General features: G+C 43.4%; 10 protein-coding genes and 3 long non-coding RNA genes across 14 annotated transcripts; 11 read left to right on the forward strand and 2 right to left on the reverse strand.

Annotated features, from left to right (window-relative positions):
* The first annotated feature begins 4345 nt into the window (after positions 1–4345).
* LOC129601378 (uncharacterized) lies at positions 4346–31622 on the forward strand. Its single transcript, XM_055500176.1, has 5 exons — positions 4346–4465; positions 5491–5753; positions 6813–7031; positions 7714–7845; positions 31317–31622. Exons 2-5 carry the CDS (start codon positions 5508–5510, stop codon positions 31545–31547), a joined length of 828 nt encoding a protein of 275 aa, XP_055356151.1. The 5' UTR covers positions 4346–4465; positions 5491–5507; the 3' UTR covers positions 31548–31622.
* LOC129601379 (uncharacterized) lies at positions 8209–10403 on the reverse strand. The gene is made up of 2 exons (XM_055500177.1): positions 9121–10403; positions 8209–9022 (listed from the first exon to the last, which is right to left on the reverse strand). The coding sequence occupies exons 1-2, from the start codon at positions 9707–9709 to the stop codon at positions 8919–8921; spliced, it is 693 nt and encodes a 230-aa protein (XP_055356152.1). The 5' UTR covers positions 9710–10403; the 3' UTR covers positions 8209–8918.
* On the forward strand, positions 9675–11338 carry LOC129601377 (uncharacterized). Its single transcript, XM_055500175.1, has 2 exons — positions 9675–10787; positions 10982–11338. Exons 1-2 carry the CDS (start codon positions 10077–10079, stop codon positions 11237–11239), a joined length of 969 nt encoding a protein of 322 aa, XP_055356150.1. The 5' UTR covers positions 9675–10076; the 3' UTR covers positions 11240–11338.
* On the reverse strand, positions 26925–28653 carry LOC129601380 (uncharacterized). Its single transcript, XR_008692212.1, has 3 exons — positions 28372–28653; positions 28205–28286; positions 26925–27977 (listed from the first exon to the last, which is right to left on the reverse strand). It is a non-coding gene; the product is annotated as an uncharacterized LOC129601380 (long non-coding RNA).
* A 3537-nt stretch (positions 31623–35159) lies between the features above and the next one.
* Positions 35160–36676, forward strand: LOC129601374 (cyclin-dependent kinase 4-like). Its single transcript, XM_055500173.1, has 2 exons — positions 35160–35787; positions 35888–36676. Exons 1-2 carry the CDS (start codon positions 35424–35426, stop codon positions 36520–36522), a joined length of 999 nt encoding a protein of 332 aa, XP_055356148.1. The 5' UTR covers positions 35160–35423; the 3' UTR covers positions 36523–36676.
* Positions 36677–46450: 9774 nt separating this feature from the next.
* Positions 46451–48122, forward strand: LOC129601384 (max-like protein X). The gene is made up of 6 exons (XM_055500181.1): positions 46451–46577; positions 46689–46958; positions 47227–47317; positions 47402–47501; positions 47647–47731; positions 47787–48122. Exons 2-6 carry the CDS (start codon positions 46782–46784, stop codon positions 47946–47948), a joined length of 615 nt encoding a protein of 204 aa, XP_055356156.1. The 5' UTR covers positions 46451–46577; positions 46689–46781; the 3' UTR covers positions 47949–48122.
* Positions 48123–50356: 2234 nt separating this feature from the next.
* LOC129601381 (cyclin-dependent kinase 4-like) lies at positions 50357–52900 on the forward strand. Of its 2 annotated transcripts, XR_008692213.1 has the most exons (3): positions 50357–51039; positions 51138–52122; positions 52197–52900. XR_008692213.1 is itself a non-coding variant. In XM_055500179.1 (2 exons), the coding sequence occupies exons 1-2, from the start codon at positions 50676–50678 to the stop codon at positions 51977–51979; spliced, it is 1206 nt and encodes a 401-aa protein (XP_055356154.1). In that variant the 5' UTR covers positions 50357–50675; the 3' UTR covers positions 51980–52900. The 2 variants fall into 2 exon arrangements, 1 of the variants encoding a protein (XP_055356154.1); XM_055500179.1 differs by having other exon boundaries at positions 51138–52900.
* A 13604-nt stretch (positions 52901–66504) lies between these two features.
* LOC129601383 (fibroblast growth factor receptor 2-like) lies at positions 66505–68247 on the forward strand. The gene is made up of 2 exons (XM_055500180.1): positions 66505–67102; positions 67199–68247. The coding sequence occupies exons 1-2, from the start codon at positions 66739–66741 to the stop codon at positions 67459–67461; spliced, it is 627 nt and encodes a 208-aa protein (XP_055356155.1). The 5' UTR covers positions 66505–66738; the 3' UTR covers positions 67462–68247.
* Positions 68248–73806: 5559 nt separating this feature from the next.
* On the forward strand, positions 73807–74525 carry LOC129601385 (uncharacterized). Its single transcript, XR_008692215.1, has 4 exons — positions 73807–73929; positions 74031–74115; positions 74262–74346; positions 74401–74525. It is a non-coding gene; the product is annotated as an uncharacterized LOC129601385 (long non-coding RNA).
* Positions 74526–78159: 3634 nt separating this feature from the next.
* Positions 78160–80472, forward strand: LOC129601386 (uncharacterized). The gene is made up of 3 exons (XM_055500182.1): positions 78160–78755; positions 78844–79837; positions 79911–80472. The coding sequence occupies exons 1-3, from the start codon at positions 78398–78400 to the stop codon at positions 80470–80472; spliced, it is 1914 nt and encodes a 637-aa protein (XP_055356157.1). The 5' UTR covers positions 78160–78397.
* An 11090-nt stretch (positions 80473–91562) lies between these two features.
* Positions 91563–93985, forward strand: LOC129601375 (calcium/calmodulin-dependent protein kinase type II subunit gamma-like). The gene is made up of 3 exons (XM_055500174.1): positions 91563–92177; positions 92278–93286; positions 93359–93985. The coding sequence occupies exons 1-3, from the start codon at positions 91814–91816 to the stop codon at positions 93900–93902; spliced, it is 1917 nt and encodes a 638-aa protein (XP_055356149.1). The 5' UTR covers positions 91563–91813; the 3' UTR covers positions 93903–93985.
* Positions 93986–95296: 1311 nt separating this feature from the next.
* On the forward strand, positions 95297–98366 carry LOC129601387 (uncharacterized). The gene is made up of 3 exons (XM_055500183.1): positions 95297–95555; positions 96500–97780; positions 98341–98366. The coding sequence occupies exons 1-3, from the start codon at positions 95297–95299 to the stop codon at positions 98364–98366; spliced, it is 1566 nt and encodes a 521-aa protein (XP_055356158.1).
* A 10818-nt stretch (positions 98367–109184) lies between these two features.
* LOC129601382 (uncharacterized) lies at positions 109185–111437 on the forward strand. Its single transcript, XR_008692214.1, has 5 exons — positions 109185–109671; positions 110086–110166; positions 110255–110351; positions 110501–110585; positions 110643–111437. It is a non-coding gene; the product is annotated as an uncharacterized LOC129601382 (long non-coding RNA).
* The last annotated feature ends 304 nt before the right edge of the window (positions 111438–111741 follow it).

Raw genomic sequence — 111741 nt, forward strand, 5'->3', positions numbered from 1 at the left:
GCAACGACGCTGCCGCAACTCAAGATCAGATCAGAATGCTTACTGGGGTATGCAATGAAATGTTTCCGCGCTTTTAAAAAAAAAAATTTTAACAAGCTCTATGTTATTGCAGATGACCGAGGTAACAGACGTTGCATCCGCTGTGTGGTGCTATTTCCCACCGATACCGATTGCAGTGAAGAAAGTACTCACGCGGATATTAGCATGCCAAGAATTTCTAGTGCATGAGTCAGTGTAACCTGCCTAACTAACCGTACCCGTTACAAAATGCTGTACTGGAATTTTGTTCTCGTCCAAATCAGTTATATAAAGTGGCATCTTTGTCGCTAGCAACTTTGGCCATATTTTGCTTTCATCATGGCGCAAACCCCTGACTTATCCGCAGAATTGTTTGACCCCGGCACCAGTGCTGAAACTAACTTTGCTGATAGTGCTCTTTCAATCATAATTATGCGCTTCTCGATCACAATTATTTTATACCTCCGGCTCCGATCGATGTGCCAGTACAGAACCTAGAAGAACTTGATTCGGATTTGTATGATATTAAAGATTATTATGAGTTGGAAAAACGGGGCTAAATATTCACAAAAATTTTCAGTGTCGTTTGAAACCTATAAATGTGTGATACACGGTCTGGATAATTTGTCATTTAAATACGCGATTAAAACCATAACTCTTTATTGAAAGACATTCTGGACACCGTGCTTTCGGCAATTCAGCCCACAATTTGGTTAGAATTCGCTTGTATCAAAACGCACTGCAATACCCAATTTGGATGCCACCTATCCAACGTGATCAGCTGAGTGTTGAAAGATGGATGACAACGATCCGGAGAATCTTGAATTCAAATCAGGCGTTTTTATTGGATGAATCTTTTAATTGTCTGTGCAGCATACGGATATTCCAACTGGGTCGCAGAAAAACGTTTCAAAGCTGTTACGGCAAATACTGGACAAGAAACGATGCATTACACAAATCCGCAACACGGACTGCTTGTGTATGGCGCGAGCTATTGTGGTCGCTAAGGCGCATGCAGATGGCGATAAAATAATGTATACAAAGCTTTACCGAACGAAGAAGTTGCAGACCGAAAAGACCAAGGAGTTGCTGCAGGCTGCGGAATTGCCAGATAGAGAATTCAGTGTGGAGGATATTCCTCGATTTGAAATCGTTTACCAAATTATCAATTTATTGTAGTCTCGGTGGACCATGGAAACTCAATTGTGTACTGCGGCGCGTACTGTGAAAAAACGGATCATGCTGCTGCATCATGATCATCATTTTGACGTGCTAGCATCCCTGCCCGCGTATTTTGAACAACAGTATTATTGCTACCGCTGTATGAAGGGCTACAACAAAAGGCAGAACCACAGATGTGAGTTCAAGTGTCATCAGTGTTTATCTGTAACCTGCCCTATGGACAAGCTTCAGAACATCCACTGTCCTGACTGTAATCGCGATTTCCATGGGCAAGAGTGCTTTTACACGCATAAGTCCGGAAGCAGTCCAATCTGCGCAAAAGTTCTTTATTTGTGAATTATGTAAGTCGTTTGTTTCCATGGTGAATCGTCGAATGAAGACCAATTACGACTTCACAAAATTATCCGCTTTACGATGACGGCGACAAGGATAGCGACAATGAAAACGATGATATTGAACTGGATATAGATGACCAACAACATCGGTGTGGTGAAGTCTTTTGCCCAACGTGCTCATTGTTCTTCATGCCCGAAGATAATCATGTCTGCTACATGCAACCCATTGAGCTCACAGACAAAGAAAAGGCTAAACACCTGAACGATAAGCTAGCGTACTTTGATCTTGAAACGTTTCAAGATGAGGCAGGTGATTTCAAAGTGAATTTAGCGGTCATAGCAACAAAAAAGACGAGAAATTTGTCCTTCCGGAAGATGGAAATATTAGCGGTGATATTTCAAGTGCGTTGGGGAATTCATCTTTAGCGAACGCTTTCGTGGGTACACCTTTATTGCAAACAACTTGAAGGTAAACAATGTCAAAACTTCATAAGCAATCATAAGCTTTTGTTGACAAAACTTACTTTTTAGGATTTGACGGGTATTTTCTGCTAAACTATCTAATTAAGAACGGAATCATTCCACACCCATTGATCTTTAACGGGAGCAAGGTTGTGCAGATGGATATTTCAAAACTTAAAATAAAAATTCCGTGACTCTATGAATTATGTGCCGTCATCGCTCAAAAATTTTGCCAAAGCATTCGGTTTGCAAGAAACCAAAGGAGACTTTCCTCACAAACTTAATCAGCCAGAAAATTGGAACAAAATTCTTCCATGGCCAGATCGACACGATCACGGTTACCAGCTCATGAAAAGAAAGAGCGTAAACGTTTTATAAAGTGGTTCCGTAAAGAGCGACGCCGTCACAACAATCAATTTGACTTTAATGCTCACTTTATTGTACAGTATTTATTTAGCTCTGTTATAGATATTGCTCGCAAGATGTTCTTGTTCTCCAACAAGCATGTGAGAAGTTTCGAACGCTCTTCCAACAAGTGACGAATGGATTGTGTCCATTTGCTTCAGGCCTTACCACCCCTGGAATGTGTAATTATTTTGGAGAGCGCGGATGTTAAAGAAAACCAAATTGCGCTGATTGGTCCCCTGGACAAGGTAAAAAATCTTCTGCCAAAGGAGATCGTTGGCTCCGATGGATTGAAATGGACAACGATATACAACTCCAGCGCGAGGTTCGAATCGGCCCTTGGACAGTAGATGGTTTTGACCCAAGGAATAAAACCGTTTATGAGTTTCTAGGTAAATTAGATGAACAACGAATTTTAGCAAATACAGAAAGTTTTGATATAATTGTGTTTGTTCTTTTATGGGTGTGTGTGGCACGGTTGCAGCCACTGCACGACAAAAAGTACACTGCATCCATTTCTTAATCGCCCCATGGAAGAAATCAACAAAGCAACTGACTCACGCCTTGACGCAATAAAAGCTATGGGTTACGCTCTTGTTTCAATCTGGGAGCACGAATACGATGCGCGCCTAGCAGCAGACATGGAATTCAAACAAGTCATCGAGTTAGCAAACATTGAAGAGCCTATGCACCTACGAGATGCATTCACCGGGGGCCGAACAAACGCTATCAAACTGTACCACAAATGTGCGCCAGGCGAAAAAATCTATTCCCTCGACGTTATTAGTGAGTACCCCTACATCAATAAAAATCTGCCTTATCCAGTGGGAGCTCCTGTCATCATCACAAAGGACTTCCCGCCTGTGGAAAGCATATTCGGAGTGATGAAATGCCGTATCATTCCACCACCGTCATTATTTCTCCCTGTACTGCCGTACAGAACCGACAAGCTTACATTTCCGTTATGTGCCAAATGCGTACAGGAGCGCGTGAACACACCGTGCTGCCATGAAGATGATGACAGGGCTTTGGAAGGAACGTGGTGTACACCAGAAATTCACCGCGCGATAGAAGCTGGCTACCGCATTGAAAAGATTTACTCTGTTTGGCATTATCCAGAGCAGATGCAATATTTATTCAGAGAATACATAGATCTATTTTTGAAGCCTAAAACAGAGGCATCAGGCTATCCACCGAACTGTCGAACAGAGGAAGACAAAGACAGATATATTGAAGAGTTTCTTATTAAAGAAAATATTTTATTGGATAAAACAACATTGCGAAGAACGATGGGCTAAGAGCGTTGTCCAAACTTATGCTGAATAGTTTTTGGTAAAGAGTATTAATTCGATTGGCAACATGCAGTTTTAATTCTGAGTCTTTTACAGGGTAAGTTCGGCCAGCAGGAGGACACATCCAACACCGCATTTGTTGAAAAGAAAGAGATTTTCCATGATTATTTGTTTTCCAATAAATACGAAGTTGCCGGATTCGACTTGGTGACTGATGAAGTTATGGCTGTTCAATACCGTTCTAAAAAAGATTACATCCCAACAAGCAGAAAGACAAATGTTGTCATTGCGGCATTCACAACAGCATATGCGCGGTTGCACTTGCTGAAGTTTATGGAAATGGTTGGAGACCGCTTGTTATATCATGATACTGGCAAGTACTGAATTTCAAGAAACTGTCTTTCGTATTGTGATTCTATCTGTGCACTTTGCAGACAGTATCTTTATATTCACACTGATGACTTGCCTGATCCGCCAGTGGGGACATGTTTAGAGATTTGTCATCGTCCTTGGAGCCTAATGAGCACATCAACGAATTTGTTGCACTCGGTACATTCGGATCTACGTTAAGCTGTTTTACGGTGCAGCTTATAAGTATTTATACTTCATTCTTTTCAGGGCCTAAAGCTACGCGTACCGCACCAACACTGGCAGTGAAACGATAAGGTCAAGGGCTTTACCTTAACAAGGAAAGCCAGGAAACAGTTGAACCTCGAAAGCCTGAAGGAAATGCTATTAGAAAGCCTGGCACCGCAAGACCAGCCAAATGATGTAACCGTGAACTATCCGTTTAACATTACGCGGAATAAGCGTAAATTGGAGGTTTCCGCAAAAGAAATAAATAAACGGTTTCGACTTACATATTCAAAGCGTCGAATTGTCGACACGGAATTTAACACTCGACCATGGGGTGACGTTTCCGTTGATTAAATCTTCAACTGTCAGTGCTGAACAGTTGTTGATACTGGTTTTCATATTATGACTTACTCCGAAAAAAGGCCTCGAGCAATATTATTAAAATTAACATTAGAACAATGCATGTTCCTGCTAACTGCTTCGCAAAAGTTCTTTTTACACACTAGGCGTGCCATTTTGATAGTATATTTTCTTGCTTATGTATGGTGATTTATTATGATTTCGTGCCTTTAATACTTACTTTAAAGTGAAAACACAATCCAGACAACCGATTATATAATACAATCAAAAATTAAAATTTTGTCTAATGATAATATCATCGAATTGTGTGCGGATGTTAGTATTGCATATGTAGCGTGTTTCATACACGTATGAAATATATACAGTGTACAGTTGTGATGACTCATGTGTGGGAGTTGGGAGCTGTAGTTATAAAGTGCAACCGGGAATTGTAACTAGAAAGTCCAGCTCCCAACTCCAGTTTATGACGTAAGCCGTCGCCATTTTGTGTTTATATAAGGTCCGTTTTATTCTAATGTGCTGCGTTTTTTTAGGTTTTTCTTTGCATTTGCGATATTAAATTTTAAGTTTTGCGAATCAATAGGATTTTCGATGCATTTTTTATGCATCTTTTCTGTTGTTTATATTTTTTTAAAATATTTTTTACGTGAATCGACAGGTATTTTGTTTCCCGTGTAGACGAAGAAACGCACGGCAATGTACTGGGCTTTTTCTAGGTTTTTCTTTATATTTACGATATTTTATTTTAAGTTTTGCGAATTAATGGAATTGTTTATGTGTTTATTATTTATGGTCTTTTCTGTTATATGTTTATTTCATTATTATTTACGTGAATCGGCATGAATTTTTTTCCCGCGCAGACGAAGAAACGCACGGAATGTGCTGGTTACTGGAGAAGGTGCCGTGCGCCGCCAGCGGGATGGAGTTCGGGAGATTCCTGGATGAAGTGCAGTACTCGCGCAAGGGCATTTTGAAGTACGAGGCCATCTTCGGCGACGGCTTCGTCAGCACCGGCGGCCAGCGGACCACCAGCGAGTTCTGCCAGATGGTGGGGCTGCAGCGCGGCCAGTATGTCCTGGACGTCGGCGCCGGGATCGCCGGCAGCGCCTTCCACATGGCCAAGGTGATCATACTATTGCGCTGGTATTGTTTAAACACTGTGTCAGTCTGTGTCGACTTTTGTTTTAAGTAACCTTTAATAAGTATCATGGTACGAGTACAAACTATGCACCAGAACAAAACGGCGCTTACAAAAGAAACACTTCCTCTATGCTATCCTGATCGGGGATCGTACCCATGCATTGATATTCGCTGTGTCAGCGTAGTGTAGTGGCGCGAAGTGTGATCTTGTATATCGTAGCGCCCGCATAGCCCGTTGTAGCAGTGCAGTAGTCACATTTTGGTAACGAAATTTCAATTTTTCTTGTTTGTTTGACGTTTTCTTTTACTTATTATAAAATTAACGACAATATAAAAAAAAAATTAATAAAATTCGAGAAACATAAGACATAAGATAAGAAACATAAGAAATTCCATAAGAAATTCCATAAAATAACATGAAATTCCATAAAATTCCATTCCATTCCAAACATAAGAAATTCCATAAAATTAGACGAAATGGACGGTTTTCGTCGTTTTTATGGTTCTGTTATGATACCGCAGCAAAAAAAGAGATTCGAGGTTGACAGAGAAAAGGATCAATGGGAAGAGGATACATAAAAAATTAGCTATTAATAATAAAGTGGTAATAAAAAATAGTAAATTAATTATGGTCATATTAAATTAAGCACTCAGCAGTAATTAATTTGAAGTTATTAATTGGTAAGATTCAATGGTTAATAAATCCTTTAATAACTCTTGGTGTGAGACCGGCATTGTCACGTTAAAGGAGATTGGTAAAAAATTGTTTTTGAGAACTCGACTTGTTTCTTGTTTCAACGTTTAAGTTTGGAGATTATGCGCGGTAATGCTATGAGTGTGTTGTGCACAGTTCTTCTCACGCTAATTGGGACAAATTCTTCATTTGATTATAACTGCTGAGCGAAGCTCACTTTGTACATATTGAGAAATAAATTCCTTCTATTCAATTAAAAATAATAAATTAATACGAGATATTAATTGTTAAGTGTAAAGTTTAATTATAATTTAATTGGGGCGCTGTTGCTAAATGTCGTTTTCTCAGGAATACGGCGTGCATGTGACGGGCGTGGATCTGTCGTCCAACATGTTCTCCATCGCCGTGGAGCGCCGCGGCGAGGCGGTGCTGTCCGCCGGCAGCGTCGATCTGGAGATTGCCGACATCCTGACGCGGGAGTATGCCGCCGAGAGCTTCGATCTCATCTACAGCCGCGATGTCATCCTGCATATCGCTGATAAACGCCGCTTATTCCAGCAGATGTTTGTACGTTGATCAGTTAAAACAAATTACTGATAAATACAAAATAAATCACTGGTGAACAAATATAATAAAAAATAAAGCGCAGTAAGTTAAAAATAAATCTTTGCTAAATTATTCCGCCGCTTACAAATGCTCATGCGTTTATCAATAAAAATTAACCGTGGATAAATACAGATAGGTGACTAAAAATGAAATAGAAAATTAATCATTAATAAATTAAATATTATTTTTAAAAACAGTAAATAATGCGAATTAAGCTGAAATAGATAGAACAGTAGATACCTAAACAAGCGTATTCTATCATTGATAGTGATACTAAATCCTTTTTACGTGTTTTACTTAAAGCATTTGTATCGCATAAGAAATATGTGGTTTTTTAGATTACAAAATATGTCGAATTTTATACGGTAGTCTGTAATCGTGGACTATTTTGTTTTATTGATCTTGATAATTTTTTCAGTATTTTTAACTTTGGAATTAGTTTTTTTGTGCATGAATGTGATGCTAAAAATGCAGTGTATGAAAATATGGTTGTTTATACTGTAGAAAAATCCAAGTTTAATGCATAACAGATATTTTGAAATATTAACTTCCTGAATTGCGCGTTACTACCACTATGTCGCCACTACTCTACAAAATCCGTTATAAACATATTGCATACGCCCGGGTTTTTCGTTGTGTGTAGAAATGGCTGAAACCCGGCGGGAAACTGCTGGTTACCGACTATTGCTGCGGCGATAAGGCGCATTCCACCGATTTCCAGACCTATGTCCAGCAGCGCGGATATATCCTGCTGACCGTCGCCCAGTACGGCCAGGTCAGGGTTTTAGTTTGACGCGAATCGGCGCTATAACTGCTTGTGATCGTAGTGTACTGGCCACAACATCGGTGGCGTGAACTGTTTGGTGTAGTGTTGTGCTAGTTGCGTTGACTGATTTAACGGTTATGAAATGAAGGATCCAATTTTTTTTTCTAAAAATCAGAAGCGGTTTTCATAGTTGTTCTAGGGTTTTTTATTCTGAATGGAATTTATTTAATCTTTATGCTGATATTATATAAGCAGCAGGATCGGCTCTATCAGCCAACTTTTTAAAAATTAGAATTAATAATTCTATTAATAAATAGAAAATCGAATTAAAAAAATGAATTTCCAGCGTGGGAAAAATAATTTCGATAATTCGGACAGAAAAATCGTGATTGGCTGGTTCCAGTTAGCTGCTGGACCAATCACATCACAGGAAACACTTTTGAATCTACCATTGCATTTTTGCTTCTCCAAAAGGTCTGAGTTCTGCAGAACAAACTTTTCAAAGTTGGCTTTGGGAACTAAGTTGGGAAAACTATTATCTTCGTTTTCGTACTAGAGTCATCTCTATCAACCAAGTCAGCACGAGCTGGCTTATCGATTTGTAAGTTGCTTTTGAGTGCAGTGTACTAGGTGAACGATCGTACTGGTACCAACACAGGGCGAGCGAAGCGACGGTTGTTCACAGCTTTGATTTTAATTCCGTTAACGCTGCATTCAAGCACTCCACAGACTTTGCGCCCAGAAAATTACATTTCCCCGAATGAAAAAGAACAGCAGTGCATGCGGATAAGCGAATAGGCAAACCAGTAAATAATTCAGGAGTATAGGATAACTGCAGGCGATTACTAATACTTTCCAGATTTAACTTCTGACCAAAGTTAAAGGAACCAATTACATTAACAATACGATAATTTGTAACCATACAGCGATAACCATACTGACGTAATACACTAGTAAAATAATGCAAGAGAGCGCAGGACTCCCGTCTAGATGTGCCGCCGTTGACTGTAATCCGGCCATTAGCATATAGTTGACAGTGACCTTTAATGGGATGCAGTGTCCGGAGGAGTAAACCGGAAAATCTATGCGGTAGGTACTGGGCCATCGACAGTGTCTTCTCCAACTGAGCGAGGTCCAAGATGCAGTTTAGCTCCGCAGTCGCCACAACATTGGTCACCTTGACAGTCTGTTAATACGAGTACCATTGCTACTACGTATATGCAAAATCAACTGGTACAAATGACTAACGATTCGTAAGGATTCTTACGGTACAAATACTCTTACCGATCCAGTGGACGGTTCCGCATTCGCATTCATCTTGGGTCAGCTCTTTCTTGGTATCCGGTCGCTCTCTCATGCAGGTCGTGCAGGTCTTCTGGTTCAGGTACCCCTCCAACCATCTGGCGTACGCAACAGGCTTATTCCACTTGTCTGGACGTTCACTGGACAGCTGGCAAAACGATGGACACTTCAAATCGTCCAGGTTGAGAACGGTCGCTGGCTTCAGAATGCTGGCTAGGACGGCACACTTGTCTGCACCCTTTGCATAAAACTGCACATCGTACTGACGCTCGCCCTTACAATGAGGAAGACCACAATCGTGTTCGTCACCGAAATCGTCAAACATAACAGAGTACCAGGTATCGATCGTATTACGCAGGCTGCGGATATTTTCTGACAATTGCATGCCAAATATAACACCCTTGTTCACATTACGTAATCCATATTCTTCAACAATGTATTTCTTAGATGGATGGAAAACTGTCGCGAACATACTCTTGCCTTTCTCAGGACAAATAATAGCAAAATGCTTAAACACTTTAACATTTTGAATCTCAACATATTTAGCATCAACAACACAGGGAACAGCCATTTTGACAGCACTCTAATAAGACAAGTGAACATCAAATCCAAATGTGACAACTGATTTTGCTGTAGCTCGTATTTGAAGTGTATTGGCAGTGCTCTTGTGGCTAACCTACACAATGGTGTAGCTAGCCGACGCAGTGGCTAACATACGCAATGGTGTAGCTAACCGACGCAGTGGCTAACGTACACACTGCAGTGGCTAACTTACACAGTGCTAGCCTAACGATTTGGTGGATGAGCTTTAACCACTTATCAGTATAAAATCAGTCTACAGCCAGAGCCCTGAAAAACAGTTTTCAGTTTTGTTTTCCTTTTCTGATCTAACTTTGAAAATCGCTGGTGACCTTTTGTTTTAACAACATTTTTCAATAATGGAATTTCTTGCTGATATCCCGTCGACCTCGACCCCGGCCCGAAAGAATCCTAAGCGCAAGATCACCATGAAGATCTCCAAAGACCGGACGCAGCTGGAACCTATCAAGCGCCAAAAGAAATCCGACATCGCCAGCAGCAGCAGCAACAGCGCATCCGTTCTTACCGGCAAGCATGCCCGCTACGCCTTTACTGAACAGGGACTGCCCGTCTACAAAATCGGGTTCGACAAGTTTGCCCTGGTTCGCTGGTTGGAGGGAGGGACGAAGGTGGTCCTAGCCGAATTCAAAGAGCAGCCGGATGGTACCTTTAAACCTGTGGATGCCAACAAGTACATCGCCATGACCATCAACAACTTTTTGCGCCTCTGTGGATTAATGCTGACTGGTAAAGCCGACTTGGTCTCGTCGTGCCCGCCATTGTTCGATAATGGAAAGCTGTCTCCTCACTACTGCCTGGACGACAACCTGTACTTCCAGTGGAGCCGCTACAACAACATGGACCTGGCCACTGTACGCCGTTTCAACCTGTCGCCTAACAAAGATTTGTACCCAACCAAGGTCGGTATTTCTTTCGGTCGGAAGGCCTACGAAGGACTCAAGGAACTGGTGGTGGACTTTACGCTGCTGAAGGAGATCCGGGACACCAACGAAGCTCACGATGTCGCCGCGGATCCCAAGCCTGGTCTCGCTTCCGTTTCGTTGAAACAGGTTAGTTGAATACGTACAATTATTTTAATTTTACTTGTTACAATTTACACTGTCATTTTTAATTGTCGGTTTTTAACAATGTGTAATTTTTGCGATGCGTGTATTTTACAACATGTAATTTTTGAGCTGTCAGTTTTTGCACTTTGTTATTTTTAAACCGTCAGGTTTTCACACTGGTCCGATTTAATTATTAGGAATTGGCTGAAATTATGTTCCGCAATATTCGTGAGCACCGTGAAAATGCGACTGGTCGTACGCCGATGCGCGGAATCGCTACGGATGAAGAATGGAACACTGCCGAAAAGGACGTTCTGGAAAAGAAGCAGATTCATGGTGTGTTGTTGTTGCTTAATCAGCTTGATGTGGGTCAGTGTATTGATTTAGATGTTGATGGCTACTTGGCACAGTTCCGTAAGGAAGTGCGTGCCCAGTTGGATAAAATGATGATGTAACGCGTAACGCTGCATGCCGTAATTACTGGTTATTTATTTCATATTAATGCACGAACAATCTGTTTTTCTAGAAATTTGCTATTGCATATTTCTGTATTAAGCTGGAAATAATGATTAACAGTTCGGCAAACCATCTTGTCATTGCTCGCCTTATTATCAGTAAACATTTTAACAATTGAGCCAAATGGCTGACCACTGCACCTCTGTAAAATAAAAAACATACAGTACTGTCCACACACAGTAGAAAATTCAGACTGCAACACTTCGCCTTGGGTCACTAGTCTAACACTACCAGAAAATCTTTGCCTGAGTGCGTTGCTGTAGTACGCCGGTAATTTCCCATTCGAGTCGAAAAATTCAATGACACTGGCTTGGTCCTGGTATATGGCTACCCAATGCTCTCCCGGCTGCTTTGCTGGGTCCGTATTGACGATACATGATGCAGGATAAGGCTGTAGATCCATTGGTACTTCATCGGCAGCAAACACACCACGGAATGTCGAGCTAGTAATAGGGTTAGCCCGCATGGCCGCCGATAATTGTTCCGAGTTCATGTTGAGAAGTCAGCAATCAATTGACGATGCTGGTTAAACTCAATAATACTATCAAACACCATCATGCACACCATCATCAGCGATTTAGCATGTGACTTTGCAAAGGTCACCGACACACTTAAATTTCCCTGTTTGATTAAAGTCAACGGTCCACGCCCCGTATGACCAGGTGTCAAATCAAAACCGAAAATAGCGTATCCTTCGTTATAGCCATTACGATTGACCGACCAGCATCCGGTGGGATGGTTTTTTGCGCCCAGTGCATCCAGCAACCCATCGTAACATTCCAATGACTGATTTTTCGCAAAATCAGCATTGTATGGTTTGGTCGGATAACTTTGTCCATCCACTTCCACACTTATCTGCCGTACGTCGAAATGGTGAAAATTAAATGGATTTTTCTGGTAATTGCCGTGAAAATCTTCGCTGTCCAGGAAACCAATGAATACCACCTTAGGAATTTGACCAATCTGCAGATTGGTCACTACAGTACTTTGGTGTTCTTCGGAATGTCGGCCACCCGCATGACAATCCGTTCAATGTGGTACTTAACCGTGCGATTCAGTAACTGGCCGGCTACAGCGGTCATAAAGTCCGGAGCCGGAATATAACGGCGTACTGATAACCGAGCATTCCGAATGAATGGTTTGTATGTTTTGGTATCTTTATCGGCATCCCAAACACGTAGGCAAAATTCTGGCCGGTTCATAACTAATCGTATTTGGACAGGAATGCCCGTACAGAGCGGTTTGCTTTGGTCAAATAAATCGGCAAATATTTTTCCGGATAATTGTACATATTCTCCCTTCCCAAAAAGGTCATGCCGCCATACTTCACCAGTGTTATCGGTCTGATTGTTCATTTTTCCCGGCAAATCCAGCGCATAGCCCGCTGAGCTTAATTGCGAAAATTGCGCTTCCGGAGAATGAAATAACAATGATTCAAAATAAGCGCGATACGGATAAAATGTTGCCGCGTCCGAGATGAGGCGATTAGCCACCGTTACATGAACCGATTGGAATATTGAATGCAGAAAATTGTTCACCGGGGCCACCCCCTCAGCGGCAGTGATTATTTCAAAATTATTCTGGTTATTTTTCTTGACCTTTATTGCCACTTCCAACTCCAGTACCATGTCACCTAAACTCAACAGTCCGGCCGTACTAGGAGGAATGTAGAAGTTAATATCGCCAGCCGTCCCATCCTCGGTAAATATCGTTGTAGGATTAAGTTTCTCGTGTTCAGTGCGCCATCGGTCGGTCAATGTTGCAGGCAAAGCAAAGAGCTGATTTTCCAACTGCATTGCTGGTCTGAATTGGGCATCATCATCATAGCCATGATTACAGAAAATCAGGAATATTTGTCGGGGGAATTCTACGGGCACGCTTTGGTTGTTTTACGGGCTTTACGAGTACGCTTTTCCGCACACCTTCGCCTTGCTGCATCCGTCTACTAATAGCTTCGCTGGCTTGTGCAGCAACGTCTTTAATAGCTCCGGTGGCTGCTTCTTGCAAGTGCGGTGTTGCTGCTTCGAGTGCTGCCTTAGCATGCGGTGCCGCTCTTCGTATAATAGGTTTAGCAAATGAAGAAATCTTAGCAATAATATTCTTTAATACTTGCGCAAAACCAGAACCATTCTGCAAAGTACCACGATAGCGCAGAAGAGGGCTACCACCAGTCTGCGCCACGAAAACGTCTTCATACCGCCGTGGGTCAGGAACATACGGTACTAAAGGCATTTTAAAACAGCTTCTGCGGTCGGAAATGCAATTTCACCAACGATTTGCCGTTCTCGAACTTGGCGTTTTCTCCCAGGTCATCAGCCAATGTCAAGTGCACTGTCTCAAAATGCTGAGCAATAACAGGGACATAATGGGCCTTGTCGAACCTTGCTTCCACGAGAGGATCCGTACCGCCTCTAATAGGTACATTACGCAAAAACTGCGCTGCAGTATCGCCAATTAAACTGTAGTCAGCCACATCACAATAAACAAATAAATTCTGATTTTGCAAATGGGCATTAGCCGCTTGATCAGCAATAAATTCCCGAGTTTCGGAATAATTTTCATCCTTGCATTTTTCTATAAACGTTTCGACAACGCCATCAACAGCCAAAAAATCTGCCTTTTGTGGGGTGAGATCCCAAAAGTCTGTTGTTAGGTGTGATTTTCGAAATCCCAGTATTTTCTGCAATGCCATGGATTCCGGGGGAAAATACACGGTTGTTCGTGGTGTTCCAACAGTAATTTTGACCCGTTGATTATTATGGCTATCGAGTTGCATTTGCACATACTTATTTTCTGGCAAAATGCTCAAGTTCTTGAGAAGGCTTCCGTTGACGCGGAAATAAGGGCTCTTCATGCTCATCACTGGTGCGTTCTTATTGATCACCTCCAGTATTGCCGCCACATTTTTATAATTACCAGCGGGCACTACTATGTCCTCAGTATACGAACTCCGCCCTAGTATTTCTACTAACCGATCCGTATTGGCCTCTTTCTCTTTATCCCAGACTCTAGTATACTCCAGGCCATATACAGTATCCAGAATAATATGCTGGTCATGACTCAGAGTATATAAAGAATTATTGCACTGAAATTCCACCAAAGCCATTTCCCAGCGCCCTTTGAGTGATATGGGATGCTTAAGGCGTGTTGTCCAGTCCGATGCAGTATTTTCGGTGAAACTGTTGACATCGCTGGGCAGCGTTAAGTAGAATGGCGATCCTTCAAACATTTTTCACTGATCCACGAGTCGTGTTCTGGCCCGTATCCCAACCACCGCACTAGTGCTTTACCTTTTCGCCGTTTGATTACAAAATCAATGGTATGCTCTTTATTCTCCACATTCCGCACGCGTGATAATTCTTTCTCGTAAAATTGCCCTTTAATAATTACGCCGTGCTCATCTTTTTGCCGATATACAGGAATCTTGTGCCGTACGACTTTGGCAATGGTGAATATTTCTTCTTTGAAATTATAATTATATCCTTTGTCTAATTTTCCCTTGTTAACAGCTAGACGAACCGTATCGTCCACTTTAAACTTGGGTTCTTCAGCGACAGTGTCTTTGTACAGCTTGTTAAATACTTCCAATGAATTTTCTTCGGTGACATCAACAGGGCGCATGCCGTGAGCGCGGTGGACAGAACGGTTGTACGAATGCACCAGGTCATTGAGCTTATCGGTATAGCGTGTGGACACTCGGTGTCTGAATAGCCGGACCATGCGTGATTTTATAGTGCGTATTACTCTCTCCACCATGGCACATTTTATATCTTCATTCTCGGATGTAAAAAATTCCACTCTTTTGGATTTCAGAAATGACTGAACAATATCATTCACAAATTCGCGCCCTTTATCAGTCTGTACACGCATCGGTTCACCCAAGTCATCAAACACTTTTTGCAAAGCATTTCTTGTTTCCGTAGCATTTTTGCTTTTCATTTGAACCACACATAATTTTTTAGAAAAGCAGTCTATGGCAAACAACAGATATTTTATACCATCATTCTCTTTGTAATATTTAGAAAAATCAGCCAAGTCAATTTGATACTGCATTTGAAGGTCCGTGACCACAATTTGATTGCGTTTAAAACGTTTCGAACGGTCCTTTGTTACCGTGTACTCATCCAGTTCCTCCAACAGCTCCTTGGCCTTCCCACGGTTCAGTTTGTGTTGCTTTGTCGCTTGATAAAACCTTTCTACGCCGCCAAAGCTTCCGGGATTTTTTGCGTCCAGATATTTTTCAGGAGTTGATTCATTGCAACACGTTGAGACACAATTTATCCGGAAAACTCGGCAAAGGCGTAGAACTGACGGCAAAAAGAGGACATGCTACGGTAAGGTTATCCACTTGGCTCGTGGATTGCCTGCGCCTTTTGCCCTCCTTTTGTTTTGCGGGCACGCAGTCGACCGGATGGTGGTGTATGAAAAATTTCCTGGTGGTCAACTTCTGCTGGTGTAGTTGGCGGACTCAACTGACGCCTGGGTACTTTGCGTTTGGGCTCTTTAGCCGGCTTGGGTGGTTTTGGCGCGACGTACTTGGGAATTTGGATGGGGTTTTCTTCGGGAATCGCACGTGGCTTCAGTGCAAGAAAGCGCTCTAACGTTGAAGATAGCTGGTTGGCCTTCTCGTACTCGCTTATATCATTACGGTTAACGATCTTGGCAACTAAATTGTCTAGAGATATCACTTCTACCGCCTCCGGAGGTTGCTTGTTCAACTGAATTTTATTGGCCAGGCGGTCGTCCATTATTCGCTTAGGTACAATTAAAAATTCATCCATTGCCGATTAAACTGCCTAGCACACCGGCAATGACGGGTAAAAGTGCTCCAATAAATCCGCCTTGCTGCAGGATCTTTCGCTTTTTCTTGGTCGGGTATCGGCGTAGTGCCAAGAGCCTCAGGGACTTTCGGTGTCGTTTACAGGTATCCAGATGAGCCGGCGGCAAGGTAATGGTATTTTTAATAATATTGACTGCAATCTCCTCTATCCCTTTCAGCTGGTTCCGATTAACATACTCTAGTAAAACCTTCCGCTGTTTCGGCCTCAGACTCCGTAAAGTAATAATGTAGGGCGCTAAGGCCTTCACTCTTTCCGACATGGCTTTAGGCAGGGAGTACTGTTGTTCTTACTTAAATAAATCCGCATATACTGATCCGGCATCACATGAGATCGCACCCTTAAATAGTCGGGGCAGTTACTTCTCAAGTCCAGAATGATTGGCTGGTACGCCTCTGAAGTGACCTTTCGATAAGCGTCCACCAGGTGCGGTAGACCCATCTGCCGAGCTAGTGTACTAATCTGATTTACGTCACGCACGTTCTTAAACAGTACTAGATACTGACAATTTAGCATAATGTCTCTCATCGCTTTTCCCTGTTTATAGAGATTTTGAAGGATTAAAATCACGGATACATTTTTATGATGTATGCCTTGCGTAAATAACTTTGTACATCGCATATCCTTATTGATCACGTGTGACAAGTCGTCAATAATAAGCAGCGTGTGTTGATTAGTATTAAAGAAATCATCATTGGCTAGTACTTCTTCTATGCCCTTAACAAATTCCACTTTCGGCTCTGCCTCTAGTAGCAGATCAAATCCTTTCTGATATTCACCATAACAATACACAATGCGATCAGGCGGTCGGTCTATCATCTGCTCTCGGTTTTTAATTAAATTAAACACAAATTCACTTTTTCCCGACATGGTCGGTCCGCACACAACAGCCAAAGCATGCCTTAAAACGTGGATCACTATCAAGCACTGAATACATGTTTGCGCATAAAAAACAACAGTTAGACGTACAAAAGCGCTTTCAAACGCACACAATTGGTCGAAAACACTTAAATGTCTACGTCCACCAATCCAAAGGCTGGGCTCCTCCCCATGTCAGGTCGTACACACGGTCCACCCACGCCCGCCCGCGCATGGCCCTCACGTATCCGCAGAATGGATTGAGGTACACGTGCTTTTCCACGCATCCATCCCATCCTCCCAGTCGTCCGACAGAGTGCGCTTGCAGTGGAAACACGTTGCAAAGCATGTGGCCGAATATATGAACCCTGCCTCTGCCAACGAGCGCGACGCGTTAAGCCTGCAAGGATGACACCAGTCACTATACGTTGCCAATCGCGCTTCGTACGTGGCGTACTCGGAACAGCCAAAACTTTCCATGAAACTCATTTTCGTTTATTATTTAAAAGGAAAAGAAATCAAGGAAAATTACGGCTTTTATTTCGTTTGTTTCCGGTGGTATAGTGGTTAAGCGACACGGTGGCTAACCGACGCGGTAGCTAACCGACACAGTGGCTGAGCGACACGGTGGCTAACCTACGCAGAGTCTTACCAACACAGCAGATGAGTATTTCAAGTTCAGTTTGTAATTATTTAAGTGAACAGTGAACGCCTAAGAGAGCAAAATGGCGAATTTACAGGGCATGATTCCCAGGCTGGACCTGGTCGAGCGCATCGACAACCGCCTCGGGAAAGTTTTGTATTGGTTTATTGTGGTTAATGTTGATTGTTATTCTAATAACGTTCGTCTGCCTTGAAAATATTATAAAAGTTATCGCCCACCGCCCTCGGCTGTTGGACCTCTGCGTGAACGACACAGCATGCAATGCCACCGCTATCTACAACATTACGGGCTGACCTTTCGTGAACTCCTCCTACGACTTGTCGCGGCAGTCATTTCTGCAACAAAAGCGGACTAAAGATCAACACAAGACTCCTGAATCCAGTCCTTACATTGGCAGTTCTCCTTCCAACCAGTGGGAGATGGGGCAGTCGGAATATGTATTTAATGCTGTTGATGTTCTGACTTTAATAGTTACTAATTGATTTTGTAATGTTGATTTGCTGCGGTTTTGTCGACCTACTGTAATTACTGTTGCAAAATGAATTAAAACTTCAAACGTCAGATTTTATTGTTTATTCACTTTGGTACATAGCCAAACGGTAAAGTGTTCCAATTCTCAACAATTCGGCGCTTGTCATAGGTCATACGAAACTTCTTAGACATGTCGCGCTGCCGCAAAGTTAAACTGGGCTTATGGCGCTGTATAGAATCAGGATAATTAACATTCACTTCTTCTGAAGTGTCCAACATCGACAACATGCGCTCAAAATTGATCAGTTCACTAGTAGCTCCATTGAGAGTAAAACCTTTAAGCTTAACGATGCTGACGTCATCATTAGTCCTGTACGCGTATGTTTTCGGACCCAGGCTAACGAATTCGGTAATGTACTGTCCGGGTTTCAGTTCGTCCGTAAGGTCACCCAAAAACTTGCCCGTTTCCGGCTTGGGCTGGTCGGGCCGGTCCACGAAGATAATAGAGTCTGCAATACAACAGTGCAATTGCCGATCGTGTATAACGCAGCACGTCTTTGACTGACCTGTATCGAAGTATAACAGTCGGTCCTGGACCTGTTCCATGAATTGCAGTAAATGCAGCCGAGCCCAACAAGTTGTAAACCTGCGGTCAGTCAGAAACAGGGAAAGGTCACGGTCAAAACAAGAAAGGTCATGGCCAGAAACGTGCGAGGTCACTAGTACTTACGCAGCAAGTACCACATTCGTGCTAGGATTATCTTCAATGAAGCCTTCCTCCTTGGTGTACATGACCTGCAGGACTTCTTCTCCAAAAAGGTCCCACGAGTGGACATGGTACTGGCCGGACAGCAGCAGTTCGTAAAAACGGGCCGGGTCACTAACGTACTCCGTGGTCAACTTGTTGTTCTGCATACCCAAGCGGCCCCAAAAGCTACAACAAAACATAAATTCTGCTCATGAAGTGGGAATCCTGTAACCCACTTACCTATTCAGCATCAGTTTGGCCAAGGAGCGCAAACCGGGATTTTCCTGCACCTTCTCACGGTCCAACTGTATGCCTTCTTTGGCTTGGTATTCCTGGATGTATTGGGTCTTTTGGTCTTCGGTCGTGACGTCCGTCGGCCATCCACTGGCCTCGGTCTTGATCTTTAGGAATTTGTTGATGTATCCTTCAAAGAGGTGGTCTTCGTGCTGGTCAAAGTGCCATACCTCATAGATTTCCGCGATGACGTAACCACGGTCCAGCGCTGCCGCGATTTCCGGTGTACACCATGTGCCAGTCAGCGCGCGCTCGTGCGGCTCGTGCTCACAAGGGGCGTTAGATGCGCTGGTCGGCACAGGTCCGACACAGTGGAAAGGTCAACTTGTCCTTGCTTCGGTACGGAAGGATGGGCAAGTACAGGTCGTCTGGCGGCAGCACTTTGCAAGACATAAGGCCAAAGTAGTGGCGCGGATCCGTGAAATCCTTAGTGATGATGGTCGGATGTCCGGTGGGATACCGTTTGGTCTTGTTGACGAACGGATATTCGCTGCAGACATCGTAGTAACAGATCCGTTCATCTTCGACCACCTTGTGATGGAGCTTGACCGCGTTGGTGCGTCCACCGTAGAAGGCATCCCGCGGATTGATTCCGGCTTGAATGTTGACGGTGCGAACATAATCGTTGAATTCGGGGTCAGTGACGCGCATCCTGTCATACTCATGTTCCCATACGACAATTACCTTGTATCCCATATCTTTAAAATACTGGTCGCGGTCCATGGTTTCCCGGTAAATGTCCGACATCTTTAGGCCGCGGTATGGATGCACGGTATTGCCGGCAAAGCACTGAGGACAGCCGTGGAACCAACAGCCGTGAAATTCGTAAACCGTATTCGTCTGGACACAAAATCCGTCTGCAAAGTACGAGCCGATCTTGTGCTCTGAGCCGGTGACCTTTGACTGAATTTCGCACTGACCTTCGGCTTCCATCGACTGTAGCCAACGAAGGGCCTTGGCGGACTGTGGGCGGTTGCGTCCGAAGCCCTGGTTGGGAATCAGGCCGATCTGCTCCGGCTTCAGCGGGAAGGTCCGCCAGTACACGCTGCAGACTCCGGCAATGGTGGCGGCCGAGACAAAAGGATTCAGGCCATCGCTAATGTCCGTGAAGAGCTGGGCAAACTGCTGGCAACACTGACGCAATACCGTGACGTCATTCTGACAATACTGAACGAACTCTTTCCGAAAATCAAAAACTCCGCCCTTGGCCGCAAACTCCGCATCGTACCACCTGTCAAAATCCATCCGGTCCTTCAGCTTCATACTGCCATAGCCGTACTCGTCCTTGGAAGGAAAAGGCACAACGCGGTTCCAGTTCTCGGGCCGATTGAATCGGTGGGGAAAGGTTCCCTTGCTGGCATTCTCCAATCCAAAGGTCGCCGGCCATTTGGACAAACTTTGCGGATTGTAGTTGTAGCTGTCACGGAAGTGGATGTTGTACGGTGCCGGGACGTCCAACATCAAAATCTTGCCGCCATTCATGATGACCTTTGGGACGATGCCATTACGCAGCAACCAGTTGAGGATAAAGTATCCGTCAAACCCCTATGAAAAGCAGTCCGATATACCAGAGTGAATCTAAATGAACTGTCTGGACAGAATACCTTAAAATTGTGGGCAATGACGTAATAACCATGGTGGTTTTCCTGGAAAAGGAATGCGCAAAGGTCATCGGTAACGTCCTGGCCAATATCGCTAACAGAGTCCGGGAAAATCCATTCAACCCCCTCGTCATTCTGCACCACCTATTATAACACAGCATTTTGTAGTTACACTATGAAATATATGCAGCGTCAAAACATACCGCCAAGTTGGGCACAAGGTCGCCTGACGATGAAACATAAGTTTCAAAATCAAAATACAAAAACTTGGAGGCGCTGCATTTCGTCTTCCGGTCCAACGTAAACGGCTTGGGACGCATGTAGCAGCGATGATCAGCCGGGAGGTCAAACACACCGCATGTCTTGCATTTGGTCTCACCGCAACGATGGGGATTGTCCGGCTTTCGCCGGGCATTGGAGTAAATACATCGGCACTGGGCACACAGCCTCACGGTCGCACAGATAGCTTTACGTTGTCGATGCCGACCCTTTGCACTACCGACCTTGTGGTAATTAAAACAATCTTGCCCAGGAAAAGTACGATTACAGTCCCCACAAACAATCGGATTAACTGCATCTCGCGGGCAATCAACACGAAGGCATAAAGAACAATAAGCACTACAACGGTGATGGATGCGATTATCGTACCCCTTCATACAGTCAAAACACCAGTAACTCTGCTTAAAAAACGCCGGCAACGATTTCAAAAGATCGAAATGACCATCATGATGCAGCAGAATTATGGTCTTCTTATGCTTATGACCTTTATGGACTATCGCGTTCGCATGATCAACACTAGCCACAATAATGCGATATTTCGTAAGAACTCTTTCGAACGCGGGATATCACTCAGACTGTACGGCCGCTCTGGTAAACCGGCTTCCTGGATAAGCTGCTTGGCTAACTTTGTAATCTTTCGCTTACCACGTCGCAGGCTTCGGAATAGCTTCTGGTCGTTGTCGGCTAAGGCTTTACCAATCATCAAGGCGCGCGCCATACAAAGGTCATCGTTGCCGTCCACAACCACCACGGACTTCATCTTCTTCAACCGCCGCATTAGCAATGCAGGTACATCCTTGAGACAGCGACCCACAGGAATTTCCGTATGCTGGACAAAAATTTGGAAGGAATCATCAATGATGAACTCTTCATGACTATTCAAAACGCGCTGAATATCAGCCATCCAACGTTTTACACTGAGTTCAGACCGTAGCGTCAAGGACGTGTACAAAGGGCGATTAAAATGACGAGAATCTACACGTAGGCGTACCGCGTCATGGTCGCTTACACCAGTTAAAACAACAGACAAAATGTACTCAAGAATACACCAAATAGTTTGCGGAATATCACTGTGTGGAATATCCTTTAACTCGGAAACTTGAATATCAAAAGTGTTAAGATGAACACGAAACTTTCGAGAATATTTACGACCGATGCACCGAACGTCAACACTATCAGCTATGCTCGCACTACCACCGCACTGGGGCACGGAATCTTCATACTCCCAGTCATCTGCTGCTGCTAATAACGCGGCATCACGCAAAGTATCATCATCTAACTGCATATTACCATCATCATCATCCCAATCACCATCCGCTATCAAGTCAGCCATATCAATATCTGATAATGTGTAATCCATTTTTAAAATTTATTTGCAACACTTTCAGAACAAAGAACACGCTAACTGAATTTTATTCAGAACAAGTGAGCAAAAACTGAAATACTGATAGGAGCTAACGTACGCACTGCTGTTGCTAACCTACGCAGTGGCTAGGCTACACAATAGTTGACAGGAAAGTTTAACACCTGACACTGCTGACGCACGTATTCAATGCTTGCAAAGCATGTAAAAGAACAATCAGAATACACAGGCATCAGTTCAATTAAAATGCTGTAAAAACTGGTAGCATGCAGTTCGGTTAACATGGAAAACAATTGGTCTTCCGTCGGTCCAACCATGTCCTTCGAGCGCGCAGCATGGACGGCTTCTATAGCCAGGTAAGCCCGGAAGTCGTTCCAAAACTCCTGCGGCAGCGCTAAAAAAATGAAGAAATAATTTAGTTAGTTCTTGCCGTTGTAGCCAATATAACAAATACATTTTACCATAAAAAAATTAGATTCAGTGAACATTGAACGGGAAAATATGAACATCGAACTGAACGGAAATGAATTTTGATGAACATTGAACTTTAATGAACATTGAACTTTATGAACGTTGAACTGAACTTGTTGAACAATGAACTGAACTTGAATGAACTTGTGACCTTACGTTTGATCCCATGGGAGAACCCCGGGAAGAGCTGCGGGAGGAGCTCGTACCAGTTCTTGCCCCGGAGGCGCTGGAGGGTAGTCTGGCTGATCTTGGGAGTGGCTACGCTGCGATGGTTGTCGCCCACGCGCGAAATCCGCAGCTGCAGGTGCTTGCCAGAGATCCAGGCGGCGTGCAGGGTGAGAGAGAACTCTTTTCGAAACGACGGGCTGGCTAGCTCTTTCCTCTGGACAGGTGGCGACGGACTGCGGCTCAGGGCTTCGCACTCGGCGGAGAGGAGAAAGCGCAGCACTGCACGCAGCTCGCCCATGGTGGTGGCACAGCCGGCCCTCTCCTTCCCACGGCTGGTATGCAAGGTCGCGAACTGCGGGATGCCATTCTCACGGGTGATGTTGATCGTCAACGCTCGGCTTGCGCCAAAGTCACAGTGTCCACGTTGGCGAACATCGAAACCAAGCCGCCAGGTCGGACTTGGAGGAACTCGTGCAGCGATGCTTGTTCACCGAGCGAAAGTGGGGATGGGTTCATCGGAGGCGCTGGGTCGAACGCTGGCACCAGTTGGCATGGCGGTTGAAACAGGGTAGTATTGCTGGGTTCCGGCACATGGATAAGAACGGGAACAGGATCCGGTTCGAGCGGCGGCGGGGAGATGGCCTCGTAACGAGGCAGGAACTGCTCTTTCTGTGTATCCGGATCGACAAATCCCTCGCGCACTTCGGGAACCACACCAGCTTCCCGCAGGATCTCATCCACGATATCGAATTCAGCGTTAAAGGACGCTACACTTTCATTAAAATTACGGCCCCAGGCCTCCCAATCCATTGGAGAAAGGTACTCGGACATTTTAGAGATTAGTACAAACAAATAAATCGTGTAAGTCAAATATTACAAGTTTGTAATAGCAGATAACTACAAATAATTTACATGAGATCGAGTTCCAGTGGTGTAAGTCAGCAACTGATTTTGCAGGTTGTAATAAATCGTATACGCTAGCAACTGGCTGGGTAGACTAGCAACTAGATGGGTAAAGTAGCTACGGAGCGTTGCTGTGGTAACGTTAAGTTTGTATGTGTATGCAAATACTTGTAAAAGTAAACTGAACTAACGTATGTGCGAGCACTTAATAATCCGTCAAACGTTAATTGAGACCGCAGTCGACTGATTTTTATTAATTTCATTCAACAATGCTAGAAAAATAACACAAGTAGCGGAAAAACAACAAACAAATTACATTTCCAAATCCGCAGAATCCTCGGAGCACGAGTTGCTCACATGATCCATTTCCCAATCCGGATCTACGAATAAAAAGAATTAAAAGCAAATTAAAAATAATTCAGCTTAAAAATCAAGTTTACCTTCTTCCAGCGCCTTGACGGCGGCTGCCATTTCTTCAGAATCCTTGGTGGATTCTTCTTCGAATTCTAGTAAAAAAATATAATTGATAAATAAAAAGGAACGCAAGACGGTTAGATAGTAATTAAGAACATTAATAAAAATAATTACCAGTATCGGAAACATATAATTCCGATTCCTCATCGCTGCTGGAATCCTCCTGGACGAGGTGTCCGGTCACTTGGATGTCGGTGTTGGGAAACAGCAGCTCCAGTGCTTCCTGACAGGACGAACTGCGGGTGATCGGGTTGTATCCGACATCCAGTACATCCAAAGGCAGGTTTCGGATCGGTCGGAAGTCATCCGCCGAGTCAAACAGGTTGTCCGGAAGGTGGAGCTGCCGGAGGGAGTGACAGTCACGGAGGGCCTCCAAGGCCGATCCGGAAAGAGCGTTGCCCTCCAAGTACAGCGACTGCAATGTCGCTTTACTGGGGAGATTGGCGAGCGATGTAAGGCCACACTTGGCCGCAGTGATGGATCTATAAATTTGCTTTTCATTTACTTACGTATTTTTATCAATTTTAAAATTTTTGCCGAATTATTTGAATATTTCAAAATTAATAATGCAACTAAAACTCACTGGATGTTGGTGAACTGGGCGAGCAATGGCGTTGCTGGGATTTCCAACATCTTAAAATGATCAAAATACAACGTGGACGTCGTCGGCGCCAAGGTCTGCAGGTATGCCTCGACTTGGGCGGTGGCATCCTGAAAATGAGCGGCAGGAGCGGGATGGTCGGTGTTATTATCCATGGTAACACAATACAGCAATAATTGTGAAAGTCCAAAACAAAAGATTTGCAGCTATTACGCAAAACCAAGCAAGTGAGATCGAATGTTGAATTTTGCTGCCGCATCTTCTTTATATGCATGTAAACGAGTACAAAATGTGTCGCTTAGCCACTAAGCCAATAAGGAATTTTTAAGTTTTTAATACAATATTTACGTGCCGAATGCGGCGCTTTCCACAATAGCTCACTACGTCTATTCCATTTTTTATTAAGCATTTACAGTTGTGGTGCACTACAGTAGTCGGCTTAAGTTATTTCGGCATAGATTATAGATAATCGTTGCAGATCAGACGCTCACATCCTACCGCTCAAGAAACACATGCTCTGATTATCATTAGACATGTTGATGCAAAAGACTAGCAAAACGAAATACAGACGCTGAGAAAAAATTGTCTTACAACAATAAAGTAGTAAAGAACGTATACGAAACTGGCTGTCGATAATCCCTGCATAAATTGCCGATATATATTAACACCACTTTCAGCAGCTAGGGCACTTCGTAATAGTCCACCCGTTGGGCAGCGCAACTGAATGGCCACATCTTCCAGAATCTGTTCTTCCATGCTAACACCCTCGCCGAAAGTCAGTGGTTGTACGCGACAGACTTTTCGGCACTCTCCCATGTCCGCAGTAATTTCCTGAATCTCTTCCATGACCGGCTGAGGATGATTGTGGAACAGCGCGAAATCAGTTTCATGGACACACGATGTAATCATGGATGGGCGCGGCACACCGTTGAATGTCGATGAGGCATCACAGGTGAAAGCGCCATATCCTCAAAGATCAGCCATTATCCCATTGACATCTCGGGCGACCAGCAGGATTTGACAATGCAGTCGATTCCGTCGCACGTATATCCCCATAATGCTGGAATTGAACATCTCTGATAGCACGTAGAACAGCGGTTGAAACAGCCATAGACGCCGTAATTGATGTAATACATAAACTTGGTGGTTTCTCGTCCGATTTCTGTAAAGGGAGATTAACGTAATAATCTATCGACTTATAATACTTTTCTTGTACAGGAATTAATCATACCGGTTGCGCATCCACCACACGCCTAGCGATAATGTTGACAGCCAACGTAAATGCGGAAACGACCATGTAACGTCTGTGTTCGGCAATGATGCGAATTCCCAATTCAGACGGATAGTATTTGTTCAGGGCAGGGTTTACTTGTTCATCAATCTGCAAATCAAAATACGCATAAATAAACCGCATCGCGACAATTTCCGCTCGCGCGGTGTTGTCGGATAGGCATAAAATTGATCAGGGCACATGACCCGACAATTCACAAAGTGCCGACAATACGGAAATGCAGGCGGTCTTCCCAGTCTTTCAAGCCCGCATGTGGGGGCATTCTCAAGACTGTTAAACGCAAACACAATATTCCCACCCCTTAACGGGCTAAGAGCAACATCTGGTAACGAAAAGTCGATAAATCGCATCTCAGCACCGTAAAAATCGTAAACTTTCGGAAGTTTCACAAAATACGCAAACCGAAAAACGATTTTTTTCCAGGTAGAGTTAGCTTAACCCGCCGAAAAAAAGCTCATACACTGTATTTAAAAGCCAAGACATGAAGTGCTTCTACACAGTGTACGAGTATGTGTTAGAGGATGACTCATCGACCAATATGCCAAGAAAACCTGTAATATCAAAAATTCGGCACATACCTCATCAAAATTAGTAGGAGCCCCAACTTGTCCGTGATATCCACCACCCAGATCCAGCATCGTCAATGGCGTTCCAGTTTCCTTAGTGTGATCGAACAATTCGCAAACCCACATAATGGCCTTGGCGTAGGCATCCACGTTGGTGCATCCACTGCCGACATGGAAGCTGACCCCGATTACACTAAATTCCAGATCCTTGGTTACACCCAGTAAGCGCTTGGCTTCCTGCAGTCTGGCTCCGAACTTGATCCCCAGATTGCACACAGCCAGCGGGCCATCGGTACGAATACGGACCAGCAGCTTGCATCCAGGATGGAGACGTTTGATCGTTTGGGCTCGTGCAGTTCGGGCTCGTTGTCAAAAGTGGTCATGCGGGTATCGTGTTGACGTGTTCAGCCGCAAACTTGATGTGCGAGGATGTCTTGCACGGGTGAGCAATTATGATCCCGTTGGGATGAACGCCCAGCGACAGCTCTTTGTTGATTTCATTTTTGCTGGCACAATCGAATCTGGTTCGGAAGCTGGCCAAAGTTTGCAATACTCCGATGTCATCATTGCATTTTACAGCATAGAACGGTTCAACACGGGACAGCTTTTCTTTCCAGATACGGTGCTTGCTGACGACATCTCCCAGATTGACGATATAAAACGCATCTTCCTTTCATTGCGTATCAGACAGTTTAACTTGCTCATTGATATAATCTTGCACGCTTAGGGTATTGGGATCGAACGTATTAATTTCCAGTAAATTATCTCCAGCTAGTACAACGTGTTGCGAAACGGAAGGGACTGAAGGAGTAGTAGAGGACAGTTGCATCGCGGTCGTTCTGGATATGACCAACTCAACTATTGGATCTCGTAAAAAAATCAAGGAAACTGTGGAAAAGTGTAGTGCGTTAATCGGAAGACGGAAAGGCTTCGTACGACTTCGTACGACTAAGGATTCGCACGACAGGAAGGCTTCGTGTAAGGCTTCGTACGACAGGAACTATGGATAATAAACTGATGAGGATAAATGGGGGGATAGGTAGATATGACTGGATTTCTTCTCGGAACGGGTATTTGCGGAGCTAACCTATAATAGAGCACATTTATTTATTAGCGAATCAACATCATGTATTGTACGTACACTAAATTTCGAATTGTAATACAAAATAATTACAGAAAATATTAACATTTCGGTAATTAAAAAATTGAGAAAACCATTTTTTGTAGCTAACTCTCAAGCGAGCGTAATGGTTTTAATACAACTAAAATCATTAAACTGTGACATTTTTCGGGCCATTGACATCTTACGCTTACCAAATAAATGGTTCAGGGAAGGGAAAATTATGCTGGATAGCAAAATGCACCGTTCAGCTTTCTAAATAAGATCTCACTGCAACTGACAACAGTAACACAATTAAACTAATAAAAACAGTCCCGAACGTTAGGAGGCATTAATAATAAAATAAAATACTCAAACTTACTGAGAGGATATTTTTGGGCTGTCTGCTTGCTTGCACAGCATCTGTCTGCGGACCCATGGCATCGGGAATACCTTTAAAAACACACGGCAGCACATCGTCTTTCAGTCGTTTCTCCGCTCGCCTGGAACGATCTGCATACGATAATGTGAGGAAACCTGTTAGCGAAACTCTCCCTGATTGGGCATACATCACACAAGTGCCATTCGCATTAGTATCCCATGGTGGCGTTGGGAATGCTCACACGAAATCCATTGAGAATTAATATGACGTAGATGACCAAATGTACAAACTCAAATTCAAATGAAAATGATTTCTCACCGGAAGTGGAATGTTCGTGAAAGTAACCGCCTGCTCATGTGAGTTTCTTTCTACTCGCTGGAATTTTTATTTTCTCTTAATCCGCGCAGAAAAAATTTAAAAAAATAAACGTCGTATACACATCGCGAATTTCATAAAAAGCATCCGAAAAGAAATAGCTTTCCATAGCAGCATTAATCAAATAACACTATGATCAACAACAACTTGCGTAGTTTGGTGGTGGGATAATTCATTCAGACAAAGTCACAATAAGAGATAAAAATTCAAAACTGAAAGAAAAAACGAATGTCCTCCGCCATCCTTCCCTACAAAAAAAACCTACGATTAGTGACTGCCTGACTGTTATTGCATTTTTTCTCAGCATCGCGTGCGCATGAAGACTGCAAATTCTACCGTGAAAATTTTGCAAAATTCCCATTCATTTCCATTTTAATTTCGGTCACACAAAATGATTTTCCCAGCACTATTATTGAAAAATTATGATTGAATAACAAAAAGGTCTTACGTTAGTTTTCTTCGTCTTCCTCGGTGTCCATCGCGTCCTCCCCGTCACTGCCCAAGCCCGAATCGGCGTCACTTTCGGCGGCCGGTTCTTCTTCTTCCGCCTGCTCTGGCATCCCGTCTTCGCCCTCGGGGGCATCCCACCATCCACCCGCCGGAGCCGGCTGGCCATCATTTGCTCCCCATCCCCCAGCGTCCCCATTCATCGGCACTTCCTCCACAACAACGGGTGGCCATTCCGGCCCCCAGTCCTCCACAGCAGCCCCACCACCGCCGCCGGCCGCATTGACCGGCGCGGCCGCTTGCTCCACATTCTGCATAGCAGCAGGCGCAGCATGCGCAGCGTTGAGCTGCTCCTGCAAATCCAACTGAAAATATTCGAGCTGCATAAGCTCGTCCCGTCGGAAATATAGCAGCTCTATGACGCGGCGTTCAAAGTCGTCCTGCGGTATAAAGGGATCCATGTTGCCGTCGTGCGACTTATTTAGGTTTTCTTAGGCTTTCTTAGGTTTCCAATTTCTTTAGTTCAATAAGTATTTTGATGAAATTTCAAAGGAAAAACGCGAAGAACAGCGGTAAACAAAAACGCAGTATGGACAAAATTTAAGGATAAATACTGTGCCAGTTAATTTGTGACCGAGCTGTAACAAAAAAGTCGTGCACCGGGCACGATTTTTTTTCATTGTTTAACATTTGCTCTACTTTTACCTCATGGCATTGGGTAAGCGAATGCAAGCACACACCTACGACATTTTTAATTTTATTCTAATTGGTTCACAGTCAATTCCCGCCACTGAGTGCGAACAACAAATGTACGGCTTCAAGCCGACAATCATGGCATTCAGTAGAAATAACCGAGACTGACTTTTCTATAAATCCCACAAATTTTCCACAGCGTTCACATTTCAACTGGTTAACATTTTTCACATCAATAGCACGCGAAACTAACACAGCTTTTCCCTGCGAAACCGGTGGCGCACTTGATCCAGTTGACGGCGGCATTGTAGAATTCCATGCAGGTTGAGCTGCTGTCGCTGGTGTAACCGCCGTGGGGTTCGTAGGCTTACGCTTCCCCGTAGGAACAACGGCTTTCAGGCGGGGCTCCCGCGGTTTTCTTTTTGGTGGACAGTTACTGCGCTGATGGCGTGGAAGTGCTCGCTGAAGCATTTCGGTGCGGCAGTTCTCACAGGTCACGCGGTTCTTGTTACTATGAACTTCTTTGATATGGCGTTGCATATCATCTCTACGTGCAATAATTTTTCCACACTGTTTACATTGAAATTTAACCATGGTCACAAGTGTTAATTTCAAGGATACAGGTCGAAAATAGAAAATGCTGTTTTGAAATACGGTGATCTGGAAACTGAAGAAGAGCAAGAGTGGAATGTTTGCACCCGGTACCAGTGGTGCCGGGGTACGTTAGCCACTAGGCCAATTACGTAATTTTGAATTTTGAATTTTAATATTCTATTGTTGTGCTTGGGGGGCGGGGCTTATCCGCAGCCAGCCAATCACGATTTTTCTTTCCGAATTATCGAAATTATTTTTCCCACGCTGGAAATTCATTTTTTTAATTCGATTTTCTATTTATTAATAGAATTATTAATTCTAATTTTTAAAAAGTTGGCTGATAGAGCCGATCCTGCTGCTTATATATATCTGCTCTACCGATTTATGTATCATACTTTTTGTTTTTGTACTTGTATTTTACGAAAGCGCTATGCGCCGGAAAATCCCTGGCGCATAGAAGTGACCTTTATTTTATTCTGAATAATTATGCGGAATTTTTGTTTAACTTTTGCGGCTTTAGTTTAGTTTTATTGATTGTGTTTTGTAATTTATATACAGCAGTAGTTAAATTTAGCATATTTATTCAGTTAACCATTCTTTTCACTAGTTTTAACACTTATAATGAAAACAATTTAATGAATAGTTCTGTTTAAATTTAACTAATTAGTTATTGAATTCGGCTCGGTTTATTTCACAGTATTTTACTGGACGTTAATATTAATTTCATATTTTATATAATTAATTTTACTGCTAAATTGGTAACTAATTGTATAGCGTAACATCAGCGCGTCTTTGCACGGAGAAGTTGTCGATAACCTTAACTCTTTTGCGTGTAGTTGCTGGAGGAAGTGGGTTTCGTGCACGTGAAAGCCGACGACCGGACGCAGCAGTTCATCAGTGTGCTGCACAATGAACTGCGCAAATTCGAGCCGTTGGAGGCGGAGTTTGTGGAGCAGTTCTCCCGCGAGGACTACGAGCAGATCGTCAGCGGATGGAACGCCAAGGTGGGCCGCTGTCATGCCGGCGATCAGGCCTGGGGACTGTTTATTGCCGAAAAAGATGCATGATTTTTCAGGCGGTATTATTTGGTTCCGGTGTGTGTTTGGTTTGGACGCTCGTTAGTCTTTAGTTTTCTTTGGCGTGCTATTGGTGTGAATGGCATTATGGCTGTGATTCTCGGGTGTTGCTGGGCAATGGGCAGATGGGAAAACAAATAAATTCGCGAATAAATAAAATTTAGTTTGTGGAAAAAAACATAACGTTTAAGGTGGAAAGAAAATACAGTTAAAATCAAACTTAATCGACATTCATGAATAAAAAATATTTTCAGATATATATGATTAAAATCTAATATTTTGGGAAACACAAAAACTGGATTAAGGTCACTTCGATATGCCCGGAGATTCCGGGCGCGTTCGTAAATTAACAGGGAAATAAAATCAAGGAATAAACCAAAAATTTATATATTTCTCCAAATAAAGTAATTATAAAATACTAAAGTGCATTAATTGGATAATTTCTCAAGAAACCGGATAACAATTACACTGCTAAACTTGCAATTAAAAATACACCGAATTGAAATTAAATTAATACACGTTAAAAAACGGATTTCCACTGCAGCTGAAGTTGTTGAACGGATGTCAGTTTATCAGTTTTAAGTGCGTCTTGCGTGCCCTTCAATGGTTTCCCGTACTGCATGAGGGGAAAACTAAAGGCCCCATGCGAAGTACGGTGTTGGGTGCTAAGCGAGTTACTAAAATCAGTAATTGTAACATCGTAACCGTTTTATGAAAATCTGATTTTCACTGACTTTCAAAACTTAGACCCTTCATCCGCATGCGGGACAACTTCGCCGGATCGTCGAGCGTTGCGTGCCGGTGAATTACACGGACGCGCACCTTGCTGCACAGGGCAGTTTGGAATCAAGAAAATCATCCTGCGTCCGGATGCGATAACTCTTGCGGTACGATTCACGTCCTGCATCTTTAAAATGGTACGAGATCATAAGCGTTGCACGGGCCAAATTTTGGATCGCGTCCTACCAAAAGATATCGAAACTACTCCACCAATGACGTTCCTTCTTCGAGACAAGCTTGTGCATGACTCGTGCTGGTGAGTTCGTGAAAACAAAGAGGGAATAAGACTGAGTGTGTTAACAGAAAAGGGCGCACGATCATATAGAAATATCCCAAAGATCTTTCAGATACTGATATGTTATTTTACTTAGTAAGATGGCGTCGAAGGCAGCTTGCCTACATAAATAAGTTGAAACTATCGCATGGTGGAGTTACCAATCATACTGACATCCGAAAACTATCCATAATTATCGTTCTTGTATTTTACCGCAGTTATATAAAGAGCTACGAGCAATGCTACATGCCAAAGGCAAAAGCTAAATGCACTCCGGAAGAGGTGGATGCCAACCGAATAATTCTGGACTACTTATATGCTGCCTTCCGCTGCCCGGAAAGCTGTCCTGCCGGATGATAACACCTTATTCAACCGTTAATGACCGAACTATGCTTTCACATAAATTCCCAATGTGCTTATTGGTTATAGCGGCTCAATAAAGGTTTATAAAAAGTCAAAATTTTAAAAAAAAAATCACCTTGCCTTTGTTGGCCACCGGACACTGGAGAGCTGTGTATCAAAACGTGTTGAAAGTCGTAGCTATTTGCTATGGTAGTTCTTATTAAAGTCCTATTCTTAGTTTAGCTATACTGCTGGCCAGCAATTGTCAGTTCGCCCTATTAAAGTTACTTGTTGCAGTAGTAGTACTGTCACGTACTTCTACATCTGCAGTCTTTGGTTGTTTCTGAAGTCAGACATATCTGACCCCGGACACTTCACCGAAATTTTTTCCGTAGGATGCACTGTACTGAATGAAGCGTTCAATGCTGAACTTTTTGTCTGGCTGTTGAGTACATCACAGTTCAGTCAGAGATTATTAGTTTTTTTGCTTGCAGGAACAAAGCCAATAAGACCTGCTACTTGACCTTTTCATTGCGGATTAATTAATTCATGGTTTTACACATATAGCTTTACCATACGTTCACTGTGTGTCCACGCGTCGTGGGATATTGTTTCGGCTGAATTTAGCGCCTAAAGAAAGACTCCAGACGTTGCTAAAGCGCACCGTTTCCCTTTGTATGCCTGCTGGTGAGCGAGAGAATGTACCGCAACGGCGCAACCGGCGCTTCCGATTGCGAATAGTGCGGCAGATACACTACGGGCTTCGTCAGCAGCAGCCGCTTGTCGCCATAGAACGGCCATAACGCAGCTAACTCGCCCGGGTCAACATTCGTGGATCTTCAGAGACCGCGCGTTATACTCGAAAATGCTACCTCTAGCACTGGATGTCGGCGCGTAAATAGCTGCTGCTCCTGCGTTATTCAGTGCCGGGTCGACCGATGTCGATTCACTGTGGCGCGAGCGCAACTGGCATTCCAATGCCGTATGGGTGACCAAGATGACAACAGACGTGCAAGGTGACGACGTCGTGCGTTTTGTCGTGGCTATCCGCTCGTGCGCTTCTTTTATGCGCAGTCCAGTGCCGTCGCTTCAGCGCCACCGCTTACACAGCTGTCCGACGGCTGCGTCGTGAGTGTGGAAAGATGTGAACGTTGGCATATCCCGGCCAGCCGGGCCGGGATTAAACGACGCTTCCTGGAGATGGGCGTTTGACATGTACACTGTAGTGACTGTACAACCAATACAACGTATTTTTTTTCACAACACAAATGTTGTTTTTGTTGCAGTCTGTACAACGCTCATCCCGATGGGATCCCACAGCGCTGGCCCGCTGAGAACATGTCGATTTGCGGCAATTTGATTTTGCATTGCTGAACACACTGGAAGTGTACTACAAAAACCGAACACTGGATGCAAACTGGACTGCCAATACGTTTTTCGGTTTTACCGGCCATATGGATAAAAACCGGACGGTTGCATAATTAACTGATTTGCTTGTCAATTAAGTTAAACGCGGCCATTGGGCAGTGGTCATTTGACTTTGCATGACTCTCAACTTCGCGAACATTTGTCTAGTTTAATTGCTCTGTGTCCCGTCCAGTCCAGTCCAGACATCTCGACAAGGAGATGCTGCGCGCGCAAGCGATTTCCGGCCGATGTGAACAAATCACTTGGCCTCTGAATGAAATCGAGATTACAAGAAAGTATTTCAGAGTTCGCGCAAGGAAAAGGTTTGACGATGTGCCTCTACAAACTGGCACCGTGTACCGTGCCATTTCCTTTGCGGCTGTGTTCGTCGAAGAAGGTTTCTTAAAAGCATTCTCTGAGTTTTTCCTTAGAAATTTTGGTTTCTCAGGAATATTTTGGTTTCTCAGGAATAAGTAGAATCGGTCAAAACTCTCGAGTAATACCGGACCAATGAACACAGGATCTGGCAGCAATGCATCGATTGGAGAAAACGCAAAACATTGCAGTACTATACACAGTGCACACCTCTCAAGTTCGGGTTGCACCGTTGCACTGATAAGATGATTCAAACTTTTCCCGCTATCACTACAGAAGCAGCAGTATTACTTAGTACCAGCGGTAAAATTCATCACATTGACCTTATCTTATCAGTTCGCGCTATCAGTATCATCGGCGCGGTGTACAGCTCAACAATCGCAAGCACTCTCTACCGCAAAGCGAGTGCAAACCCAAAACGCAGTGAAAACGAGTGAATGCTAAACTAAGCCGTGTTCATCCTAGTGCAGTTCGTCCTTAACAATGTGCATAGTTGCTTTCAATTTTGGTAACAACAGCACTCAGTTTTATCGTTTTACAAGGCTCCGGACACCAGAAATTTGTCACTCCATACATTATGCGTAGTTTCAAATCCCCAGACATGTGAACAGTTAAACGTGGCGGCCGTCTCAGCAAAAACTGCATCGAATTAAGAGGGAATCAGTTGATTTAATCCGGTAATTACGTAAATGGAAAGCACAGGCTTCCGCAATTCCGGTGCTGTCGAAGAAATTGGCAGCAGCATACAGTACGACTATGCGAAGGATGACTTTATTGGGAGGGGAGCGTTTGGAATAGTTTACAAAGCCAAAGTCAGAAAAGCACTTTTACGATTCCGCACTCCGTCCGAGCCAGATTTCGTAGCCGTCAAAGTGATGCATGTCGCAATTAATTCTGGAATCGCTGCCGATCAGGAAAACTGGATGACCGCTGTGAAGAGAATGAGACAACTTCCAGGGCTGAAGCACAAACATATCGTACGGTATCACAAGGTTTCCATCACACAAACTTCCGGTGGAGTGACAGTGAAGCTGGCAATGGATTATCATAAAGGTGACAGGGATTATTAAGCAGCTTTTGTCGAAGTCACTCTGCTCTTATAATATTTATTCTCTGTTTTTATGTTTATTTTGTCTATTTTCTATTATCATAGGTGATCTTGCGTCGTTTTTAAGGGAAGCTAAGGAAAACACGACGCTTTTAAACAATTGGAGAAAAGTGATTCCATTCGCAGAGGACTTGGCCCAAGGACTTCAATTTCTCCATCAAAACGGTATCATTCACGGCGATTTAAAGCCTGAAAATATACTTCTGAGCGTCTCGCAGAATGGCAGCGAGAAACTGGTGATTGGCGATTTAGACGATCTGGTGCAAATGAAAGAAAGCGCCACCTGCTCTGCAGACATTTCCCAGCTACGAGGCACACTGCGCTATATGTCGCCGGAAATGCTGAGGAAGTTCTCCCAACAAGAAGCAGAGCGCCCAGGACGAAAAACAGATATTTGGAGCCTGGGCTGCATCATTTTGGAGATGGCCGAAAGCTATGCACGTGTACCCAAGAAACAACTCGTAAAGGATGGGAATATCGTCGATGCGGGAAGCGCTCTTGCAAATTACCAGTATGCGAGCTTGATAATCGACGGTTACATCCCATCTGTGAGCGACGACATTGAGCACAATTTAGCGAGGCTCATTCGACAGTGTGTGGATGCAAGTAGCGCAAATCGATTATCCGCCGGAGAATTACTGAAGAAGTGTTACGTAATGGACTTTTTTGTGTATGATTAATATACTTACTCATTTAGACTTTGTCATCTGTTGCACTTTTGCCTATTTATACCGCTTCTTTACGCTACTCACACACATTACTTTCATTCCTACTTTTCTGCTCTGCCTTATTTCTTACTTTGTCGTATAATTAATAAACACACTACTACGCGGATGAGGATGACCTTTGGCCTGTAATACTTTGCTCTGCCTAAGTTTCGTAACAATTTTGGTCCTAACCCGACTGAGAAATACCTGAGTGGTGAAAACAGCCCGTCAACTTCCACTTTGGACCCCGGATTGCTGATCTTTGCCTGAACCTCCTGCAGTCCCGGGGATCCAGCTGTACATGCCAATGGACCACGAGTGACCAAGATTACCAGCACTACGTGCCATACAGCATTCGGATTACAAAGATAAGTGCCGGTTTTATAAGATTTGTAACATTTTCCCAAGCATGTCTGTTTTCTTTGGGTACTGTACTTGAAAACTACCATGAACATTCAGTTCACACTTTAACCCGTTCTTATCTGGCAGCGATTAAGTTATTTAAGTACGATTAAATCAAATACTTCCAGTATCTGCACGGTACACAACGCATAAACCTGTGTCTCCTGCTGAATTTGGTTGATTCTTCTTCGATGTGCTTGAATAACTGTAAGTTTTACACACAAAAAAAGAATAACTCGTGCGTGTAACCTTGTGATTTTTCGATTATGTAAAAAGACTACAATATGTTTCACTTTCATTTCACAAATTTTTCTGCTGCGTTTCCTCCTGATTCTTTAATTTTTCCGTTAAATCAATAAATTTGCTGGTAGTTTACTAAACCACTTTACTCAGTTGAGTAATACATGCTGATTAAGTCATCGTTCGGTAACAGTCGCTCGTCGTCCCAGTCATTATACCCAGTCCGCTTGAGTCATTTCTGCTTATATTTTATGACCTAAAGTTTTTGCAGTCTTATAAGATTGGGAGCGCTCTGAGTAATTACCATACTATTTTGGGTTTGGTCAAACGCAATAGACTCATGAGAGTCAATTCAACTGATAAAAGATGATCCCACTGCTGAACATTTTTCATGCTGAGAAACACATTCCGTTCGCTTTTGTAACATGTTTGAGTAATCAGGGTTGGTCCTGGTAAACATTTGTATGACTGATAAAATACTAATAAGCGTCCTCAACTGATCGCCGTATGACTTCGAATGATCATCCCTTCGCCAGTTTTGATGACCTGCTCTCCAGTGACGCATCATCAAACTATTTCAGTCCTGTCGAACCTGCTTCGCCTTCTCAAGGTGTTCTGTCATGCCAAGCTATTGACTTCCACCTAGTAGTCGCTTCTACCAGTGAGCTTGAAGGTTCAGCATTTAATAAAGTAGTACTCCCATTTGCAGTAAACGTTAAAAGTGTCGGCAACAGAATGAGTAATAACGACCGATATGATCATAAAGGTCCACCTAATGCAGGTGATAAAGTACACGAATACGCATCAGCTACCATGAGCGCGCCTCCAGTGCGTGATCTGCCGAAGTTTAGCGGTTTGGCCTCTGAAGATGTCGAAGATTTTATCAATGAATTCGATGCGCAAGCGCAGGTATATGGATGGCATGATCAAATGGTAAAGTATATTCATGTTTGTCTTAAAGGAAGCGCATTACAGTGGTTTGTAATGCATGAAAGGAAAGAGACCTGGGACGAAACATGCCAAGCGCTACGGCAGACATTCGGCAAAAACGCTATTGATTACGATATTGATAACCAGTGCATGTCAATGCAGGCTGCTGATGACCCACTGGTTTATGTGAATCGAATAACGCGCGTAGTGCGTACCCGAAATCCAAACGGCTCGCATAAGGATGTACTATTGCACCTGTTTCAAGGGTTGCCTGACGCTTTAAAGGCAGAAATGGTGCAGTATTTCGACGATCTTACAGATACAGATGATTTTCTTGAAAAACTCAAAAACATATCTCGTGCGTACCGCTACCGCTCTCGTCTTCATTATTCAAGTTAGGTTAGGAAACCTACAGTTCAGCGAGCAAGTCGACTCCTTTCGGTGATATCAGTTTTCACTGACAAATTACAGTTATGTCTCAGTTCTAATTTTCGAAGCATGAAAAACGAAATCAGCATCGATGACACCTGTTAAAGTTTAAGTCCAAAATGATACATGCTGCGCAGTAAATAACGGTTTACTGACAGTACAACGTTAACATTTATTTCAATCGTAACTCAACAGAAAATAAGTCAGCTGAAAATATGTGTGCACACGTGTTGAGATGAGTTGAAAAGGGCAGTGGCTAAAGTTAGGCAGCAAAAAAATTTTGAAAAATGATACAGAAAAAAAAACAATTTTATAAAATACAGCTGCCGTCAGCGAACCGATATAGCTTTTACCAAGAGCAATTAGAAAATAACATGATTTAGTACTACTGACTTGCGCTGGTCGCAATTGTGTTTTGGTAATTAAGTCTTGTTGGCTAATTTCATATAGAAAGTCGACGTTCCTTATGAAAGCGGCGCATATTTTCTAATAAGATTGTTATGTGCTTGTCGCGAAAGCATATAGTAATCTGCCGTCACGATATTGTGTTGTAGAAGCCACTGTAAGTAATTACGGGCACCCAAAAAGAAACGGCTAAGCTATTTTCAGAGTCTCGCTGAAGTTTTGGTGAAATAATTAATGCTGACGTAAATATTTGGTAAAGTTGCGACCCATTGTACCATCTAAAATGTCGAAATTTTCGGAAAATTCGTTGTACAATTGTCCGATGTCCTTAAAGTCAGTACCTGAGAGCCAATCTAGACTCCGTTTAACTGGTTTTGATTGCTTGTCAAATCGGTTTGTTCCGTTTTTCAGAATTCAAAACTGACTGAGACTTAATTATGATGTAATGGTTTTCACTGCAATTAGCGCAAGTCACTCCTTGTAATTTTTACAATTGGACGGTTTGTAAAAACTTGCTTGGCAGAATTGTTTTTGCTGGTTTTCTGTTGGCTGGTTATGTGGGCTGCTTTTTGCTAATTGCTTTTAAGTTCTTTTTTTTCCTGTTTACTGCGTATATTTTGTTTTGCAGACTCAAGTTGAATCGTTACTCAGTGCTTCCATACTATTTTCCTCGTCCCCGTTGAAAACTAGCTTCTGTAGCAGTATGCCACCTAGGAACCGAAAATTCCGTCATATGGCGTATGTTCCAGATGTACACTCCATCCCAAACCCGGCATTAGCGAAACTGTGGAACTGCCGAATTGCCGGATAATTGGATTTGCTGACCACGAGCTTCGTAAAACTAAGCGCTTGTTTGTACGGCCGGCCAGCCGTTCTATTCAAAACTTATTTTAAAAAAATTTTTTAAAATGCCTCAAAATTTCCAAGAAAAATGTGAAATCCATAATAAAAAAAAACAACATTTTATAAAATGCAAAATGATTTTCTTTACTTGGAAATCGATTCAAAAGTTCTTCTCCTTTTAATTTATCGGAATTTGTCAAAAGCAACCTATTATATTTACCTGCTAATGAAAAGGTCAAATCGTGCTAATTTTCCTCTGTAGAGTTAATGTTCGCACTGTACACAGTCCGTCATGTCGATGCGTTTCCATAAATTTTTAATAACCGTATTTTGGCGCAGTTGAATTATTATTACAGTTGAATTATTGAAATTATTTTTATCGTTTAGGGGCGCGAATACTTCTTGCATAATTATGGCTTTTACTACTCTTCATACAGCTTTTAATATGAGTTTGTTGAATGACTTGGTTAACAGTTAGGTTTTCTACACTGCCCGGTTACTTTTATGCTCGTTGCGACCATTCTCCGTTTTCTCTAACCAACAAATTAAGCGGCAAAAAAATGTTTCTGTCTTCGTAATACGGCCGCGCATTCCGTGTCACACTCAGTACATCTGCCACTCTGAGCCGCTTAATACTCCGACAAGTAAATCTCTCCTCACCGCAGTAACATCAAACGGTCTTAAATAGCCCTAGCGCCAACAACTTTAGGCGGTTCGGACAATGCACTCCCTAGGGCTACCGCTCTGGAGTGTTGCGTCACCCGTCGGTGTGGACAAACGTTCTGACCAGTCGGTGGTGGTACAATGTCGGACGTAAATGCGCATACCATCAAAAGCGCGTTCGATAACATCAGAATACGTCGGCACTTTTAAGAAAGCGGTGCAATTAAGACACATGCGCTGTGCTGTTATTGAAGATAACGAAACGAAATACCAGTTAATTAAATGTGTACTTCAATAAGTAAATGCATAAATCAATACGTAAACGTATTGCTTTGGTTGCAATATTTCCGAGCGTACATGTTGTCGGGCAGCTTCTTCTTGAAACCAGCATTAAACACTTTTCCAGGAGAGAAGGATGAGTCTCTATCTCGTAATGTAATAATAGTGATAATGGTATGCAGCTCAAGGTCGATTGGTTTCATCGATTGCATCGACATGATCGTACTGCCGCACGGTGCTACAATAAGCAATAGCCAATACACGACCTTATGCAGTATCTGCCGCATCGGATGACAATACGATTTTACTGTAATATAAATAATTTTTCTAATTCCTGCCGCTTGAAGGTGAATTCTTCTCAGCTGTTGCAGATAAACCGCATCCAAAATCAGCCTTTTGAAATAACGACCAGCATATCACTGTGCAAGCGTTTATCAACTTATTAACATTCACTAAATTGCATTTCTATTATATGTTATTTCCTACTTTATCATATAGTTATACCGGCTGGCCGACCTGCTTCTTTTTGCATGTTTATAGACTGAGGACAGTCCTCTTAAAGGAGGAAAGTGTTACGTAATGGACTTTTTTGTGTATGATTAATATACTTACTCACTTAGACTTTGTCATCTGTTGCACTTTTGCCTATTTATACCGCTTCTTTACGCTACTCACACACATTACTTTCATTCCTACTTTTCTGCTCTGCCTTATTTCTTACTTTGTCGTATAATTAATAAACACACTACTACGCGGATGAGGATGACCTTTGGCCTGTAATACTTTGCTCTGCCTAAGTTTCGTAACAGAAGCTACCGAAGAAAGACGTCATAGTATTTACTGGACTCAAGAAATGTAAAGATCTCTGCGTCATGATAATCGATCCGTTGACTAACTCTGTTAATGTTCAAGAGGTGCGGGGCGCACCAAAATTTGACGGGGATTGGTATCGTGAGTCAGCGGTAACAGGCAACAAAATTGTATATCCGGAACTGATATGTCATGGTGACTTCGAAAAGGTGAAATTCCATTTGTGGAATGTCGACGAGGGAACATGGGTTCAACACGAGCCAGTCCTCCGTGTGGATATATGGCCGTTTACAAGGGCGACTGCGGTAGAGGACAAGGCTTATTTCTTTGACGATACCGGAATCTTTACAGAAATGAACATTTTTACAGGCGAAATTGCACCTTCAACTCAACCTGCAAATAAACGGTATGGCTTTTTGTTGGGGCAGCATACATTGCAGTCTTGGTACTAAACGATTCTAGCTTTTTATGTTTTACAGCCCTTACCGCAATCAACAAGCAGTAGCCAAATGCCGTGAGCAGATATTTTATGCTACTGAGAGCGTCCTCTTCCAGTATGACACGTTGATCAAGGAATGGAAGTACTTACCAGCTCGGCAACAAGGGCGCCTTAGATTTGCAATGGCCGTGGTCAGCGGACATATACACATTATGGGCGGAAGGTTTTTCGACGACACAACACGTGACTTTACTGCAACAGCTGACTGTATTCGTTTGAAACTGGGTTGTACAACGTGGGAAAAGATTGAACCACTTCGTCAGCCCAGATATTGCCATGCTGCTTGTGTTGTCAAAGATCGATTATACATCTGCGGCGGTAGACATTCTATAAGCAGGAACGCCGCTACCATAGAGATTTACGATACCACAGGCGACGCAGGATGGTCGACTGTCAACTTGTCGCCGAAGGACAACGAACAGTTTGCAGCCTGGCTGGCTGCCTACATTCATCCGTTGAATATACTTGCAACCACGGTTTCCGTCAATCAGGATATTGACATTTTTTCCAGATATAACCGCTTAAAAGGCGTTTAGAAATATGCGTCGTTCTGCATCGACTTGTATAATTAAAGCCTACGAAACTAAGTTTCAATTAATGAAAAGTAAATTCATTTGGTTACTCTAGTTACGGTACCATAAGTTACAAAAAAGAACGCAAACTGCAACCAATTTAACCCGAAGTAAACTTCGTCCAGCCTTTTAATCGGTGTTATCGCATTGGTTGCTGTTTATTTACTGATGCTGACCAAACGAAAACGGGACGTAGTAGCATGCGCTCCCTCGCTCTCGATCGCCAGCGCCGTCGTTTTCGCAGTGGACGCAATTTGTAACAGCCGTCTCCGTGCTTTTGACTGCACGATGCTCCCCAGTTGCCCGTTCGTCATCAGCGCACTCTTCCCAGTACTAGTGTCAGCAGCACTAGCCATCTTCCAGACCGAAACGTTTAGCATTCAAAAATTGTTTCGTTTATCCGGAAAAGTTATGCTACGGTAGTTATCAACCATATTTAAAGTTCACAGCCATAGCGCTCAAGTCACGGACATCAGTCCAAATCGGAGCCGGCCTACATCGCGAGGGCCGTGGCCGGGACCGTTCTGCAGCTACACACCGGCTGACCCCGGCGGTCCTTACTGCATTTGCCGGTGTCGAAGCATTAAATGTCGCACTTGTCTTGTACACGCGATAGTTTTGAATTTCAGTTATTAGCCACAAAATTGTATGATGAAAATGTTTCGCGGCAATAGTTCATTATTGCTACAGGTTTCTCATTCTTCCAGAATTATATCATTAATAACAACTACGAACTATATTTATAATCATATCAACTGAGATCTGTACTTTTATTTTTCTATGTTATTTCATTTTTAATAATCGGCTTCGCGCAGGCAGTTTTGTATGATATGATAAATTTATTCTGTCGTTTTATATGATAAATTTATTCTGCCGTTCAGTTTTGGGACTGAACTTTCTGTCCTAGAGCTTCATCAACTATCCCGAAAATTAGTACTGCTTCTAACAGACATAAAAAGAAACAAAATAGAAATAAACAGAAACAAATAAATAATAACACAAATTAATAGTATAATTACAACTGGTAAAGTAACAGTAATGATAGTAGGTAATTAATAATAATTACAGACTGTACTACAGTAACTGGCAAATAATAACTGTAATTAAGTACCAGATCTAATAATGCGCCTGTTGGGTAATCATTAAACTCTGGAGCAAAATAATGAATTAGATTATTTTATTTTTGATACTGAATTGCTGGACGTTTTTATCAAATCATGGCATCTACGTTTACCAGCCTGGCTGGACGGGCGCCGACTGCAGCGCAATTGTGGACAACTGCATGCAATGAGAAATCTCTGCCCGAACGAAGGCCGGAAGTGCCGTTTAAATAATTCGTATAGCCCATTAACCTTCGTTGTCTTTTGTACCACCGATTATGGTTTATTTGTTTATTCTTGTTGTCAGGCGCACCGTCTCGCATGAACCGTCCGTAACCGGGTTATCTTTATTTGTAAAATACACGGCTTGTACATGAAGAACTACAATCCATACCGGAAGAAAATCAGCGCTCAGTTTTGGTGTCAGAAGGCTTGATATGGTATTCAGAGCTCCCCCCAGCCACTGGACAACGACCTTCAACTTCCTAAACCTGTTCATACTCACAGAACACGGCGAAAATAGACTCGTATTCACTATAACGTGATTCGGTCAGTTTATCTTGGACATTCGTTTATTTTTCCAGTAGTTGTATCTTTTCATATAAACAGAATATGCAATGGTGCCGTTGAGAGAAAAGAAAATAACGGAAGCCGTCGTTGCATTTGTAGTGATACGATCCCGGTGTGTTGATGCAGATTTGGTCATATCCGGCGCACTCGTTGACGCCGAAGCAGCGCTTCTTCCAGATGCCAATCAGATCTATCCGCATGCACGGCGCGCTGTAGGAGTCCGCCAGAACTATGCGGCGAAACAACTAGGCTTGCACCGACGGACATAGATGCATGTCGTTCGTCGAATTCAAGAACACGCACGGGTAATGCAGAAGGTCACTTGATCGTGGCTACTCAAAAAGCCGTACATAATATGACCTTCTTTGATATTTTATCTAATGGAATAGCCCAATCAGCGTACAGCTGTGCAGAATGATAAGAGCACACTAATGCGGTATGCATTCTAATGCAGACTGTTAAAACTTGGATAATTACGCAGAATCTCGAAAAATTAGCCAAAGCTAAAAAGAAAATCAAAAATCGACTAAGAAAGGGGCACTGACCACAACTATAGACACACGATGTTTCCCTAAAGCTCAGCGTTTTAGAATCGCCTTATCGAAAACCGCTTAGCGGTGTAATAAAGCAAATTAAAAAGTAAAACAATCAACTGAAATAAATAGGTAATAATTATAAAAGAAAATGGAATATCCAGCGGTAAATTCATTCGCAAACTTGAAAAGGAATTTCACATCAACGCAAGAAATTATTTTCTGCAGCAGATTCACCGGCTGTTTTTTTGTGCTGACTTTCGTGGTAACGGTTGTATGGGAGTTGTTCTTCTGCTGGACATACTTATCTGAATGATCTATACCTGCAAAATGAGACGTTGATGGATATTTTGCACCGTGTTTATTCATTCAACAGTCTTCCAGTTATTCCTTCATGAGCTATCCCTGTAAATATCGTATTTCTTGGTGTCGCAATCGCAAATTTACGTCATTACAAAGACGTTTATTAATTATGCGACGCGTGTGGTGACATGCAAGCTCGTATAATGGCTCTTTGTAATAAAATGCATAACAAAATGCTTGGACGTCTTCCGGTCTGTGCTGCGGTTAAAGTTTCCAGATTGCCTTAACAGAACGCTCAGATTTCCTGAACCAAGTTTATAGCTAGAGTAGGAATTAGATGGTATATCTGGATTAAAAACATGGTTCTGACTTGCTCGTTCCAGGCAGTGATTTCGCACAGCAGACCGGAGCTCGAGACTGTTGACAGCGTTGGTTGTAAATACCGGTATCTTAGTTTTGTGACCTTTTTCGTTATCGTGGCGCTGATTCGCAGTCACGTCGGCATTAGCTACCGAACAGGTATTCTTTTACATGAACATATGGTTTTGACCTTTTGTCTCACGTCGAATTATGCCAGAGTTTTTTACAACAGATCAAAGAATTTTTGCTGGCACTCTATCATGTTCATTTGCAACTGCCTACGGAAAATTCTATGCAAACAGTGCCGGCGTACGCAGTAGATGTAGTGACTAGTGAGAGGCCTTCCTTCCATACGCACATATACGTACGTTCGTGCACGTTCCTGGGTGAACGGTTGTCATTCGACAGGAATTCTAGAATCTGTCGCATCTATTCGAGGTTATGGAGCTAGCTTCGAAGAATTATTCCTTAAACTCATCTGGAGATCTATTTGTATATTCGGAATAGCTTTACCGGCATCGTTTTATTAAAATTCCATGCATACACTACACACTAACACACCATCCAAAAGCGAAAAAATGCAGGACAAGATGAGAAAAACAGAAAACACAATATCAACCAGAACGGGAGTTCTTAAGATAGTACCCCCAGACTATGGTACTTGTTGAATACGACTGCTAAACAAGGATCGTCGTAGTCAAACTAGCAGATGTAAAGATTACCTATGTGGTTGTATTACTTGTTATATTTGACTCCGACAAATGAGTTGCGTTTACGGGTCTCGTGACTACGAGCGTACCGAGCCTGCTGCAGCAGAAGATACCTGTATGTACATTGTACATACATATTGTTACAATACTTACGAGTACGTACACACTAAGCCAATTTCACATGTGCGCCGAAAAAGAACCGGTTTTGTTTTTTAGGAGGCCCACACATGTACATATTTCATCAATGCCACTAGCAAGCATTTCTACCGCAATTACTGAACTACGCGCGCAGATGATGAAGTTTTTCCATAAATACTCGTAGACATTCGACGAAATCTTTAAAGAGTAGCTGGTATGAATACCATCATAATCTGGTTCAGGTAATATTACTCGTATTACGATTATATCTTACTCGTATATCAATATACTTAATACTACATGTAATTCAGATTTACGAGAAACACAAAGCTAAGGTGGTCGTATTTTTCTAGGATCCGATTTTCGTCTGGCAAGCACCCGAAAACCTGCTAATTGAGCATCTTTAAAAGATCTAGACCACCACAAAGCACGACAAGTGGACTATCATGTCCGGGACGGCATCCATTTTGGGACGGCGTCGCACAAAATCAGTGCAATATCCTGTCAAGGACAAAGATACAGGAACATCGAAGGCTGTGGTTGCGGTTAGCCAAGCGAACTGGCTGCACGCAAAACGGAGAAAGGGGAACGCCGCTGAAGTAATCCGCCCTCAAAGGATCAAGGTGGTTACCAAACACAGTTTGCTTTCCTTTAACTATTCGGCATTTATCTACTTATCATTAGTTATTTTACTTTTATTCTTAAACAGCAACTTGGCACCGCATGATCTTACAGTCTTTTGGAAATACTTTATGTTTGCCATCCCTTTTACAAAATTGACGTCAAGTGACTTGCGTGCACTTAAATTATGCAGAACTTTCAAGTTTCTTTCCATGATGAACTGATTTACTTCGTCTTCTTGCTGCAGCAACCCGCTGTATCTGGTTTCAGCTTGCCTTTATGGACTTAAAGAACGAAGTGGTGCCCAATGATGGCGCAACAGAGTTGCGAGATGTCACAAGAAAACAAATTTTAGAAGAAGGTATGCCTTTGCCGAGGAAGCCGAATTAATTTACGTCCTTTAAAGCACTTTAGTCACTTGACGTGGCGCATCTGGTGTTGACAGCAATAAATACTATAAAGACTCTGGAGGGGGTCACACAAGGGCAAAACGGAGAACTACAAAGACTGAGGCAAACCCTGGCTGGCATAGAGATCATTAAAGCGTAAGAGAACAAAAACTATCCCGCCATGCCGCATTCGGAACATGCTGGTAACAAAGCGAACGCTTCTGTCCACACGCTGTTAGGGTTAACCGTTCATGACTGGCTAATCTCGTAATGCTTCAGTACTTCCCGCTTACGATTTCAGAAGTCAAGAAACGGCTGCAGAAAAGCTGGACATTCACCCTAGCACAAGTGGTCAACCAAATCAGGATGAAATTAGATTTCAAGTGGTTAGTAAACGCTTGTTGATACATGGGGCCCCTATTAAGTTTTGATTGTTTGTAGTTTGAGAGAATGATGGACCAGCTTTTCCAAACCTACAACCACCTCGTGGATGCATCCAGTTTCCAGGCGCTGTCCGCTACAACCTCCTTGTGGCTCGAAGAATACTGCAGTCCCTCCAGCATCACGGCCTTGACAGCTGGAGTCTTACGTGATTGTCAGTGATGGTGTTATTTAATGAATACTCTTCACACACAACCGTTTTACGGTTAAACCCTCAATTTTTGTTTGTACTCGGTAGCCACAACTGATGCATACACACAGGCACAGATGTGCATTTAGATCTTCCATACAAAATTTGATACGCATTTGTCATATTTTTTGATAAACCATAAGTTTCGTATAAATTGGCCTTTGGCATCCTTGTATGGACAAATACAGATACCTTGGTGATTACACACCACAAGAGAGCAGAACGCCGATCGCATTGTGATCCCAAATCTTCTCGGGACCGCCGTGCCACTGCTCGTCAGGAATCCAATTCGCTGCGCTAACATAACACCCTTCGATATCGTTGGCCTCACGTCTGAAATGTACGGTAACACCGCATATCTGCGCCTGGACCAGCTAAAACGTTAATCAACGAGGCACGACGACGACGAAATCTAGTCAACGGAAGATCATTTTGAACGGGCTTGTTGTTATAGCTGTTCTTCTAAAACACATGTCAAGAAAAGCATACAAAAGCCAAACTAAATAACACTGAGAATTATGACCGAATCAATATCAAGAAATAGTCTGCAGAAAAGTAATTTAAAAAAGGAGAATAGTGAGCGAAGGCAACTCGCATCGGACGGGGCTGGACGCCTGACGGCAATGCCGAAACATCGTCCAACGCGGGAACGCGGCCTCTGTCATGGGAACAGCACCAGCATCGGCCAACTTAGACGAAATGTTCTGTGTGATTAGGCCGCCTATATCCGTAGACGGCTGAGGCTGTGTATTCAGTACACTTCTTTCACTTTTATAAACTTGCGACTGTATTCCGTATTGTATCGCCAAATTGAAATAAAGACAATGCCGAAACGGCGTTCCTGCCGGGACAGGATCACTGAATCTCCTGCGTTCAGCGCGGGACAAGTCGAGGTAGCAGGCGGCGGCCAGGCGGATGGCCGGTCCCAACGGCCCGCGGACCACCTTGATCAGGGCATCTCCGGACGCCTCGTGAATTCGCCCAGCCAACCGCCCGTGTGAGCAAGAGAATGTACCGCAACCGGCGCTTCCGATTGCGAATGGTGCGAAAGATACACCACGGGTCTCGTCCGCAGCTGCCGCTTGTCGCCGTAGAACGGCCGTAATGCAGCTAACTGGACCGGGTCAACAGTCGTGGATCTTCAGTGACCGTGCGTTATCAATGCTGTTACCTCTCGCCCTGGATGTCCGCGCGTGAATAGCTACTGCTCCTGCGCTACACAGTGGTGACAGTGCCGGGTCGACCGGTGTCGATTCACTGTGGCGCGAGCGCAACTGGCATCCCAACGCCGTGTGGGTGACCAAGATGACAGCAGACGTGCAAGGCGACGATGCCGTGCGTTTTGACGTGGCTATCCGCTCGTGCGCTTCTGTTATGCGCAGTCGGCGAAGGAGCAGTGCCGGCGCTTCAGGGCCGCCGCTTACACAGCTGTCCGACGGCTGCGTCGTGAGTGTGGGAAAAGATGCGGAGGTTGGCATATCTCGGCCAGCCGGACCGGGACTTGACGACGCTTCTTGGAGATGTGCGTATGACATGTACACTGTACAACCAATACAACGTATTTACGTATTTTTTTCACATTTCAGATGTTTGCTTTTCAATCAGTCTGAACAATGCTCATCCCGATGGGATCCCACAGCGCTGGCCCGCTGGGAACATGTCGATTTGCGGTAGTTTAATTTGGCACAGCAGAGCAAATTAACCGCCACACTGGCTGTGTACTACAGAGACTGACCACCGGAGGCAAAATGGACCGCCAATATGTTTTCGGTTTTCGGCCATATGGATGAAAACCGGACGGTTATAATTAATTGATTTGCATGGCAATTAAGTTTAACGTGGCAATTGGGCAGTGGTCATTTGTCTTTGTATAACTCTCGACTTCGCACACATTTGGCCAGTTTAATTGTCCAGTGTCCAGTCCAGTCGAGTCCACAAGGAGATGCTGCGCGCGCAAACGATTTCCGGCCGATGTGAACAAACCACTTCGTTCCCTTGTCACTGTATACGACGAAGAAGGTTTTATAAAAAAAACAGTCTCTAAGTTTTTCATCAGAAACCAAATCGGTCAAAACTCTAGACAATTCCGAACCGATGAATACAGAATCTGGCAGCGTTCCATCGAATGGAGAAAACGGAACACACTGCAGTACTGCCAGTGCACATTTGCCAAGTTCGGGTTACATTAATAATATAAACTTTTCCCGCTACCGCTACAGAAGCAGCAGTATTACTCAGTATCAGCAGCAAAATTCATCACATTGACATTATCTTATCAGTTTGCGCTATCAGTATCATCGGCGCGGTGTACAGCTCAACAATCGCAAGCACTCTCTGCCTCGAAGCGAGTGCAAAACTCAAAGCGCAGTGAAAACGAGTGAATGCTAAACTAAGCCGTGTTCGTGCTAGTGTATTTCGTCCTTAACAAATAATTGCTTTTAATTGTGCATAATTGTATATTATGCACATTATTTAATTGTAAATAATGTGCATAATTGCTTTTACTTTTGGTAACAACAGCACTCAGTTTTACAGTTTTACAAGGTTCCGTACACCAGAAAATTGTCACTCCATAACATCATGCGTAGTTTTAAATCCCCAAAAATGTGAGCAGTTAAGCGCGATTCAGTGGCGGCCGTCTCAGCAAAACTGCATCGGGTTAAGCGGGAATCAGTTGATATAATCCGGTAACTACGGAAATGGAAAGCATAGGCTTCCGCAATTCCGGTGCTGTCGAAGAAATTGGCAGCAGTATACAGTACCGCTACACTAAGGATGACTTTATTGGGAGGGGAGCGTTTGGAGTAGTTTACAAAGCCAAAGTCAGAAAAGCACTTTTCCGATTTCGCACTCCTCCCGAGCCAGATTTCGTAGCCGTCAAAGTGATGCATGTCGCAATTAAATCTGGAATTGCTGCCGATCAGGAAAACTGGATGACCGCTGTAAAGAGAATGAGACAGCTTCCTGGACTGAAGCACAAACATATCGTACGCTACCACAAGGTTTCCATCACAAAATCTTCCGGCGGGGTGACAGTGGAGCTGGCAATGGATTATCATAAAGGTGACAGGGATTATAAGCAGCTTTTGTCGAAGTCACTCTGCTCTTATAATATTTATCCTCTATTTTCATATTTATTTGTTTATATTCCATGATTGTAGGTGATCTGGCGTCGTTTTTAAGGGAAGCTAAGGAAAACGCAACGCTTTTGAACAACTGGGGAAAAGTGATTCGATTCGCAGAGGACATGACCCACGGCCTTGAATTCCTCCATCAAAAAAGCATTATTCACGGCGATTTGAAGCCTGAAAATATACTTCTGAGCGTCTCGCAAAATGGCAGCGAGAAACTGGTGATTGGCGATTTAGACGATCTGGTGCAAATGAAAGAAAGCGCCACCTGCTCTGCAGACTTATCCCAGTTACGTGGCACAACGCGCTACATGGCGCCGGAAATGCTGCGAAAATTTTCACAACAAGAAGCAGAGCGACCTGGACGAAAAACGGATATGTGGAGTCTGGGATGCATCATTCTGGAGATTGCCGAAAACTATGCACGCGTGCCCAAGAAAAAGCTCGTAAAGGATGGGAATGTCGTCGATGCGGGAAGCGCTCTTGCAGATTACCAATATGCACACTTGATAATCGACGGTTACGTTCCATCTGTGAGCAACGACATTGAGGACAATTTAGCGTGGCTCATTCGACAGTGTTTGGATACAAGTAGCGCAAACCGATTATCCGCCGGAAAATTACTGCAAAGGCTAGCGAGAAAAGACGTCATAGTATTTATTGGGCTCAGGCAGTCTGAAGATCTCTGCGTCATAATATTCGATCCGTTGACTAACTCTGTTAATGTTCATGAGGTGCTGGGCGCACCAAAATTTGAGGGGTATCTGTGTTGCGCGCTAGCGGTAACAGGCAACAGAATTGTATTTACGGAATTGATACATCACGGTGACGTCTACAAGGAGAAATTCCATTTGTGGAATGTCGAAACATGAGGTCACCACCAGCCAGTTTTAGATCCGTATGCATTGGTGACTGCGGTAGAGGACAAGGCTTATTTCTTTGACGATACCGGAATCTTTCTAGAAATTAACATTTCTACAGGCGAAATTGCACCTTCAACTCAACCAAATCAACGGTATGCCTTTTTTGTTGGGGCAGCATACATTGCAGTCTTGGTATCAAACGATTCTAGCTTTTTATATTTCATAGCCCTGATACCTTTCTACAAGCGGTGGCCAAATGCCGTGAGCAGTTATTTTATGCTAATGAGATGAGCCTCTTCCAGTATGACACGGTGATCAAGGAATGGATGTACTTACCAGATCGGCAACAACGGCGCGCTGATTTTGCAATGGCTGTGGTCAGCGGACACATATACATTTTGGGCGGAGAGCTTTTAGACGACGCAAAGCTTTACTGCAACAGCTTTACTGCCCGTCACTTTACTGCAACAGCTGACTGTATTCGTTTGAGACTGGGTAGTACAACTTGGGAAAAGATTGAACCACTTCATCAGCCCAGATGGCGGCATGCTGCTTGTGTTGTCAAAGATCGGATATACATCTGCGGCGGTAGGCATTCTGGAGGCAACCCCGCCGTTACGATAGAGGTTTACGATACCGAAGGCCACGCAGGATGGTTGACTGTCAATCTGCCGCTCAAGGATAACGAACAGTTTGCAGCCTGGCTGGCTGCATACAGTATTTTGTGGTATACACCTGCAATCACGGTTTCCGTTAAGCAGTATATTGACATCTTTTCAGATATAACCGCTTAAAGTCTCAAACGGCGTTTAGCATCATGCGTCCTTGTGCATCGACTTGCATAATTGAAGCTTCCGATACAAAGTATCAAATGATGAAAAGTAAATGCATTTGGTTTACTCTGGTTAGAGTACCACAAGTTATAAAAAAGAACGCAAATTTTAACCCCATGTAAACTTTGTCCAGCCTGTCAATCGGTGTAATCGCATTGGTGGTTGTTTGATTACTGATGCTGACCAAACGGAAACGGGATGCAGCAGCATGCGATTCTTCGCTCTCGATCGCCAGCGCCCGTCGTTTTCGCAGTGAAAGTAATTTGAAACAGCCCTCTCCGTGCTCTTCGACTCACGATGCCCGTCACGTGCCCGTCCATCATCAGTGCGCACTTCCCTGTACTAGTACTCAAATAACGATGGCCTTTCTATTGATTTTGGCAGAGCTAACCATATTCCAGACAGAATACGTTTTAGTATTCGAAAAACAGTTGTTGTCCAAAACATTTGAGCGACAAAAGTTATCAACCATGTCCACGATGCTAACAGCCATAACGCGCAAGTCACGGACATCAGCCCTAATCGGAAGTGGCCTACATCGCGGGTGGCGTGGCTGGGGCTCTGCAACTGCACACCAGCACTGGTATCTTTCATTTAATCTTAATATGCAATAGTGCCGTTGAGAGAAAACAAAATAAGGGTAGCCGTCGTTGCATTCGTAGTGATACGATCCCAGTGTGTTGATGCAGATCTGGCCGCAGCCGGCGTTATTCTCGGCGCACTCGTTGACGTCAAAGCAGCGCTTCTTCCAGCAGCCAGTCATATCCATCGGCGTGCACGACGCGCCGTAAGAAAAACCGCATATCGAAAACCGCATAGCGGTGTTAATGAAGTAAATTAAAACGTTACACAATCAACTGGAATAAACAGGTAATATAAAAGAAGATGGAAAATCCAGAGCGGTAGATGCTACTGCAAACTTGAAAAGGAATTGCACATCAAGTCAACGCATGATTCGATTATTTTCTGCATTAAACGATTTTTTTTCTCGTATTATTTTCTGCAGCAGTTTAACCGGCTTTTTTTTCGGTTCGACTTTCGTGGTAACTGTTTATGGGAGTTTTTCTTCTGCTAAACATACCCGAATGATCTGTACTAGCAAAATGGGACGTTGATGGATATTTTGCACCGTGCTTATTACGTGCAACAGTCTGCGAGTTATTCTTTCATGGGCTATCCCTGTACATATCCTATTTCTTGGTGCCGCAATTGCAAATTTACGTCATTACAACGGCGTTTATTAATTATGCGACGCGTGTAGTGAAATGCAAGCTCGTTTAAGGGCTCTTTATAAATGCACAAAAGAACTCTTGGACGTTTTCCGGTGTGTGCTGCATTTTCAAAGTTTCCAGATTGCCTTAACAGAATGCTCAGATTTCCTGATCTAAGTTTATAGCTGGGAATTAGATGGCACCTATGTCTGGATTAGTAATATGTTCTGTCTTGCTCGTTCCAGGCAGTGATTTCGTGCAGCAGACCGGAGACTGTTGACAGCGTTGTCTGTAAATACCGGTATCATAACTTTGTGACTTTTTCCGTTATCGTGGCGACGATTTGCAGTCCCGCTGGCATTAGATACCGACCAGGTACTCTTCTACATGAACATATGGTTCTGCCCTTTTGTCTCACATGAAATTATGCCAGAGGTTTTTTACAACGGATCGTAGAAATTTCAATTTTCGCTGGCACTTTATCATTGCAACTGCCTACGGAAAATTGTATGCCGACAGTGCCGGCGTATGCAGGAGTGAGAGGCCTTCTTCCGTACGTACGTTCGTGCACGCTTCTGGGTAAAGGTTGTTCTTTCAACAGGAATCCCCGAATTTATTGCATCTATTCGAGGTTATGGAGCCAGCTGCGAAGAATCATTCCTTAAACTCATCTGGAGGACGTCTATTTGTACATTCGAAAGCCTTTTAGTGGTATCGTTTTATTAAAATTCCGTACATATAAATATAGTACACACTAGTGCTAACAGACAATCCGATACCCGTATGTACGTACATACTTCGTTAATCGTTATTATATTTTATTGTTGCAACACATTCCAACATGTGCACTGCACTTTATTTGCTTGTACATTTTAAAAAAACTCGCAATGCATTAATTACCTAGTCGGTTCGTCGAAGAACATCACCGGAGGATTATTCACTAATTCTTGAGCAATTGCCAAACGTTTTCGTTGTCCGCCGGACAATTTTGACGTTTCGGTATCGGCGCATTCCATCAATCCCAATGTATCCAGAATGTCTTTCACCTGTGTAAGATATTTTATTTATTAAATGATAACATTACATACAACGATTACACGATGAGAATTCATCGTGTAATCGTTGTATCGTACGAATTTTACACTTATTAAAATCTTATGTTCGCTGGTTTGACGTGCAGCACTTAAGAACTCTTTCACACAATTTGCGGAATCCGGAGCACCGATATTTATGGGAGGCGATCAAGATGCTATGGAAAATGTGTTCTGGGGATCTGCCTCGTTGATAAGAAACATCATTTACTAATTTTATGTTCAAGATGACGAGCTCGGCAGCAAAATCTTCGTCAAGATCCCCGGCGAAGCAGGAATCTTTGGCTGAATTGCTCGCGAAATTGGGGGAGCATGAAAACTCTGCAGCTTACGCACCTACCAAAGGGAACAAGGAAGTATTCGCACTTGTTATTCCACTGATACGCCTTGTATCCAAGGAACATATGAAACTGTCTGAACGTGTGAAGGCGCTGGAAGACGAAAATGCTAAACTGAAGGAGGACCTGAAAGAAGAGCGTCAAATGCGGTCAAATGCCGATGCGGATCTTCTACAGTCTGATGGAGCGGTACGCGAACGAATTGACGAAGTAGATGTGGAACTGAAAGAAACCGTTGGGGCCATAAACACTAATATCGAGTCTCTGCGTGAAGCCCATGGAAAACTCCAAGACGACGTCAAGGAACTGAAAACCAGTGGAGACCTACGCACCGAAGAACCCGATATCATCGAAATCCAAGATGGCGGCGAACCCGGATACAATGGCTGGTCTACGCAACCAGCTTACAGGAGGCGAAACTACGCAAGCTTGGCTAGCAGTGGACGTGAATTTTGGAACGCAAGCGTTCGGGCTGATAACCAGGTGAGAGCAAACAGCGGTACAGTTAGCAAGAGGATTGTGGTGAAGAGTGTGCGAGGCACAGGCAGTAATAACAGCGAAGACCCGCTTGCGAATTCTTTGGCTTTAAAGTCGGTTCCACACCGAGACTTCTGTGTGCGCGGGTTACCAAGGGACTGTACTACTGAATGCTTGCGATCTTTTTTGGAAAGAAAGAATGTAAAAGTCAGGTTTGTAGATGTTCGAACCAGAGCACCAGACGATCTGAGAGGCACAACGTTTGCTCGCGTTGGTACGTACTCAGACTGTGAAAACATTATGTTGAACTCTGAAATCTGGCCAAGCAATATTATCGTCAAACAGTGGAAATATTTTCAAAAGAAAACGAGCGCATTAAATAAGAATCATTTAAACTAAATCGAAAGAAATCTTTAGTGAAAGTCAAGCCGAGAAAACATTCGTCTTCTCATTTAACCATAAAATTATGTAATATTAATGGGAATCTTCGAAATCTGACGAAGTAAAAACGTTTTGTTCAGGGAATGATTTAATAGGACTGACTGAAACTGAGGACAGACCTGCCAGACAAGTTGTTTCCAGATGGTAGGTCTTTTAACGTTTTTCGTCGCGCACGTGTCGGTAGAACAGGCGGAGGAATTGCGTTAGTAGTTAAAAAGCATCTCGCTGGTAAAAGACGATCTGACCTTGAAAGAGTCGAATTTGAATTTGTTGCTGTCGAAATTAGCGCTGTTAATATTATTGCCGGTGTGTTCTATGGCGCCCCCGACGAGATTTCAGAAGTTTTACCCAAGTTTCTAAACCATCTCAGCAGAATTTTAAGTGAAAATGATTCACAGCGGTTTCTATTAATGGGTGATTTTAACTGCCCTAAAATAAATTGGCATTCTTTAAAATCGAATACTGCGTACGAGCAATGTTTACTGCAATTTTTAAAAGAGTTCAACCTAAAACAAATAGTTACGCTCCCAACGCGGAAAAGCAACATTCTTGACTTGATAATTGTACCTACTAAATGGTACATTGATTCAGTTAATGTAATCAGCCCACCAGCAAGTACGAATGACCACGACGGACTATCTGTAGTCCTTTGCCTTCCAAAAATTAAATCAGTCGAGCCCCAGAAAATTGTATGGAAGTCTCTACCCGAAAAAATTATGCCCTTTCGAAGTGCTCTTTTTGAGATAGATTGGAAAGTCATTTTAAGGGATAAAAATTGTACTGAAATGACCCTTTTAATTGAAGATGAAATAATCAGTAAAGCTCTCCACTTTTTTAATAGAGTAAGGCTAAAGCCAAAACGATTTTCATGTTCTTTCCCCCTTTCGCTCAAGCGCGCTATCAGAAGGCGTGATACCGCGCACAGGCGCTATGTAAAAGCTACGAATGAAGATTGCAAGAACAGATTAAGAGGTGTCTGGAAAAGCTACTCAAAAACGTGCGACTCATTGATGCGAAATTTTATGAATCGTAAGCTACAGGATATCGCAACAGCCTCCCGACAAAACCCAAAAAAGTTTTGGTCGTATGTACGTAAGAGTGTTGACAAGCAGGGCATGCCAATTCTGCGATGTGGTAACCAGATTGCAAGCACAGACGAAGAAAAAGCTGAAGCGCTAAATGCCCATTATTCAAGTGCACTTATTTCGTGTATGTCACATTGTTCAGATAGCGTAGTGACATGTACAGTCTGTACGACACCCATCAGTGTGGAAAACTTTATTAACGAAACAGACATCTGGGAAGCCTTAAAATTGGTTGATCTTTCAAAAACCAGTGGGCCGTTTGAATTTACCAACGAGTTAATTAAAATTTGTGGTTTTGCTTTAATAGCACCGTTAAAAATTTTATTTAACTGTTGTCTTTCTGATCGCAAATTCCCAGAGACTTGGAAAGTATCGTATATCACGCCGGTGCCAAAGCAGTCGTGTGACCTCACGATCCCTAAAAGCTGGCGACCGGTCAGTAGCCTTCATCCGCTGTCTAAGGTATTCGAAAGACTGTTGAATGAGCGATTGGCTTCGCATCTGGTAAAACATGACCTGATCAGGAACTATCAGTTTGGGTATCGAAAAAAGCATTCTCCTGAATTACTTTGCCAAATTTTAGTGCAGAAAATTATGAATTACGTTGATAATGGAGTTGATGGTGACTGTGTTTTTCTTGATTGCAGCAACGCGTTTGATCGAGCTGATTCTTTCACTATTTTGGAAAAACTGCGTAACCTAAATTTAAACGAACAGTTAATTGATTTATTTAGCGATTACCTACAGGGCCGGTCTCAAGCTGTAATCGTAAATACTAAAATTTCACATATGAAAAAGGTCACGAGCGGTGTTCCTCAAGGATCGATTGTAGGTCCTAAGTTGTATCTTTGCATAATGAACGACATTGCAGATCTACCTGAAGACTGCGAAGTGGTTATTTTTGCTGACGATGTTTGTGTTTTTTGTAAAATCGAATCGGAACAAGCCGAACTAAAGTTCCAGTCAGCTTTAGGCAAAGTGTCTGACTATGCTACTCGACACCAACTGAAATTCAGTCCAGCTAAATCTGGGCACATCCGTTTCACCAACAAACGCGCGAAGCTGCAAGAGCATTATGCTCTCTCTGACATTAAACTCTGACGAAATCCCTGTTACTGAGAACTCGAAATATTTGGGCATTTATCTGGACCGTAAAATTAGTTGGAAATTTCACTGTGAGAACTTGGCTTGCCGTATGAAAAAGCGAATTCGTTATCTGAATGCGCTATTTCCTCTTCAGAATAGCGCCGCCCGAACAAAGCTATACGATGCACTGGTAAAACCGATTGCTGAATATGACAGTACAGTTGCTTTTTGCCAACAGAAACAGTCAGTTGACCATTTGGAAAAATGTCAGTTCAGATTTTTGAAAACGATTAGGCTCGGACCACACAGTTTTGAGTACTGCGAAACTCTCAGAAAAACCGGGTACAAATCGCTGTTACTCTGTCGCATTAAAAAATCATTAGTCATGATGTACAGAATGTTGTTTGGCCTTATACCTCATGCCGGAAAACTTTTTAAATTTCGTGGAACTATTGCTGCTGGCTCTGATTGTATTGCAGGCAGGACACGTAACAACCTTGGACTCGCACCCTTACGCAGTGGAACCCGTGGGAACCCGAGCGGCGGACGGACGGATCTTCATCCGTGAACGAAGCTTCGCTTTCCTCATGGCCCGTTTATGGAATGAAATTAAGCTTCCCAAGGAGTCGACGATTCTATCCGACGATTCGAGTCGTGTCTGGACTCCGTAAAATGGATGGATTTAAAGTGGACCGATTGTTTTATTCATAACGATCTCAGATGTTTACTCCGACACTTATTGCCGGATATCTGATAATTGTTTTCTTTTTGTTTGTGTTTTACGAGCTGCCGCTGCGGCAGCATATTCTTCAACGGTAGTCTACTACCTTGTGCAGGATATTCCTGATCGTTGTAGACGTTAAACTGAGTAAACAAACAAACAAACAATCATACGAGTATGTGCATGCTATCAGACAATAGCAGTTTACGCTAACGTTGCTGCCTTAGGCCAGCAACGGATATTGAAATCCGGTTCTGGTTTCTCCGAGGCACACACAAGTACAGCAGTACATATTATATCCATGCCATCAGCAAGCTTGTACCGCAGTTATTGAATTACACGCGCAGACGTTACATCCCGTTAAGTTTTTCCATACTCGTAGACATTCGACGAAAGCTTTGGTATGAATATCATCATAATCTGGTTTGCTGTGTTCCTGTAATATTATAATTATGTCTTACTCGTATGTCAATACTGAATACTAAATTCAAAATTACGAGAAACACAGAGCTAACGTGGTCGTAATTTGCCAGGAACTGATTTTCGTCTGGCAAGCACCCGGAAACCCAGAGATTAAAATAGTAGTAATTTAATAATACACACTCCCCCCACACCCCCAGGGGCTGCCCCTGGGAACTCAGGGGCGCTGGGTGGGTAAGTTGGATTTCTTATTAAGCAGCTATGGATAAAAAATATTTTCGCGCGAACCGCGAAGCCGAAGAGCTATTTTCATGAATGACGCATGAAATACTATTTTGCTGGAGTTTTAGTTTGTGCCGAGTTTCACTTTACTAACGACAATAAAACAACGAGTACATATCTTGAACAACGTGTAATCACGTACATAAATTTGCAGGTCAATACCGGTTCTCGTAAACGAACCGGTTATTGCTGTTAGTGAAGGTTGTTGTAAAATAGATTTATGCTGAAAGTACAGAAAACCTGACCCATGTTCTAAATTTCAAGTAGGGCGGTCGCGAATTATTACTGGTGAGAGGGATTTTTAGGCAATATTTAGTGCGCGATTATCACTGTATCCAAGTGTGACGTTTAATAATACCAATTTCGCGCAAAGCGCGAAGCCGACGGCAGATTTTGCCTTAACAAATTAAGAAATTCCATTAAAAATACAAGTTTTAATTCAAATTTTATATTAGCAGGTTCCCGGGGACCTGCTGATGGAGCATCTGTAAAAGAAGATCAAGACCATCACAAACAACGGCAAGTGCGCTATCATGTCCCTTACCGGCCTGACGGCATCCGCTTTGGGACGGCGTCGCTCAAGGTCAGTGCAGTACCCCGTCAAGGACAAAGATCCAGAAACATCGAAGGCTGTGGTTCTGGTTAAAAAAGCGAACTGGCAGCACGCAAAACGGAGAAAGGGGAACGACGCTGACGCAATCCGCCCTCAAAGGGTCAAGGTAATTACCGAACACAGTTTGCTTTCCTTAAAGAATAACTGTCCATCGGGCAAGTTGTAGACTGCTCTACGAGCAGTTAGTGCAGCAACTCGCTGTTTTTGGTTTCAGCGTGCCTTGACGGGCTTAAAGAACGAAATGGAGCCCAGTGATGGCGCAACAGACTTGCGAGGTTTCAAAATTTTAGAGGGAGGTATGTCTTTACCAGGCTTGGCGTTATTGAAGTGCTGCGCTGCTGCGTTACATAGGAAATCACCGTGGCGCATCTGGTGTTAGCAGCAGTGAAAACTATAAAGGCTCTGGAGGAAGTCACACATGAGCAAAGCGAAGAACTGCAAAGACTGAGGCAAACACTGACTGAAATGGAGATCATTAAAGCGTAAGAGAACAAAAACCACCCGACTTGAAGCGGCGCCTTATCGCATTCGGAGCATGCATGTAGCAAAAGAGAACGCCTTATCCACACGCTTGTTAGGGTTAAACGCTCGTGACTGGAAAATCACGTTATGTTGCAGTACTTCCGGTTTGCAATTCCAGAACTCAAGTAACAGTTGCAGAAAAGCTAGACATTCAACCTAGCACAAGTGCTCAACCAAATTCGGATGACATTAGATTTCATGTGGCCGGTAAACACTTGCTGATATGCTCATCTGCCCATATTAAGTTTTGAGTATTTTGCAGTTTGAGCGAATGATCGATCAGCTTTTCCAAACATACTACCACCACGTGGATGGATCCAGTTTTCAGACGCTGTCGGATGCAGCCTACTTGTGGCTCGAAGAACGCTGCAGTCCCTCCGGCATCATGACCTTGACAGCTGGAGTCCTGCGTGATTGTCAGTGATTTGTAATACGGTTACCTATACTCTTCTTAAGCGTATGTTTTACGGTTAAACCCGCAATTTTTGTTTGTACTCGGTAGTCAAAGCTGATGCATACACACAGGCACAGATGCGCATGCAGACAAAAATTTATACGAATTTGTCATTTTTCATAAACCATATGTTTCGTATAAATTGATCTTTAGCATCTTTGTATGGACAAATACAGATACCTTAATAAGTACATGCCACAGGAGAGCAGAATGCCGATCGCATTGTTGATCCCAAATCTTACGGGACCGCCGTGCCACTGTTCGTCAGGCATTCCAATTTGCTGCGCTAAAATAACACCGTTTGATATCGTTGGCATCACGTCAGAAATGTACGGCAAGTTGGCAACACCGCATATCTGTGCCTGGACCAGCTGAAACGCTAATCAACCAGGCACGACGAAATTTTGTCAACGGAAGACCATTTTGAACGGGCTCGTTATTAGCTAGGTCTTATCAAAAGCACAAGAAAATCATACAAAAACTTGAATAATTGTAATCACTTGGTGTAAATCTCCGCAAGCGTATTTGACACGTATCTTGTGTATTGGCTTCCCCCGATCAAAATATTACATTAGTTATTTTTTTTTATAAAAGACAATCGACTTTTTCAATACGAAATTCTGAAAACCGGTGCTCGTAAAGTGAAACTAAGTTTCAACCAGAAAAAGATCAGGTTGATGGGAATCAAAAATCGATCCATCCCAAGAAGCCGTCAACAGACGGGGTAACATGGTGTTGCTGGAGGATTTACAGCTGAGCAGCTGTATGACTCTCCAGCAAGACCACGTCTCCGCGCCCACGGCATGGCAGGTTCCGCGCCACTACACCACAAAACTCCTGATTTTCTTCAACACGCACCCGACGATGCAAATGGTCAGCCTGCATAAGCACTACATGTTAAGCAGTCAAAAGCAAAAGATTGTGACATTCTCTTTCGTGGTTTCCGCTAGAATTACCTGCGGGAAGAGCGTGCACATATGCGACATTTGATGAGAATATCGCCTGAAACAGTGACATTTATGAGCAGAACATGGCCGGTTATCGAGGATGAACTGCGACAATATCGACATGTTAAAAGGCGCATTGCCGTTTACACTTTACAGTGTGTCGGGATATTTTGCTATCGCTTGTTTGAAATAGCTTTTTTTGCGGGCACAAGGTTTGCTACCGGTTACTACATGCGGGACCTATTTCACCCGTTGCGCCACAAACCGCACAAGGTATCCCCGTGGATGGTATGGCTACAACTATCATGTGCTATTTCTGTGCACCGCGATTCTGCGATATGATGCTAATTGTTTTTTTATACATATGTATACTTCATATGCCAGCGCGGCAGCGCCGATGCACACTAATTAAAGTGACTGAAGTTTAAACACTGGAGAAACAACCAAAATTGTTGGTTGTAATCTTGGGATGCGTATTCCGTGCTCTAAAATGCATTGTGTAGATACGGCTTAAATGCTGGAATTACAAAGTAAACAGCACTGGTACGGAGAGCCTTTGCATTGTGTACTGCATTTTCTCTGTGGCCAAAAAGAGAATCATTAATGCAGAATACCAGTAGCAAAATACCGCGAACAAATGCAATACTTACGTGCTTAATTAAATGAAAGTACACTGTATGATTACGCTAGAACAAGACCGTTTCAGGCCTTTTACACAACTTCTTTATTTAGTCTTTGTAATATCCATCCAGCATATGCACAGCCAACGGACTCAACCTGGCGACGTCCAGTTCCCGCAAATCCGCATCATCCCAATGCAGCGTCCCTGCAGGATCGCTGAACCTGTAAGAACAACTGAATTTTACGCAACCCGCTAATAAACAAGCGACTGTAGTAAAGCGAATGTAAATGCGTTTTATCATAACGTAAGCGTTTTATCATAACGCTATCCGTTCTGGCGGTTTGGACTAGCTTGCTCAGGAGTCATGACCATAGACCAATACGATTAACCGAGGAGATAAACTGTTTCCAAACCTGACTTTCATTTCCTATAAGGGACTGCATAGATAGATTACTTGCGATCTGGTCATACAGCGATCTAGTGTTTCTCGATTCTGGTAATGTTATTCTAGCAGTTTTCGTGACGCACCCAGCGCGCATGCGCCGCCGTGACCTCTTCCAGCAGGCGCTCACCAACAGGCGGGAGGTTTTCATTGCCGGCGGCTAAGAAGCGTCGACAGTGTTCCGCACGGGTTCCCGTGGAGTGGAAGCGCAGAGCGGGAATCACCGCGTCCAGGTGGCCATCACCCTCTCCCCGCGCAGCAGCTGCATCGTGTTCGGGCCACGGTACAATCGGATCCGTATGAAACATGTTAACCCGCGATTCATTGCCGTTCGGATCGGACGTCGTGTAGGTGAGCAGCACTAACTGCTGGCACACCTTTGACGGAATAGAGCAGTACATTAGCAATGTTGCACTTTAACATCTGTACTGGTAAATTTTATAGCCTTATACAGTAAAACCTGTGACTTTGAACACTCGCGTAAATTTAACACTAATGTACATTGAACGGTCATTACGGAACCGGCGCGTCTCGTAGACTATAGCACAGGGGGGACCTCGCGTATATTGAACATCTCTCTAAAGTGAACATTGAACAAATTTGCTGGAACGCATCTATTTATTACTAATATTTTGACCTTTTGAAAATGAACAAAGCGCCGGAATCTGGTTTCAAAAGCAAAAAACACAAGAAAGCGCTTAACGGACCAGAGTTTACTAAACATTCGCTGGTTACAACTTTAACTCCACAAAATTTTTGATTTGTTATGCGCAAAAATAGCGTAAAAAAGGCTTGCTAACGGGGCTGTCATCCTTAAGGCGGCGCCTGTTCGCCCTCAGGGGCAGCTTTAGGGTGCAGAAGCACTGTGTCCAATGGCGGCCCCCCGGGAGGCAGCTGTTCTGTAAATTGAACGGCCGTCTACATTGAACGAAAAATTTGGAACCGCAGGTGTTCAAAGTACGCAGGTTTTACTGTATTTTAACTCGGTTTCTGTTTTTGGTTCGGCAAACCGGATGCGCTTTGTGTTTGCAGTGCTTTCAGGACGCCCTGTTCTCCTGCGGAGTTTCAAAGTGATCGCAGTTGGTAATTAAATTATCGTCGGAAATGAAGATTCTCGCTTCGCGTAGATCGTAAGTTATGCGCATTATTTAGTTATGCCATATTGAGACTGCCAGAGTAGCTATAGTCTGTCGTTTAGTAAGGTAGAATGATTATTACGGTATTTATCGTACTGGATTCTCGATCACCTTCTTCATCAACGAAAACACCGTGGAGCACTGGTAGTTCCCGGTGGCGGAACTCCAGTGGAGACCGAGAAAGGTTACTCCCGGCTGAGGAAACTCCTGTACAGAATCATAGCCGTTCTTGGCGATGAGCAGCGGCAGGCGGATGCCTTTCGCTTCCAGGATGTCTCGGATCAGGAGCTGTTTGATAAAAAAGTCATCCCTGTTATTGTGGTACCGTTTCCATTCAGCGTGACCACCAGTTTGTGTACGCTGAGATAGTTAAAATCGTTGGGCATCATAGCGCCCTTCCATGGTTGTTTGAGGCCGAGTTGGCCGATATCAAAGACGATGATTTTGTGTCGTTTTTGGCCGTGTTCCTGCCTAATGAGCCGCCACAGTTGGCCTGCCGTAGCTGCGATCCAAGGCACAGTCACGGGCAGGGTTAAAAATCCAGTTAATGTTAACTGCATTAGTCAGCAATCTCAGCATCGTGATAAGAAAGGTTAGTGGTTACTATCCGACTGCAGCAGCTAGAAACGTTTTAGGTTGACTATGGAAAGTTCAGTGCTCTTTTGCTTTAATGATTTGAATAAAAATTGCTCGACAGCCTCTGTACCCGCGCGAGTTTAAGGGACAGTAAATTCCCCTGGACCGCCCGCACTAGACGTCGGTTTCTTTGATGTCAAAGAAGCCGACGCCTAGTGCGGGCGGTCCGGGGCAACTTTCTGTCCCTTAAACTCGCGCGGGTGCTTAATGCCGGAATTGGACTGTACGAACATAAAACACCATCACGCCCGGGAGCAGATTACGTAGTGCAGGTTAGTAATAAACTGCATAGTAACATAAAGTGTACAGATAACTAAGTTTTTTTCCTTATTTTTTTCACACTACAGTCGACAACCTTACGCTGGTGGCGGTCGCAAAAGGGCAGTGTCCCATAATAACTAGTAACTACGAGTTTTTCCGAACAATATTAAGTTTGTAGCATAGTTACCGTAACTGCATCGGTACAATAGTCCTACAGTACAATGTAAAGCGTACCGGCTTGCACGATACTGATTTGTCCAGTCCAGACTCTGCAATATACTGTACATACGTATATGACACAATCGGCGGCGACAGATCACCGATGTACATCTCGTCGATATCTGAAAGTTGCAAGCGTATGTTCAGTTATTGACGTGATGATTTAGGCAAGCCGATTCGCTAATTACCGCTTTAACAAATAGGTGACCCTTCCCGAACTTTAAGCCCCGAAGCCCTTCCCACCAATAATGAGCGCGGGAACCCATCCGATAATCATTTGTATGTGTTTTTAATCTGTATAAAAATTTTTTTTTTTAAAAACATTCTCTGAATGTTTCCTGAGAATTTTGGTTTCTCAGTAATAAGTAGAATCGGTCAAAGCTCTGGAACAATACCGGACCATTGAATACAGGATTTGGCAGCATTGCATCGTATGGAGAATACGGAACACATTGCATTACTGCACACCTGTCAAGTTCGGGTTGCATTAATGATTAAACTTTTCCTGCTATCACTATAGAAGCAGCAGTATTACTCAGTATCAGCAGTAAAATTCATCACATTGACATTATCTTATCAGTTCGCGCTATCAGTATCACCGGCGCGGTGTACAGCTCACCGATCGCAAGCACACTCTGCCGCTAAAAGAGTGCAAAACGCAGTACAAAACGAGTGAATGCTAAACTGTACGAAGCCGTGTTCACAGTGTAGTTTGTTCTTTGAACAATGTGCATAGTTGCTTTAAATTTTGGTAACAACAGTACTCATCTTTGCAAAGCTCCGGACACTAGAAAATTGTTACTCCATACACTATGCGTAGTTTCAAATCTCCAAACATGTGACCAGTTAAACGCGATTCAGTGGAAGCCGATTCAGCAAAAATTGCACCGGGTTAAGCGGGAATCAGTTGATATAATCCGGTATTCCGAAAATGGAAGGCACAGGCTTCCGCAATTCCGGTGTTGTCGAAGAAATTGGCAGCAATATACAGTACCGCTACACTAAGGATGACTTTATTGGGAGGGGAGCGTTTGGAATAGTTTACAAAGCCAAAGTCAGAAAAGCACTTTTTCGATTTCGCATTCCGTCCGAGCCAGATTTCTTGGCCGTCAAAGTGATGCATGTCGGAATTAAAACTGGAACTGCTTCCGATCAGGAAAACTGGATGACCGCTGCGCAGAGACTGAGACAACTTCCCGGACTGAAGCACAAACATATCGTACGCTATCATAAGTTTTCCATCACGAATTCTTCCGGCGGAGTGATAGTGGAATTGCCAATGGATTATCATAAAGGTGACAGGGATTATAAGCAGCTTTTGTCGAAGTCACTCTGCTCTTATAATATTTCTCTATTTTTATGCTTATTTTGTCTATATGTTATAATTGTAGGTTATCTTGCGTCGTTTTTAAGGGAAGTTGAAAATTCCTCGACGCTTTTGAAAGGGGGAGAAAGTGGGAACAACTGGGAGAAAGTGTTTCAATTCGCAAATGACATGACCCAGGGACTTCAATTCCTGCATCGAAAGGGCGAGAAACTGGTGATCGGCGATTTAGACGATCTGGTGCAAATGAAAGAAAGCGCCACCTGCTCTGCAGACATTTCCCAGTTACGAGGCACAACGCGCTATAGGTCACCGGAAATGCTGAGGTAATTCTCTCAACAAGAAGCAGAGCGACCAGGACGAAAAACGGATATCTGGAGCCTGGGATGTATCATTCTATCTTCTGGAGATAGCCGAGAGCGTTGCTCGTGTTCCCAAGAAACAGCTTGTAAAGGATGGGAATATCGTCGATGCTGGAAGCGCTCTTGAAAATTACCAGTATGCATGCTTGATAATTGACGGTTACGTTCCTTCTGTGAGCGACGACATTGAAGACAATTTAGCGTGTTTGGATAGAAGGAATTATTACAATTTAGCAATTATTCGACAGTGTTTGGATAGAAGGAGCGCAAATCGTTTATCCACCAGAGAATTACTGCAGAAGCTACCGAGAAAAGACGTCATAGTATTTATTTTGCTCAGGCATTCTCAAAATTTTTGCGTCATGATATTCGATCCGTTGACTAACTCTGTCAATGTTCAAGAGGTGGGGGGCGCACAAAAATTTGAGGGGTATCTGTACCGCGCGTTAGCGGTTACAGGCAACAAAATTGTAATTACGGAAGAGGTACGTCATGGTGACGTCAAAAAGGTGAAACTCCATTTGTGGAATGTCGACGAAGGAACATGGGTTCAACACGAGGCAGTTCCTTCGTTTGATAAACGGCCGTCTGCAGTGATGACTGCGGTAGAGGACAAGGCTTATTTCTTTGACGATACCGGAATCTTTCTAGAAATGAACATTTCTACAGGCGAAAATGCACCTTCAACTCAACCAAAGCATCGGTATGGCCTTTTTGTTGAGGCAGCATACATTGCAGTCTTAGTATCCAACGATTCTAGCTTTTTATACTTTTTCAGCTTTTCGACCTTTTTACAAGCGGTGGCCAAATGCCGTGAGCAGATATTTTATGCTACTGAGAGCCGCCTCTTCCAATATGCATAGATTACCCGAGCTGGGACAAAACTTTTTCTGGTGCGTTAAAGCACGAGTTGTACACATCAGTTGTACACAATCAAACACCTCAAGGTTATACTAGAGCATCTCGATATAGAAAACAATAAACACAAATCACCACCCGGAGCGCAGCGAAGCATCTTAATGTGCTGGTATCGAAGCGTAAACTTTAAAAATATCGCAGCTGAAACCCAGCAACTGTAACCACTGTAACAGCGAAACGCACAAAAGCAATGAAACACGAAAGATGAGACACAAATTTTAAGCTGATAAAAGCCGTTGTGGCTAGATGGATAAACCTTCGGGTTTTGAAAGATAGTCTACATCGAGCGCGGTTTGGACTTAGATGGGTGACCACTCTGAGTTCAGGCTGCGAGTGCACGGCCCGCAAGGCCTGTGTGCGACGTGCTTGGCTGAGGCAGCAATACCACCACGGAGACGGGCACGGGAGATGGAGGATCACAATACCACCCTGGCTACTCAGTAACGGCTTGGACTGAAAGGCCTGTGATGTCCGCAGCACCAATCGTGCCAAATGGAAGGAGACAGGGAGATCAGTCGAAGCAGAGGATTGGCGCCTTCCCTAGAGATGTGCTTGCTGTCTACCTGTTTAGAATTCTCTTAGTCTGGTTCTGTTGAACGTCTTGCTCTGCCCGAGCCGGTTAGCGCCATTGCGTGTTAAATAAAGCTGGCGCTCGCGTTTGCGAGCTGCTGCATACGATCTGTCTGTTGCAGTGTTATAGCCTCCATTGTAACTCTGCGTGAATGAATTACCGTACTTTGCACAAAATGTTCTGTCTGTCACCTGATTAATGCATTGCTGAACATGTAAACCGAGCCGTTTTCGAAACAACTAGCCGCATAAAGCAATCGCAAAGTACCGGCTGTGTTTTTTGGAAAACCAGAAGCATGAAACACGTGTACACCGAACACTGGAAGTCTGAAACTAAACTTGATAACTTCGAAACACTAAAATACATGTACAACGTACACTGAAAGTCTGAAACTGAACTTGATAATTTCGAAACACTGAAACACTGAAAAACATTTACCGTACATATGCTGAAGTGCACACATGAACTTACCCTCCATGCTTCCAACCCCACTGCTTAAAGCCCACAAACTGGTTAATTATCACCTAACTTCCCATACCATTTCCTATGCTCATATTACGTTACATACGTTAACTTTTGTCCCAACTCATGCTCACTCTCCCAATATGACACGGTGATCAAGGAATGGAAGTGCTTACCAGATCGGCAACAACGGCGCGTTCGTTTTGCAATGGCCGTGGTCAGCGGACACATATACATTATGGGCGGAGTGCTTTGGGACGACGCGACGCGTGACTTTACAACAGCTGACTGTATTCGTTTGAGACTGGGTAGCACAACGTGGGAAAAGATTGAACCACTTCATCAGCCCAGATCTTGTCATGCTGCTTGTGTTATCAAGGATCGAATATACATCTGCGACGGTTGGCATTCTGGATACAAGACTGCCGTTACGATAGAGGTTAACGATACCAGAGGCAACGCCGGCTGGTCGACTGTTAATTTGCCGCCGAAGGATAACGAACACTTTGCAGCCTGGCTGGCTGCCTACAATAATTGGTGGGATCCAAATGCAAGGGCAACCACGGTTTCCGTCAATCAGTGTATTGACATCTTTCCAGATATAACCGCTTAAACGGCGTTTAGCATCATGCGTTGTGCATCGACTTGCATATATTAAAGCTTACGAAACTAAGTTTCAATTAATGAAAAGTAAATTCATTTGGTTACTCTAGCTACAGTACCACAGGTTACAAAAAAGAGCTCAAACTGCAACCAATTTAACCGGAAGTAAACTTCGTCCAGCCTTATAATCGGTGTAATCGCATTGGTGGTTGTTTGATTACTCTTGCTGACCAAACGGATACGGGGAACATTTGCTCCCACGCTCTCGATCGCCAGCGCCGTCGTTTTCTCAGTGGAAGTAATTTGTAACAGCCGTCTCCGTGCTTTTGACTGCACGATGCTCGCCAGTTGCCCGTTCGTCATCAGCGCACTCTTCCCAGTACTAGTGTCAGCAGCACTAGCCATCTTCCAGACCGAAACGTTTAGCATTCAAAAATTGTTTCGTTTATCCGGAAAAGTTATGCTACGGTAGTTATCAACCATATTTAAAGTTCACAGCCATAGCGCTCAAGTCACGGACATCAGTCCAAATCGGAGCCGGCCTACATTGCGAGGGCCGTGGCCGGGGCCGTTCTGCAGCTACACACCGGCTGACCCCGGCGGTCCTTACTAAATTTGCCGGTGTCGAAGCAGTAAATGTCGCACATGTCTCGTACACGCGATATTTTTGAATTGCGGTTATTAGCCACAAAATTGTATTATTAACATGTTTCGCGGCAATAATTAATTATTGCTACAGGTTTCTTATTCTACCCAGAATTATATCATTAATAACAACTACGAACTATTTTTGTAATCATATTAACTGAAATCTTTACTATTATTTTTCTATGTTATTTCATTTTTAGTTTTTAATAATCGGCTTCGCGCAGGCAGTTTTGGTTCGGTTTTATAATTATGATGAATTTATTCTGCCATTCAGTTTTAGGACTGAAATTTCTGTCCTACAGTAGAGTTTCAACAGCTATCCCGAAAATTAATACTACTTCTAATAGCAATAATAACAGAAATTAATAGTATAGTAACAACAGGTATAGTAACAGTAATGATAGTAGGTAATTGATAATAATAACAGGCTGTACTACCGTAACTGGCAAATGATAACTGTAATTAAGTACCAGATTTAATAATGCGCCTGGAGTAATCATTAAACTCTGGAAGCACAATAATGAATTAGATCATTTTATTTTTAATTCGGAATTGCTGGACGTTTTTATCAAATCATGGCGTCTACGTGCGCCAGCCGGGCTGGACGGGCGCCGACTGCAGCGCGATTGTGGACAACTGCATGCAAGAAGAAATCCCTGCCTGAACAAAGGCCGGAAGTGCCGTTTAAATACTTCGTATCGCTCATTAACCCTCGTCGTCTTTTGTACCACCAATTATAGTTTGTTTGTTTGTTCTTGTTGTCAGGCGCACCGACTCGCACGAATCCTCCGTAACCGGCTATCTTTATTTGTAAAAAGCACACGGCTTGTACATCAAAAACCACAATCCATACCGGGAGAAAATCAGCGCTCAATTTTTGGTGTCAGAAGGCTCGATGTGGTTTTCAGAGCTCCAGCCAGCCACTGGACAACGACCCTCAATTTGCTAAACCTGTTCATACTCGCAGAACACGGCGAAAATAGACTCGTATTCACTATAACGTGATTCGGTCAATTTATCTTGAACATTCTTCTATTTTTCCAATACTGGTATCTTTCATATAAAACTGAATATGAAATGGTGCCGTTGAGAGAAAACAAAATAGCGGAAGCCGTCGTTGCATTTCTAGTGTTACGATCCCAGTGTGTTGATGCAGATTTGTTCGCATCCGGCGCACTCGTTGACGCCGAAGCAGCGCTTTTCCAGATGCCAGTCAGATCCATCCGCATGCACGGCGCGCCGTAGGAGTCCGCCAAGGTGATGCGCACGAGACAGGCTTGCATCGACGCAAATAGATGCGTGTCGTTCGTCGACTTCAACAACACGCACGTGTAATGCATAAGGTCACTTGATCGTGACTACTCAAAAAGCCGTTGTAAAACTTCCTTCAATATTTTACCTAATAAAATAGCCCAATCAGCGCTTACCGGCAACTACAAACCCAGGACACAACGGAAATAAATACATAATATAAAAGAAAATGGAAATATCCCGTGGTAAATGTTATTGCAAACTTGAAAAGGAATTGCATCAAGGCAACGCATAATAGTATTATCTGCAGCAATTTAACCGACTGTTTTTTTGTCGGTGCGGACTTTCGTGTTAACTGTTGTATGGGAGTTCTTCTGCTGCTGAACATATCTGAATGCTCGGTAGCAAAATGGGACGTTGATGGATATTAATTTTGCACCGTGCTTAGGTATTCTTTTTATATGAACATATGGTTGTGACCTTTTGCCTCACGTGGAATTATGCCAGAGTTTTTTACAACGGATCATAGAATTTTCGCTGGCATTCTCTAATTTGCAAGTGCCTGCGGAAAATTTTATGCCGATAGTGCCGGCGTATGCTGGAGTGAGAGGTCTTCTGCCATATGCTGCTTATGCAAATAAATACGAACGTTCGTGCACGCTCTTGGGTAAAGGTCGTCATTCAACAGGAACCCCACAATTTATTGTATCTATTCAAGGTTATGGAGCCAGCTGCGAAGAATTATTCTTTAAACTTATCTGGAGGATGTCTATTTGTACACTCGAGACGCCTTTTAGTGATATCGTTTTATTAAAATACCATACACAGTACGCACAGCTACTAACACACAATCCGATGCCCGTATGTGCGTACATACCTGGTTAGTACATAGTTGTTGTTACAACACAATCGTACGAGTACTGTATGTACAATCTCACATGCACGCCGAAATTAAAAACCGGTTTTGCTTTCTACGAGGCACACACAAGTACAGTAAGTAGTAGTACATATTATTTTTATCCATGCCATCAGCAAGCTTCTACCGCAGTTATTGAACTACACGCGTAGACAATTAAGTTTTTCCGTGCTTGTAGATACTCAATGAAAACTTCAAGGAGAAGTTGTTATAAATGCCATCATAATCTGGTTTGCTGTGCTCCTGTAAATTATATGTCCTACTTGTAAATGAGAACGAAATACTAAATTCAGATTTACTAGAAACACAAAGCTGACGTGGTCTGACGTGGTCGGATTTTGCTAGGAACTGAGTTTCGTCTGGGAAGCGCCCGGAAACCTGCTGATGAAGCATCTTTAAAAGACGATCTAGACCACCAAAAACAACGGCAAATGCGCTATAATGTCCGGGACGGTATCTCTTTTGGGACGGCGTCGCACAAGGTCACTGCAATGTCCTGTCAAGGATGAAGATCCAGAAACATCGAAGGCTGTGGTTATGATTAGCCAAGCGAACTGGCAGGACGCAAGACGGAGAAAGGCGAGCGGCGCTGAAATATGCCGCCCTAGAAGTAGAATTAAGGTACTACCGATTACCGATCCCAGTTTAATTTCCTTAAAGAATTCGGCATTTATCTACTTATCATTAGTTATTTACTTTGATTCTTAAGGAGAACTTGGCACCGCGTGTTCTTACAATCTTTTAGAAACACTTTAGTTTATGCTTGACATCCATTTCAGAAGATGGACGTAAGTGACTTGCATGCACTTTAATTATTCATCAGTTTGCTGGCCACATATGTACGCGGGATGTGTTTTAAGCTTTAACTCGTGGTGTGTGCACAACCATGCTTTTTAATTTCTTTCCATGAAGAATTTGTTTACTTCTTTTCTTGCTGCAGCAACGGAGCAACCCGCTGTTCCTGGTTTGAGCTCGCCTTTATGGACTTAAAGAACGAAGTGGTGCCAAAATTAATGATGGCGCAACAGAGTTGCGAGATGTCACAAGAAAACAGATTTTAGAAGAAGGTATGCCTTTGCCGAGGAAGCCGAATTCATTTACGTCCTTCAAAGCAAATTAAACATTTAACCGGGGCGCATCTGGTGTTAACCAGCAATGAATACTATAGAGACTCTGGAGGAGGTCACACAAGAGCAAAAGGGAGAACTGCAAAGACTGAGACAAACCCTGGCTGAAATAGAGATCACCGAAGCGTAAGAAAACAAAAACTATCCCGCCTTGTCGCATTCGGAACATGCATGTAACAAAAGCGAACGCTTTTGTCAACACGCTGTTAGGGTTAACCGCTAATGACTGACAGATCTCGTTAAGCTTCAGTACTTCCCGCTTACAATTTCAGAGGTCAAGAAGCAGCTGCAGAAAAGCTGGGCATTCACCCTGGCAAAAGTGGTCAACCAAATCAGGATGAAATTAGATTGCATGTGGTTAGTGAACGCTTGTTGATACAAGGGGCCCGATTAAGTTTTGATTACTGGTAGTTTGAGCGAATGATGGATCAGCTCTTCCAAGCATACTACCTTCACGTGGATGCATCCAGTTTCCAGGCGCTGTCCGATACAACCTACTTGTGGCTCGAAGAACACTGCAGTCCCTCCCGCATCACGGCCTTGACAGCTGGAGTCTTACGTGTTTGTCAGTGATGGTGTTATGTAATGAATACTCTTCATACGCAACTGTTTTACAGTTAAACCCTCAATTTTTGTTTGTACTTGGTAGCCACAACTGATGCATACACACAGGCACAGATGTGCATAGAACTTCCATACAAAATTTGATACGCATTTGTCATTTTTGATAAACCATAAGTTTCATATAAATTGGCCTTTGGCATCCTTGTATGGACAAATACAGATACCTTGGTGATTGCACGCCACAGGAGAGCAGAACGCCGATCGCATTGTGATCCCAAATCTTCTCGGGACCGCCGTGCCACTGCTCGTCAGGAATCCAATTTGCTGCTCGTCAGGAATCCAATCCTAAAATAACACCGTTCGATATCGTTGGCCTCACGTCTGAAATGTACGGTAACACCGCATATCTGCGCCTGGACCAGCTAAAACGTTAATCAACGAGGCTCGACAACGACGAAATCTATTCAACGGAAGGTCATTTTGAACGGGCTTATCATTATAGCTGTTCTTCTAAAACACATGTCAAGAAAAGCATGCAAAAGCCAAACTAAATAACACTTCTTAAAACCCTGCAGCACTACGTCTACCTCGTACAACGTACACCATAGGGAAAAAGCTTAACTTTTATTTCATGACAGCTGCACTCCCGACAACTGTGCCGTCTCCACACAGTTGCATCAACTTATATACCACATCAATATGCATGCCCGCACATCACGCTCATACCGCATACAGCCACAAAGCTATAAAAACACACGCACCAATCTGACCACTGCACATCCGCTCCTGCAGGCCAGATTGGTCCTGCCTTCCTCTCATTCACACTTGAACATTGGTCACAAACACTCATGCATACAAATGCATAACACCATAAAGACATAAATGTCCCGCACAAATATGATCATAAATGATACAGCTCAGACTCGGCACAAACAAGACCATAAAGATACATACAGCCATGCAATCCACGCTATCCAGTGTCCATGGTCGTAAACCTCCACGATCGTAATACACTGAGGATTACGACCGAATCAATACCAAGGAATATTCTGCAGAAAAAGTAAGTGGAAAAAAGGAGGATAGTGAGCGAAGGATACGAAGACCGAACTCGCATCCGACGGGGCTGGAGGCCTGACGGCAAGGCTGAAACGGCGTTCCTGCCGGGACAGGACCACTGCATCTCCTGCGTCCAGCGCGGGGCAGTCGAGGTAGTAGGCGGCGGTCAGGCGGATGGCCGGCCCCAACGGTCAGCTGACCACCTTGATCTGGGCATCTCCGGAAGCCTCGTGGATTCGCCCAGCCCACCGCCCGTGTGAGCGAGAGAATGTACCGCAACCGACGCTTCCGATTGCGATTAGTGCGGCAGATACACCACGGGCTTCGTCAGCAGCAGCCGCTTGTCGCCATAGAACGGCCATAACGCAGCTAACTCGCCCGGGTCAACATTCGTGGATCTTCGGAGGCCGCGCGTTATACTCGCAAATGCCACCTCTCGCACTGGATGTCGGCGCGTAAATAGCTTGCTGCTCCTGCGTTACACAGTGCCGGGTCAACCGGTGTCGATTCAGTGTGGCGCTAGCGCAACTGACATCCCAACGCCGTGTGGATAACCAAGATAACCGCAGACATGCGAGACGACGATGCCTTGCGTTTTGACGTGGCTATCCGCTCGTGCGCTTCTGTTATGCGCAGACGGCGAAGGAGCAGTGCCGAGGCTTCAGCACCGTCGTTTACACAGCTGTCCGACGGTTGCGCCGTGAGGGTGAGAAAAGTTGCGGAGCTTGGCATATCCCGGCCAGCCGGGCCAGGACTAAACGACGCTTCCTGAAGATGTGCGTATGACATGTACAATGCACAACCAATACAAAGTATTATTTTTCACAATACGAATGTTTGTTTTTTGCATCAGTCTGAACAACGCTCATCCCGATGGGATCCCACAGCGCTGACCCGCTGGGAACATGTCGATTTGCGGCAGTCTGATTTTGCATTGCTGAATAAATTAACCTTCGCCACACTGGCTGTGTACGACAGAGACTGACGACCGGAGGCAAAATGTACTGACAATATGTTTTCGGTTTTTTACCGGCCATATGGATAAAAAACCGGACGGTTGTAATTAACTGCTTTGTATGCCAATTAAGTTTAACTTGGTCATTTGGCAGTGGTCGTTTGGCTTTGCATGACTCTCGACTCATGACTCTACTCTCTTTGCATGACTCTCGGCTTCACACACATTTGTCCAGTTTAACTGCCACATTTCGACAAGCAGATGCTGCGCGCGTAAGCGATTTCCGGCCGATGTGAACAAATCTCATGGCCGTAGAATGACATGGAGATTACAAGAAAGTATTTCTGAGTTCGCGCAAGGAAAAGGTTTGATGATGTACCTCTACAAACTGGCACCGTGTACCAAGCCATTTCCCGTGTCACTGTGTACGTCGAAGAAGGTTTTTAAAAAACATTCTCTGAATTTTTCCTTAGAAATTTTGTTTTTTCAGTTGATAAGTAGAATCGGTCAAAACTCTGAAACAATACCAGACCAATGAATATAGGATCTGGTAGCATTGCATCGATTGGAGAAAACGGAACACAATGCAATACTGCACAGTGCAAACGGCACACTTGTCAAGTCGGGTTACATTAATGGTTTAAACGTTTCCCGCTATGGCGCTATCCCTACAGAAGCAACAGTATTACTCACTTGTCAGTATCAGCACTCAGCATTAAAATTCATCACATTAATAAAATACAAAACTTATCACGAAACATAAGTTCGACTTATGGATCATCAACGAACGCGAGAGTAATCGCGAATGATGCACAAAAAAACAGCCAATAATGCGATAACGGAGCAACCGTAACGGCTGCGATATTTGAGCGCCCAAACTTACGGTAAATTATACGTATCATACGGTACGGAGAACACTGTACACGGAATGCGAAAATTAGAAAATTTTTACTAAGTACTTAATTAATTTGTATGGAAGTGAAGAACGAAGGTGAACAACTTTTTTCAAATACGCGATATCACAGTAGCTAAAAAATCTACATGACATATTTGTGTAAATTAGCATTAATTAATTTGTTTAAATAAATTGATTTCAAAATGAATTATTGTCGTAATAAGAAGTCGCTCCACTAATGCTTTAATTAGTTAATGAAGATTCGCCATAATGGCAGAATATATTTTTAAAAACAGCTCAGATATCTATAGATGAAACTGCATAGTGCATACGCCACATGAAACTGCTGCAGACTGCATGGATAAGTCGACGATGCAGAATCGTAAATCTAGTCAACACAAGATTTACGATAAGGCAATTATGCAACGTTGACTCAAAGTGGGCATGTGTTGACGGTTGCGTTCATCCAATCCATAAGCGCAAACTATCTCACAATGACTCACATAGATACTCACAAATGCCGAACGGTTCAGCATGACGGTAAATATGTATTTTGAATTGTTAAAATTTCATTATCTTATCAGTTCGCGCAATCAGTATCACCGGCGCGGTATACAGCTCAACGATCGCAAATACTCCCTGCCGCTAAAAGTGTGCAAAACGAAGTTTAAAACGAGTAAATTCTAAACTGTACGAAGCCGTGCTAATATTAGTGTAGTTCGTCCTTTGAACCATGTGCCTAGTTGTTCTTAATTCTGGTAACAACAGTACTCGCTTTAGAAGGCTTCGGACACTAGAAAATTGTCATTCCATACATTATGCGTAGTTTCAAATCCCCAGTCACGTGAGCAGTTAAACGCGATTTAGTGGACGCCGACTCAGCGAAAATTGCACCGGGTTAATCGGGAATCAGTTGATATAATCCGGTAATTACTGAAATGGAAAGCATAAGCTTCCGTAATTCCGGTGCTGTCGAAGAAATTGGCAGCAGTATACAGTACACTAAGGGTGAATTTATTGGGAGGGGAGCGTTTGGAATAGTTTACAAAGCCAAAGTCAGAAAAGCACTTTTACGATTTCGCACTCCGTCCGAGCCGGATTTCGTAGCCGTCAAAGTGATGCATGTCGCAATTAATTCTGGAATTGCTGCCGATCAGGAAAACTGGATGACCGTTGTGCAGAGAATAAGACAACTTCCAGGACTGAAGCACAAACATATCGTACGCTATCACAAGGTTTCCATCTCGAAATCTTCCGGCGGAGTGACAGTGGAGCTGGCAATGGATTATCATAAAGGTGACAAGCAGCTTTTGTCGAAGACACTGCTCTTATAATATTTGTTCTCTATTTTTATGCTTATTTTGTCTATATTTTATTATCATAGGTGATCTTGCGTCGTTTTTAAGGGAAGCTAAGGAAAACACGACGCTTTTAAACAACTGGAGAAAAGTGATTCGATTCGCAGATGACTTGGCCCAAGGACTTGAATTTCTCCATCAAAACGGTATCATTCACGGCGATTTAAAGCCTGAAAATATACTTCTGAGCGTCTCGCAGAATGGCAGCGAGAAACTGGTGATTGGCGATTTAGACGATCTAGTGCAAATGAAAGAAAGCGCCACCTGCTCTGCAGACATTTCTCAGTTACGAGGCACAATGCGCTATATGTCACCGGAAATGCTGAGGAAGTTCTCCCAACAAGAAGCGGAGCGACCAGGACGAAAAACCGATATGTGGAGTCTGGGATGCATCATTCTGGAGATGGCCGAAAACTATGCACGTGTACCCAAGAAACAGCTCGTAAAGGATGGGAATATCGTCGATGCGGGAAGCGCTCTTGCAAACTATGCACGCTTGATAATCGACGGTTACGCTCCATTTGTGAGCAACGACATTCAAGACGATTTAGCGTGCATTATTCGACAGTGTTTGGATACAAGTAGCGCAAACCGATTATCCGCCAGAGAATTACTGCAGAAGCTACCGAAAGACCTCATAGTATTTATTGGGCTCAGGGATTCTAACGATCCCAGCGTCATGAGATTCGATCCGTGGACTAACTCTGTTAATGTTCAAGAGGTGCGGGGCGCACCAAAATTTAAGGGGGATCTGTGTCGCGGGTTAGCGGTAACAGGTAACAAAATTGTAATTACGGAACAGATACGTCATGGTCACGTCTACAAGGTGAAATTCCATTTGTGGAATGTCGACGATGGAACATGGGGTCAACACGAGCCAGTTCCCTCTTTGGAGGTAGACTCGTTTATAATGGTGACAGCGGTAGAGGACAAGGCTTATTTTTTTGACGATACCGGAATCTTTACAGAAGCGAACATTTCTACAGGCGAAATTGCACGTTCAACTCAACCAAATCAACGGTATGGCCTTTTGTTGAGGCAGCATGCATTGCAGTCTTGGTATCAAACGATTCTAGCTTTTTATATTTTACAGCCCTTTCCACTCACCAGAAGCAGTAGCCAAATACCGTGAGCAGATATTTTATGCTACTTGGAGCCGCCTTTTCCAGTATGACACGGTGATCAAGGAATGGAAGTACTTACCAGATCGGCAACAACCGCGCCGAGATTTTGCAATGGCCGTGGTCAGCGGACACATATACATTTTGGGCGGAGAGCTTTTAGACGACGCAAAGCTTTACTGCAACAGCTTTACTGCCCGTCACTTTACTGCAACAGCTGACTGTATTCGTTTGAGACTGGGCAGTACAACGTGGGAAAAGATTGCACCACTTCATCAGCCCAGATTCTGGCATACTGCTTGCGTTGTCAAGGATCGAATATACATCTGCGGCGGTGCCGATTCATCTTATAACGAGGCGGTTACGATAGAGGTTTACGATACCAGAGCCGACGCAGGATGGTCGACTGTCAATTTGTTTCCGAAGGACAACGAAAAGTTTGCAGCCTGGCTGGCTGCATACAGTCATCCGTTGTATTACTTTGCAACCTCCGTCAGACAGCATATTGACAACTTTCCAGATATAACCGCTTAAACGGCGTTCAGCATCATGCGTCCTTGTGCATCGAATTGCATAATTAAAGCTTACGAAACAAAGTATCAACTGATAAAAAAGAAAAATTCTCTTGGTTACTCTAGTTGGAGTGCCACACGTTTACAAAAAAGAACGCAAACCGCAACCAATTTAACCCGGAGTAAACTTCGTCCAGTCTTTTAATCGGTGTTATCGCATTGGTTGCTGTTTGATTACTGATGCTTACCAAACGGAACCGGGATGCAGTAGCATGCGCTTCCTCGCTCTCGATCCGTCGTTTTCGCAGTGGAAGTAATTTGAACTGCCGTCTCCGTGCTTTCAATTGCACGTTGCTCGCCGGTTGCCCGTTCGTCATCAGCGCACTCTTTCCTATACTAGTAATAAAATAACGATTACGTTTCCGTCAGAGTTAGCAGCACTAGCCATCTTCCAGACAGAAACGTTTAGCATTCAAAAATTAGTTCTTTTATCCAGAAAAGTTATGCTACGGTAGTTATCAACCATGTTTACAAGCTCACAGCCATAGCGCACAAGTCGCGGACATCAGTCCAAATCGGAGCCGGCATACATCGCGAGGGCCCTGGCCGGGACCGTTCTGCAGCTACACACCGGCTGACCCCGGCGGTCCTTCCTGCATTTGCCGGTGTTGAAGCAGTAAATGTCGCACATGTCTTGTACACGCGATGTTTTTGAATTTCAGTTATATGCCACAAAATTGTACGATTAACATGCTTCGCGGCAAAAGTTATTGTTACAGCTTTCTTATTCTTCCCGGAATTATAACCATTAACAACAACTATATTTGTGATCAAAATAACAGATCTTTCCTAATATTTTTTTTGTTATTTCCTTTTCAATTTTTATTGATCGGCTTTGTGTTGGCAGTTCGATTCAGTTTTATATAACGAATTTATTCTGCAGTTCGATTTTGGGATAGAAATTCCTGTCCTAGAGCTTCGTCAGCTATTCCGAAAATTATTCATACTTATAGTAATACTTCTAATAGCAATAATAATAAGGAAATCACTATAGGCACCCCCTTACACCCTCGTTTTATATAGGCACCCCTTCTCGCACCCAGTAATTTATAGACACCCTTTTCTGTTAATTAAATAGAAACACCATGTCAGTGCATTTGTATACACCCTTTAATAGCATATTTCGGATACAGAATTCGAAAATGATTTCATGTACGTGCGTCAGTCTCATACAGATACTCGCATACAGACAGAATCAGGCTTTCCATCCGATGATCGGGCGGTGAGGCTGATCTGCTAACTTAGATTTAATTAGAATGGCATCGTCGGCGGTAATTTTGATTTTTCGTTTCGCAATCGTAATTTCGGATGCCGGTTCTTATCGGACACCGGGTGGCCTCCTCTTTGTCCAGCGCTTCTGCTAACCATTTTCGGTGCGGTTCGGCTTTTGTAAAAACCGTAGTTACCGTACCCTTCTGGTGTCAGGCCCGCGATGATTTCGGCCATGAAAGCACAAACCAACGGGCCACACTGTTTCGACCCAGCATTCTGAAGCTGAACAAGAGGGAACATCACATCGACATCGGTGAACTCGCCTCCATATAACATGGCCAGCTGCAACAGTACATGCGGCGATAGATCGCTGTTTAAACTGTTGTAAACTCGTACGACTTCTTCCGACGCAACTTTCGGGGACAACACAAAATGATGTAACCCGTACACAAAAAAATCTCTCAACCCGGGAGGGGGGTGCGCGCGCCCTCGCTACGGCCCTGCCCGTACAGAGCTTGCAATCCATCCCCACAGCCATGTTAGCGCGTATTCGTGTCACTTCCGCTGCGTCCGGATTACAGATTGCTATATCTCCAGGATCAACAAGTCCTGTGAACTTTTTCCCGCATTTACGTCTCCATACTTTTGCGATCATAGTTACCGCGTCTAGGTTCTTACACTACAATTACAGTATAATATGCTAAAGTTTCATAGGGGTGCCTTTAAAAAACAGGGTGCACGAAAGAATCAATTAATAAGATAGGGGTGCCTCTAATTAACGGGGTGCGGAAAGGGGTGCCTATAGTAAACGGGGGTTTTTGGGGTGCCTATAGTGTCACCCTAATAATAATAGAAATAGTTAGTATAGTATCAATAGTTATAAAAGTAGATTATATTGTAATTATTACAGGCTGTACTAGCTGGCAAATGATAACTGTAGTTATGTACCAGATTTAATAATGCGCCTGGGGTAATCATTAAACTCAGGAAGCACAATAATGAATTAGATTATTTTATTCTGAATTGCTGGACGTTTTCATCAAATCATGGCGTCTACGTGTGCCAGCCGGGCTGGACGGGCGCCGACTGCAGCGCGATAGTGGACAACTGCATGCAAGGAGAAATCTCTGCCTGAACGAAGGCCGGAAGTGCCGTTTAAATATTTCGTATCGCCCATTAACCCTCGTCATCTTTGTACCAGCGATTACGGTTTATTTGTTTATTCTTGTTATCAGGCGCACCGACTCGCATGAATTCTCCGTAACCTGGTTATCTTTATTTGTAAAAAGCATACAGCTTGTACATCAAAAAACTACAATCCATACCAGAAGAAAATCAGCGCTCAGTTTTTGGTGTCAGGAGGCTTGATGTGGTTCTCAGAGTGCCACCCAGCCACTGGACAACGACCCTCAATTTGCTAAACCTGTTCATACTCGCAAAACACGGCGAAAATAGACTCGTATTCACTATAACGTGATTCGGTCAATTTATCTTGAACATTCTTCTATTTTTCCAATACTGGTATCTTTCATATAAACTGAATATGAAATGGTGCCGTTGAGAGAAAACAAAATAACGGAAGCCGTCGTTGCATTTCTAGTGTTACGATCCCGGTGTGTTGATGCAGATTTGTTCGCATCCGGCGCACTCGTTGACGCCGAAGCAGCGCTTTTCCAGATGCCAGTCAGATCCATCCGCATGCACGGCGCGCCGTAGGAGTCCGCCAAGGCGATGCGCACGAGACAGGCTTGCATCGACGCAAATAGATGCGTGTCGTTCGTCGACTTCAAGAACACGCACGTGTAATGCATAAGGTCACTTGATCGTGACTACTCAAAAAGCCGTTGTAAAACTTTCTTCAATGTTTTACCTAATAAAATAGCCCAATCAGCGCTTACCGGCAACTACAAACCCAGGACACAACGGAAATAAATACATAATATAAAAGAAAATGTAAATATCCCGTGGTAAATGTTATTGCAAACTTGAAAAGGAATTGCATCAAGGCAACGCATAATAGTATTATCTGCAGCAATTTAACCGACTTTTTGTCGGTGCGGACTTTCGTGATCATTGTTGTATGGGAGTTCTTCTGCTGCTGAACGTATCTGAATGATCGGTAAATACTGGCAAAATGGGACGTTGATGGATATAAATTTTGCACCGTGCTTATTACGAACAACAGTCTGCAAGTAAAACCTTCATGGGCTATCCCTGTACACGATTTCCTATTTCTTCTTCCAGACATTGCAAATTTACGTCGTTACAAAGGCATTTAATAATTAGGCGGCACGTGTAGTGAAATGCCAGCTCGCATATGGGGGCTCTTTGTAATAAAATGCACAACAAAAATCTCGGACGTTTTCAGGGTTCGTGCAGCATTTTCAAAGTTTCCAGATTGCCTTAACAGAATCCTCAGATTTCCTGAGCCAAGTTCCTAACTGGGAATAAGATGGTATATCCAGATTAATAACATGGTTCTGACTTGCTCGTTCCGGGCAGTGATTTTGTACAGCAGACCGGAGACTGTTGACAGGGTTGTTTGTAAATACCGGTACGTTAGTTTTGTGACATTTTCCGTTATCGTGGCGCTGATGTGCAATCACGTTGGCATTAGCTATCGAACAGGTATTCTTCTACATGAACATATGGTTGTGACCTTGTGTCTCACGTGAAATTACGCCAGAGGTTTTTACAACGGATCATAGAATTTTCGCTGGCACTCTATCATTGCAACTGCCTGCGGAAAATTCTATGCCGACAGTGCCGGCGTATGCAGGAGTGAGAGGCTTTCTTCCGTACGTACGTTCGTGCACGCTTGTGGGTAAAGGTTGTTCTTTCAACAGGAATCCCCGAACTTATTGCATCTATTCGAGGTTGTGGAGCCAGCTGCGAAGAATCATTCCTTAAACTCATCTGGAGGACGTCTATTTGTACATTCGAAACGCCTTTTAGTGGTATCGTTTTCTTAAATTTCCATACATATAGTACACACTGGTACTAACACACAATCCGATACCCGTATGTGCGTACGCACGTACTATGTTGTTCACTATTGTTACAACACAATCATGCGAGTTTACAGTCCCGTTGGCATTAGTTACCGAATAGGTATTCTTTTTATATGAACATATGGTTGTGACCTTTTGCCTCTGTTATGCCCGTGACATAACAAGAATATCGTACTGTACTATGTGCAGTATGCGTCTATTCTGTGTATTTGCAGGAAGAAATCAATAATCTGATGAACATGAGTTTATTCCGTAAGGGTTAATGGTTAATACGCCGGCTGCGCCGAGCGTTTTTATACCGTGCTTCGCGTATTGCCACGGTCGTAGACATGTATGGAAAAACATGCAACTAAATAGAGAGAGAGAGAGAGAAACAAAATAAAGACTAAGTAGAGAGAAATGATAGGAAACAGGGATGCGTTATATTTAGCGTTGAACAGAAATGCTGGTGGTGCTCACCAGTGCTCTCCCTCAGTTATGTGCCGTCTCTTGCGCACATTCATTCCAAGTGAGAAAAGGAACAGTGTCGGGTGCAGATTTGCGAAAGTTGAGGAGATGCTGTGGCAGGCAATGAAATTTTCGATTGGAAACTTAAGGATAAAATTAAGAAGAATTTCCAGGAATACTTATATAGTATTCACACTTTGCAACAAAGGTAAGAGAGTTATTTAATTAAAACGAAAATTATAGATAAAATAAATCGTTATTTATTGCAGGCTTTTTAGGCTTTATTAACGAATAAGGTAAGTGAATAATTGAAATACGGTAAGTAAAGGCAAGAAATTCCACTCGCTTCCATCCATCGTCGATCCATCCAGTGCGTCCATCCAATGCGTCGCTAGCTCCGGATTATCGATTCTCCATATCGACGTTGTATTATCGTTATCCAAATCCACGTCCGTCGTCAATGTTGTAGGAATTATTGAATAGCAGGTAAGTGTTAGAAGAATAGAGGATAGAGTAGTGTATTTGTTAGAAGAGAGTACCATATAATAACGGTCTTTTCTTTGTTTATTCTTTTGCGGTCTTTTCTTTTTTTTTTATTCTTTTGCGGATTTTTTTTCTTTTTTATTCTTTTGCGGTCTTTTCTTTTTTTTCGCGATCAAAGTATATTTTAATAAATAAAAATAATTATTCTTTTCTTTTGACGCACCCGAATAGAAAATTCTTTTCTTTTCGTTACAGTTAGCCGCTTTTGTGAAAATTTAGCCGCTCGCGAATAAAAATAAAAGCATCCCACTTTTTTTTCTTTTCTTTTTTTTTAATATCTTTTTTCTTTTGGTTGCTTTTTATTTTCTTTTTGGATGCATATTCGGGCGTCTTAATTATTAATGCTGGAACCAAGAAACACGAATAGGTAATATTATTGAATACATTATGCATACTTACTGATACTTACAATGTAGATGACCTTTGCCTTGAGCGGCCGGTCTGATGAAATAATGACCTTTGTTAATAATTAATAGTTAGTAATTATGAGTTAAAAAGGAAAGGTTATCGTTCCTTCCACAGCCAGTTATTAACAATAGATATTGTGAATGTATTATTAGTGACTATGGTTATTAGTCACGCGGGTTGATTATAGAATTATGCAGCCAACTGTGCTAGTGCTACCGCGGTCTACAGCGGCTTGACTAATCTCAGCGGTCAAGGCAATGACTTCCGTATGGGGGCTAGCATGGTCCTGCAGAGGTCTATATGTTACCTGGTAATACGATCATATATCGACAAAGGGCGATGGTGAAGTATACTAAGCTCTTTTGTTAATAATGGCTATCGGTGAAGGAGCGCGTCACTTAATATCCAGAAGCGACAAAAAAAATTTTTTTTTTAAAATTTAAAGCAATAAGGTTAAAGTGTTATGTGAATATTCAGGTGAGAGGAAGATCTGATGACAAGGAATTTGATGATTCCTCCAATCGTCCGATCGTGGCGTGCACTCCACTTTCGGCGATTATAAAACCGGTTTCGGCACCACTTGTTATGCCCGTGACATAACAAGAATATCGTACTGTACTATATGCAGTATGCGTCTATTCTATGTATTTGCAGGAAGAAATCAATAATCTGATGAACATGAGTTTATTCCGTAAGGGTTAATGGTTAATACGCCGGCTGCGCCGAGCGTTTTTATACCGTGCTTCGCGTATTGCCACGGTCGTAGACATGTATGGAAAAACATGCAACTAAATAGAGAGAGAGAGAGAGAAACAAAATAAAGACTAAGTAGAGAGAAATGATAGGAAACAGGGATGCGTTATATTTAGCGTTGAACAGAAATGCTGGTGGTGCTCACCACCTCACGTGGAATTATGCCAGAGTTTTTTACAACGGATCATAGAATTTTCGCTGGCGTTCTCTAATTTGCAAGTGCCTGCGGAAAATTTTATGCCGATAGTGCCGGCGTATGCTGGAGTGAGAGGTCTTCTGCCATATGCTGCTTATGCAAATAAATACGAACGTTCGTGCACGCTCTTGGGTAAAGGTCGTCATTCAACAGGAACCCCACAATTTATTGTATCTATTCAAGGTTATGGAGCCAGCTGCGAAGAATTATTCTTTAAACTTATCTGGAGGATGTCTATTTGTACACTGGAGACGCCTTTTAGTGATATCGTTTTATTAAAATTCCATACGCAGTACGCACAGCTACTAACACACAATCCGATACCAGTGTGTGCGTACATACTTGGTTATTAGTTGTTGTTACAACACGAGTATGTACAATCTCACATGCACGCCGAATTTTAAAACCGGTTTTGCTTTCTACGAGGCACACACAAGTACAGCAAGTAGTAGTACATATTATTTTTATCCATGCCATCAGCAAGCTTCTACCGCAGTTATTGAACTACACGCGTAGACAATTAAGTTTTTCCGTGCTTGTAGATACTCAACGAAAGCTTTAAGGAGAAGTTGTTATAAATACCATCATAATCTGGTTTGCTGTGTTCCTGTAATATTATAATTATGTCTTACTCGTATATCAGAACGTAATACTAAATTCAGATTTACGAGAAACACAAAGCTGACGTGGTCGGATTTTGCTAGGAACTGAGTTTCGTCTGGGAAGCGCCCGGAAACCCAGTGGCGCGTCTAGGGGGGTGCCAGAGCAGCCATGGCCCCCCGTAACCTGGACGTCAGAAAATTTCGCAAGAGGGGGGTACACTGCGAAATTTTTTACGGCGGAGGTCGCCAAAAAGCGAGAGAATATTCCCCCCTTTCGTGTGAGTTCTCTGGCTACCCCTCCGAAACCCGGCTAGATTCGCCACTGCGGAAACCTGCAAATGAAGCATCTTTAAAAGACGATTCAGACCATCAAAAACAACGCCAAATGCGCTGTAATGTCCGGGACGGTATCTGTTTTGGGACGGCATCGCACAAGGTCACTGCAATGTCCTGTCAAGGATGAAGATCCAGAAGCATCGAAGGCTGTGGTTGTGGTAAGCCAAGCTAACTGGCAGGACGCAAGACGGAGAAAGGCAAGCGGCGCTGAAATATGCCGCCCTAGAAGTAGAATTAAGGTACTACCGATTACCGAACCCAGTTTGATTTCCTTAAAGATTTCGGCATTTATCTACTTATCATTAATTATTTACTTTGATTCTTAAGGAGAACTTGGCACCGCGTGATCTTACAATCTTTTAGAAACACTTTAGTTTATGCTTGACATCCATTTCAGAAGATGGACGTAAGTGACTTGCATGCACTTTAATTATTCATCAGTTTGCTGGCCACATATGTACGCGGGATGTGTTTTAAGCTTTAACTCGTGGTGTGTGCACAACCATGCTTTTTAATTTCTGTCCATGAAGAATTTATTTACTTCTTTTCTTGCTGCAGCAACCCGCTATTCCTGGTTTCAGCTCGCCTTTATGGACTTAAAGAACGAAGTGGTGCCAAATGATGGTGCAACAGAGTTGCGAGATGTCACAAGAAAACAGATTTTAGAAGAAGGTATGCCTTTGCCGAGGAAGCCGAATTCATTTACGTCCTTCAAAGCAAATTAAACATTTAACCGGGGCGCATCTGGTGTTAACCAGCAATGAATACTATAGAGACTCTGGAGGAGGTCACACAAGAGCAAAAGGGAGAACTGCGAAGACTGAGACAAACCCTGGCTGAAATAGAGATCACTGAAGCGTAAGAAACAAAAACTATCCCGCCTTGTCGCATTCGGAACATGCATGTAACAAAAGCGAACGCTTTTGTCCACACGCTGTTAGGGTTAACCGCTAATGACTGACAGATCTCGTTAGGCTCCAGTACTTCCCGCTTACAATTTCAGAGGTCAAGAAGCAGCTGCAGAAAAGCTGGACATTCACCCTGGCAAAAGTGGTCAACCAAATCAGGATGAAATTAGATTTCATGTGGTTAGTAAACGCTTGTTGATACAAGGGGCCTCGATTATGCCTTGGTTATTTGTAGTTTGAGAACTTGATGGACCAGCTTTTCCAGACCTACAACCATCTCGTAGATACATCCAGTTTCCAGGCGCTATCCGCTACAACCTCCTTGTGGCTCGAAGAACACTGCAATCCCTCCAGCATCATGGCCTTGACAGCTGGAGTCTTACGTGATTGTCAGTGATGGTGTTATGTAATGAATACTCTTCATACGCAACTGTTTTACGGTTAAACCCTCAATTTTTGTTTGTACTCGGTAGCCACAACTGATGCATACACAAGGCACAGATGTGCATTTAGATCTTCCATACAAAATTTGATACGCATTTGTCATTTTTGATAAACCAGAAGTTTCGTATAAATTGGCCTTTGGCATCCTTGTTTGGACAAATACAGATACCTTGGTGATTACGCGCCACAGGAGAGCAGAGCGCCGATCGCATTGTTGATCCCAAATCTTCCCGGGACAGCCGCGCCACTGCTCGGCAGGAATTCCGCTTTGCTGCGCTAAAATAACACCGTTCGATATCGTTGGCATCACGTCTGAAATGTACGGTAACACCGCATATCTGTGCCCGGACCAGCTCAAACGTTAATCAACCAGGCACGACGACGACGAAATCTAGTCAACGGAAGATCATTTTGAATGGGCTTGTTATTGGCTATTCTTTTAAAGCACATGTCAAGAAAAGCATACAAAAGCCAAACTAAATAACACTGAGAATTACGACCGAATCAATGTCAAGGAATATTCTGTAGAAAAAGTAAGTGGAAAAAAGGAGGATAGTGAGCGAAGGACACGAAGACCGAACTCGTATCCGACGGGGCTGGACGCCTGACGGCAATACCGAAACGGCGTTCCTGCCGGGACAGGATCACTGAATCTCCTGCGTCCAGCGCGGGACAATCGAGGGAGTAGGCGGCGGTCAGGCGGGTGACCGGTCCCAAGGCCCCGCTGAAATCCTTGATCAGGGCATCTCCGGACGCCTCGTGGATTCGCCCAGCCCACCGCCCGTATGAGCGAGAGAATGTCCCGCAACCGGCGCTTCCGATTGCGAATAATGCGACAGATACACCACGGGCTTCGTCCGCAGCAGCCGCTTGTCGCCGTAGAACGGCCGTAATGCAGCTAACTGGACCGGGTCAACATTCGTGGATCTTCAGTGACCGCGCGTTATAAATGCTGTTACCTCTCGCACTGGATGTACCGCAACCGGCGCTTCCGATTGCGAATAGTGCGCGCGAATAGCTGCCGCTCCTGCGTTACACAGTGCCGGGTCGACCGATGTCGATTCACTATGGCGCGAGCGCAACTGGCATCCCAACGCCGTGTGGGTGACGAAGATGATAGCAGACATGCAAGGCGACGATGCCGTGCGCGTTTTGTCGTGGCTATCCGCTCGTGCGCTTCTTTTATGCGCAGTCGGCAAAGGAACAGTGCTGGCGCTTCAGCACCGCCGTTTGCACAGCTGTCCGACGGCTGCGTCGTGAGTGTGGGAAAAGATGTGAACGTTGGCATATCTCGACCAGCCGGGCCGGGACTTGATGACGGCTCTTCCTGGAAATGTGCGTATGACATAAACACTGTACAACCAATACAACGTATTTTTTTCCACAATTCAAATGATTGTTTTTTCAATCAGTCTGAACAACGCTCATCCCGATGGGATCCCACAGCGCTGGCCCCCTGGGAACATGTCGATTTGCGGTAGTTTAATTTGACACAGCAGAGCAAATTAACCTTCGCCACACTGGCTGTGTACTACAGAGACTGACCACCGGAGGCAAAATGGACCGCCAATATGTTTTCGGTTTTCGGCCATATGGATGAAAACCGGACGGTTATAATTAATTGATTTGCATGGCAGTTAAGTTTAACGTGGCCATTGGGCAGTGGTCATTTGGCTTTGTATAACTCTCGACTTCGCACACATTTGGCCAGTTTAATAATAATTGTCCTGTGTCCAGTCCAGCCGAGTCCACAAGGAGATGATGCGCCCGCAAGCGATTTCCGGCTGATGTGAACAAACCACTTGGTTCCCTTGTCACTGTGAACGACGAAGAAGGTTTTAAAAAAAAACATTATCTAAGTTTTTCATCAGAAACCAAATCGGTCAAAACTCTAGACAATACCGGACCAATGAATACAAAATCTGGCAGCGTTGCATCGAATGGAGAAAACGGAACACACTGCAGTACTGCACAGTGCACATTTGCCAAGTTCGGGTTACATTAATAATATAAACTTTTCCCGCTACCGCTACAGAAGCAGCACTAATACTCAGTATCAGCAGCAAAATTCATCACATTGACATTATCTTATCAGTTTGCGCTATCAGTATCATCGGCGCGGTGTACAGCTCAACAATCGCAAGCACTCTCGGCCGCGAAGCGAGTGCAAAACTCAAAGCGCAGTGAAAACGAGTGAATGCTAAACTCAGCCGCGTTCATGCTAGTGTATTTCGTCCTTAACAATGTGCATAATTGCTTTTACTTTTGGTAACAACGGCACTCAGTTTTACAGTTTTACAAGGTTCCGTACACCAGAAAATTGTCACTCCATAAAGTCATGCGTAGTTTGAAATCTCCAAACATGCGGTTTAGTGGCGGCCGTCTCAGCAAAACTGCATTGGGTTAAGCGGGAATCAGTTGATATAATCCGGTAACTACGGAAATGGAAAGCATAGGCTTCCGCAATTCCGGTGCTGTCGAAGAAATTGGCAGCAGTATACAGTACGACTATGCGAAGGATGACTTTATTGGGAGGGGAGCGTTTGGAATAGTTTACAAAGCCAAAGTCAGAAAAGCACTTTTACGATTCCGCACTCCGTCCGAGCCAGATTTCGTAGCCGTCAAAGTGATGCATGTCGCGATTAATTCTGCAATTGCTGCCGATCAACAAAACTGGATGACCGCAGTGCAGAGAATGAAACAACTTCCTGGACTGAAGCACAAACATCTCGTACGCTATCACAAGGTTTCCATCACAAAATCTTCGGGCGGAGTGACAGTGGAGCTGGCAATGGATTATCATAAAGGTGTGACAGGGATCACAAGCAGCTTTTGTCGAAGTCACTCTGCTCTTGTAATATTTATTCTCTATTTTATATTTATTTTGTGTATATTTTATTATTGTAGGTGATCTTGCGTCGTTTTTAAGGGAAGCTAAGGAAAACGCAAACCTTATGAACAACTGGGGAAAAGTGATTCGATTTGCAGAGGACATGACCCAAGGACTGGAATTCCTCCATCAAAAGGGCATCATTCACGGCGATTTGAAGCCTGAAAATATTCTTCTGATCGTCTCGCAAAATGGCAGCGAGAAACTGGTGATTGGCGATTTAGACGATCTGGTGCAAATGAAAGAAAGCGCCACCTGCTCTGCAGACATTTCCCAGTTACGAGGCACAACGCGCTATATGTCGCCGGAAATGCTGAAGAAATTTTCACAACAAGAAGCAGAGCGACCAGGACGAAAAACGGATATGTGGAGTCTGGGATGCATCATTCTGGAGATGGCCGAAAACTATGCACGCGTGCCCAAGAAACAGCTCGTAAAGGATGGGAATATCGTCGATGCGGGAAGCGATCTTGGAAATTACCAGTACGCATGCTTGATAATCGACGGTTACGTTCCATCTGTAAGCGACGACATTGAGGACAATTTAGCGTGCATTATTCGACAGTGTTTAGATACAAGTAGCGCAAACCGATTATCCGCCGGAGAATTACTCCAGGAGCTACCGAAGAAAGACGTCATAGTATTTTTTGGGCTCAGGGATTCTAAATATCTCTGCGTCATGATATTCAATCCGTTGACTAACTCTGTTAATGTTCAAGAGGTGCGGGGCGCACCAAAACTTAAGGGGTATCTGTGGCGCGAGTTAGCGGTAACAGCCAACAAAATTGTAATTACGGAACTGATACGTCATGGTGACGTCTACAAGGTGAAATTCCATTTGTGGAATGTCGACGAGGGAACATGGGGTCAACACGAGCCAGTTCCTTCTTTGAATATAATATTATATCCGTATACAACGGTGGCTGCGGTAGAGGACAAGGCTTATTTCTTCGACGATACCGGAATCTTAACAGAAATGGACATTTCTACAGGCGAAATTGCACCTTTAACTCAACCAAATCAACGGTATGGCCTCTTTTTTGGTCAGCATACATTGCAGTCATGGTATCAACGATTCTAGCTTTTTATATTTTACAGCCCTCTCCACTCACCAGAAGCAGTAGCCAAATGCCGTGAGCAGATATTTTATGCTACTAGGAGCCGCCTCTTCCAGTATGACACGGTGATCAAGAAATGGAAGAACTTACCATGGCAACAAGATCGCGAGTATTTTGCAATGGCCGTGGTCAGCGGACACATATACATTATGGGCGGAATGCTTCGGGACGCAACGCTTGACTTTCCTGCAACAGCTGACTGTATTCGTTTGAAACTGGGTTGTACAACGTGGGAAAAGATTGAACCACTTCTTCAGCCTAAATGGCGGCATGCTGCTTGTGTTATCAAGGATCGAATATACATCTGCGGCGGTATGAATACTGAAGACGAGAACGCCGTTACGATAGAGGCTTACGACACCAGCGCCGACGCAGGATGGTCGACTGTCAATTTGCCGCCGAAGGATAACAAACAGTTTGCAGCCTGGTTGGCTGCATACACATACAGTGATTCGTGGTATACACGTGCAACCACGGTTTCCGTCAAGCAGGGTATTGACATCTTTCCAGACATAACCGCTTAAACGGCGTTTAGCATCATGCGTCGTTGTGCATCGACTTGCATAATTAAAGCTTACGAAACAAAGTACCAATTGATAAAAAAGTAAATTCATTTGATTACTCTAGTTAAGTATCACAAGTTACAAAAACAGAACGCAAACTGCAACCAATTTAACCGGAAGTAAACTTCGTCCAGCCTTTTAATCGGTGTAATCGCATTGGTGGTTGTTTGATTACTGATGTTGACCAAACGGAAACTGGTTGCAGTAGCATGCACTCCCTCGCTCTCCATCGCACCGCCCGTCGTTTTCGCACTGAAAGTAATTCGTAACAGCCGTCTCCGTGCTTTCGACTGCACGTTGCTCGCCAGTTGCCTGTTCGTCAACAGCGCACTCTTCTTTGTACTAGTAATCAAATAACGATTACGCTTCAATCATTGTTAGCAACACTAGCCATCTTCCAGACCGAAACGTTTAGCATTCAAACATTAGTTCTTTTATCCAGAAAATTTTTGCTACGGTAGTTATCAACCATGTTTACAAGCCCACTGCCATAGACCTCAAGCCACGGACATCAGTCCAAATCGGAGCCGGCCTGCATCGCGAGGGCCGGGGCCGTTCTGCGGCTACACACCGGCTGACCCCGGCGGTCCTTACTGCATTTGCCGGTGTTGAAGCAGTAAATGTCGCACATGTCCTCTACACGCGATATTTTTGAATTTCAGTTATTAGCCATAAAATTGTATGATTAAAATGTTTCGCGCAATAGTTAATTATTGCTACAGGATTCCTCTTCCCAGAATTATATCATTAATAACAACTACGAACTATATTTGTAATGATGTAATCATATCAACTGAGGTCTGTACTATTATTTTTCTATGTTATTTCATTTTCAGTTTTTAATAATCGGCTTCGCGGGCAGTTGTGGTTCGGTTTTATATGATAAACTTATTGTGCCATTCAGTTTTGGGACTGAAATTTCTGTCCTAGAGCTTCGTCAGCTATCCCGAAAATAATACTACTTCTAATGGCAATAATAACAGAAATCAATCGTATAGTAGCAACAGGTATAGTAATAGTAAAGATAGTAGGTAATTAATAATAATTACGGAGCTCGCTCTGCGGCCAGGGACTCACTCAGGACGGCGCTACAGCAGGTCGCCAACAAGAACGATAAGCCCTCCTGGGAAAAGCTGTTCTCCTTTGCCTCTACCGCGCTCCGTGCACCGCCGAAAACTAAATCGGAACGGACAGAATCTTTAGCGACTTTTGTGAAACGGAACGTCGGCGCCTTCCATCGAGGAACCGAGCTACCCCCGACACCGCCCCCGCCGGCCCCCAAAAACAAATCAGATCAAGAGGATCTTGTACGCCGTGTCGGGCAGAAAATTGACGACGGTAGCATTTCTGGAGCCATGCGGCTAATTCTCTCAACAGACGCTGTCGCCACCCCTTCCCCTGCTGTGCTACACGAGCTACGGGAAAAGCATCCAGAATGCCCACCGCCCCCTACCTCGGCTCCGCTCGCTCCGCCAGCAGCTGCAGCGCCGCCTATCACAGCAGCAGAAGTGTTTTCCGCCGTACACACTTTTCCTCGTGGTTCAGCAGCAGGGCCGGATGGTTTACGTCCACAACGCCTTCTCGACATGGTCGGACACAAATTCGATGATCACTGTAGGCCACTTTGCGAAGCGCTAGCGAACGTTTTGAATCGGCCCGCGCTCAAGCTCTGACTCTGACTCAGACTCTGACCGCTCAAACTCTGACTCTGACCACTCAAAGTCTGACTCTGACTGTCCAAACTCTGACTCTGACTGAATAACCTAAGAATAACTTAAGAAACCTAAGAAACCTAAGAAACCCAGGAACCCTAAGAACCCGAAGAAACCTAAGAAACCTAAGAAACCTAAGAAACCTCAGAAACCTCAGAAACCTAAGAAACCTAAGAAACCTATTAAGAAACCTATTAAGAAACCTAAGAAACCTTCAGAGTCAGAGTCAGACTTTGAGCGGTCAGAGTCCGACTTTGAGTAGTCAGAGTCAGAGTTTGAGTGGTCAGAATCAGAGTCAGAGTCAGAGTTGGAGTCTAGGCCTTTTGAATCTGGCAATTAACGGAAGCATCCCGGAGGAGATCCGACCAGTGTTTTTCGGTGGCAAACTGCTCGCCTTGAGAAAGAAGGACGGTGGCTTGCGCCCGATTGCGGTTGGTCTAACTTTACGCCGTCTTACAGCAAAGATAATTTGCTATCGTGTTGCCGATCGTATTACATCCGTTTTGTCGCCCGAGCAGCTTGGTTTTAACGTGCGTGGTGGGGCAGAAGCAATTGTGCATGCGACAAGAGTATTTGGGGAGTCGTCCGCTGCCGAGCTAAAAGCGGTTCTAAAAGTTGATTTCAAGAACGCCTTCAACACCGTTTCCAGAAAAGCTGTTTTAGATGCCGCTGAACTTCACCTACCCGAATACAAAGCCTTTCTTCATTGTGCATATGGTAATCATTCTTCGCTATTTATTGAACAGATAATTATGTCTTCCTAGTCGGGAGTGCAGCAAGGAGATCCACTGGGCCCATTACTGTTCTGCCTTGCACTCCAGCCAGTCGTTGCATCGTTGAAGGCAGGTTTAAACGCCTGGTTCTTGGATGATGGAACCGTGGGCGGTAAGCCAGCGACAGTAGCACACGTCTTCGGAGAGATCATCCGGAAAGCTCGTGAAATTGGCTTAGTGGTGAACGAAGCGAAGTGCGAGCTTCATATCTCTGGAGGAACAGAGCAAGCCCAAAACGACGCTGTGGCCTTTTTCCAGGAGTTGTACCCGAAACTACGTATCCTGACTAACACCGACTTCCTGCTGCTAGGTGCACCGGTGTTGGTTGAAGGCATCGGTCCAGCTGTTGCCGAGAAGTGCGCAACAGTAAAGATGGCGTGTGACCGCCTGGAGCTACTGCCCCGCCACCACGCACTTTTTCTCCTAAAAAACTGCCTGGGGGCCCCGAAAATTATTTATATGCTGCGGTGTTGTAATGCCTGGAAACAACCGCAACAGCTCTACCAACTGGATGAAGCAATGCGGTTGTGTTTCCAGACCCTGTGTAATGTACGGACCAGCCACGATGACTATCCATGTTGGCGGCAGGCGACACTTCCAGTGAGCAGAGGCGGTATTGGTATACGTCGGGCGGAAGAATTAGCGCTTCCAGCCTTCTTGGCTTCGATTCACTCCGTAACCGACTTAATATCATTATTGCTCCCTGATCACCCCGCTGTTAACATCTCTGCCGCTTTCGAGTTATGGAAAACTAACGCACGCCTGGCAGAACTCCCGGAGCATAATGCCAGAAAAGCACAACGAACATGGGACCTTCCACTGTGTAACGCATCGCTATCCGTACTGCTGGACATCTTTCGCGACGATGAAATCAACCGGGCCCGCCTCCTCGCACAGTCGACACCGGAAGCTGGTATATGGTTAAATGCCTTGCCCTCGGCACATATCGGTAATCTCTTGGACGATGACACCGTGAAGATATCAGTCGGCCTGAGACTTGGTGTAAGTATCTGTGAAGCACACTCTTGTTCGAAGTGCCACAAGCCCGTTGATGTGTATGGTCACCACGGCTTGTCCTGCGCATTCTCAGCTGGAAGGCATCCACGCCATGGCGGCCTGAACAGTATTTTGTGCAGATCGTTAGTATCAGCCGGCATCCCTGCAAAATTGGAGCCGCGAGGAACATCCCACACATCGGACCGCCGCCCAGATGGCTGCACCACGTTTGCGTGGCAACGCGGTATGTGTTTGGCGTGGGACGTGACCTGCGTGGACACTGTGGCTATGTCTCACCGGAAAGCCACATCAGTCACCGCGGGATCCGCCGCACAGGCGGAGGATAGAAAGCGGGATTGTACTTGTACCTTCAGGGCAGATACATCTTCGTACCGCTGGCTTTTGAAACTCTTGGACCATGGGGAAAGTCAGCTAGCCGATTAGTGAAAGAAATTGGCAAGCGACTTCAACAGCATACGGGTGAGCCACGCTCCCATGAGTACCTCCGTCAACGACTGTCGCTGGAAATTCAGCGAGGCAACGCTGCTTCCGTACTCGGGACAATGGAGGGAGCGGCAGCATTAAATGAGTTATTTTTTATTTGATTTATTGTTTTGAAACAGTAATGTTGCCGCTTCTTGTGAAATCAATAAAAACGAATTACAGGCTGTACTACCGTAACTGGCAAATGATAATTAACTGTAATACAACCTCTGGCTTTTGAAACTACGGGGACATTTGGACCACTAACAAAGAAATTTTTCAAAGATCTGTCAAGAAAGATTTGCGAATGTAGTGGTAACCCTCGGTCGGGAGAGTTTTTGCGTCAGAGAATCAGCATTGAAATACAACGCGGAAGTGCTGTGTCTGTCCTCGGAACATTTAATGAGATGCGAGACAACGAAGACGTTTTTTTAGCGTTTAGATTGGCTAATCAGGAATGATTGGAGCCCGATGTTGTATTTCTTAGCAGCTCCGCTGTGATTTTGTTATTATGCAATAAAATATCTTTGTTTGAAAAAAAAAAAATTAACTGTAATTAACCACCAGATTTAATAATGCGCCTGGCGTAATTATTAAACTCTGGAAGCACAATAATGAATTAGTGTGTTGATGCATATTTGGTCGCATTCGGCGCACTCGTTGACGCCGAAGCAGCGCTTCCTCCAGATCTAATCAGATCCATCCGCATGCACGGCGCGGCGCGTGCCGTAGAAGTCCGCCAAGGCGAGGCGAAGGAAACAGGCTTGCTGAGTTGCACCGACTCAAATAGATGCGTGTCGTTCATCGAATTCAAAAACACGGACGTGTAACGCATAAGGTCACTTGATCGTGGCTACTCAAAAAGCCGTTATAAAACTGTCTTTGATATTTTATCTAATAAAATAGCCCAATCGGCGCTAACCGCCAACTACAAACCCAGGACACAACTGAAATAAATACATAATATAAATGAAAAGGGAAATGTCCGGCGATAAATGTTATTGCAAACTTGAAAGGGAATTGCATTATAATGTAATATTATCTTCAGCAGTTTAACCGGCTATTTTTTTGTCGGTGCGGACTTTCGCGATTACTGTTGTATGAGAGTTCTTCTGCTGCTGAACATATCTGAATGATCGGTAAGTACTAGCAAAATGGGACGTTGATGGATATTAATTTTGCACCGTGCTTATTACAAACAGTAGTCTGCAAGTGTAACCTTCATGGGCTATCCCTGTACCCGATTTCCTATTTCTTCTTCCAGACATTGCAAATTTAAGTCGTTACAAAGGCATTTATTGATTATGCGACACGTGTAGTGAATGCCAGCTCGCATATGAGGGCTCTTTGTAATACAATGCACAACAAAAATCTCGGACGTTTTCAGGGTTCGTGCTGCATTTTCAAAGTTTCCAGATTGCCTTAACACAATCCTCAGATTTCCTGAGCCAAGTTCATAACTGGGAATTAGATGGTACATCTAGATCAATAACATGGTTCTGCCATGCTCGTTCCGGGCAGTGATTTTGTACAACTGACCGGACACTGTTGACAGCGTTGTTTGTAAATAGCGGTACGTTAGTTTTGTGACCTTTTCCGTTATCGCGGCGCTGATTTGCAGTCACGTTGTCATTAGCTACCGAACAGGTATTCTTCTACATGAACATATGGTTGTGACCTTGTGTCTCACGTGAAATTACGCCAGAGGTTTTACAACGAATCGGCAAGGGGTAAAACGTGGCAGTGGCACCTGCCAGTGGCACTGCCAATGGCATGAAATGCGGTAAAAGCTGGAGTCTCTGGCAACTGGCAAGCGATGAAACCTGGCAGAATTTAAAAAATGTGGCACCGCACGTAGGAAGCACATTCGGAATGGTTGGTCAAATCTATACTGTAACCGCTAGACGAACTTGCACCACTTTAGATCCGGCCGCTGCCTGCCACTGGCCGGGGATCGAGCACGAGCCTTCCTCCCACCGGGCGGCGCACACTTTGCGTTTCAGTTTTTGTACTAGTACTGTACTCGGTGCCTGCCTGCAGCCTGCCCCTGCCAGGGGAACCCCAAAAACCACAACAAACCAGATTTACAATTAGAAAAATGTCAGAGCTCTGACATTGTGCTCTTACTATAATTATCTAACGTTGCAAAGATTAAAAAACCAGCAATGAACAGCAAAACAGGTAAAATGGCGGTAGCATCAGAGTGAAAAAATTCAAATCGAAACATTTCTACACGGAGCAAAGTGTGTATATTATGCCTGCATTTTTCCGTACACCAGACTCTGTGGTGCAAGTTCGTCTAGCGGCTACAGTAATTTTTGAAAATGTTGCCAGCACACAATCAATTTATCATGTACAGCGTTAACCTCAATGGACATGCACGAAGGGCATGAGTAAGAACCGGAACAAAAATTTTAAAGGTCACACTGTATTGAGGTCTGCACAAAGCGCCGCAGTAAAATGAATCACAATTCACAAGGCTTATGCTAATAACATTTTGGAACGTTTCCTACGGAAACCCATACGTTGGCATTTGCAATTGCACTGATTATGACTTATGACTAAATGCGAAAAATTTTGTGAAAATTTTTTGTTACTGTACAGTTTGTTCACTTTCTTGCTGTTGACGTTAGAACACCGTCTGATGGCAGCTGAACTAGGCAACTGAACTGGCAAAGTGAGAGAAACATTACTATTGTTGTCTACTTTCCATCTTTCCCCGTTAAAGAATAGACAGACGCGGAAGTCAGGAACAGCTCGTTCCAGCTTTTGTTATCTGTCTGCTGTAATTGCAACATGAACTCTATAGTCTATACTAACTAATAAAAATATATACGTATATCACAAATTACGTCTGTGATATGCTATATTACCGGTAATTAGGCTTGGCAGTTGGCAGCTTAAACAGTACAGCGTCTTGGCAGAATACAACCACCGCACTTCCTGAAGGCTTATTCATGTTAAAGTGTTTTCCTTAGAAACAGTTTTACTCATATTTGGTGGTTTCGCTTGTAGGTATAATTAAATTGAAAGCTATAAAGTATTTAAATATTGATTGGCCAAACACAATTAACATAATTTTATGGAAACAATTTAAAACATAGAAGCTCGCGAGCAGTGGTACTGGCTTATTAATTTAATTTCACTAATTATTATTTTGGTTGACCGCACTGCAGTATAATAGTGCAATACAGTGTGCAACAAAGTAGAAAACAGACACCTGAGACACGTAATAATCCCAAACTTAAAATTCGTACCACTGTCACTCTACAGTAAAATAAATTCTGAGATGAATACTCAGTTCATGCTGTGCAACGTTGTCCTACTGAAGACTGGAGTATGCCAATGATTATTACCAAAACTGCGCTTACGTTTACAAGGTTGTCCCGTAATTTCTATAATATACAGTACATTAACATTTCTATTACATACACAGCGACAAAATATAAATTCACGAGTTATGTTAAACTCAATACGACAGCGCGTCACGGGATATTTTTTACGATCGACAGGCCTCATTTGGCATGGGTGATACTTGCGGCCTTGCCAAATATCGATCTACATAAATTACGAGTAAGAACCATCGATTTTGAATTATGTAATAAAATATTAACTTTATGTACCTTAAACAGTAAATCTGCCATTGTAGACGTAGCATAGTGGCAGAAATTATAACGAAAATTTCACCTATATGCAGAGTACGTGCTATCTTTACATTACGATGGAAATTACGGGATAAGCTTGTAGTACGTCAAAGCGCTAATTATCTGTACAAGTAACGAAATTGAAATAATACAGCGCGAAGCACGAATTAGATTGACCGCGTGCTAAATGTAAACAGAAAGTTATTTTTAACGATACTAAACTGCATCTCATAATAATGATTCAGCCCTGCAATTCTAATGATCTAATCAAACATACCCAGCGGGCTAGCCGCACTCCACGCCATGCAGTATTATTGAAGACAAACAGTTCCGGACCGGAAGGGAAAGCTGGAACTGTAGTGATAATAATTTGTAACTGCCTGTATAAACATTACGAGATCATTAAATTCTGAAGAGAGAATATGGCTGTTAGTGTTACCGAGTGAAACCGCGCTTTCTAACGCGCTTTACACTCGTGTTTTGAGTCTTGACAGTTGACACAGACCTGATCCAGCAGGGTGGCCAACGGTGTCCTGTTTTAATGATTAATCTGCTTTGGTGCCGGTTCGACGCAATTGTCAGTTATACGCACGTGCGTTTCAACTTCGCTGTTTTTCCAAAAAAACTGGCGCCATATAACTGTACATACACACCATTACATTCACAGGGTCCTTATCTTCTTGTTTTGGTAGCTTATTGCTCAGCCCGTTGTACATAACGGCGAAAATTAATCATGATAAGCCAACCGATGGTTAAGGGATTTGGCCCGGTACATAGCGCTAAAATCGTGTACATTGACGGGAATATTCGCTTTCGCGCACTTTCAAACACTTTTTTGGGTTGCTTTTTGACATTGTGTAGCCAAATGACTGGTGTACATAGGCGTGAAATCCGTTTTCGCGCGCAACATCCGGTGGCTGAGTTATGAGGGTAACAAAATTCCAAAAAGTTTAAATGCATTCAGGTGTACCAAAAGTCTCCTTATGGACCGATCCCCTTTTGAACTTTTGCACGTAAATGCACATAACCATAAAGATCGTTTTGACACGGACCCACTGTTCCAGCATGTTTTTCAAATTTTAAAATAAATTTCAAAAATTTTAAAATTCATTTTAAAATTTCAAAAAAATCGTGGAAGTCTGGATCCGTGTCAAAACCATCTTCATGGTTATGTGCATTTACGCGCAAAATTTGAAAGGGAAACTTTTTGGAATTTTGTTACCCTCATAACTTCGCAACCGGACGTTGCGCGCGGTTTTCTCACCTAGGTATACAATTCTTCTGGCTACAAAATACCATAAAGCAATGCACAAAAGTGTTTGGGAGCGCGCAACAGCGAAAGTTCCCCTGGATGTACACGAATTTGATGCTATGTACCGGGCCAAATCCCTTAAGCAACATTTTGCTGGGCGGTGTGCGACAGTATTAAAATCTGCTGCGTACTTTTTAATACCTGGCTTTGAGTACGGCGCAATTTCTGAATATCGAGAAATTCCGGCACCTGTTGTTACCTTTGAGTTTATGGACGTTATCTACCTAGTTGGATACGATCATAGTGGGACGGATTACGAGGAGATAAATTTTATTAGTTCGTGTATGCATTCTCATTATTCGGCTATTATGCCAATATGCGTACAGCGTAAGTAACAGAGCTTAATTTGTGTTTGCACGCCTTTTCTGTCTTGATTATTATTACACTCCCCAGTTCTCAACCTGAAGTTCAATTAGTTTGAACACACTATGTACACTGTGTACGCCTACTCGTATCACAGCCTTTTGTTGTTTAACGAGTTAAAAAGTTCTATAACCAATAAATTTTGAACAGATACTTGCGAGTCATATTGAGACTGTCAGCGCGCTATCTGCTTGAACGTTATTGGCGGCAAATGCGCTACTGTTGGGCCAGTCGCTATGGCAGCCTACGAGTAGGCAGCCAGCGACAGTCCCGCTTCCGGTGTGCTGACTCACACCGAGTCGCACTCGCTGTCGAGCGCTAGATCCCCTCACGTCTCGGCCAATCATCGGCCTCGATGTAGGCGGAGCCACGCCTCCTTTCCACATCTCGGCCTATCAGCGTTCGTTCGCTCGTGTTGGATCTGCCCAGTGCCGCATTAGGCTTTTTCCCATGTTATGGCTCGATGTGCCGTTCATTTTTCATTCACTAGCTGACATTCGGTGATTTTGATTCTACAGCTCACATCGAGCCTTTGTGTTTTGGTTCTCTGTACTTTATTGATATCCACAATAAAGCCTTTACTCACTACCGTGAGCCTTTGTTCGCCTGCTGTCACACTACACCAAAAAATTAGCGCCGTTATTTTGAATTTATAATTAGCTATGGTGTTCATGAATTTAGTCGCAGCGCTGCATAACATTACGTCATTACAATAACTAGATAAATACTGTAGACAGCGTAGAGTTTTGTACCTACTTGTTCGTATTAATTTTTGTATCGAATGCCACCGGGATGTTGTTGTTACCAGTCATCCGCTGGCTTAGCCTGGCTATATACCTACTGTACTGTATATTAGCTACCTGTTATGACATTCATATTGCGAACATTTATACTACGAAGTACGAATAATAGGTGTTAAAGGAAGCGCAACAAAATTTTGGATGACCTTTACATTCTACGGTGAGAACAATTACGAACATATAAATACGTTAGCCGTCTGGAGGATATACAATGGACGACAAAAAGAAGTTGAACCGATCAGTCGGTCCGCGGTTCAAAAATAACCTCGCAACGACACGCCACCAGTAAAACTTAGACGCTTACTCACTTTCTTTGCATGCTACTTTCAGACGCTCGCGCTCCGTGAATATTGAGTGCAACTATACTGATTGCATATCAAAGGTGTAGAAAAAATTCTCAACTTTTTGATGCTAAACATGTGGCTGTTTATGGCGAACAGCACAAATTCTAGCCATTTTGCTTTCTCGTAGGCACAGCATAGGATCTGTGCGCAAAACCGTTTGGCATGCAATCTATGCTTACGTCTATGAGAAAGCAAAATGGCTAGAATTTGTGTTATTTGCGATAAAAAGCCACATGTTCAGTATCAAAAAGTTCAGAATTTTTTTCTACACCTTTTGATACGCAGTTTGTACAGTGGACTGCGAAAACCTGTTACTTTCGGTCCGCGACCGAATGACCAATCCAAATAAATGGCCAAGACCAAATGACCAACAAACAGGAAACGTGCAAGAATTCGAACACTTGCACCTTACGCATTTCCCAACGAAAACCATCAACCGATATCTCAAACGAAAGAGAAAACAATTTCAAAAATTTCGATACCAAATACGTCACCCTTCAGGAGATTTACCAGAAAATTCGAGCCATTTTAGTTTGCCGTAGACAAAGCATACGATTTCCGTGTGAAAACTGAATCCAAACCGTGGATTCAATCCTATGCTATGTCTACGAGAAACTTTACATAAATGCGTCGATTTTCTCTTAGATCTCATAAAAAATCACTTGTTTGGTATAAAATTCTTGAAATTTTCTACAGGCCGACGGCCAATCACGAATTTGCCTGTCTGAGTACAGAAAAATGCTTGGTTACGCGCGTTGTAACACCTTTTCGCAGTCCACTGTATAGTTGCACTCCGAAATTTACGGAGCGCGTGCGTTTGAGTGGCGCCACTGGCGTGCAAACAGAGGTTATTTTTGAACCGGACCGACTGATCGGTTCAACTTCTTTTTGTCGTCCATTGTACCGTTACACGAGCACCATAACAATAATAAAATATATTTGTTAATGAACAGCGTTCGAGTAACTACAGTTAGACGCTTTACATGTACAATACTCGTACAATCATAATATAGTTTGACAAGAAACGGCTTCGGCTTTGCCTCCGCGTTTCTTGTGGTCTGCGGTCGGTTTCTCGAATGATTTTGATTAATTCACTATTACTGCGTGCACTATTTGCGATTACTATAATTATGCACTAAACAGTGGTGTTACTTCAGTTCTTCACCAAGCTATCACGATTTGCGCTCAAGAAAATAACGGTAATTTGGTAATTACACAAACTCTCAGTCGGCTGTGCGCATTTTACAGTAATAGAAATTGGTCATTCACTGTGTGCAGTGAACAGTATTGATACTTCAGTTACTCACGACCACTCGTTTCGTTACGTACACACCCAGCAGGCGGTGCGCAATGGTTAATTTTAGTAGGTCGGTCACCCACTCGCCTACCGGCACACGAGAATAGTGGTACTTCGGTCACTCACATGCAATGTGCAGTTCCAGTAGTGGTAGCTCAGTTACTCGTTCGTTACCACTCGTTTGGCTCCGATCGATAATATAATTTTCCGATCTGAGCAGTTCAGTCGGTTTGGCATTTTCTGATCTGACGAATCAAATTTATTCCGTATTATGCGGAAATATTAATTTTACGGACCGTACAGATATGGATGTACTGTTACTACTGTATTTGCTGCTTAATCACTGTCCTTAGTTTTGCTCGGACTGCAATCATTGTAATGAAAGGTCAGCCCGTTTAACGGTTACTATGGTCAGTTTCTTTAACGCCTGCTTTTAAATGGCTTTTAACGAGCGTTCTTATTCCTAACTCATGTTTTTGAGCGCTTTTAATTGTTACCGATTTACTGAAATGAAGCCATCCACTAGCAGCATCGATTGCGTTACTTCTAACTGGCTAGTGAGTGGCTGTTTTAGTTTTGTAGGAGTAAAGTTAAAACCTTTTTAATTTGCTGATCTAAAAAGGTGCCATTTTAAATTTACTGATTTTGTGCTCCATGCAACCGGACTCTGAAATTATTTTCAAGGTCACCCTGTGCTTTCAGCTCTACAGGCACCGGCGTCTGTGAACGGGAGTCGGAGCGGATAGTTATTAAAACAAAATGCATGTGACACGGTTTCCAGACATTCTGAATCGAATGGCGTTAACAGTTTTTCGATTAAGTTTTTGGTTTGTTCTGACCAGATCGTACGGGGTTTTCCGTTGTAATATAGATCTTTTCCTTGATAGGTTTACCACGTGAATACCAAAACAGTATTATAAAATCTGCCTACGACACTTTACGTTACTTCAGAGTTCAGATCATGTCCTTGCTTTTCGTTACTGTAGTCACAGCGTCAACAGTGGGAATCATGTAGTTCCACTTGTTGTAAACACGGTATCTTAAGTTGTTTCTATTTAGGCTTACACTTAGTACTTATTCATAGGTTTTCTAGGTTGTACTCAACGCTGAACCTCAGTAATTAGATGATTTGAACACCGTATTCCGTCGTAAAGCATCTTCCAGAGGTGAGCCTTCAGCAAGTGTGGCGATCGCAATTTTAACATTGCTTGTCATCCTTTTTTATTTGACACTTTGCGCAGACGACAAAATGCGATGTGGCCTTTTGCAAATTTTGAGTTAGTTCTTACTCATTTACTCCCGCACTTGGCCGGTGCTGTTAACGCTGTACATGATAGACTGACTGTATGCTGGCAACATTTTCAAAAATTATAGGGTTGACCAACCATTCCGAAGGTGCTTCCTACGTGCGGTGCCACATTTTATGGGATATCTGCCAAGGTTTCATCGCTTGCCAGTTGCCAGAGACTCCAGCTTTTATCGCATGCCATGCCAGTGGCAGTGCCACTGGCAGGTGCCACTGCCACGTTTTACCCCCTGCCCAACGAATCATAGAATTTTCGCTGGAATTCTCTAATTAGGTTCAGGCAGAACCCTAATGAGGTGTTATATGGTCTGCCTCTTTCGAGCGATTTCAGAGGGTTGCAGCAGTTTCTATAACATGGACGTCTACGGGAAATGTGCGATGTCCAAGCAAATTTTGGCCTGTGTACGCTCTGTATTGCGTTGTAAAGCAAAAATACAGAGAAAAAGGTTGTGCAGCTTTAAATTCTCTATCCAAATAATACCACAAAAAAATTTCAGGTATGACAGATGCACAGAAAAATGGCCAGGTCAGTGACTCACACATGTCCAATCTGCATACTGTTTTCGACTCTGAAAAGCACAACGTGGCTGTTGTGGCCCACGATCTGTAGTTAAACGCTTATATATGCACCACCATACAGCAGCACTCATTTCCGGGCGGATATTTTCAGACACACAGGCACTGCAATGATGAAGCACGTATTGTGCTTGTAAACTGTTTGCTAAGTTCTGAATACGGTGCCCTTTTGTCTTTGTGGCACGGCACACAACAGAATTTTTGTTGATGCTTTGTCGCAAATTAAATAAACAACAATAACATCATGAAAATTACTAACTGCAAACTGTTCATAAGTGTGTTTTGGCATATAACATGTACAGTAGATAATTAATGCATATATAACCATTATAGTTCTTTATAGCGCATGGCATACATTCAGGATATTAAAATTTAATATGGTTCGAGGTAATGTTGTATACAGTGTACTCTAAAGTATATTTTAACTAACATCACTACCCTAGTATTTTCACTGGTAGATACAAAAGTAAAATCCGCAGTTTTTAATGCATACAGCGTCAAAGATGAATCCGAAGATTGCGCATGTTTGGACAAATAATTTTTAACCGTACAAGCGATTTGACGCCTAGAAAATGTACTCTCCAAAAAACGCGAAATAATTTCAATATTTGATAACACGAGAACTTCGGTGCAGCGTTAACACTCGAATTTAAACTTGCGGTAATTTATTTGATAACTTACTTGTTTCCGCATAAATCACAGTCTAGCATAAATCACATTATTGACAATAAAATTATGCACAAAACAGGTAAATTAGGATCAAGCAAAACTTATTACCTGTTCAAATTTGACCCTGTAAAGAACGATAAGAATTCAGATTTCTGTTGTTCTTTTTGTAGTATGCTATCACAGTTTAGATACACGATGCAAATCAAAACGATAATAACATGAAGTTCCGAAAATTTAAGTTTTTTTATGGGCAACACTACATATCAAACTGCAAGCCATGGTTTTAGCTAGCCTGTGGCTACTGCACATGAATTTGCGGCTACCCTCTGAAACGCCGCGGCGCTGTTGTCGCTTTTCACGTGACCACACTAGCCACGCCTTTCGCCTGGACTTAATTTGCAACTGCTTGCGGAAAATTTTATGCCGACAGTGCCGGCGTATACAGGAGTGAAAGGCCTTCTTCCGTATGGTGCCATGCACATAAATACGAGGAAGTGGAAGTGTTTCTTTTGTAAATGCCGTTTTGTTCTGGTGCATAGTTTGCACTCGTACCGTGATACTTATTAAAGGTTACCCAGTTTGATAAATACGAACGTTCGTCGTCATTCAACAGGAACCCCACATTTTATTGTATCTATTCGAGGTTATGGAGCCAGCTGCGAAGAATTATTCTTTAAACTTATCCGGAGAATGTCTATTTGTACACTCGAGACGCCTTTTAGTGATATCGTTGTATTAAACTTCCATACACAGTACGCACACCTACTATTACACAATCCGATACCCGTATGTGCGTACATACTTGGTTATTACATAGTTGTTGTTACAACACAATCGTACGAGTACTGTATGTACAATCTCACATGCACGCCGAAATTAAAAACCGGTTTTGCTGTCTACGAGGCACACACAAGTACAGTAAGTAGTAGTACATACATATTATTTTTATCCATGCCATCAGCAAGCTTCTACCGCAGTTATTGAACTACACGCGTAGACAATTAAGTTTTTCCGTGCTTGTAGATACTCAACGAAAGCTTTAAGGAGAAGTTGTTATAAAATTAATACCATCATAATCTGGTTTGCTGTGTTCCTGTAATATTATAATTATGTCTTACTCGTATATCAGAACGAAATACTAAATTCACATTTACGAGAAACACAAAGCTGACGTGGTTGGATTTTGCTAGGAACTGAGTTTCGTCTGGGAAGCGCCCGGAAACCTGCTAATGAAGCATCTCTGAAAGACGATCTAGACCATCAAAAACAACGGCAAATGCGCTGTAATGTCCGGGACGGTATCTGTTTTGGGACAGCGTCGCACAAGGTCACTGCAATGTCCTGTCAAGGATGAAGATCCGGAAACATGTGGTTATGATTAGCCAAGCGAACTGGCAGCACGCAAAACGGAGAAAGGGAAACAACGCTGATGTAATGCGCCCTAGAGGGATCAAGGTACTTACTTTTCCAGTTTGCTTTCTTTAAAGAATTCGGCGGACGGACGTCGAGTTTAGAAAACGGACGTCAAGTGACGTACATGCAACCTAATTTACTTATCAATTTGCTTTTCAAATATGCGGGAGAACTTGTTCCAATTCGTGTTTTAACCATGCTTTCTATCGTTGATGGATTAATTTACTTATTTCCACTTGGAATAAAGGGCTGCACGGTCAATGTATTTTCAGAAGTCTTAACATTTGAAAAGAATGCATTTTTTTAGATATCGCAGAGCTAGAAAGGAGTTGTAACTGAAACTGAGCGGCCGAGACAAATGTCCATCAAGAAAATTGTGACTACAAGCTTGATCATGATTTCTGGTTGCTCCACGAGCAGTTTTCTTACGCAGTAATCTGCTTTGTTTGGTTCCAGCTTGCCTTGGGGACTTAAAGAACGAAGTGGTGCCCAATGATGGCGCCACAGAGCTGCGAGGTTCAAAAATTTTAGAGGAAGGTACGGCTTTACCAGGCTTTGCGTTATGGAAGTGCTGCGCTGCTGAGTTACTTGGGAACTTTAACCGTGGCGCATCTGGTGTTGACAGCAATGAATACTATAAAGGCTCTGGAGGAAGTCACCCAAAAGCAGAAGGGAGAACTGCACAGACTGAGACAAAACCTGGCTGAAATGGAGATTAAAGCGTAAGAGAAGAAAACCTGTCCCTTTTATCCAGTCGGAGCACGCATGTGACAAAAGAGAAACGCTCTTGTCCACAAGCTTGTTCGGGTTAAGCGCTGGGTTATGACTGGAAAATCTCGTTATACTCGGTTTTTCCGGCTTGTGGTTTCAGAAGTCAAGACGCAGCTGCAGAAATGCTGGACATTCTTCCTAGCACAAGTGCTCAGCCAAATTCGGATGACGCCAAATTTCATGTGGTCGGTAAAAACTTGATGGTACATCTGCCCCGATTAAGTTTTGAGTATATTTTGCAGTTTCAGCGACTGATGGATCACCTTTTCCAAACATACGACCACTACGTGGATGCATCCAGTTTCCAGACGCTGTCCGATACAACCTACATGTGGCTCGAAGAACACTGCAGTCCCTCCAGCCTCATGGCCTTGACAGCTGGAGTGCTGCGTGATCGTCAGTGATTACATAGCACTTTAATTCATTGTTAACAAAATCACAGCAAAGCTGCCAAGAAAAACAACATCGGTCTAATTATTCCCGACCAGCGAATCTAAATGCTAAAAAAGCATCCTCGTTGTCTCTCTGTGCCTTGTGTATGCATCAGTTTTGGTTGCCGAGCCAAACAAAAAATTGCGGGTTTAACCGTAAAATATAAGCGTAAGAAGAGTATAACCGTAATACAAATCACTACGAGGAAGTGCAGTGTCTGTCCTCGGAACCTTTAACGACATGAGAGACAACGAGGACGTTTTTTTAGCTTTTAGATTGGCGGGTCATTATTGACCATGCCCCATGTTGTTTTTGTTGGCAGCGCTGCTGTGATTTTGTTAACAATGAAATAAACTACAGAAATGTTTAAAAAATGGCACAGATGTGCATCAATATCTTCCACACAAAATTGATGCGAATTTGTCATTTTTATTACACCTTAAGTTTCGTGTAAATTGACCTTTGACATCCTTTTGTGGACTAATACTTTAGCGAGTACATGGCGCTGAAAAGCAGAATGTCAATCGCATCGTTGCTGCCAAATCTCCTAAGGACAGCGCCGTTCAACTGCTTGACAGCGATTCCAATTTTCTGCGCCGATCTAACACCGCTCGATACTGTTGGTAACATGTGTGAACTGTAGTATCGCATATTTGTGCCTAAACCAACTAAAATGTTAATCAACCAAGCACGACGAAATTTTAACGGAAGATCACTTTAAACCGGCTTTGAATTTACTGTCTAGAGTATTCTCCTAAATCACAAGAAAAATAGTCAATTGTTAAGCGCATACACATTACACAGAGCAAACAAATAGCCTTCGGAGTTACGGCCGAATTAATGTCAGATGCGAGCGAGAAACTGACATTTTGCAGAAAGTAAGGGGAAAAAAAGGATAGTGAGCGAAGG

Source organism: Paramacrobiotus metropolitanus, unplaced genomic scaffold (genome assembly GCF_019649055.1).
Source record: "Paramacrobiotus metropolitanus isolate TYO unplaced genomic scaffold, Prichtersi_v1.0 Parri_scaffold0000232, whole genome shotgun sequence".
Classification (NCBI taxonomy): domain Eukaryota; kingdom Metazoa; phylum Tardigrada; class Eutardigrada; order Parachela; family Macrobiotidae; genus Paramacrobiotus; species Paramacrobiotus metropolitanus.

What these genes read in the sequence shown, in the direction of transcription:
- LOC129601378 (XM_055500176.1), top strand. Translation starts at nt 5,508, where the DNA reads ATGTGCTGGTTACTGGAGAAGGTGCCGTGCGCCGCCAGCGGGATGGAG. An exon ending in GCGCCTTCCACATGGCCAAG is followed by an intron (nt 5,754 to 6,812) that starts GTGATCATACTA and finishes TCGTTTTCTCAG; the next exon opens with GAATACGGCGTGCATGTGAC. An exon ending in GCTTATTCCAGCAGATGTTT is followed by an intron (nt 7,032 to 7,713) that starts GTACGTTGATCA and finishes CGTTGTGTGTAG; the next exon opens with AAATGGCTGAAACCCGGCGG.
- LOC129601379 (XM_055500177.1), bottom strand. Translation starts at nt 9,709, where the DNA reads ATGGCTGTTCCCTGTGTTGTTGATGCTAAATATGTTGAGATTCAAAAT. An exon ending in CGGAACCGTCCACTGGATCG is followed by an intron (nt 9,023 to 9,120) that starts GTAAGAGTATTT and finishes TCGTATTAACAG; the next exon opens with ACTGTCAAGGTGACCAATGT.
- LOC129601377 (XM_055500175.1), top strand. Translation starts at nt 10,077, where the DNA reads ATGGAATTTCTTGCTGATATCCCGTCGACCTCGACCCCGGCCCGAAAG. An exon ending in CTTCCGTTTCGTTGAAACAG is followed by an intron (nt 10,788 to 10,981) that starts GTTAGTTGAATA and finishes TTTAATTATTAG; the next exon opens with GAATTGGCTGAAATTATGTT.
- LOC129601374 (XM_055500173.1), top strand. Translation starts at nt 35,424, where the DNA reads ATGGAAAGCACAGGCTTCCGCAATTCCGGTGCTGTCGAAGAAATTGGC. An exon ending in GGCAATGGATTATCATAAAG is followed by an intron (nt 35,788 to 35,887) that starts GTGACAGGGATT and finishes CTATTATCATAG; the next exon opens with GTGATCTTGCGTCGTTTTTA.
- LOC129601384 (XM_055500181.1), top strand. Translation starts at nt 46,782, where the DNA reads ATGTCCGGGACGGCATCCATTTTGGGACGGCGTCGCACAAAATCAGTG. An exon ending in TCCGCCCTCAAAGGATCAAG is followed by an intron (nt 46,959 to 47,226) that starts GTGGTTACCAAA and finishes ATCTGGTTTCAG; the next exon opens with CTTGCCTTTATGGACTTAAA. An exon ending in ATGAAATTAGATTTCAAGTG is followed by an intron (nt 47,732 to 47,786) that starts GTTAGTAAACGC and finishes GATTGTTTGTAG; the next exon opens with TTTGAGAGAATGATGGACCA.
- LOC129601381 (XM_055500179.1), top strand. Translation starts at nt 50,676, where the DNA reads ATGGAAAGCATAGGCTTCCGCAATTCCGGTGCTGTCGAAGAAATTGGC. An exon ending in GGCAATGGATTATCATAAAG is followed by an intron (nt 51,040 to 51,137) that starts GTGACAGGGATT and finishes CCATGATTGTAG; the next exon opens with GTGATCTGGCGTCGTTTTTA.
- LOC129601383 (XM_055500180.1), top strand. Translation starts at nt 66,739, where the DNA reads ATGGAAGGCACAGGCTTCCGCAATTCCGGTGTTGTCGAAGAAATTGGC. An exon ending in GCCAATGGATTATCATAAAG is followed by an intron (nt 67,103 to 67,198) that starts GTGACAGGGATT and finishes TTATAATTGTAG; the next exon opens with GTTATCTTGCGTCGTTTTTA.
- LOC129601386 (XM_055500182.1), top strand. Translation starts at nt 78,398, where the DNA reads ATGGAAAGCATAAGCTTCCGTAATTCCGGTGCTGTCGAAGAAATTGGC. An exon ending in GGCAATGGATTATCATAAAG is followed by an intron (nt 78,756 to 78,843) that starts GTGACAAGCAGC and finishes TTATTATCATAG; the next exon opens with GTGATCTTGCGTCGTTTTTA. An exon ending in TCAACTCAACCAAATCAACG is followed by an intron (nt 79,838 to 79,910) that starts GTATGGCCTTTT and finishes TATATTTTACAG; the next exon opens with CCCTTTCCACTCACCAGAAG.
- LOC129601375 (XM_055500174.1), top strand. Translation starts at nt 91,814, where the DNA reads ATGGAAAGCATAGGCTTCCGCAATTCCGGTGCTGTCGAAGAAATTGGC. An exon ending in GGCAATGGATTATCATAAAG is followed by an intron (nt 92,178 to 92,277) that starts GTGTGACAGGGA and finishes TTATTATTGTAG; the next exon opens with GTGATCTTGCGTCGTTTTTA. An exon ending in TTAACTCAACCAAATCAACG is followed by an intron (nt 93,287 to 93,358) that starts GTATGGCCTCTT and finishes TATATTTTACAG; the next exon opens with CCCTCTCCACTCACCAGAAG.
- LOC129601387 (XM_055500183.1), top strand. Translation starts at nt 95,297, where the DNA reads ATGCGGCTAATTCTCTCAACAGACGCTGTCGCCACCCCTTCCCCTGCT. An exon ending in ACACAAATTCGATGATCACT is followed by an intron (nt 95,556 to 96,499) that starts GTAGGCCACTTT and finishes CGTTGAAGGCAG; the next exon opens with GTTTAAACGCCTGGTTCTTG. An exon ending in GGAGGATAGAAAGCGGGATT is followed by an intron (nt 97,781 to 98,340) that starts GTACTTGTACCT and finishes ACGTTTTTTTAG; the next exon opens with CGTTTAGATTGGCTAATCAG.